This window comes from Anopheles arabiensis, chromosome 3 (assembly GCF_016920715.1).
Source record: "Anopheles arabiensis isolate DONGOLA chromosome 3, AaraD3, whole genome shotgun sequence".
In the NCBI taxonomy this organism is placed as follows: Eukaryota; Metazoa; Arthropoda; class Insecta; order Diptera; family Culicidae; genus Anopheles; species Anopheles arabiensis.
Window position 1 is genome coordinate 83,735,205 of NC_053518.1, and position 144,179 is coordinate 83,879,383.

The following is a 144,179-nucleotide window of genomic DNA, read 5'->3' on the forward strand; positions in this document are numbered from 1 at the left end:
AAGAAGCTTTAGAAAGATTGAAAACCCGTGGCCCAAGATTGTCTCGTTGGAGGCCGTTGCTAGCCGTTACAATTTTCACTATTCTAGCTACAAGAACTCCAAAGGAACTAAACCGTTGGGGTAGCTTGAAGCTTCACAAACGATCCTAGCGAACCTTCTGCCCACATTTATCGTGCCAGAAATGATGAGCAAAATCATTTCCACCCGACGCCCATCACGGAAAAGTGCCAATGCAGTGGTCTTGTGTGTGTGTGTTCAGAGATTTCTTTTGTTTCGGTATTCACGACCGTCTGGGCATGATTTTCTTTGTGCGTGGAGGGAGTTTCAGGAACTGCCCAAAATAGCCACTCCGTTTCCGTTCGGTGTAGGCGAAAAGTAGTATCTTGGCTATGCTGACCGAGGATGTATCAATTTGTGGCGTAACGAATGATGAAAAGGGGTCTGTTTGGTTGTTTTTCCATTAGGGTGTTATGTGGGTGTCTTCAAGTTTGCTTTAGTATCAAAGCCAATACATTTTTGTAAAATAAAGACAACATATCGAACAGAAATTCTGATAATTTGACCTCAAGAAATAAAGGAATATATTCATACGCAACTAATTTCAAGCATGAAAGAAAAAATCAGATCGATTACACTTATGAAATAACCAACAAAAATGAGTGAATACTTAAAGCTAACTAGAAAAAAAAGCACTGCACAATCAAGTACACATTCGAACCAACAACAACCAAAACCGAAAAAAACTGTTGCAAAATCAAAACAAAACTGTCAATTTGCTTTACAAAATGTCAAAAACAGCCCGATTAACCCACCTTTTTCCGTTTTGTACATGTGTGATCTAAAGCTCCTTTTCCTTGTCCTGCTTACTGCCCCCGTTTGCTCCACTCCTTCTAAAAATACAGGTTTTCCAAAGCGCAAGATCAAAAGTTGTTTTGATTTAAAAGGATTACAACGGTTCGCCGTAGTTTCGGGGAAGGAAACTTCCCAATCCGCCTGATCCGCCCTCCCTACGGAAAAGGGTGAAACATTCTTTTGATCATGCAAGGATGTGGATAACAAAGCAGCAGGATGTGTTGTGTTCGATTTGTTTTGAGTCACACGTGCGTAGATGATGGAAAGCAGCATCACCAGCAGCAGCAGCGGAAAATGGTCCCGGAACTGATTATAATAAAATTGACCTGCGGGAGCCTCTGGCTGTTTACCACACGTTTGGACATCCATTGGGTTACATTAAACTTACATGAATTTAACCTGTTAAGCTACAAATAAACGGCGACGGTAGCAAGGGGTAAACGTCCTTCTGCCGATTCTGTTCCTTGGGGGAGCATCATGTGATTAGCACCTTTTGACTTCTTGTGCCGCATGTTTGTTTCCCGCGTATCTCCTCTTTCCGTGTGTCGTTTTGTTGAATTATTCAGCTACAGCTTTTCGCACTACGATGCAGCTACGGAGAAAGAGAGAGCAAAAAAACGCTCACGGGTTTGCGTATTTGTGGCCACATCATTTTTCGCCCGCCGTAGAGCTGGTGTGCTGTAGAGTTTTAAGAAGCTTTGAGGAAAACCCGAAGCGGCACACGCGGAGCGCCCAGAATGAGGTTGACTTAGAGGGAGGGGGAAGGAAAAAGGAGTGTACGTGGAATTGGCCACAGAAGATTTGGCCACCACCGCTCAAACTCATCTTTAATTCATGGCGCCTATGGGGGCGCTCGATCCTTCATTTCAGCCTTCGCTTCAAGTCATCGGTTCGGAGCGAATGGAAACGAAAACGAACCCCTGGCCTGGTGCGACTAGCTGGACGGTTACCGTTCCACTATCGATGATCAATAAATATTCCTAGGCTGCGGGTCGCTTCCGGGCTTCTGCGGTCCTTCTGGGCCGGGATAAAGCGCCGGCACCGGGCGCAGTCGAATAAATATTCATCTGACAATTGTTCCGCCGGGCTGTAGAGTTGACTGTGGCTGTTGGCTTTCGATTGGCTCGCCTGGCCGGCACACCACAGCAGCCTCCGTGCGCGATGAATCGAACGCAATCGACACATTCCCTTCATAGGGTGGCCCGCATTTCATCCCAAGCTATGGTTGGACAGAGGGGTACCACCTCACGTATGCCAAGGTCAAGATGTGGGCGAGCATTTTCCCGTTAGTGGGATTGTTTGCTCGGAAGGTAAGATTGTTGCAATCGATTCAAATTAATACCGCCGAGGATGGTTTGTTGCCGATAAGCTTTTATAAATTGTGATAAACGTACGCTCAGGGGGCGTATGTTTACGGTGCAATGTTTCAAGTAATTGGTGCGGCATATTACAGTCATGACACTAGACATTGGTTTTCTTTTCATGCTGTCCAAATCCAACAGTTCTGTTTCATTTCAAATGATACACTTAAACTGCTTCGAACGTAAAGTAAATACAATAGCTTAACAATACTTAAGCAAAATAAATGTACCTAAGGCACTATATAAGAGTGCAAAAAAACAGAAACTAATTTGAAAAAAGTAAATTCAAATTTTACATTACAACGAATTACGCAATTCAAGATAACCAATGTAAATAAGCATCAATTGAGCATTAAAAATGCCATTTTGGAGCTTATTAAAAAAACTGAAGGCATAAACTATAAAAAACATTAATTATCGGGAATCATTCTAAAATATTTCATTATTTAGAATCATTGTTTAGACGCATATTTTAATAAAAAAAAACTTTAAGATAAAATACCAGAGTAAGATTGGATTGTGTCTTATTTTAATGATGCTACCTTCATCTTTCTTTTGTATTTTTGTTTCATTATTAGTGTGCTTATTTCTTTTGATATTCAGTTCAGTTTCATCCTTCAGTACAGCTTATAACTGATTCCGTTCCACTCTGATATCTTCATCGGATAAGAGTGTCCTAGTTGCAGCTTCGAGCAACAAGCAACGGCAAAAGATCGAGGCAGCAATACTCCAAAAAGCAATCGGCAAAGAAAAAGAAAGTCAGACAACAGCAACAGCGTTTGAAATTGGCATGAAAAACTCACCGAAGAAATGCGAGCAAGGTATTGACCATTCATTCATTGTTTCAAAAGAGGGGTAGAAACGATGGAAAAGCATCAAGAAACAACCGTCCGCTTCGGTATCCGATGATCATGTGCCCTTTCGCAGGGAGGAGAAGAAACAAAAAAACCCCGAACAAACAACTGAAGGCAGACGGCAAACACAGGGGAGAACAAAAAACAAACAATGGATGATTTTGAATGCAACTGATAAGCGAACTGGACGATAATGAAAAATGGCCAACCGCACCGGGAACTGGAGCTCTCGTTCACTTGACCAGTTGAACGCGGGCTAAGATGCTGCTGCCGCTGCTAGCGACCGTCATCGCCGTCATGTCGTGGTCGTCGTTCTTTTGCCGTCGTTTATTATCGTAATATCGCTCCCCGAAGTGAAGTTGCTACAGTTTTCGCGGATGGCGTTTTGCCTGCTTGGAAACCGTGTGGAAGTAAAAGTTTGCGATAAGATCCCCGGATCCCCTACACAATGAGTGACTGCTAGAGGTGGTGGTGCTGCTGCTGCTCGTTGGGATTTTGTGCATCTTCAACGGCATTCAGCGTCCGTTCAATACCAGCTCGCCTGCACAATGCCCCATCATAATCAAACCTCCCGGGATGGAGCGCTTTCGTTCGCCGGCTAATCGAACCACCAGCACGTACCTTTGCCACTTTTCCGAAGGCAAGCTTCGTACCGCGTTCCAGCGCTTTCGCAAATCAGCAGGGAGGATGCGGTAACAGCGACAACGAACAAAAAACGGCATTTAAAAACCAGCGTGCTACCGGAAAGCAGGCGCTCTCGTGCACAGTGGCCAATAAAATTGCGGTCAAAGCGCGCCAAGCTGCACCTATTGGGCGGGGGTAGAAATTTCAATAATGATAATAATATTCGCTCCATTGTTTCTCGCTCCTCCTGGACCGGGCGGGTGGATTATGTTTTTTTTTTTTTTAGTGGAAGAAAATGAGACGCTAGCCAAGACGCGGGGGCCACTGAGAACAAAACTAAAACAAACAAACGAAAAATCTCACCGATCTTTTCCCGTATCTCGTGTGGCTAGTTTTAAGGTGCGGGGAAGATCTCAGCTTCTCCATTGTGTTTTTGGTGCGGTGGTGATTTTACATCCCTTATCCTTATCTGTGTGCCGTATTATGGTGGAAAAATGGCAAACAAATAAACCGTAGACTATTGGTTGCTCCCAAGCACAGTGTGGGTGGAAAATTAAGGAAGCATCTTTGTGTAATCACCTTCATCATGAGTTTGGCCATTGTCTTGGCAAGAAAGGATTATCAAAGCGACGGTAGAGTGTAGGCTAGATGCAACGTGAGAGGGTTTGCAAGTGGCCACAAATGCTTGTTGGGATTTAGTAGCGCAATGTACAACTATCTTGAAATAAACATGGATTGGTTGATTAAAATGTGCTGTTAAGTCAGATTGAAGTTTCGCATCGGTTTCAATTTGTGTTATTATGATTAGTTGTGTGCCTGGTAGCAAAAATGTTTTGAATCTGATTTTGGATTATGACAATTTTATTAGAAGCTGAAATAAGTTTAGGATACAACAAATGCATCGGTTCGCCACGTACAATGTATTATAGATCATAGCAATGCATTTTCCTTAAATTATGAATAAGACACGGACCACAGAGAGCTGTTATGAGGATCTTCTTTTATCCAGTGCTAGAGATTTAAATCTAGAGCTACAAAATGAACTGAAATACGGTACAATATTTTTTAATTTGCTCTAAGTCTAAATTTCTCTCAGTTATAACAATTTTGAGGTTGATACATCATACAACACATACCATTCTGAATTTTCTATTTATCTGCTTGGTTCGTTAACAGTAAACCATAAAGAGTATGAAATTTTATAAAATGCCTTAAAGCTAAAACTAGAAAAATTCAAATAAAGCATTGTATGTAACCTTAAAACATCAATTTCCGTATGGTGTGTATCCTGCTTGTTCAAGACAAAATTTAAGGAATAAAAAAAAATCGATACGAAACAGTCGGAATCTGGCGCTCACGCATAGATAGATTTAATTTCTGCTTGATCGGAAAACAATTTAAAGAAATTTCCAAACCATGAAATAAAGAACTCGTGCAACAGATGCCGTTACAGTGAACGGCACTGCCTGCCAGCCCAGCGCTGGGCTTAGCAGTGGTCTCCTTCCCCTTTTGTGCAAAGTCCCCTTATATGACAGGAATAATGGACTGAATAGGAATTTCCTCCGCCCACCAAGCTCTTATTTTCCCACTTTTCCGGAATTAGAATGTCGAAGTGAGCGAGCGACGGTACATCCGAAGCAAGCAGTCTTGGGTTGGTTATTAATTTTCTCATTCGCATTTTCAGAAGTACACGGCCGACAGGGAAAAGACGTCCATCAAGACGTCGGGTTCGTCCTAGCAAGCGAAGGCAGCAGGAGCAAGCGCGGCGCCGCATGTTTGTGTAATATGGAGTAAAGGGATAAGAAAAATGACTGAGTTGCCATTTTTATCCGATTTCCTCCTTCCTTGTCTGCCGCTTTTTCTACAACTAAGAAAGAAATTCCCCAACATCCGTTAAGACGAGAATAAATGGGAAAAAGCCACCGAGCACACGCAATGGAGCAAACAAGACAAAAAAAAACACACAGGAAGACATTTCCTTTCAATCCCACGGAACGTTCGCTTTCCGGGAGCAGAAGAATGAAATGCGAACAAAACGTTACATTTGGTGGATTTCGTCTTGCTGGGTATCAGAGGGAATGGGCAAGAACGGGAAAGAAGAAAAGCGCAAAATGCATCGATAAGAAAAGAAAGAGCCTTCGAGCAGGGAGAAGCAAGCAGATATCACATTGTTTGGGAAGCGCGAGCGGTATTACGCGCTGTTCCTTTCGTTGGAGCTTCCTGCGATGACGGAGTGTAGTTATGAAGACGGTCCATTGCCGGCTGGTACACTGGCGCATGTAGACTGGAGCAAAGCATAAAGTTGTTGCCGGTGGTGGTGGAGTAATAACAACAAGCATCGCTCGCTTGCTCTCTCTCTCAAAGCTTTCGATACGATCGCTATCGCTTCTTCAAGATCGGACGCGTTGCTGCAGGGTAAGAAGAGTCCTCTCAGGATAAACTTTGAACGATGAGTTTAGCTTGCCCGAAACACGAAAAAGCTCCCCCCTCTCTCCGTTACAGCAAGCAACTGGTAGCCACCGCCGACAAGTACGGGTGAATGGTCACGAGGAAATAAATTTTACTCCCGCAGACCCGCAAACCGTGAAAGTACACGCCTTCGGGTTGAAGATCTCCCGCACCCGGGGTGGCCCCCGCTAGTCGAGAGCAAACGAGGTTCAGCATTTGCTGATAAGATTGTTCGATAAACGCAGCGCTTCGTCCCTTGGAGGGTTTTGGAGCATTCCAGAAGCAGCTACACTTGTCTTCTGGTCCAGCAGCAGAATGGAAGAAGCGACGGGATGATCTTGATCCTCCCGTCGGTTGTGGTTGTTTGGAGTGGCCGGAGGGCTTTCCCCAGATTGGACGTATGAAAATTTATTGAGAGATTTACCGAACCGTTGCCGTTGAAGGTTGTAATATCACGTGACCACAGCACGGGTACACTCGTTGAATGATGGAATGTACACCAGAAATTGTTGATGCCTCAGATAGATCGAAACTTTTGTTAAACTTTTACGATTCCAGGAAGCTGCAAGATGAGTTGAGTCTCCCAACACATCTTTACAATGCTTTTGCTTAAGTTCTCTTGACATTTTCAACTGTTGAACAATTTCTTTCCACTCATTAGACAGGCTAATTGAAAAATTCTCCCCGCCTGTAAGCAAATCTCTGCTACATGATTGACGGACTTCCGGAAGAACTTGCTCGTTAAAAGCTCGATCTGTTGTAAAGAATTACAACTTCTTCACCCCAAAAAAAAACACAGCTCCTTCAATCAAGTGTTGCAAGTTCATCACTCATGTCATCATGCTCTCCATCCTGGATCGAAGAAGCAAAGAACACCTGCCAATATGCGGGCGCATCGGCTGTTCATTCCGAACGTTCATTTCCATCTCCAGCCAGTGTAATGAACTGTAAATGAGCGGCAGTTTTAATTAAACTCAACGTCAGAAAGTTAGCTCCTTTGGCAGTGTGGCTCCATCCCAACCAGTGTGTCGAAAAGTAAGAAACTGATGCCAAGCTGCCCAGGTCCGTCAATGTCACTATAGTGTTGCCGACCACCCACTAACGGTGCAGAGTTAATCATGCGAAAACTGATCCCCTGCCTTCTCGGGTGGTCGGTGCTTTGGGCGGGTGAAAATGTTGCCAAGGTAGTTTTCATTGTAGATTTCCCTTGTTCTTCTGACCAGCTGCAAAATAGGTCACCTTGCTTGGGAAGTAGGTAGCTCGTACCTGAGATGCAATAACTTTATCATTTTTTTCCACTAGAAGAATCCATAGAAGAAGTAGTAACAAAAAAATCCCTCCATCAGCTATTTCGATAGGCAAAGCAAGAAGCACCCACCTGTCAGGGTGCAAACTTTGAAATGCTGACAGTTTGAAAGTGATTGAACTTTTGCGCTTCCAAACATCCAAACGTCCCATCGCTCGAAACAGGCGGGCTGTTGGGTTGTGTTTGCTCTCGATAATAACCAAACAGGGATGTAGCAATAGCATAGAATCAAAAACACAACACAACAATCTCTTCCTCATTCAATCGAAAATAAACAAATCTCGATGCGGAGGCAAACTTCCTTCCCAAACAAGCAGGAAGGTTTTTCCTTTCCAACTCGCTCTGTGTGTGTTTCGATAGAAAATGGCAGAAAACTAGTACGAAGTGTGCCCGAAGGCACCTTTTGCAACCAACGAATCGTATCCAATCCGTACACGCCTTTGTGTGCAGGATGAAATCAAACTAAAGCCATCCTTTCTTTCTTACTTTTTTTCAGTAACCCTGTTTCTGGTTGATATGTTCGAAATACACCTAGAACTGTGATGTAAAAGCATTGCCAGATAATGGGACAACAACGCAGGGAAGAAAATGTATCACCAGCACAAAATCCCCCGTATGAAGTTTTCCAGTTTGGGAGGTGTTTTTACTTCCTCGCTTCTTTGCAATTCGTAGAACATCATAAGTGTTTGTGTGTGTGTGTGTGTGTTGGAGTTGGATGAAAAATTACTTTCCTATTTGTTTCCTACCTGTTTCCTACCGCCCGGTGACGTTTTGGTTTGATAAATATCTTTTGGTTTGCTTTGGTTACGGGAAAGGTAGGGCAAAGTGCTCTGCTTGATTGAACAAGTACATTAACGTGTAAAAGCTAGGAAAAGTTCAACAAAATTCTTTTCACACAGTTTTACAAAATGCCTAAAAGTATGCATCATAGCTCTTGGCAATGATTCTTGACAAAAAAGGTCCATCAATCAAATCCGAACATAGCTAATAAAATAATACTAATGAACATAAATAGGCAAAAGTGACTAGTATTGTTCGCCGTTCCATAAGATTTATAGAATCCTAAGAAAATAATCAAATGAGTATTGGAAAAACACACATTAAAGATTATAAAAATCCATGCATTCCTCTGCTGACCATTTCGCTCCACTTTCCCTTACAGGGGTTTGTATTCGAAAACGAAAAAATAAAATAAAACAAGTCAAAAGACTTTTGTTTTTATCAACATCACCATTCTGCACCAAGAGAGGTGTACCGATTCGTCGAACACATCGCAAATTCCGGCAAATCATTGGGGCAAAATCAAAATTCAGACTTTTCTATTACACTGAGCCACCATAGAGCCAAGGAAAAAAGAAAAACTCCCAACCCAATCACACCCCCTCCTCTCATAATGTGTGGCCAAAAATAGAAAACACATTACTACCTTGTTTGCTGAATGTTTAGTTCTTGGAAGCTGTTCGAACTTCACACCCCGTCCGGAACACGAACACGAGGGCGAAAATCGTTCATCGTTCAAGTCTGCGGTCCTTCGAGCCGGATTGTGTAATGGAAGTTTGTTGGGGGAAGGAAAAATCAATAGTTGATTACTTCATACACCAGGATGGGCTCATTTGGACGCCCAAATTTTATGCCATTATGAAGTGATACGTACTCACCCGGCCATCAACATGTGCACTGCAAGGGTGGGTAATGGGATGGGAGTTATGATAACACTGAAAGTCACTCATGTCTCTGTAGTGAAAACGGCGGCTGGAGCCGCCTGCAGATGAAGCAATGAAGCATCTTGGGTTAAGGGCTTGTTTGAACAAATCAGGCAAACAAAAGTACACACACCGTAAACTGCATCAACCAAACCGACCCGAACATGCAAAGTAAGTCATGTTTATCCCAAGCAACTGCTCCCTTTGGACGCTCCGTACAAGCGTGTGCATGCGTGAGGGGGAGTGGGAGAGCTTAGGAAAATATCGGTCCGAAGTAACCTTCGGCCCCAAACGGTATGGGAATAGTTTTGATAAATTTCTTTCGATTGAAAGGAGCCCAACAAAAGCATGTCATATTTCGGAAACTGGAAAATGTGTTCTCCTCGTCGTAGTTTCAATACCAGTTTTTTATTGTGTGTGTTTGTGTGTGCAGTCAGCACTGCTGGCATTTGTCTTCGGGGGGTTTTCTCGCTTAGGAAAAGCTTTCCATCCCTCCTGCCCAATAGAATCCAGCTTTGGCTATTCAAAAACCTTGCCACCGAACAATGACCGGAAAACAAATTTTCGCAACCAAGCAGAAGCGTCCAGATAAGGTGCGCCCTTTCTGTTATTTTCCCGGGGTTTTGCATTTCTGTTCCTTTCGGGGAGGTTTTTGTTTGCGCCGTTTTTTCTATCCATTTCCGGGCTTCCTGGTACCGGGCTTTGTTTTGTTTGTGCAGAGTGGGTCCGAAAACTCCCATTTATGGTCACGTGTGCGAGAGTTCAAGCATTCGGCGATTCGTCATGCCTGGTAGGTGGCAAAAAGTGAAAGAAAATAGCACGCTATTGTTGCGAAGACGTAAGTCCCTGGCAAGCAAGCAAGAAAGTTACCTTCGTTCCAATTAATCCCATAAATTGTGCTCCAGCCAGCCAGTGGATGGAAATGCACGATAACAGCTTTACACACAATGTGGATTTGATTGAACCAGCAGAGGGAACTTTTGTTTCTCATCAGCGGATGAAACAAAGGTAGAAGATGTACCATCGAAACCCATACTTGATATGCTGTATTCAAATTGTCAAATGGAAAAATGGAATTACACTTCTTCATTCGTTTTTTTTTTCATTTTCCAACCCCGGAAATGTATCCTTTAAAACTCAGTAAAATCTCATCTCGTTATTTTTTCTTTCTGCAGAAAGGAGTGTTTCTCCTTTTTTACAGATCCAACGTTTCTCGCTGTGGATTTTTTTTTTCTTTCTATCTGAAGATGTGGAGACGTTTTAATCCAATTTAGCGGGATTTAGTGGGACGCTCCAAAAAAAGGGGACGCCTACCGCACAGGCGGGAAAGATCGAAAAGCCTAAACATAATCCTCTCATTTTTGTGCGATGTTGTAATCCAGCATGTCAATACAACTTTACCGCAGGGCTTCAAAATGTATGCGAATGTGTGCGTGTGTGGGTGAGAATAGAACCATGCTCCAATCCTCCTGCTAGGATACAATCAATTTGACAAGATAATACTTACCTTGCATGAAGTTGCCGGGAGGGAGAAATAGAATAAAATGATAAAAGGATCCACCGGTGGGTAGGATTTTTCACTTACAAGTTAACGCTTGCAGATAGCGCTTTGCTGCGCTGGCACAAAGGTGCACAGGTGAGCAAAGAGGCGCGTTTGACAACAGTTCAAGATGTATCGTTGCTAGGATTAATCAGATCTGCTCGGTCGCGGCCGTAGACAATCTTAAGCTCATTAGGTGAAATGGTGAACCTTCGGACGTCAGGTTTATTTTTTAGCTTTGGACATTCGGCAATGGTCTAGATAAGATTACGGCTGGATGATTCTTTTTTTGTTTTGGTATGAAATTTCAACCAACTCTTTATCAAGTAAGCGATTATGCTAGGCGAAGGAAACTGATTGACTAAGCTTGAGCTATCGTATGATTCCGGTGCAAAATGTCAATGAATTTCGTAACCAAAAGTGTTGTGTAGATAAAGTTGCAATTTTAATGCAGCTACCATTCATTACGATTCTGGCAGTAGATCCTGTCGGAATCTTATCATCCAAGGCTTAAGCTTTGGAGTGAATGAACAAACATGTTTTCTTTGCATCAGATTGCAAGACATTTAATAAAAAAAAACAATGTATAAAATGCAAATCTTTCTTCACATTATCGTACTATTCCTTCTTTCAGTGCAGGCTTAAATTAATCTGGATATTTAGACAAGAATGATGTTAGGTTACTTAGAAATAATAACTATAATACTATACTACTATAATTACTATAATGTGAAAAAATAACGTCGTAGTTGATACAGACAGGTAGTTGATTGATACAGGCAGGCTTTGGCCGACAACCGTTAGGCCAAAATAAGAAGAAGAAGATGAAGTCACGTGTTGTTAAAATTAAATTATAAAAACCACTCTTTGCTACCCGATGGTTATAACAAGCTATATGTCCTCGTTAAGATCTATTCTTCAAACCAATAGAAGCTCTAACAAGCATCAATAGCTACATCAAACAACAAACCACATCATTACAATATCGCAAATTAAGTTATAGTGCTGCAATGGTAACCCAACAACTATGCTTCATGTACAACATTTCAAGGACACATACACACACGTGACACGCACGCTACAGTATGCACCCCAAAAAAATAGGAGGAACCCTCCCGTCGTCCTTTCGTTCCTACCATGCTCAGAAGAGGATCATCATGCTCTGGAAATAACTTCCCGTCGACGTGTAACATCTGTCCTACCGCGAGCTTGCAGTCCACCGATTCCGTACATCCTGGCTGGAAACCCGACCTGACGAGCGTGAGCTGCAACAGTCAGCTCACCCGGCTGCGGTTGAACGAGTGCTGCTGCTGCTACTGCCACTAAAGAGCAATTAATTATCTCGCTCACGGCGTTCAGCTCCTCGGGGAAAAGGATTTCCACTCCCGAGCAGCCGAGGCATGTACCATCTTGAAACGTTTAGAGCCTGCCACAGTGTGGCTGGCTGGTATATAAATTATGAACTCCGAAATGTGGAATGTATCGCGCTTGGGAAAGAGTTGACAAAATACTCCCGTACAGAGTGTGGTGTTGGTTTAAAAATTTCATTTTCTTTGGCATTTTTTGTCCATTGTATCTGCCTCATTGCTTCTTGCTTTGCTCGTCCTTTTTTCTAACTAGCGAAAAACTGCACCACACCGCAACAAAACCCGGCACAACAACAGTTGCTGCGACATGGGCCATAAACAAGCTAACGGGTCATGAAGCAGGAACCTTTGCAAAGGGACGTTCGACCCGGGGCAGGCAGGAAAGTGGAATGCAGGCCACCAGGGGTAGCAGCATGACATTTAGGATGTTATTATTTCAACGCCCACAATTAATTATGCGTAACGACGAGACGAGCTACGACGACTGCTGACATGACATGGTACTAATGTTTTTCTTTTTTAATGTGTGTGTGTGTGTGTGAGTTGCTAGCTTTCATTTTTCGGCTTCTTTTCCCTTTTCGAAAAGATCCTTTTCTCTTTCCGGATTGCGGTCCTCCCATCCATTCCGTCCGCTTCAATGCGCTACTTGCTGATAAGGACTTTCACTTGAACAGGGACTCCCTGTACCTTCGAACATCTGCATACACTGACGCGAACCCCGGTAGGAGCAGCAATGGACGTTTCTCGTTCGGAAGATTAATCGTTACCAAATGACTTTAATGAGATGCAGAAATTCACGCGAATCAGGTTCGTATTTCTTGAGAGTTTCGGAAGGATAACACTTTCTCTGACTTTTATCTGAAGTCATCACGAAGACGTAATGACAGAGCAAGAAAGAAACACTCACTAGTAAGTAATGATGTACAAAAATAAGCAGAAACAATATTTATTACATTCTAAACAGGTAGCTAAGAGTCCTTCATTCCGCTCCACTCTACTGCAGCTCCAGCTCTGCTTCCCGTCCCAGAATCGGACGGCAGCGATTCACATCACCGATCATGCACATGGAGAACCGCTCACTGAACACCTTGAACCGGTCACAGTCGCGCTCGGCCGGGATCCACAGCGTGCAGGTGACGTACTTGGTGCAGAACTGCGGATGCGGCAGCACACCGAACGCCACACTGTTCCGGCGGCAGATATCGCTCGGCAGCGGGCGAATGTCTTCCGGCGCGATGGTGGACGTCGTCGGCAGCAGCGTCACCGTGCAGGAGTTCAGATCGCCCGGCAGACACACGAACAGCCGCTCGGAGAACACGAACCCGGACCGGCAGGAACGTTCGCGGGCCCGCCCGAGCAGACAGCTGACGTACTTGTTGCAGTCCTCCGGGTGGACCATCGTTCCCAGCACTATGCCCCGGCACATGTCGGTCGGGAGTGGGTAAGGGTCACCCTCCTTCCGACAGGTGCGCTGATTTCCCGGCACGCAGGTAATCTCGTCCAGATCGAAGATCTATCGGGCGGGCAGGTTTCCTCGGTGGCCACCTCCTTGTAGCAGCTGATGTACTTGTAGCAACTGCTCGGATGCTCCAAAATACCGATCAGCAAGCCTTTGCAGGGGTTTACGTAGGCATCTTCCTTGGAGTCGCTGCTGTCGTCTTCACTCGAGTTTCCACTGTCCGGCGTAGGGGCTACTGGTGGAGGTGGACGACTGCCTCCGCCACTACTTCCACCGCCACCACCACCACTTCCACCGCCACCTCCTCCTCCACCAGGACGACGGAAAGGTTCCTCAATGCTCACATGCTCACTTACTGCCATCACAGCACTGGCCAACACTGCTACAGTTACAATTACGGCAAGTGTCTTCATCGTTGCAGTTGAAAGTTTGTACACTGTTTTGTCCAATAAAAACCAAACACAGTTGAAGGTGTCTAAGATGGGTATGATCCACGGTAAGCAAAAGCCGCTGCTTTTATACAATCTTCTCGAGACATCGATGATCCGCACGATTTAACGAAAATCATCCACAATACAATAAGCCCCGCGTAGATTACAGATTACAGTGGTTTGTTTTGACCTAGCGCTGATAAGATCGCCCTGCATCACGTCCCCCCAAAACGTGTGAATATCCGGAATTGCCCGGCTTAGGTGGACTTTGTGATTTTTATGACCCAGTCTAAAATCCGCTCTTCCTGCCGCCAATCGAAGGTTAAAAATAACTCTTTACAACACGCACCTGCTTGCGCTGAAAGAAATGGTGCCAAATCACGGTTTAGTCGGTGGAGAAAATTCGATTGTTTACTAGATTGTGGAGTTATCAGTGACAGACAGTTTGTTGTACAAATCATAACAATCGCGATTGTGGTGCGGTTCGTCTAGTCCAAAGGTTGTGGGAAGAGAATATTCAATACAGTGAGGTATGCGTGAATGTGGCGTGAACTGTGCTGAGCAATGCAGAACAATTGCTTTTATCAGTCATCGTTACGCCGTTAATCGATTTCAGTGTCCCGAAGTGACACATCCGCGGTTGGATTTGTCAAGCTGAGCGGAGAGTTAAGCTGAAACGGTTTAGGTTAAGCCTGCGTGAACGTTTTTGAAATATTTCACGCGCAAGCGCTCAGCGCCTGACAGTATGCAATTGGGGTGCATGCGGTGCACAGTGGGAAAATGTTGTGGCATTTTGAGTTAATGTTGATTGATAATGTTGGATAATACATCTAGTTTTTAAATTACTCACAAAATTTGGGAAAATTATCTGTTCCTATCACTATAAAAATTATACTAAAATTCCTATTCTATTTTCTACGCTAATTTCTAAGCTGCATGTGTACTGCCGTCTATGGTTTGGCGACCAGCAAAAGCAGTTACTCGAATGAAACTGGAACTATATGGTTCTAGTACCGGACCGAATTCGGAACAGGTACAGATCCAGGAACAGAATAAAATCGGGAGTTATTTCAGAACGGTTCAATAGCGGTTCAAGAATCGGTATGGGATTATGATCGGATCCAGGACCGTTATGAGTTCATGAGCGGTTCCAGGACCGGTATGGGTTCATGATTGGTTCCTGGCCCGGTAGGAGTTCATGGTCCGGAATGAATTTATTATCATTTCCAGGACTGGAAAGGGTTCAAGAGCAATTCCAGGGCTGGGTTAGGTGTGTGATCAGTTCCATGATCCGTATGGATTCAGTAACAGTTCTTGGACTAACAGTAACAGTTCTTTTTGTATAGTTACAATATCAGCTCCAGAATATGTATGGGATCGTGTTCGGGTCTTAGTGATCTATTGCTTCCAGAACCGGCATATGTTCTGCATCAGGTCCAGGACCAGCATAAAATGAAGATCATTTCTGAACCAGTACAGACACTGCATTAGTTTCCGTACAAGTGTGGGTTTGTTGTTCTTTTAATGCGTCGTCATAAGTTCCCTGCTTGAATTGTGTTTCGAAGCCAATAATTTCGGCGTAAACCTCAGAACTACTGCTGTAGCAAAGAAACGTTTCGATTCATCGCGGTGTATTTTATCGGGGATGGTGGTTTAGTTATACATGTGAAATTTACAATTGTTTGAAAACATAAATAAAACAACACGAAATGAAGTTGAGTTTGAAATGACTATTTAGATGTTTCCAAAGCTAACTGAAATAGATCCTGTCACACTCCTTGCAAATATCTCAATGTTCTAAAATTTTTCAAGCTATAGCAAATATCATCTGCAATCTCCCAGCCCATCTATAAATAACACAATCTCAACAGATCTAATTAAGAACGGTAACCAACAACAACAGGCACAGTGCGTCTATATCTACCTTTATCACCCTGAAAGCCCTTTACTAAGCATTCCTGCGAAGCTAAGTGTAGATCGTTTCCCGGAAAACATACACCAGACCAACACTGTATCCAATGTACCTATCTTAGATCGCTTATCACATCTGATGTCAGTTTAAAAGCAACTATCCTATTGCCTTATCTCCACACTAGTAGTTTACGTGTCGATACGATCGTGCAGCGAAAACCTTCTCTTCCCGCAATGACTCTTCAACAAGTCCTGGTCACTGCATTGCTGGTTGCTGCTGCTCTTTGGAGTGTACCTGCCGAAGGAGTGGATTTTAACAAACTGTGTCAGGGTGTCCGGTTTGGCACCTTTGCACATCCCGACGATTGCCGACAGTACGTAATGTGCGTTCTCTGGAACCCGGTTGTGCTATCCTGTCCCGGCGGGTACGTTTTCCAACCGGAGGTACAGTTTTGTGTTCAAGAATCGCAGTACCAGTGCAATACTGAGGTAACATCCGGTCCAGAGGAGACAACTACTACCTCCACTACACCGGAACCAACCACTTCCGTGCCCGAGTGTGTGCACCGTCCATCGTGGGAATCATTCTTCTGTGATAATGCACGTCGTGCGCTCGTGGCAAACCCGATGAACTGTACACAGTACATCCGCTGTCAGCTGGAGGTCCCGGCGAATCAACATTGCCCTGCCGGCACTGTCTTCAACGACCTCTATCAGGACTGTTTTCCTAGAGAGCACGAGACGTGCACGTTGGCTAGCGTTCGGGAGGATTTCTGTGTCAGCCGTGCCGACGGTAGCTATGCCCATCCGTTCCTGTGCAATCGCTTCGTCACGTGCGTCCAGCAGCAGCTACGGCTCGAATCGTGCCCACCGTTCTTCGTGTTCAGCCCAACGGTAGCGCACTGTGTGAAGGGAAGTGCCGTCGACTGCTCGAGTCTGTTGAATCAGTGATAAGTTAGCGTATTTAAAATAAAGTGCACGCGTTCGATGGCATGTGCTGTCGCAGAGAATGGAGGATGTATTATTTTTTATCATGAATTCAAATCCACTCACGCAGAAAGGCATTGCACGCTTAAAAAGGTGGTCACTATTGAAGGTTCTGATCAGTAATCAATTAGCCTTCGAGATGATTGCTTTCTACAGTCTTTTGCTGTTCGCGGCTTGTTCTTCTGTTGCTTCAAGCAGTCCGTCCGAGTCTTGCGTGGTAGAGAATGAACTCACCTCGAATCCCTCGACCTGCAATCAGTACTACCGCTGTCTTAATGGAGAACGGATCCTGTTCAGCTGTACAGAGGGCAAAGTGTTCAATCCCTCCACCAAACGGTGCGTTACATCCGACCTCTACCCGTGCGATGAGACACAACCGGAGATCACAACAGCGGAACCATCGTTGCTCTGTCTTCACAACCCAAATGGGATCGTTCCACACCCGTCCGATTGTGATAAGTACATCGTTTGCAGTGGAGGTTTGCAAACAGTGCAGTACTGTGGATATCGGGAGAATTTTTCATGGAAGAAGTTAGGTTGTGGCGAAGACGTCTCTTGCAGTGAATACTTCAACGGGTACGCCAGAACGCTCGAATCAGTCGCGTGCAACCGACAATCACTCCCGCTGGCGGAACATCCTTACGAAGTTGGTACGTACATTGACTGTGGCGCTCAGGAGTCTGTCAGCTGCGTCGAAGGTACAATCTTTCGCTGGAACTATCAGCGCTGTCTTCCGGGGCTGGTGGCAACGAACGAGTTGCAGAGTGCCGCACCTAATTGTGGCGCCTTTGGCAAAGGCGCACATCCTTATCTCTGCGAGAAATACTTCAAGTGCGTCTTCTGGATCTCTTCACTAGAAAATTGCCCCGCGGATATGATCTACAGCGCAGAGGGCAATGAGTGTGTTCCGGGTAACTTCCAAACGTGCACCGTAAATCAGTGAAGTTCACCTAACAAATAAAAGAAAGAAGTGCATACACAACTAAGCTAACGTCATCGCAAGGGCGGGTTTGTTTATCGCATTCGTACTAGTGTTCCGATAAGATAACATCTTCCGAAACTGCAGCTGTACCTTATCGTGGCGTGGTTTCTAGTGCATATCACAAATACTATGAAAGTAGTTGTGTTGTTATCAGAGAGTGTAGCAGAGTATGACCATTAGCAGCACTTTCAATGCCAGTGTCATATAGGGTGTAGTGGTCATCGTACCAGTATACGCAAAGACTTCAGAGGTACGGTTGTCACATTTACTTGTCTCTTCACGACTAGAAAAGGAAATTCACGAAGTTCAAAATTCTAGTTAGTTCAGCTTTTCTTACTCAATCACATTAATTTCATACTTCGATGTCTCTATATTGATCGATCTTCGAAATCCAAACATCTGCAACACGGCACCACGACGACCTTCTGGCCCATTTAACCGTTGGATGTAGCTTTCTCCCTGTACTTTAAGATGGAACAGACACAGCGAAACAGCAACGACGGTCAACCACGGTGATAGCTTCATTTCGCATCACTTACTGAGGTATTTATTCAACCGGACGATCAAGCCGCGAATTCTCTCCGAACCGGCGCAAGCGGATAAGCGGTTTATCAGTTTGTCGCAGTAATGATAAGAAGTGGATGGACACAACAAATGAGATAAGAATGCGTTTATTGATTTATGTTGCTTCAACTCCTTTACAGTGATGTATATATTTTCTCACCACATGGTGCGGCGAATAATACCAAAATAATACACGGTGCGGCGAATAATTGTTTTGCTTGCGATTTGAAAGATTTTATTCATGTATTTCCAAACTTCAGAATTAAGTTATTTCCGAAAATACAGCCCAATCTGTAGTTATGTTGTTTTGAAATAAAAATCTCGTTCTTCTTTCCCTATTTACAGCGGAATGCACGATTCTTGATTGCCCGGCGCACAACCTCGAATAGCACCAACAAAGATCTGATCCTTTGGACAGGAACGAATCTCTGTGGCTCCGTTTGTACAATGAATAAACATATAACACAGCAGTGGATGCGTGTAGTTTCCATCGGGACGACCCTCACAAACGGAAATGATCGATGGCTCAGTAGTGACCGGAGCCAACGAGCAGTCATCAGCATTACCTGCCGCACAGATCAGGAACTCCGGATGTAAGATCTCACCCTCCGGACAGCGGAAAGCAGCCGTAAAGCCCGATGTGCACAGCAGGAACAGCGCACAACCCTCCGGATGAGGTATCACTCCATCGGGACGTCCTGCACACGAATAATCAAGGAACGTGCACGTATCACCATTGCCAGCGACGCAGGATTGTGTCGTTGCGCGGAAGATGGTTCCAGGACGACAAGTCTCGAGCGTTGGTTGCGAATTTTGACAGCGCAAGTACTGTGTACAATTGTTCGGATGTGGATATACGCGTCCATCTGGCCGTCCCATACACATTTTCTCTACTGGATCAAACACACAAGAGGTAGGATTCCCCGGCACACATAACTGAGCGTCAGGGCGTAGAATCTCTCCACCAGGGCACGAGTGAACCGATGCTACACCTTGCTGGCATTGAATGAAATGACCACAGAGACTTTGATGCTCGATCACCCATCCATCTGGGCGACCTTGACACACTCCATCAAGAAACTGGCAGGTTACTGTATTGCCCGGTCGACAAGTTCTTGTTGAACCGTGTAGAATCTCCCCTGGAGGACAATCTTTTACGATACCCTGCCCATCGCTGCACTGCACAAACCGCCAGCACTCGTTAGGGTGAGGATAAATTGCGTTGTTGAGCTTATTGTGGCACATCGTTTCGACGGGATTGAACTGGCAGGAGGTTACATTTCCCGGGGCACAGATCTGCGCCTGTTCGTTTAAAATTTCGCCTGGAGGGCAGCGAAGAGGAGCTGCCTGCTGGGACACACATAAGATGTAAAGATCACACTCGTTGGGATGTGTAAGAATCGATCCATCGGGCTGCCCAACACACATTCCATCATTCCGTGTGCATGTTTCTGTATTACCAACAACGCAACCTCCAAGGCTGGGCTCGAAAACGGTCCCTGGAGCACACTGCTGGTAGACTGCCAAGTTGGAGGAGCAATGGATGTAAGCTGTACAGGTATTCGGATGAGCAATCATGCTTTCCGGTCGTCCAAAGCAAATATTTTCAAACCGCTCACAAGTGGCCTCATTGCCGGGCATACAGGAGCGTGCTTTAGCACTGTACACACTGCCAGCTGGGCAACTCTGGACGACACCGTTCTGTCCCTGGCATGCTACGAACGACGCACATTCCGTTGGATGCGGGAAGCGAATGTGATCAGCCTGCCCCAAGCACATACGATCGATGGGTGCGTATTCACAAGTTGTTAGATTGCCAGGAACACAGAACTGTACATCCGGACGAAGAATTTCCCCAACGGGGCAAGGATTTATGGTTATAGCACCACTCTGACACCACACGAAATGTCCACAGAGACTTGGATGCTGCAGGATTACGCCATCCGTTTGATTTTGACACACGTTTTCCATCACCTCACAGGTGTTGGTGTCTCCCGGGCGACAGGACATACTTGAATGGTGCAGAACATGCCCAGCGGGACACACTTGGACGTTCGGCTGCTCGCCAGCACAGCGAACAAACTGTGTACAATCACTCGGATGAGGATAAACCGCTCCGTACGGCCGGTTTCTGCACATTGTTTCTACGGGATGTACCTGGCAGGTGTTCAGATCTCCCGGGATGCAAAGCAATGTAGTAGAGTTAAATATTTCCCCCACTGGACAAGACCTTAAGGTTGGTTGTTGCATCATACACACCACGATAAGATTGCATTCGCTTGGATGACCCACAAGGGTATGATCCGCGTGATCGGTACAGATAGTTTTCGCCTCGGTGCAAGTTTCCGTGTTGCCCACCACACAACCACTCATCCCCTGCTTGAAGATCGTGCCCGGACCGCACTGCTCGAACACGACCTGCCCGGACGTACAGTAAACGAACGCGTTACACGTTGTTGGGTGCGGTATGATACCATCGGGGCGCCCGGAACAGATGCTATCGAATCGCTCACAAGTGTCGTCGTTTCCCGGAACACAGGAACGTGTTGAAGCGTGATACACACTTCCTTTCGGACAGGTTTGCACAAGAGTTTCGCCTCTTAAACACGCCACAAACTTTGCACACTCGGTTGGATGCGGGAAGCTTACGGAATCAATCTGTCCCACACACATCCGATCGATGGGATCAAACTCACAGGTAAGTTGATTGCCTGGAACACAGAACTGTGCATCGGGGCGCAGGATCTCTCCATTAGGACACGGTTGAACGGTTACGGTTCCACCTTGACACCAAATAAACAGTGAGCAAATACTCGGATGTTGCAGCACTGAGAAATCGGCTTGGCCTTCACACACGTCAACGATCAATTCGCGCTGATTTCCCGGCACGCAGGTAATCTCGTCCAGATCGAAGATCGTATCGGGCGGGCAGGTTTCCTCGGTGGCCACCTCCTTGTAGCAGCTGATGTACTTGTAGCAACTGCTCGGATGCTCCAAAATACCGATCAGCAAGCCTTTGCAGGGGTTTACGTAGGCATCTTCCTTGGAGTCGCTGCTGTCGTCTTCACTCGAGTTTCCACTGTCCGGCGTAGGGGCTACTGGTGGAGGTGGACGACTGCCTCCGCCACTACTTCCACCGCCACCACCACCACTTCCACCGCCACCTCCTCCTCCACCAGGACGACGGAAAGGTTCCTCAATGCTCACATGCTCACTTACTGCCATCACAGCACTGGCCAACACTGCTACAGTTACAATTACGGCAAGTGTCTTCATCGTTGCAGTTGAAAGTTTGTACACTGTTTTGTCCAATAAAAACCAAACACAGTTGAAGGTGTCTAAGATGGGTATGATCCACGGTAAGCAAAAGCCGCTGCTTTTATACAATCTTCTCGAGACATCGATGATCCGCACGATTTAACGAAAATCATCCACAATACAATAAGCCCCGCGTAGATTACAGATTACAGTGGTTTGTTTTGACCTAGCGCTGATAAGATCGCCCTGCATCACGTCCCCCCAAAACGTGTGAATATCCGGAATTGCCCGGCTTAGGTGGACTTTGTGATTTTTATGACCCAGTCTAAAATCCGCTCTTCCTGCCGGAATGCGTGAATGTGGCGTTAACTGTGCTGAGCAATGCAGAACAATTGCTTTTATCAGTCATCGTTACGCCGTTAATCGATTTCAGAGTCCCGAAGTGACACATCCGCGGTTGGATTTGTCAAGCTGAGCGGAGAGTTAAGCTGAAACGGTTTAGGTTAAGCCTGCGTGAACGTTTTTGAAATATTTCACGCGCAAGCGCTCAGCGCCTGACAGTATGCAATTGGGGTGCATGCGGTGCACAGTGGGAAAATGTTGTGGCATTTTGAGTTAATGTTGATTGATAATGTTGGATAATACATCTAGTTTTTAAATTACTCACAAAATTTGGGAAAATTATCTGTTCCTATCACTATAAAAATTATACTAAAATTCCTATTCTATTTTCTACGCTAATTTCTAAGCTGCATGTGTACTGCCGTCTATGGTTTGGCGACCAGCAAAAGCAGTTACTCGAATGAAACTGGAACTATATGGTTCTAGTACCGGACCGAATTCGGAACAGGTACAGATCCAGGAACAGAATAAAATCGGGAGTTATTTCAGAACGGTTCAATAGCGGTTCAAGAATCGGTATGGGATTATGATCGGATCCAGGACCGTTATGAGTTCATGAGCGGTTCCAGGACCGGTATGGGTTCATGATTGGTTCCTGGCCCGGTAGGAGTTCATGGTCCGGAATGAATTTATTATCATTTCCAGGACTGGAAAGGGTTCAAGAGCAATTCCAGGGCTGGGTTAGGTGTGTGATCAGTTCCATGATCCGTATGGATTCAGTAACAGTTCTTGGACTAACAGTAACAGTTCTTTTTGTATAGTTACAATATCAGCTCCAGAATATGTATGGGATCGTGTTCGGGTCTTAGTGATCTATTGCTTCCAGAACCGGCATATGTTCTGCATCAGGTCCAGGACCAGCATAAAATGAAGATCATTTCTGAACCAGTACAGACACTGCATTAGTTTCCGTACAAGTGTGGGTTTGTTGTTCTTTTAATGCGTCGTCATAAGTTCCCTGCTTGAATTGTGTTTCGAAGCCAATAATTTCGGCGTAAACCTCAGAACTACTGCTGTAGCAAAGAAACGTTTCGATTCATCGCGGTGTATTTTATCGGGGATGGTGGTTTAGTTATACATGTGAAATTTACAATTGTTTGAAAACATAAATAAAACAACACGAAATGAAGTTGAGTTTGAAATGACTATTTAGATGTTTCCAAAGCTAACTGAAATAGATCCTGTCACACTCCTTGCAAATATCTCAATGTTCTAAAATTTTTCAAGCTATAGCAAATATCATCTGCAATCTCCCAGCCCATCTATAAATAACACAATCTCAACAGATCTAATTAAGAACGGTAACCAACAACAACAGGCACAGTGCGTCTATATCTACCTTTATCACCCTGAAAGCCCTTTACTAAGCATTCCTGCGAAGCTAAGTGTAGATCGTTTCCCGGAAAACATACACCAGACCAACACTGTATCCAATGTACCTATCTTAGATCGCTTATCACATCTGATGTCAGTTTAAAAGCAACTATCCTATTGCCTTATCTCCACACTAGTAGTTTACGTGTCGATACGATCGTGCAGCGAAAACCTTCTCTTCCCGCAATGACTCTTCAACAAGTCCTGGTCACTGCATTGCTGGTTGCTGCTGCTCTTTGGAGTGTACCTGCCGAAGGAGTGGATTTTAACAAACTGTGTCAGGGTGTCCGGTTTGGCACCTTTGCACATCCCGACGATTGCCGACAGTACGTAATGTGCGTTCTCTGGAACCCGGTTGTGCTATCCTGTCCCGGCGGGTACGTTTTCCAACCGGAGGTACAGTTTTGTGTTCAAGAATTGCAGTACCAGTGCAATACTGAGGTAACATCCGGTCCAGAGGAGACAACTACTACCTCCACTACACCGGAACCAACCACTTCCGTGCCCGAGTGTGTGCACCGTCCATCGTGGGAATCATTCTTCTGTGATAATGCACGTCGTGCGCTCGTGGCAAACCCGATGAACTGTACACAGTACATCCGCTGTCAGCTGGAGGTCCCGGCGAATCAACATTGCCCTTCCGGCACTGTCTTCAACGACCTCTATCAGGACTGTTTTCCTAGAGAGCACGAGACGTGCACGTTGGCTAGCGTTCGGGAGGATTTCTGTGTCAGCCGTGCCGACGGTAGCTATGCCCATCCGTTCCTGTGCAATCGCTTCGTCACGTGCGTCCAGCAGCAGCTACGGCTCGAATCGTGCCCACCGTTCTTCGTGTTCAGCCCAACGGTAGCGCACTGTGTGAAGGGAAGTGCCGTCGACTGCTCGAGTCTGTTGAATTAGTGATAAGTGAGCGTATTTAAAATAAAGTGCACGCGTTCAATGGCATGTGCTGTCGCAGAGAATGAGGGATGTATTATTTTTTATCATGAATTCAAATCCACTCACGTAGAAAGGCATTGCACGCTTAAAAAGGTGGTCACTATTGAAGGTTCTGATCATTAATCAATTAGCCTTCGAGATGGTTGTTTTCTACAGTCTTCTGCTGTTCGCGGCTTGCTCCTCTGTTGCTTCAAGCAGTCCGTCCGAGTCTTGCGTGGTAGAGAATGAACTCACCTCGAATCCTTCGACCTGCAATCAGTACTACCGCTGTCTGAGTGGAGAACGGATCCTGTTCAGCTGTACAGAGGGCAAAGTGTTCAATCCCTCCACCAAACGGTGCGTTACATCCGACCTCTACCCGTGCGATGAGACACAACCGGAGAACACAACTGCGGAACCATCGTTGCTCTGTCTTCACAACCCAAATGGGATCGTTCCACACCCGTCCGATTGTGATAAGTACATCGTTTGCAGTGGAGGTTTGCAAACAGTGCAGTCCTGTGGATATCGGGAGAATTTTTCATGGAAGAAGTTAGGTTGTGGCGAAGACGTCTCTTGCAGTGAATACTTCAACGGGTACGCCAGAACGCTCGAATCAGTCGCGTGCAACCGACAATCACTCCCGCTGGCCGAACATCCTTACGAAGTTGGTACGTACATTGATTGTGGCGCTCAGGAGTCCGTCAGCTGTGCCGAAGATACAATCTTTCGCTGGAACTATCAGCGCTGTCTTCCGGGGCTGGTGGCAACGAACGAGTTGCAGAGTGCCGCACCTAATTGTGGCGCCTTTGGCAAAAGCGCACATCCTTATCTCTGTGAGAAGTACTTCAAGTGCGTCTTCTGGATCTCTTCACTAGAAAATTGCCCCGCGGATATGATCTACAGCGCAGTGGGCAATGAGTGTGTTCCGGGTAACTTCCAAACGTGCACCGTAAATCAGTAAAGTTCACCTAACAAATAAAAGAAAGAAGTGCATACACAACTAAGCTAACGTCATCGCAAGGGCGGGTTTGTTTATCGCATTCGTTACTAGTGTTCCGATAAGATAACATCTTCCGAAACTGCAGCAGTACCTTATCGTGGCGTGGTTTCTAGTGCATATCACAAATACTATGGAAGTAGTTGTGTTGTTATCAGAGAGTGTAGCAGAGTATGACCATTAGCAGCACTTTCAATGCCAGTGTCATATAGGGTGTAGTGGTCATCGTGCCAGTATAGGCTAAGACTTCTGAGGTACGGTTGTCACATTTGCTTGTCTCTTCACGACTAGAAAAAGAAATTCACGAAGTTCTAAATGCTAGTAAGTTCAGCTTTTCTTACTCAATCACATTAATTTCATACTTCGATGACTCTATATTGATCGTTCTTCGAAATCCAAACAGCTGCAACACGGCACCACGACGACCTTCTGGCCCATTTAACCGTTGGATGTAGCTTTCTCCCTGTACTTTAAGATGGAACAGACACAGCGAAACAGCAACGACGGTCAACCACGGTGATAGCTTCATTTCGCATCACTTACTGAGGTATTTATTCAACCGGACGATCAAGCCGCGAATTCTCTCCGAACCGGCGCAAGCGGATAAGCGGTTTATCAGTTTGTCGCAGTAATGATAAGAAGTGGATGGACACAACAAATGAGATAAGAATGCGTTTATTGATTTATGTTGCTTCAACTCCTTTACAGTGATGTATATATTTTCTCACCACATGGTGCGGCGAATAATACCAAAATAATACACGGTGCGGCGAATAATTGTTTTGCTTGCGATTTGAAAGATTTTATTCATGTATTTCCAAACTTCAGAATTAAGTTATTTCCGAAAATACTGCCCAATCTGTAGTTATGTTGTTTTGAAATAAAAATCTCGTTCTTCTTTCCCTATTTACAGCGGAATGCACGATTCTTGATTGCCCGGCGCACAACCTCGAATAGCACCAACAAAGATCTGATCCTTTGGACAGGAACGAATCTCTGTGGCTCCGTTTGTACAATGAATAAACATATAACACAGCAGTGGATGCGTGTAGTTTCCATCGGGACGACCCTCACAAACGGAAATGATCGATGGCTCAGTAGTGACCGGAGCCAACGAGCAGTCATCAGCATTACCTGCCGCACAGATCAGGAACTCCGGATGTAAGATCTCACCCTCCGGACAGCGGAAAGCAGCCGTAAAGCCCGATGTGCACAGCAGGAACAGCGCACAACCCTCCGGATGAGGTATCACTCCATCGGGACGTCCTGCACACGAATAATCAAGGAACGTGCACGTATCACCATTGCCAGCGACGCAGGATTGTGTCGTTGCGCGGAAGATGGTTCCAGGACGACAAGTCTCGAGCGTTGGTTGCGAATTTTGACAGCGCAAGTACTGTGTACAATTGTTCGGATGTGGATATACGCGTCCATCTGGCCGTCCCATACACATTTTCTCTACTGGATCAAACACACAAGAGGTAGGATTCCCCGGCACACATAACTGAGCGTCAGGGCGTAGAATCTCTCCACCAGGGCACGAGTGAACCGATGCTACACCTTGCTGGCATTGAATGAAATGACCACAGAGACTTTGATGCTCGATCACCCATCCATCTGGGCGACCTTGACACACTCCATCAAGAAACTGGCAGGTTGCTGTATTGCCCGGTCGACAAGTTCTTGTTGAACCGTGTAGAATCTCCCCTGGAGGACAATCTTTTACGATACCCTGCCCATCGCTGCACTGCACAAACCGCCAGCACTCGTTAGGGTGAGGATAAATTGCGTTGTTGAGCTTATTGTGGCACATCGTTTCGACGGGATTGAACTGGCAGGAGGTTACATTTCCCGGGGCACAGATCTGCGCCTGTTCGTTTAAAATTTCGCCTGGAGGGCAGCGAAGAGAGCTGCCTGCTGGGACACACATAAGATGTAAAGATCACACTCGTTGGGATGTGTAAGAATCGATCCATCGGGCTGCCCAACACACATTCCATCATTCCGTGTGCATGTTTCTGTATTACCAACAACGCAACCTCCAAGGCTGGGCTCGAAAACGGTCCCTGGAGCACACTGCTGGTAGACTGCCAAGTTGGAGGAGCAATGGATGTAAGCTGTACAGGTATTCGGATGAGCAATCATGCTTTCCGGTCGTCCAAAGCAAATATTTTCAAACCGCTCACAAGTGGCCTCATTGCCGGGCATACAGGAGCGTGCTTTAGCACTGTACACACTGCCAGCTGGGCAACTCTGGACGACACCGTTCTGTCCCTGGCATGCTACGAACGACGCACATTCCGTTGGATGCGGGAAGCGAATGTGATCAGCCTGCCCCAAGCACATACGATCGATGGGTGCGTATTCACAAGTTGTTAGATTGCCAGGAACACAGAACTGTACATCCGGACGAAGAATTTCCCCAACGGGGCAAGGATTTATGGTTATAGCACCACTCTGACACCACACGAAATGTCCACAGAGACTTGGATGCTGCAGGATTACGCCATCCGTTTGATTTTGACACACGTTTTCCATCACCTCACAGGTGTTGGTGTCTCCCGGGCGACAGGACATACTTGAATGGTGCAGAACATGCCCAGCGGGACACACTTGGACGTTCGGCTGCTCGCCAGCACAGCGAACAAACTGTGTACAATCACTCGGATGAGGATAAACCGCTCCGTACGGCCGGTTTCTGCACATTGTTTCTACGGGATGTACCTGGCAGGTGTTCAGATCTCCCGGGATGCAAAGCAATGTAGTAGAGTTAAATATTTCCCCCACTGGACAAGACCTTAAGGTTGGTTGTTGCATCATACACACCACGATAAGATTGCATTCGCTTGGATGACCCACAAGGGTATGATCCGCGTGATCGGTACAGATAGTTTTCGCCTCGGTGCAAGTTTCCGTGTTGCCCACCACACAACCACTCATCCCCTGCTTGAAGATCGTGCCCGGACCGCACTGCTCGAACACGGCCTGCCCGGACGTACAGTAAACGAACGCGTTACACGTTGTTGGGTGCGGTATGATACCATCGGGGCGCCCGGAACAGATGCTATCGAATCGCTCACAAGTGTCGTCGTTTCCCGGAACACAGGAACGTGTTGAAGCGTGATACACACTTCCTTTCGGACAGGTTTGCACAAGAGTTTCGCCTCTTAAACACGCCACAAACTTTGCACACTCGGTTGGATGCGGGAAGCTTACGGAATCAATCTGTCCCACACACATCCGATCGATGGGATCAAACTCACAGGTAAGTTGATTGCCTGGAACACAGAACTGTGCATCGGGGCGCAGGATTTCTCCATTAGGACACGGTTGAGCGGTTACGGTTCCACCTTGACACCAAATAAACAGTGAGCAAATACTCGGATGTTGCAGCACTGAGAAATCGGCTTGGCCTTCACACACGTCAACGATCAATTCGCAAGTATTGGTATTGCCCACTCGGCAAGATCCACTCGGTGCGTGAAAAATCTGTCCCGCCGGGCAGAAAGTCGTTACTCCTTGACTGGTGATGCAACTTACAAACTGCGTACAGCTATTCGGATGAGGATAGATCGCACCTACGCTCGCGTTCTGGCACATCGTCTCGACTGGATGAAACTGGCAGGTGTCTGCATTGCCCGGGACACAGAACTGGGCCTGTACGTTTAATATTTCTCCCGATGGGCAAGGATTTGCCACTTCCTGTCCTCCTTGACAGAGCATGAATAGATCACACTCATTCGGATGAGCCAGTACCGTACCATCGGCCCTATCTCTACAGACGTTGTCAGCGCGAACGCAAGTTTCCGTATTGCCTGCAACGCACCTTTCCAGCGTCTGGTCAAACACTTCTCCCCTTGAACACTCACTGATCGTTGTCTGGCCATTGTTACACTCTAAAAAGCTGGTGCAGTCGGTTGGATGAGGCAACACTCCATTTGAACGGTTTTGACAGGATAGCTCCAACTCCAACAGCTCACAGGTATCCCAATTGCCGGGTAGGCAAGCTCCTTCTCTCTGTGACCATATCTCACCCATCGGGCACGAGTAGCGATTGGCATTGCCTAGCGAACAGAACACAAACTCCCAGCATACCGCTGGATAGGCGTAGAACGCGTACGAAACACCCGAACAGAACTGATCCCAATCGGGCTCGGTACGCTCCGGACACTGATCGCGATCGCCAGGAATGCAGCGAAGCATGGCACGATCAAACACAAACCCCTCCGCACACTGGTAAGCAGTCGATTGTTCGAATGTGCACGTAATGAAAACGTAGCACAGAGCAGGATCCGGATGCGGATGGATACCGGCATTCACACCAACACAAACCGATTCGATCGAATGATCATTTTTAGCGACGGAATAGGCTAGCTTTTCGTCCGGTTTTACTGGTAAGGCGAAAGCAAGCAGCACTAGAGCCACAACTTCAAATCTAGACTTTCTTCTCATTGCACCCGAGTGATGTCTTCACGCTACTGAAGCTGTCCACGTATGTGCAGTGGCAATTTAATGTAAATTGAGTTGCCATCTCTTTGCTTTATCTGTAGCGCACTGCCGGAATTGAATGCAGTGCATATCGGAACCTTCGATCGTAGATCTCGTTGGTATGATTGAGATCGAACAGCGATGTAAAGTGATGATAGTAGAGGTGAATAACAATCAGCACCATTGTAGTTCAGAGTAGTCTTGTAGCGTAGATAGGAAGCAATCAGGTAAATAATATTTTTATTTAAAGTGTGAGGGACATTGTGGGACAAGGTAGTCGTGAAGCGTTTGAAAAGAAAATGGCATTTTTTCAATGCAATATTGCAATACAAAGTATTGGCTTGGTGCTGAGGGTGTACGATAATGAAATTGATGCACTGTAGGTACAGATTATTATCAGGTATTATCAGGTATCAGGTTTTAGTGTCTCGTGATGCGGCCTTGTTATAAAATGTATCGGTTCATCGGCCATTTGATCTTCTCAATGTAAAATGTACCGACTGTCTTCAGGCTATAGGACCCCCTTCCGCGTACGACCATACTTCTCAGTAGGTTATTGCAATACTTAGAGTACATTATTAACCTGAACATTTTCGATGTTACTCGTAGCTTATAGATAACCAAGTGATACTACGATGTTGATATTACAGTGCCTACAAGATTATAACCTTAAGATATATTGATAACGATGTATTACTGTTTGCTGGACATGGACGTTAGAAATGAGTCCAATAATCGTGATAGCAGATCTGGAATGAATTTTGTTTGAAGGGCTCCGATTGATGAATGTATCGCAAACAACAAGGGCTATCAAAGAGTTGATAACAAATATATTATGTGAAATAGACGCAAGTAGACGACTTTATTGTAGGACTAATCTGGTTGATTTGTAAGCTGAACGTTAACGAATCTATTAAAGATGTTTATTGTCTCTTAATCTATTTCGGCTTTACTTTCTCGATAAGAACCTGAAAAAAATATGTTTCTCTTTTTTGGCATCCCTTCGCTAAAACCAGTTTATCGGCTATTCGCAATAATGATAACAAATGATTGCCAAAGCTCGTGAACAATTAGCAGTCGTTTATGTTTTTATTTATGTATTTTAACAACATATGCCCTTGAACCCTCTAATTTACAGTGGAATGCACGTTTCCTGATTGCCCGGCGCACAGTCTCGAATAGCGCCGACAAAGATCTGGTTTGGTGGACAGGAAAGAATCTCCGTATCACCATTTGTGCAACGGATGAACAAATAGCACAGCAGAGGATGCGTGTAGTTTCCATCGGGACGACCCTCGCATACGGAAATGATCGGTGGCTCTGTAGTGACCGGTGCCAACGAACAGTCATCGGCATTGCCTGCCGCACAGACCAGGAACTCCGGATGTAAGATCTCACCCTCCGGACAGCGGAAAGCGGCCGTAGTGCCCGATGTGCACAGCAGGAACAGCGCACAACCCTCCGGATGAGGTATCACTCCGTCGGGACGGCCAACGCATGTACCGTCAAGGAACGTGCACGTATCACCATTGCCAGCGACGCAGGATTGTGTCGTTGCGCGGAAGATGGTTCCAGGTCGGCAGGACGTTACAACTGCTTGCGAGTTTTGACAGCTAATGTACAACTGGCAGTTGGTCGGATGGGGATAGATGATGCCATCCGGTCGCCCAAGGCACATACGCTCCACGGGCTCGAAGCCGCAGGTTGACGGATCTCCCGGCACGCAGAACTGAGCATCGGGACGCAATATTTCACCGGGCGGGCAAGGATTAACCGACACCGTGCCTCCCTGACATATTATGAAATGACCGCAAAGGTTCGGATGCTCGATCACCCAGCCATCGGGACGGTTCGAGCACACTCCATCAAGAAACTCGCAGGTGGCTGTATTGCCCGGACGGCACGATTGGGTCGGTGCGTGAAGAATCTGCCCGGCCGGACAGTCCGCCACCGTTGCCTGCCCACCGTTGCACACGACAAAGCGGGAACACTCACTCGGATGTGGATAGATCGCACCGTCTGCCATGTTTTGGCACATTGTCTCGACGGGGTCAAACTGGCAGGTGTTTGCATTGCCCGGAGCACAGAACTGCGCCTGTACGTTCAAGATCTCGCCGGGTGGACAGCGTAGAGGAGCAGCCTGTTGCGATACGCATAAGATGTAAAGATCACACTCGTTGGGATGTGCAAGAATCGCTCCGTCCGGTTGTCCCACACAGAGACCGTCTACGCGAGTGCATGTTGCTGTATTGCCAACAACGCAACCACCGAGTTGCTCGATGAAAATGGTTCCGGGTCCACACTGTTCGAACGTTGGCTGACCTCCAACACAATTGATGTACGCCGTACAAATCGTTGGATGAGAGTACGTGCCATCAGGTCGCCCAACACAGATATCGTTGAACCGCTCGCAGGTGTCCTGATTTCCTGGAACGCACGAGCGCGACGGAGCATTGTAGATGGTTCCAGCAGGGCACGTATTAACGACCGCGTTCTGTCCCTGGCAAGCGATGAACAGTGCACACTGCGTTGGATGCGGGAAGCGAGTGCTGTCACCCTGTCCAATGCACATCAGATCGATCGGCACAAACTCGCACGTGTCCGCACTTCCCGGCACACAAAACTGTACGTCTGGGCGAAGAATCTCTCCCACCGGACACTGATTCACGGTTGGTCGTCCTTCAGTACACCAGATAAAGAAGTCACAGCGATCGGGAAGGGGCAGTACCTGCCCATCTGGCTGATTGGCACACACCCCAGTGAGTGGTGTGCAGGTATTTGCATTTCCAGGAATGCAAGACTGTGCCGGTGCGCTGAAGATGTTGCCCGGCTCACACCCGTAATCGTTTGCCACGCCGGCCTGACACCAGATGAACCGCGCACAGTCGGTCGGATGCGGTAAAAACAGACCTCCGTCCCGTCCTTCACACATCGTTTCGATGGGGAAGCGTTCGCAGGTGTTCGGGTTGCCCGGCACGCAGAACTGTGCATCGACACGCAGGATCTCCCCCGGTGGGCATGGGTTTACCTCTGCATTGCCTCCCCGACAGATGATGAACATTCCACAGCGCAGTGGATGCTCCAGAATAGTGCCATCGGGTTGCAACGTACACAGGCCCTCGGTCACGAGACACGTGTCACGATCGCCAACACTGCAGACACCGGTTTGTGGATTGAAGATCGTGCCCGCCGGACAGGACATTACAGTGGATACGCCGTTCAGGCAGGAAAGGAACAGCTCGCAAGACGTTGGATGTGGCACAACACCGGGCGGTCGTCCAACGCAAGCCGTCTCGACCGGGCTGAACTCGCACGTATCACGATTACCCGGCACACAGAATCGAATGTCCGGGCGGAAGATCTCGTTCGGTGGGCAGATCAGTACCGACGCTTCGCCGAGTGAGCAAAACACGAACAGATGGCACTCGTTCGGATGCGGGCGAAGATCGTTTGCAACGCCACGGCACATGTCTCCTCTCGATTCACAAGTCTCGGTATTGCCTACAATACAGCGACCGACCGTCTGGTCGAACACTTCACCACGCAGACACTCCAGCATAGTCGTAACGCCACCCGTACACTGCAAGAACCGCGTACAGTCCGTCGGGTGAGGCACCAAACCATCGGGACGACCTTGGCAGACGTTCCCAATGTCATACACTTCACAGGTATCTCTATTACCGGATAGACACGCTCCGTCCTCCTGCGACCAGATCTCACCGGCCGGGCACGTGTAGCGATTGACCGTGCCGAGCGAACAGAACACAAACTCCCAGCACACGTTCGGATCAGCAAAGAATGCGTACGAATAGGCAGCACACTGCTCGTACCAGTTGGGATCATTCCGTTCCGCGCACTGCTCCCGGTCACCTGGAACGCAACGAAGCGAGGACGGATCAAACACCAGTCCAGCGGCACACTGGTACACTATCGGCTGCTCGAACGTGCACGAGACGTAAACGTGGCAAAGGGTCGGATCGGGATGCGGGAAGATCCCGGCGTTCACACCTGTACAAACCGATTCGACGGAGGCCGGGCTAGCAGGAAACTGGATGAGCTGACCGGTACTGGGACCAGGTAGTTGTACCAGTAGGAACAGGAGGAAGCCCACTCCGGCAGGGCCTCCCTTGAACGGTAATGTTTCTTTCATTGCAACAAACCACGATGCAGGTGTGTTGTCTTAGCGACACTGAAGTCGTGGTCTGCTGCGAGGTGGTCATTTATTTCTCTTCCTGTGGTCTAGACGTCCAGTCTGACGCTCTGGCTATCTGCCGCCAATTGGTAATAATTCGCCCTCCCCTCGTCCTCTTCAATGTCGTTGATAATGCTTACGTTTTACGAGCTTATCAATTCAACGCCGGAACTGAGATAAACACTGGGGGAGGGGGGATGCTTTTTAAAAGAAAAACAATCGTTTTTGGCAGATAGGTGAGAATGGGGTAATAAGGACAGTATACAACATTAGATTTAAAATAATTTAACATACATAAGAGACCGAAGAACAACGAGTTTCGGAGAAGTATCTATATCACAATAAAAGTGTTTTTCTGCAATATTTTAATGAATAAATGTTCTAAAAGCATTGAACACCATTACACTAAAACCCGTTCATTAAGAAGGATAGATATTGCTGCTGAAAAAGAGTGATTCGAAAATTTAAAAAGTTCCTCGAAGATGTCAGCTATACTGGCCTCTATCCTCGAAAAATAACACGTATTACACGAACTTGACTTATTATTATTATTATTATTATTATTATTATTATTATTATTTGTTTATTTAATAAATAATAAATAATAAATAATAAATAATAATAATAATCAATGGAATTATTCTAGTTTACTTGCAAAAATTAACGTACGACTTTACGAGCTACCATTCGTTACCTGGAGTTATCCGGAATTTTCGACATAGTGGATCTACCTCGATTTGAAATTATTCCTCCTTAGTTTTCACGACAAAACTTTTGATGCAGAGCTTTTGCATCATTTTGCATCCATACAATTCGGATAGGACGCAGCTGATGGATATTGAGGATTAAAGTTCGCGAACTTTAGTGTCATACACATGAAATGATCGGTTTGAGTTTGGCATCATAGCTTGCCGCTGCGAAGCCAGTGGATGCGATTTCTGCTTCCTGCTATGTTTGTTCATGTTCCCCGGGTACGATGTCACTGTTTAGCCGGATGTTACGACCTCCCGGCCAAGCTAACGCATCGATGTAACGATTTTTCTCTCAGTCTTCATTTTCAACATTATTACGAGCTAGCTGGCGCTCAGGGACGTCGGTCATTAGAAACTGATTGTTATCTTATAGTTTCAAGATATTCTAGATGTCGGACCAGGTTAATAAAACGCCCACAAACTGTCATACATTGTCGGTTTTAGAAGCCACTGGGTGCAGCTCTTTGAACGCTCTCACTTCTAAACGAAATAGATTTACCTTTTTGGCCATCATGGTTATAGTTTGACTGATAGCGGTATCAAATTTTGTCTACTGAGTCATGAAATACTATAATTGAATGGAATAAAGCTAGTCATCAAAGTAAAAAGCAATATCTACAAGCAAATTCTTTGCATTCTGAAGACATATTAAATCGGTAGAAAAGGTCTGATAACGAGAATATATCACACGAATTGCTATGCATATAGGCAAAAGCAAACTCTCAAACCCAATCTTCCTACATCTGCTGCAACATTTAAGCACATATTACAACGCAACAACACGCTGAAGCACATTGTTGCACAACCAACGAAAAACCAAGAGAGGGGATAAGTCCTTTGCCATAAAGCTCAGGACGTGGTAAGCATTTTCCCTCGGCCGGTCGACCATTTATAGCACGCAGTGTGTTCATTTTCCTGTCCTCATTTTTCTCGGCATGAACCCACGGCCAATCTGGGGTGGGATTCTGGAGTGCAAATCGTTCTCCCAAGGGGATGCTCGCTCGAGAGAGAGAGCACGCTCCGAGCGCAATGGGAAGCCGACGACACGTCCGAAATCTCCGAACCGGCCGACAACCGAACCGACCGAATGGCCAAAAATTTCGGTCTCAACAGCCACCGACCGGGAAAAACAGCCGGAACCCTCCACGTACACGTCCGTGTGTATATATGTGTGTATGTGTGTTTGTAGGGTTCGGCCTGAGAAAGAAAAAAAGCAGAGCATCCGCACTCGAACGGCTGCCGGAGAGGATTTAGTACGGTCGTGACGTTTGCTCGTGACGCGCTGTGTAAGTGCGCGAGTGCGTAACAACGGAGGAAAAGAAAAAGGGAAAAATTCGCGCCGCGATCTGGGTTGCATGAGTGAGTGTGTGTGTGCGAGTGTGGCTGTGTATGTGAGTGTATGTAAACTAAGGTACAGCCAAGGGGTGCGAGAGGATAGTTTCAGTAGGGATGATGTGTGGCACGTGAAATTATAAGGGAGATTTTAGAAAAGTGATGATAGAACGAAAAATTGTGACTGCTGGCCAGTGTTTCGTGCAAAAAAGAGTTTCTGGCACGAATTCTTGAATTAGGAAACGAGAATTTCCTAGCAGATTCTGAAGCATTTCGTCATTACTTTAAAAACCGTTTTCCGTGACATCCGTTCCCAACCTACGCGAAAGGATAATCGGTAACTATTCGTGCTAGTGTGAGCGAGACAAAAGCCCAGTAACACACGTGAGAGGAATCAGAAATAAACATACACACAAACAAGAATCGCACAGCAGGGACTGCGTGCGCGGGAAGAAAATCGATAAATTTCACTCAAGGTTATTCACACTGGGCCGGGTGGGTTGTTCGCTGTGTGTGTCGCGTCCGTGCCAGTGTGGTAATTCCGGGCACAACAATCGAGGCTCTAGGACGCTGAGCACTCCCAGTGAAATCGAAAGGGTGGTTCGCGCAGATTCTCGCCAGTTGTCTGTCCACCGTCCAGGGAGGGTCGCTTCCGTGGCCCGGGGCTGCTCGCGGAAACAAAACCGGGACAATCCGGAATAAATTGAGCGTTCCGTTGCCGAATTGCATGCTCGTTTTGGGCTGTGTCTGCAACGGAAGAGACTTTGTGTGGCTGAGTGTAGATGTGGTTGTGTCTCCTTTTTGAAGCAGAATTTACGTAAAGTAAACAAAAGAAACAGACGAGAAAGCTAGCTGAACGTTAAAGTGGAAAAAAACCAACTCGGCAGAGACGCAAAAGCCGGAAAAGTAGCGGTGAAAAGCGACGAGACAAATGGTCAAACCCTTGGCGCACGGCCTTGGCTACCGCAACGTTGGACGTTGACAGCACGACGCGCGAGTCGAAGGCGAGTCATGAAAAATGTAAATTTCATTTCGAACCATCCATGAAACGGACCGTTTCCGGTGCGACCAAAGGAGACAGCGAAGCAGAGCATTGGGATTGTGACAAACTGTGTCGGTCTGCGTGTGTGTGTGTGTTTATGTGCTCTACCAGAAGAAAACCAGAAATCAGCAACCAAACCCAGCAGGCCATGAATCGGTGTGCCTCATTTGTTCGACGATGGTTTTCCAGCAGCGCTGGTGCAAGTAAGTTTTTTCCTCTTTTTGCTGTCAGTGTGTGTGTGTATGTGTACTATTATCCTCCTGTTACCGTTTTTCTTTTGCATTTTGCGCGCCTCCAAGCGACGAAAAGGCGGAAATTATTATTTTTCAGCTTTTGGGGAGGGAAATCATTGCTGACAGCTGAACTGTCAGGATTGCGGGGGGTTTTTGGTTTTGGGCTGAAATGTGCTGCCATTAGGGAATGGCGCATGGAACGGTTAAATTTACGCCTCCTGGGAGCGTTGAGGGCTGATGTTACTTGAGGAGTGTTTGTCTTCGTAACTTCGGGTGTTCGGTTGGTGTCCTATTTCGGTGGATTTTAAACCTGTGCCGTAGACACTTTTCGTCTGCAATCATTAAAGGGGAAAAGCTGTCACTTTTAAATAGGTCAGCATGGTAAAGGTTGGCAACTCTACCACAAAACATATTTGTCCTGCTAGTTGAGTTAAGGTGCAAGACATTTGTTATGGAAGTTGAGTGGATCCAAAGTTGAAGTTCCTGAATAGACCTGAAGAATAGACATTTAGCTGAGGAGCTTTTTAAAGGAACAATGTCTGAATAGTTGCTGGACAATCAATTCCAGTTTGGAATTTATAATGTTACTTCTTTTGGACAGAGAGCCTGTCGATAGATGTCACAGTGTCATAGTATTGGAGGAAGTTTAGGGCATTCAAAGATCCTGTGACCTTTGAGAATAAATTGTCAGGGTGAAAATTTAATATACAATGGAAAGCTATGTATGATTTCACATTCAACAACTTGTTATTAAAAGCAAGTCCCAGACCGAAAAACAAATGTTCCAAGAATGTCCACCAAGATATATAATAACACAAAGCTTTTGAATTCTTCTCCTAACCACAGGAAAAAAAGCATGTAAAAGGAAGAATTATATGGTAACAAATCAGCAGAACTGCCACCTAGAAGCGGTTGTTCTACCATGAACCCCATAACAATCCACTCCGGGTGCTTTTGGCGCTTGGATTATTTTTCGTAAAATATGCAGACATCATTAAACATCAGCCAACGAGGAAGCGAAAGGACAGTGCGGCCACCATGGTAAGCGGGAGGGTTGTGGGGAGTGGGAGTGGGTATCTGCTCACCCACCTGGAACCAAAGTGTGACCTTTTGCTTGCAATGGCACAATATTGTCATCATGTGAAGCCTGCTCTTCACCTGCCCGCACATTCCGTGGCTGGCCGAGTTGGAAGGGAAATCCAGGTCGACAGCTTGATGACGCCTACCGGAAGGTTGGTAAAATGCCGACCGTCTCTCGCTCGCTGTTGCTCTCTCTCCCTCTCTCTCTCTCGATGGAAGCAGGTCCTTTACCGGGGTGTAAAGCTCGGATCGGATCCTCGTTATCTTCGTTATCTTTGCACCCCCTGTGTCGGTGTGTGTGTGTGCGTCTGGCTACGGTAAAGAGTGGAAGTGTTGGGAAGCTGCAGAAGGCGGCTCCAGTTTTTTTTACGGTTCGTTATGTAACCCGGCCACACCGAACCGTGACAATCAAGACAACCTTTGGCAAACTTACTGCTGCCGGAGTTGCTGCTGCCGCTGCTGCTAGGAAAATCGATAATCGATGAGCGGGTGAAGCGGCTTTTACAGAATGGCCCCTCCCATCCCCCGGAGGGAAGGTTGCCCTGATCGATGTCATCAGCGGAGCAGCAGCGGCGACGTGTCGATGGAAGTTGGAATTTTCCGGCCGACAAAACTTTGTCCTGTGTTTGAGTTTCGCCGGTGCCGTGACGTCGTTCCGTAACGAGGGAATCATTATTGAGGTCAGTACTGTTCCGTTGTTTTCGCGAGGTTTTTGTGTGTTTGTGTGTTTCTGTTCCCCTATTGCTTTCCTTTTGCGCGCGGAACAGACGGAACCAAACCCGCTCGCCATCATCCATTGCCAGGTTGGACCTGGTATTGGTTTCAATTATTCACCAGTCCATCAAAAACCTTGATTAAACTTTTCCTCCTCCTCTTCCTCGTCACTTTCTGCTGCACGATTGCAGAACGGGTTTCGTCGGAAAGTACTGACACCGTTGCTTTGGCCCGGCAACAAACTTCCCGCATGAGATCCCCCAAGAAAGGCATTAAAAGCTCCACCGGGGCAGTGCGGCGGGGTGGGCCGAGGGAGCTGCGGGAGTTTTGGTTTGGTTCCCCGAGAGTTGTCTTTTTTATTTGCAGTCCCCACCCGCGGTCTGGAACCTGGTCACCTGCGATGATGTCCTGCGAGCGTGGCGCTTGTCCAGCCCGGTGTTTTTAGACGGTTGTATGTTGCTGCGGTCGTTCTAAATTTCCGTCGATTTAAAATTCATGAAAACAATGAACTATTCATTTGAGGGCTGAGCTACGGAATGTTTCGAACCCCCTGTGTGTGTGACGTTTTATTGCCTTTTTGAACGCGAACGGGAGGGAGGAAGGGCAGCAGTGAAATTGATTTTTCGAGTGAAGAAAAGGTCAACCGACGGTCGCTTCCCAAAAAAACGAGAACACGAATAGGGCGGACCCGGGGCTTTGTTTTAGGGGGTAATAATTTTGAAACCGACCCTGTTGGAACTCGTTCCCAGTGCCTGAAGTTTTTGGAGTTGGCAATAGTGCGCCCTCTGGTGGGTAACGCGCTAATGAATCGTGCGTATACGCTTGGAGCTGTACGCGGCCGTACGTTTGGCATTTGCTGCAACAACCGTGTTTGATTTTTGGTGATCCATTACGTGAACTCCAAAACGCCTCCCCCCCCACTCCCTTCCCACCCTTTATTTGACACGACTCCTTCTTCGGTTCTGGTTTTAAAGGATCTTTATGGATGTTTTTGAATGTGTTTGCAATGGGTAAACTTCTAACGTTGTCGTTGTTTGTCTTTCGGATCCTTCCGGCCGAATGGACGACCGAACACGCGCACATTCGGGGTTGCTTTATTTTTGCCCTCATGTCCCAGAGCTTCTAAGGGATGTGGAGGAGGAGTTGCAAAGCCCTCGCCGCACTGCAGCACGAAAAAGCACAACCAGCAGCAGCCGGATCGTTTCGCTGAATGCCGCCGTACCGTGGCGCTTTTGTCGTGGATGGGAAATCGATGTAAAATCAGTAGCCGAGACGTTGTTTTTCCTGCTCCCCCCCCCACCGTGTGCCATCATACCGATGGGATGGGTTGCAAACACACGCACACAAAAAAGGGATAAAGCAGCAAAACTTCGGTTCGTCATCTGTGTTTGGCGAGCGATTTACAAGCGGGTGCGTCTTGTAAGCGATCAATCGAATTGAATTTGAAGGCAAACACATGCCGGCGAAGAAATGGATAACTATGTAGGCTTCGTTGCTTTTATGAGGCCTTTTCTTGTGTCATCCAGCCGGGTCGGCTTAAAGCTGTAATAAAGAGCTTAAACTTTAGTTTAAAATACTGTTACAGCTTGCAAATGGGTGTGATACGGTGAGGGAAGCAGATTTCTCTTGTATGTGTAATGTATGTGTAATATTATTAATGTCAAACAGTGGGGGGTTTTGCTATCGTTTACACATATCATATCAATAATGGGGTTTGGTGAAAAGTATAGGTATTGATTTTGATAACAACTCCAAACTATGTTATGAGTGGCATATGATTATTGGGTTTTGAAGACTCAATTGATATCGATGCTCATTCAACAATCCATAAATGCTATGCTTATGACAGTTCTTGTTTCAAATAAGCACAATTTTCTCTTAGAATTGTTAAATGAAAAAAAGCTTTTTTTAAGCACTTTAATTATCCAGTGCACATAATTATCCAAATTTTATGCACAAACTATTTTACCAACGAATCAGTGTATAAAAATTCCAAATTTAATCAAAAATAGCCAATCAAATTTTGTATTTTAGCTGAAATATGCGAAATTTGAATAATGCGGATGTCTCAGAAACGTACGCGTAGCTCGTGAGCAGACTGTAACTTACTTTAATGCATCCTTTATTGGTGAAAAAGGACGTCAAATCATACGAAGTAATATTGCAGGCCTTTATTACAGCCCAGTTGTTGAATTTGACCTATAAATATATAAATCTGTATCATTAGTAACGCAAATAACTTTACAAATAATTGATGAGCAGTTGGCAAATGTATACACTTAAAAAAAGAAAGGTAAGAATGGGTTTACGAATTCACCTACTTACAGCATTGTTTGGCGCTCAAAGATGAAGGTACAGTTGGAATTGTTAGCTATTCTTCATAAATTCGAAACAAATTCAATAATATATTAATAATAAATGAATCGAAAAAACAGATTCGAACTTGGTTGCTTGTTTCCTAAAACTCTGTAAGCACAGTTTGTGCCACATATTAATAAAACCAAACAACCAATCTCTCACCACCATACCTCAACATAGTGCGCTATAAAAAAAACACACACGCATTCCTTTGACACACATCACAATCAACGATTAAAGTGCTGCAAAATCTGCATGGTCTACACACCTGCAGTGCACTGCACCGGTCGCTGTATCGCGGATTTATGGCCGCCGACCGCTGTAACGATGAACCGCCGTCCTCGCTCAGATACGGCGCGCGAATGTTTGATTTTAATTTCCATGTGCAGCCGCATAATGCGCATTAAAATGATAATCACTGTATGGGCGCAAACATATGCCCCGGGGGATCTCCTCCATCCCGGTGACCCGGTGACCCCCAGCGGCGCAGCTTTAAGCGACCGGCCTGGGGGCCGGGCACGGACGAAGGTTCAATCCATTACGTGACTTCATCTGCAATTCAGGTCAGGAGATTTATTGAGTGATTCGATCTTTCGAGCCCGTTTCAGCCCTGTCACTGGGTTGCAGTGCTGTTGGACAAAGGGAATCCCTGGGGGAGGAGGAGTCGGGATGACCACAATCTTGGTACGTTGGATCAATAATGTACTCTACTCCCATCCTCAACTACACAGCCCAGCAATGTCCGGATGTTGTTGGCCGTTGACTTGTGCCATCTTGACGTGACTGCCCGAACACACACACTCCTACACTCACGGACCAGCTCATGACTTGAAATCCTTTAATTGATGTTAATCGCAACATACAATATGGTGAAGCGAGGGACGGCATAAGAATGGAACTGTGAACTGTGGAAAGCGATCGAAACATTAGCAAATCAATCAACACGCACATCATTACGGGGTGATTATTGAAGGTTGGCGCGAGTGTTATTGTAGACGCGAGCACGCCGTCGTGCTGCCTGGACGTGAAGCTACATAATTAGCCCGTTCGAGTATTGGCAGAAATCAGGGCTCCCTTAGGGCGACTACTACAACAAGTCATCGTATTATCATAAATAAATTAATTAAATCGCCTTTCCGCCCAAGCGACAGCGACTTTCCTGCTTGTCCAGCGGTGTGTGGCAGTTCGAGGCGATTTGCAATCCGTTTTCCGAAAGCGACCTCAATATCCTTCGCATCCTCGTCGCAGCTGCAAATAATTGTTTGGACACACACACTCACCTACACGAGCACACGTAGCAGCGTGCTCGGGATGCCACCGTGGACAACGGCAATCCTGTGGAGTGAATTTTAAATTAATTATTTTGACAGAACACGCGTCAGATTGTCGTTTATTGTGATTCTGCTTGCGTGTGTGTTTTTTTTTTTGTTGAACATTTTCAATAATATTTATGTCACCAATGTGTGGGGAGAGCGTGCCGGTCAGAGAGCATCGGATTGGAGCGACAATATTCACTATCGTCCCCCCCCCCCCCCACGGGTCGTCTTCTCATATGAACGGAAGCACAGGAACACAAGTGGCCGTGTTTCGTGTCGTTGGATGAACCCAACACACCGGGAAACACACTCGATCTACCGATGTACGGGATGGCGCAGTGTCGAGAGGGCATGTTCACGTGCCGAACCGTACAAAACCACCATGTTGGGATGAGTTCAGAGTGTGCCGTGTGCCGTGCCGCTTGCAACATCGATGACCTACATCCTACATCCCGGGCCAACCAGCGGGTGTTCGTGCGGCAGTGGCAGTGTCAATGGGCGGTGATGGCAGTGCTTGCAAATTGAAAATAAGAACATTAAAGCAATGTTTACCTGCTGCTGCCCGGTGCAGCCGATGATGAGACAGGATGATGCAGCCTGATTCTCTGTGATGTCGTCAAGCACTTTCGCTTTGATGGTTTCGCCGGGATATCCCCATCCAGGTTTCGCTCCCTCAGCGAAGAAAGGGCACGCTCACTCACTGCCGATTGAAGATAAGATGCGGTACCTATTGCCCTTGCAGGATGGTTTGCTACTAGAAATTGCATGGAAATGAGCGACTACTTTACCACTCGCTTCATGCTATATTCACATGCATACAGCACAGGATATGTTTGTTTCTGGAAGTCTGGAGGGAGAAAAAGGAAACCAGCTCCCGATGGCGTGTCTGATGTAGCACGCTGAGGTTACTCTTATCGAGCGGCAGTAATCTGTAACATGTTGAGAGTCTATTAAAATGGTTATAAGGTTTTTATCCCCGATTTCTAAGCATTTTAAATGCTTTTTCCCTCCCCGCAGGATGTTGCCAACATCCTTGCGAGGAGTCTGCGGACCGCCACTAATCCATTAGATCATCTCTATTAAAATGCATCCGTTTTAATGTTTGTAGCAACCGATGCACAAGTTAAGCACCGTCGAAGACACATCTCGCGTCTTCAAACTCCCCGGGCTAATCCCCGGGCTAATGCACAACGACTGTGCACTGTGCATAATGCATATTCCTCCGCAAGTAGCCTTGAGCAGAGCGAAAGCTTTGCAAAGGACATCGCTTCGAGACTGTTCAACGCAGACGCAGGCGCTGAAAATGTTTTAATTTATGTTGGGAAGAGATTTAAATTAGAATATTATCGACCGTACAGCAAGCGCGCGCCCGGCGATGGATTGAGCTGCCTGACGACGACGACGACGGCAACGACGACGACCGTGTGCAAGTATACAATGCAAATATCGCACAGTTAGATCATCTCCCTGTCTACGCATGTACTTAGTTTTCTTCTGCACCATCAACACGTCATCACCGGGACCGTGTTTGCTACACTAAACAAACACACACACATAACCATACGATGTGTTTTGTTTGATAATTTATGCTAAATCTGCACTTGAATATTCTACCCCGAGTTTCTAGCACTGGGATGAGCGGAATTCTTCCCATTGCGCTTGTTAGTTGTGCTGTTCGGTTTCACCGATACACTTCCACGTGGGTGTGTGTTTTATTTTCCAAGGCACACGACTCTTCCCCTTATCTTAGATCGATTACCGGGCGTCTCGACGTCGAAGGCAATCCATAATTTCGACCGGCTTAGTGCGCACGGCGGGAGTATTAGGGAATTTTATTTAATTACAAGCCTTGCCACGTGGCCCGCCGCATCGGATCGCCCGGATCGATGGCCATCCGCGCGGTGCGGCAGTGGTGTAGAATTACCCTCGCTGTCGGGAAGTGGGTGAACCGGTGAAGTGAAAGCGAATTCGACAGGCAGGGCACGTTCCCCGTACAAACAAGCCGGATCGAAGCGGGATCGAACCGCCCGGTCCCACTGCACTGGACAGATGTCTAATTAGACGTCTTGTGAGCGCTTAGCAAACAAGCGAACGGGAGCTGCTCTCTTTTGTGATGCGTAGCTGCTGGGTGAAATGATTAAACATTCGTTAAAGGTGTGTGTATACAGCGCGTACGTGGCAGGAAAGGCAATCAGATATTTCATACAAAACTAGGGATCCGATTACACATGTGTAATGGATGTTTGAGACGTTTTCGTTCGATGACTTTAATAACAGTGCGCCCGGGAAGGACGGATCTCCAATTCCAATTTATTGATTCTTGAGCTCTGGAGTCAACACCACAGAACCTTGACGATCGCTAAACGAAGCTAATGGCAGCCGTGTCCGGGTGGAATAGAACTTTCCAAATTACTTCCGGTTAGCTAAGCATTTAGTTTCGACAGGTTCTAAAAAACAAACGGCGAGCCACTTTCGTTTGCTGTTGAAACTGTCACAACTTTTCTCCTCGCCGGTTTGAGTTTGCCTGAGCTGGAGAGTAAAATTTCCCAGAAGATCCCAGCGGGGACCATTGCTTCACCTTGCCTGTACAAAGTCCACACATACGAAATGAACCATTTAAAGAGTTGGTTTCAGAGTTTTCGTTTCCAGTTTTTTCCGCACACAACTCACCACAACCACCAACCGCTCGGTAGACTGAAAAGGTTAATCACCTGGGATTACATTTTATTTCTGTTGACATTTGGACCAGTGGCAAGAGACATGCACACAAAGAGACAGAGATAGAGAGAGAGCGAGAGACAGAAAGCATCGGTTTCCGGTTCGTTGGACAGCGGGCAACAGCACCTCGGATGGGTATAATGCCCTCGGGTCCACATATCGGGATGATTTGTTTTTCCTGTTTCCGGGTCTCCGGGTGGAAAAAATAAAGCCCGGAAGCATCCCTGAAAGGACCACAGCAAATAATAACGAGTCGGTCGGCAGCACGGCACAGAACATAAAGTATCGGTATTTTAAATCGTTGCCAATGGATTTTTGCGCTATTTGTGCGGTCGCCACCATCAGAAGGCTGGAAGGAAATGGGACAAAGAAGTACCGACCCTGGATGGTGATTGGATCGATCAGCAGGCCGGAATGTCCGCAGTCAATCAATGCCCGTTCCGGAGCGAGGATTTACTTCGATTGCATGTATCGGTTCATTGACCCATTTTTCCTCCCTCAGTTTTCAATTCACCCTTCACGTTGAAATTGTTGGAAAATTAATCAAAGAATGAAGTTTCTGAAGTGCTGCCCGGTAAAGGTTGGGTGTGGGCTCGCTCCGACTATTTACAAACTTGATATCCCTTTCGCGTGAGGGAATTGATTTTTTATTTTCCCGAAACGGTGGGCGAATACTCACCGAATAGATTTAAAAGGAATCGTGTTGTTTAACGTGAGCCTCAAGAACTTCTACCCACACCCCGTACAGCAGTAAAACCACCCGAAAACATGGCTCCGCCGCTTCTGGGTGAGCACCGTAGCAAGTGGATAACATTTGATTTTATCACTAACCTGAGGGTAATTTTGAAGAGCAATAATTCGAATGATTATTGCTGTTAGGATTATTGTTGGACCTAAACGATGTTGCAAGCGTTTCTGTTGTTTGGTTCTTTAGTAGTAGCGAACAACAAAAAAAAACTACGAAGGGAGGAAATCGATAAAAAACATCTTCCCAATACTGGGAAAACCGATACCTTCGATGTCTTCGGGGCATTTGGAAGCTGCTGACTACGGCCAACGCACACACACTGCATGGGGAAGGGTACACGAACACGAGACAAATGGCTCTCAATCTAATAAAGCGCTCCGGAATGACCAGAATGTACGATATCCCGAGTGTTTTTTTTTTCTTATTTGGAGAGTTCACTGGCTGGACTAGGGAACCTTTGGGTTGCTGGAAAATGGACGGAAATATTTTGTTGCCGAAAGAAAAAAACAACCGACAGGACGGAAAAATCAATTCGGAACGGATGGCTCCAGGGTAGAAGAGTGTGTGAAGGTTGGTTGAAGTAAAGTGGTCAGAAAAATGTCGAAAGATTCACGAACAGCTCTCGGCGTTGGAACTCCTTAACCAGAATTTGCTGGAAAGGCTTTAAAGTAAGGAGAGAAATGTTGGCATCTAATAACCCGAACAGATACCGATGGCATTGAAATGTTGAAGAGCTCATCTTGAGGAATTCTCAATATTATTGATGGGTGAACAGTCGGCAGAGTGAGGGCTCGTTACGGTGGTGGAGATATTCAACACTGTAACTGGGACACCCGTTTGCTGGAGAAGACATCCTGCGTAATCCTTTAAGATAGCTGATAATAGGCCCGACCCGCTCCCAAAATCAACTAAAAACCTAACACAACAGAGCCAACTACGTCATGAGTTTTGATGTCTGCCTTGGGGATGGGCACCTTCCGAGAAGGTACTGTAGGAAAGGTAGTCGTTTCCCGCTTCTTCCCCAAAAAGACGCTAACTACTGGTGTGGAATTACCCGGCAAAGCCGAACTCAATCCATGATAATCCACCTGATTATCAAATCTCACCATAAACAACGTCCCGGGCGGCTTGGAACCTCTCTTTCTCTGTTTCTTGCGCTCTGTGTCTCTCTTCCACCAATCCGGTGCAATGAAGCTGTTCAAACAAAAGACTGCGGGTAGGAAAGGACCCTGGCAGGGAAGACATTCCGAAAACAACTAAATTCGACCTAATTTCGTGTCGGATATTGCATCCGGCAAAATCGTCTGAGGTGTGTTGCGGCACGGCAAAAGTTTCCTCAGTTTTTGGGGCATTTTCGGGTAGGAAATAGCCGGTGCGCTGCTCACATAGACACACAAGCAGACACCTGTGTGTGTATGTGTGAAAGTTTCGGCTGGGAAATGGTCTCATTTATCCGCTTTAGTACGAAATTAAGAGCCACACATTCCATTGGCCAGGCCTCGCCGGTGTTGGAGCCATTAGAGCGTGCGAAAAGGCCTTGAACCTTCGGGGCCAGTTCCTTGCCTCGTTCGGTCGTTTGTGCAGAAATTTGCTCACAAAAAAAGCATCGCCAAGAGGCAATAGAGGAAAAAAACCCCTGACGCCTTTGACCAAGGCGACGGGATAAACTCATTTGAACAAATAGAAATTAATTAAAAGCTATTTTTCTCACTTTACCACCTACAACGACCCACTACCAATACACGTTATCACGTACACCTTTAGGCAAGCTCGCCAACCGCTTTTCCATAGGACACTGCCATCTGACTGTTAGCTTTCTGGTTTTCCGCTGGACCATTTCTTTGGCTTTGTGCTTGCTGTCGCTTCTTGAAGCTGCCTCAAACAGGAAGAAAACCGGCTGTACCAAGAAGAGACATCGAGAAGCAGCAGCACCAGCAGCAGCAGCAGCGGATTAGGTTCGCTCTGTGTACAGAGATAAGCGGAGCCGGGTCTGCGAGCGGAGCGGATATTTAATTCAACTGCAGACATTGCGGACATTTTGCTGCGATGTTTGCCTGTGTGCCAGAAACGGGCCCGTGTCTTCCGTATCGGGCTTTGGCTGCGGAGTACGTAGGTAGGTCAAGTAGCGTTTGGACCGGTTTGTCGCAGTGTAGAGGGCGCTCGTGGTCAGCAGTTTGCCGGCATTCGGAAAAGGCCAAGGTGCGCGTACCTGCAGAAAAGAAAACATCGTGCAGCGAGCAGCTCGAAGTCAATTTATCGATAAAATAGGCCATCTCTATTTAAAGAGGGCCCTCTCCCTGCTATCCTCTTTGCCTCTACCTCTCTTCAATTTTTTGAGACCAGCGCGTCCTTGGTTCTGCATGCGAAATGAGCGTATCCGGCTCGAAGGACCAAAAATGGCCATTTTTTCGATTCCAAATTTGTTTCGATGCCATACCTTTTGCCTGTACAAAAAACGGGTCCGTCACGTAACGGGTTCACCGGAACACCCCTATCCAACTTCAACACACATACACACACATACACACATAACGGTACACTTACATACTCCGATTCGGGCTATTGATTTCTGCAGCCATAAACTTAACTAGCTTCCTGTGTCCTTTCCTGTGTCCTTCCTCTCGCCCGTTTTCAAGTTTAGTAATATTTTATAAATCGATTTATTGTCGAACGATGTAGCGCAAACGGGGGCAGGTTGTGGGCAGAGTTGCCTCCTCCGCATCAATTCACCCTCTGCAACCACTGCGACCGCTTGTCGACGAGAGGCTTCCCGTTTCCCGTGTTGGGCCTGGGCGATCGACATCGAACGCTAGGAGGACAGCAAAAAAAGGGGTTTATAATTCCGGTTCCGTTTTTTCCGAGACCTTTCCCCCGCAGGGGTCGGGTACGCTTAGGTGTACGTTGAGCGTGCTTCCTTCCAACAAAGTGGGAAGCTAGTTTTATGGGTTTTCTTTTCTGGCTGGGCACCTCGGTTGCAGCACGTTAGCGCCGTGTCCCCTTCTTCGGTTGTTCCGTCCCGTTCATCAGCGAAAATCGAGAGCACTGGAAAGGCACTCAGGCTATTCAAATTCGTACCGAGGGAGGGAGTTTAGAAGCGGAGTTGGAAACTCATTTAAATTCCGATACGATAAATTTTGGCGCAAAAGCTTGCTTCACTTGCTGCGCGCGCGGCAAGGGATGAGGTGAAGTATCAAAAAAACCTGAATCACATTTCACAGGGCTAGGAACGGAAACAACATTGAAGGTTGTGTTTTTATCGGGATTCGTGGAGGGAGATTTTACCCACCCTTCCCAAAACTCATGCAATTGCAGATTCTTCTGTAAGCGCGTATAATCGGGAACTAGCAAGTGCAACCGCTCCCGGGTACAACGGGGCCATTGGGCCTGAGATGAGTGTTTTTTTTCGTTTTCGTTGACTACCGACACTCGGCACACTACTGGCCACGGGTATATGTGTGCAATTTACAGTACGATGAACCGTAAACGGGTGTGCTTTGAACAGGGAACGAGATGAAGAGCTAAAACAGGGAAAACAAATTTTTCAATCGCACGTGCATTGGGATGGACCTGGAGCGGGGGCCGTTAAGTTGCAACCCGACCGAGTTCGTTTGTAGTTCCGACTGATTTCGAAACGATCCTACCGAGCACTTTTTCTACGCTCGGACGGGTGGAGAAAGACACAAAAAAACACACACACGAGAGTGAAGCCCGACATCCGGCAAAGTATTTACTCTAAACTCTCCACAAACGTTCCACCAGGAATAAGAGGTTTAAACATTCTCTGGCCCGAATGTAGAGTGGAACCGAGTGAGGAGGAAGTACCAATGCTCAAAGCACATTGCTTCGGTCGGTAAACGTACGGTTCATGTATGAGTTTTTCGCTTGCTCAACAAACCAGTAGTGTACCGTTGTTGGAGCATCGAATTTTTTGGGGGAAAAAGGGAAAATAGCAGAAAAAGCACGATTGAGGGTTTTTTTTAATGTATGTGTGCGCTAAAGGTTATACTTTTCGGCAGCTATTTCTCTAGGTGAGCACGGTTCGAAACACACGCGCGAGTGCCCGGTTTTTTTTCTATTCTGCCCCTAAAGAAACCACATTGGGTACCAATATTTTTCAACATTTAGATCAATAAATTGTTCCCGTGCTGACTGGCACAATTTTTTCTCTCTTTCTCTCTTGCGTGAAAGAAGCGGGCAAGGCTGGAAAGGTTAAACATTTTAATGATGCACCTGAGAAGCTCGCAGCTCGACCTCGCCGGCGAACGAAACCGAAAACTGCCTCCCCGCAGTACCTTCGCTTTCCCGGTGGAGTTTGGTTCGGGGAGCGGGGTGAGATACGGAGATTCGTGTTTCGAAATTTATTTCGGGGCAGTATGGGGTTTCCCTCTTGGGAAACGTATAAAAAGGGTCGTGAGTAGGTTTGTTTTTGCTCTCCCGCTTCCCGCCAGCTAGAGTTGAGTGATTTTTTATTTGACCTAATAAATAAAATATAGACTAAACGGGGGAAAGATGTATAGATTATTATTCTCATAGATGGAAAAATTTGGTTGCTAACAAGGGAAAAAAATAAATGAAGAATTGTGCTCAAACTACATACATTTAATTAAAAATAATATGTTGGTGCCATGACCAGGATTTTTTTTTTAAATTGGAATCATGTTTGTACTTTGAAGTATTTAAATTTCTTTTCACTTGTGCTGTGCTGGTACATGTATCATTCTTTTTTTAATGTAATAGTTCAACATGTCACTTCATGCAGCAGACGTAGAGTTTTTAAGCATTTAAAGTATTTTACAACAGAAACCGATTAGGCACTGTAATGAAAGTGTTAAAAAGACTTCCAAAACAGTAATTGAAAATATGATTTACTTTTGTGTTTTTTAGTGCTACTAAAGATCGATATAAAAAGCTATTTGAAATGCACTCTCTCTAAAAGTAACTATAAATCGGTTACCTTTTTACAGTAAACGCATGTACCTGTAGTCGCCCGTGAAGTACCAGGTAGCTCCATCAGATGCATAAAATGTTATTGACTGCTTGTTTTATTTTTAATTCAGAACTACATTTTCACAAATTATCGCTTATACTAAAATCGATTTTTTCCCAGAATTGAGGGCTACAGAAAATAGTTTGAACAGAAACGTATTTTTTGGAAATTAATTTAGTTTCCCAATGGAAGAAAAATACAATCAATACCGTCGACTGATATGTGTTCTCGTCTAACAACAATACTAAACAAATCCATCGAGAAAAAATGAAAGTTTAGTTCTGTTCCAAATTAAAGTTCTCGGCTAAATATCACACAGCGCCTCCTTGCGGCAAAGCTTCAGCGCTTTAATCCACGGCACGGCGTTCCCGAAGTTTTGCCTATTGTAAATCAACGGCCCACCCCGTATCAACCCTTTTTCTTTGCTACATCCGCCCGTCCGCACGCTACTACTGCTGCACAATCGTGCCCCACAAATCTGTAAGCAATCATGTTTCACTTAATTAACATATTCGCAAAAGTCATAATCCCGTCCCCGCTTCGTGTCGGCCTCCGTTCGCCTTGGCAGCAGTCGGAACGGCTTCGCACGCGCAGCCAAAAATCGAAAGTCGCACAACATCGGAGGCTTCATTTGCTTGAGCATCTCATGTGTAAATAAACTTTTGTGCCAAGTCGAGTTGAGTGTGGGTGGGTGGGTGTGTGTTGAAAATGTGCCTCCTCTTGGAAACACGCAGCAAGCAACAACTGACAGAGCGTTTCGCGTTGTTGTGGGCATATTAGCTGTTTCTAAGTAGCTTTTTGAAAAGAAAAAAAAAACGAGGACTTCAAGAAGGAGCAGCACAGGCGCCTCGGTTTGGGCTGGAATTCTGCAAAGCAGCAGACACACACACACACATATACTCAGGATGAAGAAGCAAAGCACATCGTTCGTTGCCTCCCATACGCGGGGAGGGGGGAAGTAGCAAAAGACGCTGCACAAAACTTAACGAATTTTCAACGAGCTGCTAAAAATGTGTCTAAAAGTGAGTGAGTGAAATTGATTTACAATGGCGAAGACCTACTTGCTGGTGGGCAATGGAGTGAGATTTTGGTTTGGATCAAGTGTACTTTTAAGATTTCAGCCACCCAAAAACTTCTCCATGCTTCAGGGAAAGCTAAAGAGGAGGGCGGGCGCGTTGAGGGAGTCTAAGGCCCCGGTGTTGACGGTGTTGGAAAGGATCCTTAAAATATGCAAACAAACGATACGCACCGGGCAGGATTTTGGATTTTTCAATGGTAAAAGCAAGCAAAGAGAATGGTCCTGCGTTGTTTTGCTTTTGGTCCGTTCTTTCGGTTCATTTCATACGCTCGCTTTGTACATATTCATCCGACTGACCGATAAGAACACCGCGACGAAGAAAAATCGTCCGAAACACCAATATCTCTAGTGTTTTTGTGTTTGATAAATGGACGCGCTGTTCTAAGGGGCGCGCACTGTAAGCCAAATCATCGGTGAAGAAGCTCGGTGCGCTCAAGGACACTGGGAACACAGAGCGATGCTCTTATACGCTTGGGGCGCATTATGATGCTGATGATGATAACGGCTGCTCGTTGCTGTGCGCGGTAAATGTCCTTCGGCTTGTTATTGCTTGACTGGAAGAACCCACCACGACCACGTCTACTACAAGTGTCAGCAATTTTGGAGCGAGGTGAAGAAACGCTGCCGTACTTGCGTCGTGGTCGGACAAACGACGCGTGGATCGCTCCCGTTCCCGCCTTGCACGGGGAGCGAAATAATGCGTTTTGCACGATTTTCATCAAACGACATTATGAATAACAATGGACGCAGACAATGGCGTTTCGAAGGCACATTGTTGTGCCCGCTAGCAGTGGAGCTATTGCCTGCTGGTGTGCCTGATTGGAAGAGCGGGAAAGCCGCGTTGAGCTGATGCTGAGGTGGTTTTGCTCATTGAATCCGAAAGCAACATACTTTCGATGTCCTCCCACATAGTGCTCTTCTAACATAGTCTGTTGGCAGGAGAAAAAACCTTTTTTTTTTTGCTGGAATCACTACACATGTTAACGCACGGGCTAAAATGGTGGCTCCCACCAGTTGGGGTGGCCATGAAACACGTGTTGATGGGAAGGACGTGTTGTGTAGTACGTCGAGGGACGAAGCTGTAAGACCAGCATCTCAATGCATTGGTGCCACAGCAGCCTCCGAAGAGCTCAATCACATCACACGGACACGGGAAGATGAATTCCGACAACGGAATGCTTGTTATCCGTGGCGGCATGTTATCATTTATTGTGCGATACAGCGAGATGTTGCTACCCACTCAGCATTCCCACGCAGCCCAACAAGTCCGGTTGGGTGGGAGGTGGCCCTAACCCAATGCCTCATTTCCGCTTTTCGCCAACAGTTTTTGACATAAAGACGCTTTTTCTTTCATCAAGTGTTTCAAATGCGAGGCAGGGGATGAAGAAGAAAAAAATACAATCGACGAAAAGTAAGCAGGTAACCTCTTCAACGGCTCTCTTGAGCCCCTAACCTGTACTTCATGACGGTTTTGTCAGCTTTTCATGCAAATTGTGAAGCTTTTTTTGTGAAGCTGACTGCTGTGCACGCTTGTGTGTGTGTGTTTGTGTGTTTGTATTCTTTTCTTTTGCGGTTATTCATCCCCCATCGACTTCATTGAAGATGAGGAGCACAGGCGAGTGTGTAACCCCGAACGGTATTCAGGTCTTCTTTTTTTTTTGTTGGCTTAGAGCTGCCAAGCACCACTTGTGTGACAAGTTTCAAGATCCTCCTTCTCCGCACTGCGACAGGAAACGATGTAAAGCACTGGGAGTGGCAGGAAGACAGACACACACACATATACAGTTCGCTGGACCACTCGGGCGGACATTATTTGAATTTGAATGGCGGCCTGTTGGGTGGAAAGACTTTTTCTTTATCACCGGTGAACCATGAGACGCCTCCCGCAGGCTCTGTGAGACGGTCCCGCGCAACGTGCTTTGTTTTGCGTGCAACAAAAAAAAAGCAAAGCGGAAACGCTTTTTGACTCGTAATTGTCGAAAAATTGTGCGCACCAACCTTTTTCTTCACCCACAGACACACACACAATTCACAGCAGATCGCACGCTCTGTACGAGTGTGTGTGTGGGGGGGATCTGCCTATGACGCGGAACTGATGAAAAGGTTTTCTCAGAAACCCCAGCGGAACCGGGTGGGTTTTCTTTGTTCTCGCGGGAAAGCTTTCGGAATGAAGTGATGCTTTGTGTGTATGCCCGTGTGTGTGTGTGATGTGTAGGTTACATTCAGATTTGAACGCTGAATAGGATGTAAGACTCGCACAAAAAGTATCCATACAATGCAAATAATCCACCTCCTGTAAATAACTAACAAGGCATACAATCACAACATAATTGTTCACTATGTGGGAGAGATGGGGAAAGAATTCAAACAAGATGTCTTAAAACATGACTGATCATATAGTTAAATAAATGTAAATGTACGGCAACACAACTAAAGTTTTATAAGACTCATAAGATCAGTACAGATCGTAAGGCAAACCAAATTGTAGTAACTTGATAGAAAATTTCTGCCGAAATTCTCTTGAAATGATCAAATTGAATTTCTGCTGCGTGATATGGTTGATCACGTTTTCCAGGTACTAATTCATTGTTTGGACATGTTTCATAGACATCCCGGTCAAGCTAACGAAGCAATGTAACTACATGTCCCTCGGTCTTCATTTTTAGCTTCCTTTGGAACCTCAGCTCAGTGTTGTCGGCCCTTCGGAACTTGGCTTTTTTATGCTCTGATTTTTATCTCATAGTTTCAAGATGTTGTAGAGGCCAGAACAGACGTACACGACGTCACCAAACTGCCTCAAGATGACCGTTTCGTTCGTGGCGTAGTGCCTTTCTTCCTGTACGCTCACGGTTAGATTTCGACTGAAAGAGGTGTCAAATTTTGTCTGCTGACTCATGGAATACTATTATTGAAAGCGCAATAAACGTTTCCGTACCCGTTAATAGACGGGTTAAGATAATCCCATGAAATCCTACATATCGCAATAATCCATTTTATAAATGCAATCGATAGTATTCAAAACTAAATTCAATTGAAATTACCTTGAGCAATACTAGGGATGCTAGGGATGCTGAACATACGTTGGAACTCTCACTGATTTGACTTTCTGGTATCTTACTTACTTAGTTATCCGGCGCTACAACCGTTTTGCGGTCTTGGCCTGCCTCAGGAGTGTCCGAAACCGCTCACGGTCTCGCGCCTTCGTCTGCCAGTCCGTTATCCCGGCCTTAATGGCGGACGCCTCCACGCCATCTTGCCACCTCAATTTGGGCCTACCACGCCTCCTCTGTCCTTGTGGACGGCCTAAAAAGACTTTACGGGCTGGGTCGTCCGTTTCCATGCGTATAAAATGGCCAGCCCACCGGAGCCTGGCGAGCTTAATACGCTGTACGACAGTGAGGTCGCCGTACATCTCGTATAGCTCGTCATTATAGCGGCTCCTCCATTGTCCTTCCACACATACGGGGCCAAGTATCCTTCTGAGCATCTTCTTCTCGAACGCGGCTAAGAGGGCTTCGTCAGATTTGGACAGTGTCCATGTCTCAGAGGCGTATGTGAGTACTGGTACTATATAGGTACTATATAGTCACAGCTTCGTCCGTCGCGACAGGTTCTTTGAGGTGAACTGCTTTTTCAGGCTGTAGAATGACCGGTTGGCAGCCAGCATCCTTGCGCGCAACTCAACTTCCATACTGTTGTCGTTGCTGACCTTTGACCCAAGATAGGTGAATTCTGGGACGACTTCAACAGTACGTTCACCTATCTGTACGTCACACCTGCGTAAGTTTGGATTTATTATTGGTTGGGCCGCTGAGGTTGCCACCATCAGTTTGGTCTTTGCCTCGTTTATCTGCAATCCGAGGTTCTCTGCCGCCTGCTCAATCCCTTGGTAGGCTTCTGCTACATAGGAGAGCCGCAGACCAATGATGTCTATATCATCAGCGTATGCCAGGATCTGGGTTGACTTATAGAAGATGGTTCCCGTAGTCTCTACCCTCGAGTCGCGGATGGCTCTCTCTAGCGCCAAGTTGAATAGGAGACAGGCAAGCCCGTCCCCCTGGCGCAGACCCTTGGTGGTAGCAAAAGGTCCTGAGAGTTTTCCATCCACCCTCACCTGGCATGTGACGTTGGTCATAGTCATTCTAACTAGCCTTATCAGTTTGGCCGGGATTCCAAATGAGCTCATAGCGTCGTACAGTTTTACCCTGGCTATGCTATCGTATGCGGCTTTGAAGTCTATGAAGAGATGGTATGTGTCTTTCTGGTATCAAGATCTGGTATTCTCTCATCACAATTAATTATTTAATGCTTCATCCTATTGCTGTAAGTAATGCTGCATTAATGTATATGTTTTTGGTGCTGATGGTATCTCATAAAAAAGGAAACAGTCGTCATTTTATGACTATTTATCAAGGTCTGATCAAAACAGTTCCGTAAAAATAAATATTGCGACTGTTGCCGTTCTTCCGCAATAAAGAAACGAACGTCTTCAGCGTAACTTTATCTTATATACGTTATTAATTTAAAACTAGGTGCTTGGATTGCCTCACCGTGTATGTTTAAATCGATATATTTCATGATTAAACCCAAAAATATTTTGGACTGTTTGCCTTATTACATTTATCTTAATTAATTTAAACTCAAAGCAAAATTTTCCAACAGCTTTTTCCAGCCAGTGATGCGAAGTAAAAACCTACATCTAAAACCTCAGCAAAGAGGTAAAAACAAATAACCACTTGACCTGCTGCTCATTTGTCAGCGCCGCTATCGCTTCGCGTGGCACACTTCTCTCACTGCCCGTGTGCACGAGTTTTATTGTGGAAAATAAATTAATTTCTTAATTTCTCACTGGGAGCGGGCGGGAACGCAAGCGGGGGAAAGGGGGCAATTTCGCTTCACTGTTCTTATCACGGGGCGACAGTTAATTTTATGTGTCAGCGTGTCCGTCTTATCGGCCCCGATGCTCCCGACGTGCAATAAAGAAAGTGTGGTGTGCTGCACAGCAGGGAAACAGATTCTAAGCTCCCTGGCTGCCGGAGAAGAAAGTATGCTCGCAGCGAGACAACAAGGTCGCACAGGGTTCGCCAAGAACATAGAGAGTGCAGCACCGCGCCCGATCGGTGCATTCCTTTACCCCGTTGTACACAGTATGGCTGTGTGCAGTCGCGGTTACGATTGTTACTTGCATTGCACTAAATATCGTACCATCAGACACACGCACAACTACCAGTTGTTTGTGAATGTGTGTGTGTGTTGCGTGTGTCTGTATGTAGCCACATTAAATTAAGACTAATTTATAACAAGTGACACTTTCCAACGGCACTGCAAACGCTCCACAGTGCATCCAGTGGCCCGTTCCTAACCGCCGCTCACTGTGGCCGTCTCCCGCAACCGCCCCGACCCGACAACACAAACGCATCATAGAACATAGTTGCAATAGAGCCGCGGGAATGGGAGAGACGACGAACATACCCGTTCCCTCCTAACACTCTGCGTGTATCATAATTAATGATGTAGATAAAATGAAGCTAGCCGCGAGCGAAGCAGCTGGGCAGTGTGGTGTTGCCGCCCAGCCCGGGAGGTGGCTGCAGTTGTTGTGTGTATAAAAACTGATCACTCTTCTTGCATTCCGTTTCAGATGGTGATGTCTTGCGGTTGACTTCAGGTAGCAGCAGCAGCAGTGCGAAGGATCTTCCCCGGTGCGTGGCACTAAAACTCAACTAGAATTGCCAAGTGGAAGTTTGCCATTTCCATTCGCAGAACGTTGCTGACAGTGTATGTGTGTGTGTGTGAGTGAGAGTGGTTGGGAGTGTGCTTGGGAGTAAGAGTGAGTGTATAGTGAACACAGGTGCATCACCAGGTGTGCAGCATCTCAACAAAATGGTGATCGGTGGCAGAATGTGGGCGATAGTGGGGCTGCTCCTGGTGACGGTGTGTGGTTTCGGCGCGAGTTCCGGTGGGAGCCCGTCGCTCCAGTGGGAGCATCTGGTGGACTTTGATCCCAACTATCGGCTGCTGTGGAGTGTCGACAGTGCGGAGGTGACGTTCGAGATTCAGGCCCGCACCCTCGGGTACGTCGGCGTTGGGTTTTCGCGCGACGGCACACTGATTGGGGCGGACCTTGCCGTCGGTTGGATCGACCAGGGACACGTCTATCTGCAGGTGAGTGTGCGAAGATGAATAATAGAGCATGGGGCGCAATGGAAAGAAGCAAACGTGCTTGCCGCTTAAAGCAAAAAACGTTACATCGATCACAAGTCACAGGAGGTGTGCAAAGTCATTCATTTGGAACTTGGGTTGAAAAATGAGGCCGTCCTAAACCAAACCGCGAACAAGCAAACTACGAGGGGCACAACAAAAAACCACTCCCTCCTTCCCAATAAACCGTCCTCCAACTCCAATCGAGTGCAAACATCACCGTGCGCTTCCGGCGATGGCAAAACTCGTGCCCGGGTAGATTTTACACATCATAACCTCGAGCGGAAAAGTTTTGCATTTACAATTGAAATTGAGCATGAACTCACACTGTGGTGAGCGCAATAACAAACACCAAACGAAGGCAGTGGCGATACACAACAAAAAAAAAGCCTTCCTGCAAGCGTGGCCTGTGTATTGCGGCTGCCTTCATTGAAAGATTGCGTCACTGTGAAGCAGAACGTCGTACACACACACACAGAGTATGAAGCGTACGCCAACTTCCTGTGATGCAGCCAGGCCAACCACGCCGCACCGTCGTACCCTACCGGCGTGACCTCCAATTAATTTCTGCCTCCATTTCTGCTCGCGCGGCAGTTGTTATTTTGAACTTCCTTTTTTTTGGGCAGTGAGGAAAAGGACGAAGCACACCAGCGCAAACGGCGAACAATAAAGCTGCGTACCTTTGGTAGTGCCTCGGGCTGGTGAGGGCGACCCCTTACGTCGTCAGTCGTCACTGTTTTTGGTTGTGCCGTTTGGTTGAAGTCAAAGTGAGATTGATTTTTCCGTCGTTTACTGCACACAAACACAACCACATGTTCTTCTTGGTGCATTGTGGTTTAAAGTAACGCTTGTGTACGCGGTTTTTTAAAGTAAAAAAAGATAAAAATCTGAAAGTTTGTATTTTATTGACAAAAAAATCTAACTTTTGTGAAGTTTTATGTTTTACGTCATAGTTTTACCTGGAATCTGGCATTTAGAACCTGAAATAGTCGCAAAATGACACAAATATGCACATGCTAAACTAGTCTCAGATGATAAATCAACAAATTTCTATGAGAATTTAAACGTAAACGTAAAGTAAATGATGAAATATTCCACTCGATCTTACAACACATCTTCATAGCAGTAACAGCATTTGACTTGGCTGTTTGGATGATGTAAGTCCTATCGTCGGACAGATCAGAAGGAAAAGAATGCTCTGCTGCCTCTCGGTGAATTTTATCATCCAATGATCTTCTGGCGCTCTGGTCGATAGGCACTATGAACCTGTGACCTTTGTGGCGGAACAGAATTGATTTTTGGGTTCAATCAATTGCCAACGTCTGTGGGGCCAGTCAAACAAGTGGCATCGTAAAGAATCGTGGAAACCAATCATATATTGTGGGCCATTTCTGATGGTGGTACTGTTCTGTGGGCATTACTCAGTCACCGCCTTTATTGAGCTCATTGTTGCAGTTGATCCTCATCACCCACCCTTAGAAGTCTTCCGCCACGGTTTCCACCCATGATTAGTTGTTGTCGGTGGTGTAACCTTGACATACGCTACATTAACATTATATTGAGAATTTTAAAGGCTTCAATGGAGTTCAGCGTTAACTGAACTGGCCTCATGCGATATGGGTATGGAAACAGCTTCTGAATTTTAACTGGCTAACTGGCTTTCACTCATTTGAACAGTTTGTTTCAGTTTTGTTTTTGAGCAGAAATTCAAATAGCTTTAAATATTTAAAAAAAACTAAGCAAAACAACATCGCTCGACAGACTTTGGCTTAACCACCTTAAATCACCGATGATTGCTTTCAATGATACTTTACGATCCTCGGTCGATGAATTGTTCTCCCTTCTTTGCTGTACTATTTCTCATCAACTCTCGACAGAACTAATAGCAGAAAAAAAGAGAGAGGGAGAGAACCGGCATTGTTTCAAAGAATCAGAAGGGAGTAAACGATCGCATGCCAATGTAACACTACCACAGCTCTCATATTTTGTTCGTGATACTCCACAGAAAATCATAAAAACTCCAAAGAGTTTGATGACTTATTGCTCGTTCCATCCCTCCATCCAGAATTAGCTGTCTTGATGCGGAGTAACTAATAACTGATGATCTTCTTTGTGGCTAATGAGTTGCTTTAGTTTGTCTGTTCAGGCATATTTTAATGCAGCCAAAAGTGATGGCAGAATTTGGTAAAAATGGAGTTGGCTCCGATACGACTCTGATAATTTCGGAACCGATCTCGAAAAGATAGGTCCACCCAGCATTATCTGGAATCATTCGAAAGCGTCTGGAATCGTCTCGAGTCGTCCGGAGTCGATTGGAATCGTCAGGAATCTACTGGAGTCATTGGTAGACGGACTCATCCGTAATCGTCCGGAGTCTTCCGCAATCGGTTGAAGTTGGGGTCGTCCGAAGTCGGCCGGAGTCAGCATTTGCCTGTACATAGACAAAGGCATGTATGCGAAATGCACGCGCAAAGTGAAAGGCAAAAACACAACGAAATGAAATTCCTGATTCCAAGCGCATTGTACCGGAGGGCGCCTGTTGACCCCGACCGATTCCGGTCGACTCCGATTGACTTTGGACGACGCCTAATGGCTCCAAATCCGGTCAACTCCGGTCGACTCTGGACGACTCCGACTTCGAACGACTCCAGGCGATTCAAAACGACTTCAGTCGAATTCGGACGTCTCCATACGATTCCAATCGATTCTGGGCGACTCAAGAGGACTTCAACTATGCACAGAATTAGTGGTTCTTAGTTTCCTGAAGTGGAGGTCGGACTAACAATAGTCGAAGTCAGATAGGAGTCTTGGGTGCGCTCCAAATAGCACATCACTAGCAGGCAACTTCAATTTTTCTTCTTCTTCACACTTCAAGAATCACACTCAGGCTAAATTTGAATCCATCAAGGATTTTAAGTTTGTTTTACAAAAATACACGTATATACTATTTTCAACCAACCTGAAGTTTATTTCGCTCACCATTGATCTCCATTAGCATACGTATAATAATTCTACTCCCGTCGTGTTTTCCAACCATTGTAAAATATGATTTTGGGTTGGTTTTCTACAACTTTTCAACCCTCATTTGCCTAGAAGATATTTTAACAATCACCTCCAAAACACAGACTGTTTTGAATTTATCATGACCGAGAGCGCGCGTGAGCAGAAGATGCAAGGGTCACCTCCTACCCATCCCAGGCTTTATAAAACAAAACGCCCGGGCTACAAACCCTACCGCTGCAAGTGAAATTTTCCAACCAATGTGACGGGGTTTTTCAGCTTGGAAGAACATTTTACAGACCCCTCACACGAACCCGATGTAATCCGTTGATCGGATCATTTAACGGAGAGGGCCCGGCCGTATGTGTGTGTGTGTGTGTGAGTCTGTGCAGTCGTCCGGTTCGCAGCACACATATGTATCGCGAGGTAATCTGATTATGATTTGAGCTAGCTTGCCCTGTTACACGCTGCTAAGCTGGCGAGGGGAGTACCGATGGAGCCGAAATTTGAAGTTGGTTGGAATCCTGTCAGAATCGGTGAGGCGCATACGGAGATTCGGGTACATCCGTTTTTCTTCTTCGTCTGCAGTTCCGGGGGTTTAGCGTTTTACGGCAGGAAGAGAGCACGGGAAAGTTCGCCCAACCTAACCTTGCCCCGTGCGCTCGGCGGGATGTCTGCTCTGCACACATCACCCAATTCCGGTAATCTAATGTCTGGGGTATCTTCATCATCATCTGGTCTTCCCCGCACAGTCTGGAATCAAAAGCAAGCGGGTGGGATGTATCCCACCCTACGAAAGAAGTTTTCTCCACATTCTCAAACGTTCTGCACACGAATTCAACCCACGGGGTAGTTTTTGCAGCGGAACACAAACACGCGGGAGAGCAACCGGTATGCACACAGCATACGTGCAAATGATTGTTGTTATGATTGTATCATAAATATTACACAAATAAACAAATTAATTCCTCCCTGACGTCAAAGTCTCGAACCGTGCTCGAGCCGTGCCCGGCGGCATCAAAACGTCACGCGTGCTCCGAACGTACGTTCGTCGGGCAAGGGTTTTCGGGAAAGATGGAAAGTTTTAGCCCTTTTCCTGGAAAACTGTCAGACCAAAGCCGGTACCGTCGAGCACCGTCGATGATATGTACAGGAAGTTGGCTGGCCTCGTGATTGGCAAAGGGTAAAGTTTTGTTGCCGGGCCGGGAAGTTTCACGTACACCGGGATATGCCGCTGCGGAGATGAATGAGTTCCCCATTTTCACCGAAACTCGAGCCTGTACTTTGGGGATTTAGCACAGATGTAAAACAATTTGACCATTTAGTGTGAATCAGCTAGCCAGCGAACCGGCCTACTCCCAGCACAGGAATGTAGAGAAAAGAACGGTTTTTCTGCCGTAATCCAAATCGTTTCTCGATCGGTTCCTCTACCCGGCAATGTAAACAATCCGAGCGTACCCGTTCCCCTGTGCTGGATTAGTCACCTGCCCGGCCTTGGTGTATTAATTAGCTACCTCAGTGAAGCGGTGAACCGTGGGCTGGTGAGCAGGGAGTACGGGGAAATTAATTGCACCTACTCGAATTTCCATTGCCCACATCCGGAAGACTCGAGCAGCACCGTGCGCTTTGTTGCTCTGTGACGCGATTTGTCAAGTGCCGGGCGTATCAAAACAACATTATCATTGTGCTGCGGGCTGCGTTCGATCATCGGTATCGTTAAGGAAGCTAGTTTATTTCCCCCCTCATTCACTGGCGGTTATGGGGGTGTTTGGTCAAACCGGGCAAAGGTGGCCATAAATCACGCCAGAATGGGTGAGCAAAATTTGCTTTTCTTTCGCAGCCAGTTGTTTACTGCAGTTTGCATGCCATTCGCGATGGAAAACTCAGCCAAACGGGGTGAGCGAGAGAGAGAGAGAGAGATTGGAATAGTGTGATGAGGGCTATAAAAGGTAGGTGCGTCATGTCGAAATTCTACGGAATAAACAAAACTCTACGCATACGCCAATGGCGGTACAGGGGTGCTAGGGCAGGGAGTGAAACAAATGACCACCGATTTTACCTGCGTGTTTTTCTTTTACTGTTCCGTTTCTGGGGAGCGGGATGATGATCATTTACGAGTGTGTGTGAACGTGTGTGTGTGCGAGAGAGGGAAAATGTGCTGATGATGGTTCAACTTGCACGAGCAGCTACATTTCCGACTACGGTGTAGAGGGGTAGAATAAACGATTGAAGGCCTACGATATTTGCCATTTACTGAGCGCGAACGGTACGAACCGAGCTGGTCATTAATAATGTTAAGACTCCATAACCTCCTGCTGATTTTTTTCCCTTTGTATATATATTTTTTGTAGATACAGTGTGGCAAAAAGGAATCGCAATGTTATGAGTGTGTGTAGTAAAAAAATCTATTATATTATTATAATATACATGAAATAATGCTTTAGAAAGATAAGAAAGATAAAAAATAAACAATTTTACAAGGAAATTTAAGAAGAAAAAAACGTAACATTGGCTATGCATTCAATTGTTTGGTTTTTAGTGATAATTTTCTTTTGCTTGACCACGTTCTGTCCAAATTTTTTTAAGCACGTGATCATTCGTTGCATGCTTTCTGTATCTTGGCTTGTTGGGTTTGAATAAGCATTTAGGATTTTTGTTTAATTTTCTTACGACTGTCTTAGTTATCTTTTTCATGTTTACAGTCACTGCCACCAAATTTTCTCTCTAAGGCATCAACTATTGACAAAGGGCATCAATTTTTGCCTCTAAGGCATTAATTTTGACAGTGCGCAACAATTATTGACTCTAACTCCCCTTTTTCGGTGCGTAAGTCATCACATTTTTACTTTTGAAGGAATCATGATGATTTTAGAAGGTATTTGAGCAGATTTTTGACAGTTGCAGTTTTAAATCATACAAAGTATACCACAACCGTGTAATGCGATTATTTATTGTGTTGGAAAAAATGAAAATATATGACATCAAATATATCACTCCATTAAAACTTCCTTAATTGGCATAAAAATTGTTATATTTGAAACTTTATCAACGAAATTATTCACTAAATTTCATCAACGAAATTATTCACGCTTAATTTCAATGATTTCAGAATAATTTTAGAAATGACGTTAAATTTTGTTAATATTTCGATTGACTCACAGTCAAAAATTGATGCCTAAGAGACAAAAATTGTGACATGCTGTCAAAAATTGGTGCCTTAAAGACAAAATTAGGTGAGTTAGGTTTGACAGTTACCTCCTTCAGTTTTACACGCACGCACGCAAGCTCACAATGAATGGTAGGTTAAGTTGACGAATATTTTTTACATTTTTTGAAGTGCTGTTCGAGTATCTTAATACAATTGTGTCAACAATATGTTTAACCAAGTTCTCCCAGTGGCAATTCGCCCAAAAAACAGGGTATTGCTCTTAATGAAATGTTTTTTTGATACACATTCAACAGGATTTTATATGTTTTTTGGTGTCTGGTGATAATATTCATAACTTAATGCCAATACATTTTGTTTCGATGATCATTTGTCTAGTTCATGCTACGGAAAGGTCAACAGAAACAACAAGATCAATCTTAAATACATTTTTACTCTCCAGAGCCTTTTTCTTCGCCCGTATTGCTTACCATACAACAATTTAAGATTATAGTAAGTTTATATAATCCTTGTTTTTCGAAGTTCCGATGGTTGTCTTTGAAAAGGTTGTTATTTGTTAATAAAAAACAAACATCCTACAGATAACTACTAGAAAATACATCTCCAATAAGGAAAATCACTCCGCCGTTGCGTCGTACCACACTGTAAATCGGCTAACCGAAGTTAATGTGTCCTTCCGCAACACCGTTTGTTCATTTCCCTCCCTAAGCTCTGAGCACAAAATAGCGTATCGATGGCAAAGTTAAAATAGCACCATCAAGTACGCCCTCGAGGTGTGGCAAAACGTGGCAGTAAAGAGTACTACCTTCCAGCCCCCTCTGCCGAGCCCGTCCCATGTAGTGGCCACCGTTCTGTACACCCCAGAACAAAGCAACATTTACCGGCTCAAGTATCCGGCGTGTGTGTCTGTGTGTGTGTTTGTGTGTCTGCGTCGACCAGCAGCCCGGGAGACAGATTGGCATGTTTTGGCGCGACCGGGCGGGCCTAGATTCCTTACCGCCGATAAGAGAAATTCGTGGAAAAAGTTTCACGGAAAGTAATAGCCCCCGCTCCATCGCCCGGCAAAGATAGGTGAATCGACGTACCGACGGGTGATGGTGATGGTGGCTCTTCCTCTTATCTAACTCGCACCCACCACCTTGCGTACTAAAACGAAGCGGGAAAGAAAACGGCAAAACTTAGAAACCTTTTACACACGAGAAAGCGTGTGGTTGAAATTGCGTGAAATTTGTTATCGCCAGCCCGCAAACGCCACATGCCGGTGGGGGTACCACTTAGGGCGAACTGCGACGTGCTGCAAAGCTTGCCTTGGGTTTGTTTTGTCGTGTTTTGTATTGCGCCCATTGCGTGAAATCGGCCAGCCAAGAGCGGCTCCAAAAACAAAATCCAGCTTTTCTTATCATTTAAAGGGAGAAAAACTTTTTGCCACGGAAAAGCCTTACGATTGCAAGCAACAGGGTAAGAAGTTAGGGGAGGGTTAGAACGATTGCACGGTGGAGGTGAGATGTCCTTCAAAATAAAAAAAAAAAACCGGTCCAAAAACAGTGAGAAGGAATTTTCCCCACACGAATGTGTGCCACCCTGGGTGAAGTTTCATTTTTTATGGGGTAAAGTTTTCGCCTTTTGCCCACTTGCTTTCCCCATTCTGCCGTACCCCGTAAACTGAAATGGTTGATAAAAATATGCTCTCCCAATGGCATGCTAATCCCTGCGGTTATTCGCTTTCGGGGGCTCTTTCTTCTTCCTTCCTCACGTGAGCGTTGTGGTCAGGGTCGCTTTTTTGCACCTTGCCGTCTTTATTTCGATATTTATTTAGAAAAGAAAAAAAAAGAAAACAGAGCTTTTCCGCAACGATGATGACAGTTTTTTTCCTGATTCCCGTTATTTTGCATAAGAACTGTTCCACCGGTCGGTGGGGAATTTATTGCCTAAGGTCAGTCGGTAAAGGTGTGCTCGAAGCGTCAGCATTATTAGAAAATTTCACTGCAGAAGGTTCGGCAAAAAAGCGAGTGTCTCATCGACGGGACATGGAATTAGCGCTTAAATAGGGGCGCTGGGTTTTGTTTTTGTACGTGACACGGTCACTTTCCAGTTAAAGTTGAGCTTCCGGGTGAGTTTCCCTTTCCATCTGTATTGGGGGCCGTCCATAAATTACGTAAAGCTGAAATTGGGATTTTTCGACCCCTATGTAACAAACCGTAACGCTACAGGGAACCCCCTTCCCCCCTTTGAGCGTTACGTAATTTATGGACGCCCCCTTGCTGCTGTATTTTTTCCGCAAAAAAAAAATGGTTCCTCACGCAGCTTTACTTGAATTGCAATTAAAAAGTTGAAACGTTTGCGAAAAACGGAAACCCAGGTTGGCTTTTTTTGTTCGTTTCGTTTGCCTATTGCTCGCCGCGTTTTGTTTCCTTCTCACCGGTCTAAAATTGGCTTCGTGGTGAGATAGAATGTTAATAAAATGTCGGCTTGTCGATCCAGTGAGAACGCTATTTTCCTATTCCCCAGAGGTGCTTCGTGGTGAACGGCTATGTGGTTCTAGCCAAGACAATCGATAACGTGCTTATTAAAAGATATAACATTTACACAGAAGATTTGATGAATGATAATTTGATAATTGTTAAAGGATTTCGTCACGTCAAGTTAATGCCAAGAAATATAGAGTATTCCCATCAATGCGGTAGCTCTTGGTTGAAAATTGTAACAACAAAAATTAATCATTTGAATGAGCTATTTATTAAAACAAATATTTCTACAATCTTTTTATCGCTCTATTTCTGTGATTTGTAAAACTATGCGCTATGTCTGCGCTTTTTCTTCGTGTAGAGAATACAAGGAGGGAACAACAAATATAAATATCACTCCAGAGCATCTTGTCGGCTCAAAACGTCACATCATCATGACTTGGGTAACAGGAGCAAAAAAAAAGAATCTCTAGAACGCACCAGAACCCAAACCGTGGAGGAAGAATTTAGCTGACGCTTTTCAAAATTTACATTATTAAAAATGCTAACGCTGGTCACAAGCCCCGGGAAGGAAAAAAATACTGGGAAAGCAAAACATAACGAACGAAAAGTAAATGCGCGCACCTGACCGATTATGGAGGAAGTGGCTGGGCTCACTAACGGTTGCTGACTGAACGCTGCTCTCCTTGGCTGCCGGAGAAGAGCCGTCCCGTGATAATCAGCGCGAAAAATTCGCTACCCTTTGCACAATTTGTCCGAGCGCGTGTGGGCAGGAGTGGGCGATTACCCGAAAGTGGGTGAATTTTGAGTGTAAAGATTGTTCCTACACACACACAAAAAAAAAACTTCTCTCGCAAGCACCACCGTTGACGGAAAGCAGACGGCTTGTGTGTAAGGGTGCTTCGCGCGAATAACTTTAAACATGATAATTAGTTAATTTTTAACCCTCTACACAAACACACACACAGGTGAACTAACGTAAAGCACGTGCAATGGCCCTCTCGTTGCGGGGATCAGGAAATGTATACAGGAAGCAAAATGGGGTCGTTTTTTGCCTATTACGTTTACCTTTCATTTCTGCGATCTCGCGCTGTGCTGCTGCATGAAAACCCTTCTGCTTCCTTTTTTTTTTTTTTTTTGGAAGCCAACCAGAGCTGGCCTGTGTTTAATCTAGCAAAATGGATGAGCTTTTAATTGTGGCGCACAATTGAATTACACAGCCGTCGTTGGTTTTAATTAGTGTACTCGTGTAGCGGGCGCAATTGCGCTTCACAAACATAATTTTGTTTGTCAGTGGCAAGGCATTGGAGGGAGCGTAAGAACGAGAGAATGGGTCCCAGAATTTGAAGAAACACTTCAACCACACCTGCCCATAAACGTTGCATCCATAATTCATCCTTTATTGGAAAGCATTCAGTTGTCCATAAAAACGATTTTCTTCAATCTACTAGCGAACGCATCCCACTTCTGGAGCGTTCCAAGTGATTCGGAAGGTTCCAGGAAAACTTCCAGCCCTGCTTGAGCGCTATAAAATGGAGCAATCCATCGATCAAAATCTTCTCCAAAGGGCTGATCACGTAGGTCATGCAAATATTCTTCCTGGCCCATTTTCTTCATCTCCAAAAGCATCGTTCCAAAGACCCAATCTCCAGCTCTCTCCAAAAAAAAAAAGCGTCCACATAAAGCGAGCGGTAAGCAATAACAATCTATGGGAATAAATGAAAAATTGTTACCATATTACTGTGCCATTGCGTGTGCCGCTTGTGATTACGTTTATGGAGCGACCGTTTCCCGGTTTTATTGCGGGGCATATTTTAAACGCAGCACCGGAACGTCAGTATTCGTGGTCTATCTTTCCGGTCGTAAAGGACCTTGCAGACGTTGCGATATCACCGGTAAGAACGGGGGGTAACATACACACAAGCAGCAATACCATAGAAATGTCCCGATGAAGAGGTATGTTTGTGGGAGCTCTTTTCTGTTTTTTTTTTTTCTGTTGCCTTCATTCTGCTGACATGGATGCCTTGTACGGATTCCATATCAAGCCGTACGAACCGATAAGGATGAATGAATGGGCACTTCATCATTTCTATTGCGTGTGGGATTTTGCTTCCCCGTTTTCTCTGGGTGGGTGCAAGCAATCTGATACAGCATAGGTGTAGGTAATGAATTGTATGGAAAGGAATTTCGTACACTTTTCTATAGTTGGCCCAACATTTCCTCAGAATTCTTGGAAAACTTGTGAAAACATTTTACTGTGTGCTGTCAACTCCACCCGACAAAAAGGCAAATATCAATTAAAGTCGGACGTTAAACGACAACAAGGCGCCCGTCACCGAGCAAACCTGCCCGCTGGCAACCTTTAATTACCCCCATCCCCCGTGGGCAAAACCTCATCGCCCGCTGTACATTGGCGTTAGAGCTGCAAAGCTGAAGGAGGGTACTCAACCCACCGAACGATTCGAAAACAGCTCCCCAAGAAAGGATGTTCGAAGTTGCTGGTGCATTAAAATGTAAAACATATACACAAGCACACACACCTACATACACTCAACGTACAACCTTCAAGCGTCGAGCGCCTGCAGCGTAAAAGGAGGTTTGCGTGAGCACACTACTCAAGAAGGCGGCGACGGCCCTGTGGTCCGTCCTTCGTCAGAGGCTTTCGTGGCAGGAAAAACGGCATTTGCCTCATGGGGGCGCCTGTTTCGTGCCTGTATGCAAGCCGAATGAAGTTGTGAACAGGAAACAGAAGCCTAATGAAACTAAACAGTTATTTGTGTACTACGCGGGTGCCAAGCGCCGGGGGGAAGGGCGCAGTGATACAAGGACCGGGGACCGTTCCTTTTTTGTCTGGTGCAAACGTTGTAGACCTCTGGAACCTGCACCGCACTGGCACCAAGATGGCACACACAGACCCATACCCAAACACGCACACACACATACTTTCTGGAAGGTGTCAGAATGCGCACCTGGCCACAACATGCACAGCGTCGCAGCGTTTTGGAAGCCTAACCTGCGCCATTTTCGCATTTGGACCGTTGTCAGCAGTGGCAAATCGCATTACCGTCACCTACATGGAACACGGTGGTTCGTCGTAGTTCGGCGCATGTAATGTTTGTGTCATTGGGCTTGGTTGCTTGCGTGTGTTTTTTTGTTTGCTAGTTTCTTACCACGTTCGACCATGCAGCAGTGCTTTGAATAGACGTGTGAGTGAACGATAAATGTTGTTTGCTTGTCCGATGTTCACACACCGTATCGTAGGCTGCATGTTCGTGTAAAATTCTTACGACCCCAAGCAAAGCAGAAGGTTTCACTGCTAGTGAAAGCAAAGTCATAGCAAAGCTAGCTGTTTTCCCTTTTTTGTGGTGTAATTCCACAAGCAGGGGTCGGCAAAGTACGACCTGCGAGGGTATTTTGCAAATTGGCATGTTGCATGAATCCACAGCAGTAGCACTTGATGAGGATATTTTTATTAACTTTTATTGGCTTTGACCTCAACAAAAGGGCAAAACACAATATTAATGAAGAAAAAATTACAGCGTGTAGCATCTCCAACCAAGTTTCCTTGTTTTAAAAGCAGTTTACTCAACACGATTTTGGAATAAGAGAAGTATGGAGAAGTTAAACCCTCCAGCATTCCATGTAATGTCAACAAGAATCCATATAATTTTCCAAAATTGCTGTAAGAGATATAAAGGAATAACTTTTGAAATGCCTAAAGCTTTGGTGCGGTTTTGCTAAACGTATTTGCTTCCTTTATTATTTGCAAGGATACACTTCGATGACATCCTTCTCGTAAATGCCTTGGGGCGGGTCTTGTAGTGAAGATTAGCGTGTCGTGTATAGTACAACATATTTACCAGTAGTACTACTATTATTAAAGAAAAAGGAATAAGTAAAAAATAGGTAAAATTTAAATTTTTATCATCATCAAAATTTATATCGTTACACTTAATTACCCATCAAACTTACTATGAGACAAACACTGTCATTCTGCGATAATTGGAACTTAAACGGGAATTTCGAGAAGCTTACAAAACCATAAACAATGCCAAAATAGTTGAAGTTTTCGCACTTCTCTAAAAGAAATTGCTTTCCCCTGTTCAAAAAGAATCTGATTTGTTTTTCTTCTTGTGCCGCGCAATATTCGCCGTCCCGTTGTAGAAGATTATTCACACATTGCAGTTTAGGACAGATGACGATGCGCACCATACTTTTCCTACAGCTGCACTGCAACATCAGCTCAGCGTTGTATGGAAAAATAATAGAAGGCAGAGTTCGTTCCCTGATTTGCAATCTTGCAAGCGCCCGTTAATAGAAAATAGAGCTATTGGAACAATTTTACGACACATGTTTGCGTATGTGTGTATGTGATTGTGTTGAGGAAGTGTCCCAACGGGCGCCCGACCAACAAAAACATGGACGCTTCTCCTGTCCATGTACGGTAGCAGCAGCGATGGCTATCAGAATCGTTCCGGTTCGGTGCGGATTGTGTGCAAAATTCTCTCAGCATCTCGGTGTGAGTTAGAGGTTAGAAAGAGACGATGTGCGCTGTATGTTTAAGTAAATGTATTTACCGAAAGCAGTACAGAACAAGCAAGCAGTACAGCTAAGTGAGTAGTACTCCGGACTGTTCCGGGGGGGTGAAAGCAGCGACTCGGTCGAATCACATGATGTCGCTGTAATATAGTTGCTAAGTACACTCGTAATAGCTTTAATGTCGGAAAGTCGAGATCCTCTTTAGAAAGACAGCGTGCGCAGTACACAGGGTAGCCTGCTGGTAGAGTTACTGCACCAGGCAGTGCCTGGCGAGAGGAGGACAAGTTTTACTACACACACACACACACACACACACACACACACACACACACACACACACACACACACACACACACACACACACACACACACACACACACACACACACACACACACACACACACACACACACACACACACACACACACACACACACACACACACACACACACACACACACACACACACACACACACACACACACACACACACACACACACACACACACACACACACACACACACACACACACACACACACACACACACACACACACACACACACACACACACACACACACACACACACACACACACACACACACACACACACACACACACACACACACACACACACACACACACACACACACCCACACACACACACACACACACACGCTCATGGCCTTCCGCACCGTGGTTGCCTTCCGGGCCGGGGTGGACCTCCATATCGCCTCTAACAGTCAGCACGAAACACACTCTGACGCCAACGAGCAGCAGTCTGTCTGTGCCCTTTCTCCTCGAGCCGTGAGTCCCGTGGATGCCGTGAAGCTGCCGCAAGGTTGCGATGATGATTTTTAGCCATCCGACGAAAGTTAAATTAATGCAAACATGTTGTTTGATATGAAATTTTAACTTCTTCTAAACCGTTTGCATTTGCTCGTGTCACCGTGACGGAGGTTAGTTACTGGTGACTTGCTGCAGTGGTAGTGCGGGAGTAAGAGGGTTTTATCGAGTTATCAGACCAGAACCAGAGGGTAGGTACCGGCTCGTCCATTAGGAGCGTGCACAGGATGTTTCTTGCAGCAGGAACTTCCGCGGTGTAGGATTATCGCCCGAATCCGAGACACGAGTCAAAATCTCGGCAACCCAAGCGCCGGGTGAGTCTAAATTGATGGGAAAATAAATGTCATGATTTATGTAAACGGTAAGAGCCAGCGAATGAGAATGTTCGTGAGGGTGTTTGTACGACGAGTTGTCAAACAGGAATGACACAACCTGCCCCCCCATGCGCACAAGTAGAGCACTGGAGCAAATCAAACATCAACCCCGGTTGGGCACGGGAAATGGAGGTGTACATTTCACTTGAGCCTTCAATGAGTGTTCCCCGTAGAATGGCGATGGCGACATTCTGGCAGGCGCTACTCCAGTAGCTTATTGCTAATTGTTTGCAGTTGCGTACGGGAAATGCGAGAAATTATTGGCTGTATTTGCATTACTAATTGAAGTTTGTGATGTGCAAAGCCGGCGGCACAAGTGTGGTAGCGGTTGCCGTTACTGGCACACCGATTAAGTGTCTGTAATAAGTTTGCCCAGCATGATGCTGCAGGAAACTGCTTTCAAAGGTGGGCTCCAGTGTTTGTTAATTATGCTTTGAGGGTCGTTAAAATCTGCCCTCAATGAGTTGGTTAGAATCGCTTGAGACAAATCTCTTGCAGCTTGGATTTATGGCACAGGAAGGAGTGAAGGGTGATTCAATGAGATATATAGTTTGATATGAAGGTAAATATTTAGTTTTCAATATATTGTAAATGGGTTAAAATCTCTAGAACAAGTGATTAGAAACTATTTTGCTACATCTACATCAATTTAAATCTTTTAACAGCTCAAGAAGAGAAAAATGATCGAGATGATTTAATGTTATCATATCATTTTGTTTTTTTTTTCTTCTAAGTAATTTACAATGAGACACCAGGCGCCTCCGTTGCCTTGTGTAAATGTTAAGTTAATTAATTCTAACTCCAATAAAGACCCCAAAAATTATGCATTCTGAAAGTATTTGATTTAAAAAAACATAATGAAACCATCTCAATACTACGTCAGATTAGAGTTTTCATGAAAAAACAAACGAAGAAACGAAAATGGTTAAGACTGGATACATTCTGAGAATAGACACGTGTTGTCAATTCCGATGTTATAAAAATTGTCTACGGCGTTTAGTAGGCCACGGGATACTGGGGCCTTGAGAAAGCCAGCATTGCTCGGACATGAAGTGTCTTGGTAGCCACGTACTGTTGAATTCACGACATTAGCACTAGACAAGGATCATTGTTTTCTTTAAAAAGCTCGGTGAAAAACGTCAAACATTGCATGTTTTTGGGTATGTTGACGACCAGCCCTAGCAGACCCTAGGATCTTACAACAAAGTGGTCAAGATGTTCCTCAAGAGAGAGAGGGAGAGATGGTTTAACATGAAGGTTTTTGACACAATAGTTTCGAAAAATAGTGAAGAAAACTATAAGCTTAACCTTTTTTGTTTTGACGATCAATTCAAAGACTTGAATAGGGTCATGCTTAACTCTCATATCATTCTTTGACAGTTCCTAGATTGGGAAAGGAATTATCTTAGCTTATGGATCATTTCATAGCTTTGGATGAGTATTAACACCAAAATAAGTTTGAGATTCTATTCATTACTTAGATTTAGCATCCAGCATTAGGTAAGGCTCCAAAAAAGTCCTAAAATTTGCAATATTTGGATTAATTTTTATGACTGGAGGGTGTTTTTAAACACCATCGTGATCAGTCCCTTAGAGTCAGTTTTATAAATGGTACATGTTCTCATTAGTTCAATGGAATCATTATGTTCTGGAAAAGATATGATTAGTTGCAATGCTAGGAGAAGTTCAAGATTTCTTTTTAAACCATCAGGTTCTTGACACCACAGACATCATGTTTCATTCTTAAGTTTGTTTCATTGATATTCTTGTTTGGGGATTAAAATCAAATAAGATTGACTAGTTTGCTTCTTTAAATAAATTTGTCTCTGGAAATCTTTGAAACGTTCCGCAATAAACTGCCAATCCTTTTAAAGAAAGACATTAGATCCTAAAACATGATTGTTTATTTTTATTTAGCCGATGTGTTTAAGTTCACTTCCAAATAAAATACCAGAAACAGTTGTAGAATATAACCATGGGAAAAAACATTCAAGAATAGACATTATGAGTTAATAACAGTTGCGCAAATTTCCACTTGCTTTACACAATTTTCATTCACAAAAATGGTTGTACATAAAAAAACCACTGCTTAAGAGTCTTTCCCACAACACTGCTGTGAAGTCAATTTCCAAATATTAACCTATATAATGCTGTCCGATTCACCTTTTGTTCAACTGCCCGATTGAATGTGAAGGCACACTATAATTGCCAGTCGATTAAGGAACGCTCAAAGCCTTCCCGAAACCGATCTTAAACGCTATCACCCATCACATCTAATCACCCCTCGGTGGAAGTCTTCACCCAGCCAAACGGTACCGCAACTCGCCTTCCAAGCACAACACCCATTAAATCTCATCCACGGCTTGCACATAAATTACTGTCCATCATTCGCTGCTAGGTACGGTTTGTGCTCCACCGGCGAACCCAACGCGCGAACGCCCTTTTCCCCCACAGGATGATTGGTGTCCCTTGGGACGCCACACCGATTGGGTACCACAGGGAATTTGGTTTCCTGTCCGTGGGATTCATGGCGACTGTATATGTATGTGTTTTGGTGCCGTGAGTGCTATAAAATAAAATGGCGATGACAAATTGTAGCAATTACTTCCACCATAAATCATGCGTGAATAAACTATGAACAAACCTTTCCAGGGTGCGTACGGCTCAGGACGACGATGGTTGTTGCGATTGGTGGAAAAATTCTGCACCCATGCTTTAGAGCGTTGGTCGTCACGGGTGAATAAGATCCCCTATTTTTTCGGCCGATACACTCGCCTGCTTGAAGGCTTACAACGCGCTGCCCACTGCCACGTCGAGCACAACGGAAGTGGTTTTGCCTCGTGAGTGCGTGTAAAGAGTCCGTGCCCTGCGCCCGGAAGGAGGCCGGAAAATTAGTTGCCAATCGGCAATGCTTTCACCGCCCCCGCACCGCCGAAGAAAGCAAACGTACGCAATATTTGTACCGAAACAAGCGCGTCAACGGTGGCATTTTCGACAATTTGTGTGAACAATTACCTCGCCACTGGGTTACGCTCCGGCTGAACACACCGCCCAAGTGCCGGTAATGAGGTACCGGGCCCGAGCCCTCGGTTGGCTGGCCGCGCACCGTGTCGTCCGCTGGCAGCTGTCAGCGGAAGCCTGATGTTTATGACGAGCAATTTCCGGAGGTGACCCCGATTGCCCGCAAAACAAAGCGTCAAAAATCTGCAACAGTAGCAAACGGCGGCGTTCCAACGCTGACCGGCTGTTGCGCGGCGTTGGGCTCGGCTTCCGTAATTAGGACCATGGGTGAATCTTTCCCCCAAGCGTGTGTCTGTGTGTTGGCACTTTCTGTAACGGAAATTATTGTTCCGTGAGGTTTGCGCTAATTGTCGTGCGACCATTGCTGATGATGGATTCGACAAGGGACAACCCGAAACGAAAACACTCGCGCACAAGGATAATTGTACGAAAGGACGGTGGATGCTCGTGGTGGCGGTGGAGAAGCAGCAGTGCGACAAGGGAACGTCCATTTCCGGCATGTGACGGATTATCGAATGAATGATGCAAGCAGGGCTTCCGGGTGCTGCTGATGAGTTGAGGCAAAACTACTCGAAGCTCGACACAAAACAATGTTGGACCCGTGCCAACGCGAGTCGGCTTTTTGTGTTGGCAGTGGACATGAATTACCATATAATTGACTGACGAGGCATTTGCTTAGCTCAAATGCCAAGTGCTCGGCAGGTTTTGGTGCTACTGGTGAGCTGGTGACGGTTATCCGATGCAATAATGTTTGTGCCGAGATTTGGGGAGTTTATTTGACGTTTTGACAATGTAGTTTGCTTTGCTATTGATGGAGTTGGAGCATCGAGTTCTGTTGGGAGCGAGATAGCGAAACGTTGTGATGTCCTAGTTTTTCGAATTAAGCTGTTTGAGTTAATTTTGGAGAAAGTATTTTTAGAATTTATCAGATCTACTTGCATAGGTTTCATATGATCATTACTGTAAGAAACATCAGATAAATTGAACACGAAAAAAAAATTTTTTTTGTTGTAATTTTAATGAATACTTTGCGCCCAAGAATATCAAATTAAACTAACTTAAATCAAACAAATTAAATTTGTTAACGTCTCAAGGAACTTGACATGAATGATTAAAATCCAATAAAGTTATATTAAATTTTCAACATTAGTACCAATAATCGTTGTAACAGATGTTACACCTTATAATTAAACGAGCCTTTGAAATAATAAATCTACGTTTATTCATGCCAGCTTAAAGACAAAGTTTAAAACATCATGTGAATCAGAAATTATCAAAAATTAGGCATGAAAATCTAACTCAACTTCTGCCCTTTCAACCTGAGGGCTTTTCTAATAAGGAAATGTTTATATTCTGTTGTATCATCAGAATGTATTTTTAAACTAAATTCTCTCACATTGGTTAATAGGAAAGAAGCAATCCAACTAGGAACTTTATTAAATGCAAATGAGAATCGATATAGTATTAAATTGCATAATGTTTAATAATACTATAGCTTTGGAATCTATTGAACAGCGCTATAAAAACTAACTACACAATCTTTTAACATATGTATGCAACACTATTGGCTGAGATCCTTCATACTATTTTTGCTTTAAATAAGTGCAACGGTTGGGTTTTTTTTTATTTCCACTTAACTTTACACACGCAGTTCAATGAATGTCAACTGTCAATCATTGTCACCTATAGACTTTCGATTCCAATGAACTTATCCTCATGCTCATGGTGCGGTTTTTTTGTTTCTTTTCTCGCTGTTTTTCTCCCCTAGGATCGTCACATTCGCCCGGACAGTGACGGTGAACCAATCTACGATGCCTCGCAGGACTACACACTGCTGCTCGGCTACGAGAACACTACCCACACCGTAATTAGATTTAAGCGCAATCTGGATACCTGTGATATGAAGGATGACTTCCCGATAACGGTAAGTGGCAATGTTGCAAGTGTGTGTATGTGTGTGTGTGTGCCCTCCAATAGTTCAATCCAGTCACGTACAATGTGCTCGAGTGGCAGCAGGGACAACTGCCACTCGACGCACACACACACACACACGTGGCAAGCATCTACTTAGCGCACAAAGTTACAAGTAGCCAATTTGGTAACATTCGCCTTTGACAGCGTCAAGCGACAGCGCGACAGCGCAGAGAGCGACTTCACGCGGTCCACCACCACTTGTAAGATCTGTATCCTATTGTTTCAATCGTGTCCGTCCGACTGCAAAAAGGGCAGTGGAGTGGGGGGGGGAAGGCGGTTTGGAATGGCCGGAAACCAGGTTCCAGTTCGTTGATTCCGAGATCTGACCAAGACAACCGGCAAACCAATGCCAATGCGAAATTCAAATTTAATCGTTTGCAAACTGTTGCCATAAATCACCGACGGACGTTGTGCTGGTGGTGGTGGTGACGATGCGGTTGGTCGTGTTGGTGGCAGTTTCCTCCCGGCTTCCGGAGCTCTGCAGGGAGGCAAAGGGAAGCGTCTAGCCCACTTTTGAAGCTTAAAGAGACAACGGAAGCTGCCGGCCCATTCCCAATTCCCTAGTTGAGTTGAGGTTAGCTGTGCTGAGGTTCGTTCGGGATTGTGTCTGTGTGTTTCGGAAGAAGAGTCAAACCGAGATAACGATCAAACGATAAAACGCCTTGCACCACCGGCCACTGTTCATTGGCACCGCCAGCTCGCACCCAGCAGCAAGCGTTGGAAGGCAAATGGAGCTACTCAGCATCGAGCCCGTCCATCAGCGGTCCATCGACAAGCGGGGAAACGGACCGATTTCACCGATCAGGTTTCGAGGTTGCCCATGTCGCTTTCTCTCTCTTTCTTTTCTCTTCCTGGAGTGGTCGTTTCGTACCGGACGGCCGGTCCAGGATGCATGCCCGCTGTCTGCCGGGACTGGCGAGAATCATCCCCGGGAGGAAAATCGATTTGCATACCGTTCGGTGTATCACCTTGCGCTAGTGGCAGTCAGCAGGTCGATAGATTCATCGGTTTGCAACACAATCCTCCGGTGCGCACAGAGAAAGGCAAGAAATTACGACGCTTGCGAAAAGGGGCACAAAACTCACCACTCGCCACAGGGAAACAGGGTGGGGGGGTGGAAGAGGACAACCGAGCTCGAAAAACCGTCGATCGGTTGACTATCGCTCGTTCCCGGAAAACGATTTATCAGGCCTGCAATCGTGAAAAAGGCTGAAGGTGAGGGGAAACGGTTCCGGAACTTTGCAGCAAAATCGGAAGCGACCCAAGAGCATTCCAACCACTCGGGCGGGTGTCTCGTTGCGTTACGACGACGCTGCTGGGTGAGAAAAGTTTTGCCATTCTGCCTTCGCGTAATCTTCCCTTCGGATTTGCAGCAGCAGCGGGAGGATGTAGCGTTCCAATGATGGCTTTTCCCTTCCAATCAGTACTGCTTTTACGCTTACCAACCCCTTTTCTGTTTGCTGTTGCCGCTGGTCCGTTTGCAGGCTGCAATTTCTGTTCTTCCCGGCTCTGGTGGGGTTTCCAACAAACTCTCTCCTGCGAATGGGGAGGACCTGATTTGCTTTATCGAGGCGGAGCTGACGGCGGGCTGAAAGATGAATCCAATTTTCTTGCATTTTACTATCCGAAAAACGCAAAACCAACAAACCTCATCTTGGTTGTGCTTGCGATTATCCTCATAGTGAGTGGAGGACCTGCCGCCATTTGTAGAATGTCTTGCCTCACCGAAGCGTGCGCCTGTTAATAAACAGGACCGGGAGGCATTACAGGAACTTTTCCAATTAGTTTGGAATTACGATGACAGTTGAAAAGCCTCGATTTGGAACGGGAGGGTGTCGTATACTTGAGCAAAACCGAGCTCGCCTTAAAATGTCGCATCCGGCGGAAGGTGCAAAAGCGGGGCGGAAAGGAGTTTCGGGGGCCTTAAACTCAGATGATGCTTTATTTATTGTGTAATTAATTTGTACCACTTTTCGGGTTCGGCTGATGGCGGAGGCTGTTGAAGTGGCTGGTGTCAGGTGAGCATTTGCTGACAGCTTGCAAGTGGTTGGGGGTTTTAGTGCTGCTTGAGAGGAGACGACATTTGGCAGTTTGAAGTCGTGAAGTCGTGAATCGTAAATCAGATGTGATGGGACTTTCTTTTTTGTTGTTTGTCCTGTCAGCGTGTGTTACGTGCTTCTTTTTATTGGATTGAGTTTAAGTCAATGACTATTCTCTGAGGATAGAGACACTCTCTTTCTGTCTCTCTCTCTCGTACGCCATCATCCCACTCTTCCAGCAAGGCAGCAAAGACAGCGGCAAACTTGCAACAAATCGGATAAGATAATCTATCAACCATCTTCTAGCTATTAGGGCCTTTAATGAAGAAATTCGATCTCCCCCGAAAAAGGAGCGCCCAAAACTTCCAATACCAAGGCATGTGTCTAAATCTTGTTAAACTGGAACGCTCTCCAAAACTGTTCCATGACTTTCTCGCCAGGGTGTGCTGCTGGTCGGTACCGGTCGGTTGTGGGAGCCAATCCAATAAGATCGGCGACCCATTAGCCAACTCAAACCACAAACTCAATTACGGCCACAAACTCAATCATAATCCCGCACACTGGACCAAGCCGCCGCGCTGGAATTATGAACCCGAGCGATTTCCCATACAACGATAGTGTACGTCCCCCGACCTATGGTTCTGTTCTCCAATCCTTGGACCATAAAGTCCTCCTAAAAACCCCCGACGCACTAATAATTTCTCCCACTCCAGTGATGTGCGTTCCTAGATGAGTGGGTAGACAGTCGACTGGGTTGTTTTTTTCGCTCCATTCACTATCCCATCGCCCGGGCTTGGTTCGATTTTCCCAAAACCTTTTGCCCCCAAAACCCCCCGGTAAAAAGGTAGAGGCACCGCTTTTCTCGAGCGATAAATTCCATTAACTTTCTCTGCTGCGCGTCGGGCCGCTGAAAGTTTTGTACCCCCAGCCACTAGATGCTGAAACCGGTGTTCCAGTGCTGGAACGGGCCCGACAAAGCGAAGGCAAGCGAATCGCAAATTTCACTCTCCGAATTTAATTGAGATAAAAACCTCCGGGGTAGATTAAGGTGTCGGAATAGTCAAAATCCTGTTTTCTAATTGGAAATTGAATTATGAAAATAAGGAAACACAATACTCCTTCTCCCCCGACCACGACGGGAATGGCGAGCGAGATTTGTCCGATTACGGTGCCTGAGTGGTCTCGAACGGTACCGGCTGGGGCAAAACACAAAAAACCCTTATCGGTTTACTCCCTTTCTTAGCGATGGCCAGCGAGGGGGAGAAATATAGGAGGCGGGAGGTGAAGAAATAATATTTGAATATAAATTGAAATTAACATGTGCAGTGATACAGACGCAAAAAAGGAGGGTGAGAAAACGAGCAATCAACGAGCGGAAAACATTCGGTGCAGCTGTACAATCTGTTTTGTTGGTTTTAAAGTATTTTTTGAAATCTTAACAACGCCACTTTTGTAGATGTTTGATTTACAGTCTCAATTAATTTCTATAAAAGATTGTTCATTTTGTACAGTTTTTTTATACTTTTAATTGGCTGTGCCAAATTATTATTATTTGCTTTTTCTGTATCTTATTTTCTCAGTTTCGATGTACAGTTATGCTTGTTTACAGGTTTTCGTTGTTTAATTCATTGTGATGTTTAAATCAAAATGCGAATTGTACGAAAAACGGTTTAAAACCCTATAATATTGCCGTCGATAAAAAAAAATTTATTTAAAATCTTTAGAACTAAACCTTTTTATAAAATCGAGAATAACACTAAATAAACATAAATTTACTTCTAGTTTTTACATACTAAATGCTCTAATGAGTGATAAAAAGTACTAGTTTTACAAAGACAATACCCTTTTTCTATTCTAATACTTTTCAATCGAAAACATTCGCTTAGAAGCAATTTAATGAATAGTTATTCATTTATTACCAAAATGTTATTCAAAATTTTACCAAATTATTTATTATCATTTTAAGATTTGCATCTACGCATCGTTTATTCATTTTTGAAACAATTGAAAAATATAAATTGAAAAACATAAACCATCTTGCTATATAAAGCAAAGTCTAAGCTCCTGAGCGCAACATACCACGGCCCACGGCGGGAAAGTTTGGTGAAGGTAATTCATTGAAAAAACAGCGCAATCCTCCTCCGCGTGCACGCTTTATTTTAATCAAATATGTTTGCCACTTATTTCATAAATTCATGCGCCTCATCACCGACGCATTTACCCATCGGCCCCGGTTCAGAGTCGGTGGCGTGGTCGAGGGCGCACTGAAAAATCTAAGAAAGACGATGCACAACTCAAACATTTCACCAACTTTCTTTCACCCCTGCACGGCAGCATTCCGACGACGGTGAGCGTGGCATGATAATAAATTCCACTGGCCGGCACAGTGGTTGCCCGTTCCGCTGTGCGCAGTAGATCTACGCCCGGTGCGTGGGCATTCATTTGTAGCCGAGCCACTCAAGCCCCGGCCCAGCTCGGGGAAACAAACACTTATCTAGTCGGATTTTATTTACCCTTAAAAAACCTCCCACCCAAACCCAAAAGCTCCACCTCCAATTATAATTCGAGTGTGCCAAGATGATGAAAATGGGTGCGGAAAGCGAGAGAAAGGGGCGCAAAAATTTTGGTCCTTCGAGCCGGATCACGTTACAGCTACCCGGCACGGGGTTTTTGGTCGGTGCGTGTGCAATGTAAAGGATTTACATATGGAATTGAAATTTAATTACATTTTTCTCCCCGCGCATTAATTTATTCCAATTGTAATGCAAACATTTTCGCAACAATTCCCACCCCGTGGTTTGTTGAGCTAGAAATCCTATTGGTGAAAGAAGTGCTGGAGCGGGTTTGGTGAGTGTGTTGTTGTTGGGTGTGTCTGACATGCCGCTGCTTTTAAGGATGATGGATCATTTTAAACTTTTACCGTGCTTGAAATGGTAACGGGCTTAACTCTTTTCTGACACACGCGCCCCCGCGCAAAAGGATGAGGCTATTTATTTGGAACTAATTTACAACTGTAGCCTACATTTAGGCGCACAGCTCCAGCGAAGTGGACGCATGGTTGCGCATGAAACTGTATTCCCATTTGTTTGCTATTCAACACCGATTCAATAGAGCGATAGAGAGAAATAGATAGCATCTCGATAGCATTGTATTTTTGGTTTTAAAGTGTTCTGTCATAGCAAGTGGTTTAACCAATCCAGAATTGAGCAGGCCCGAAAATTGCTCCTTTCATCGAGGTTCCATCCCGTCCTTCAATCGCAGAACCAATGCTGATGCACGCCAAACTCTTTCTCCTCGCTGTGTGTGTGTGTGTGTGTGTGCCATTTGATAAAGCGTGCCACGAAACGAAACAGATAAAATTTCATGCTTCGTAATTCCATTATTGCGCAACGCATATAGGGAAGGCAGTAAATAGATAGCATCTCGATAGCATTGTATTTTTGGTTTTAAAGTGTTCTGTCATAGCAAGTGGTTTAACCAATCCAGAATTGAGCAGGCCCGAAAATTGCTCCTTTCATCGAGGTTCCATCCCGTCCTTCAATCGCAGAACCAATGCTGATGCACGCCAAACTCTTTCTCCTCGCTGTGTGTGTGTGTGTGTGTGTGTGCCATTTGATAAAGCGTGCCACGAAACGAAACAGATAAAATTTCATGCTTCGTAATTCCATTATTGCGCAACGCATATAGGGAAGGCAGTACAAATCCATTCGCCGTCCCCATTCGGTACGGTGAGTTTTGAGGCGCAGCTGCAAAACCGGCGGTAGACACTGGGACGATTGTGGTATGCGGCGGGGATGAGTATTATTACGCCTGAATGCTTACCAATTTCAAATCAATGCTACACCATTCCCCCACCCAGAGCTGTGAAATGCTACCACCACCACCACCAACACCGGGTAAAATAGAAAAACAGAATAAAAACTGCCCTTCAAACACAACTCCCATGCGCACCAGAGACACTGGCACAGTGGTTGTGAGGGTGGAAAATATTGCACTTCTCGGTGCGCTGCATGCCTCCTACCCCACCATACTCAGGCTCGGTTAGGAATTGGTCAGGGCCGGGTATTGAAAATGTTGCATTTGCGCTTCGGAATTGGGTTTTGGCGATTTCCGATGAATTTTCCACCCCAGAAAATGCCAATCCCCTCTTTATTTTTGAGTGGCTCGCCTGTGTGGCTGTGTTTGTGTGTGTGTGAAGCAGCCGGATCAGCATTACTAGCTCAATTGCACCGAAATTGTTTGCCCAATATTTCCGACCCGGAATGTGGCTGATCTGTTTTTTTTCTGTTTTTCATTGGAAACAGTTTTGCAAACCACTCTTCCATCTCACGTCAGATGTGAGAAGGATGTGCAATTTAAATCGATTAGCCTGCCGCTGCTCCTGCCAATGGCAATCCAATGATCGAAACGGCAATTAAATGCTGTCCTGCGGGTGGGAATGGGCAAGCATAATGCTTTTTCCCCCTCAATGAGTGCAATCGACAACACAGTCACTGCAATTATTGCACTCTAAGCGATGTTCCATGGGAACGTGAAAGGATAAAAAGAAGCATGTTAGATTTCGAATCAGTTATAATGTATGATCGTTGAATGTTTGTGGTGTGTATTGAAGAAATATGAGAAATAAGTAGTAAGGTGTCTTTAAATATAAGTTCGTATAAATTTAATGAGAATCGTGCACCTTAATCGTAGGTCTGTTTGCCACTGTTTGTTCGTTTGTCCCATAGTTCATTACATAAACAATTACAAAGTTCATTCGTGTAGTTCGAGCAGTTCATTTCATGCAGTCCAAATTAGTCTAATAGTTCAATCTATATGCTGTAGCTTATAATTCATGAGTGTATTCTCTTTTGAATTCATATTCGGATAATCAATTGTAAGCCCAAATTCCAACAGAGATCTCTCCCGTGATCTCAGATGTGCGATTTTTGTTTATTTTTTGTGTTATTCAAACACTTTAAGCGAGTAATTTACTAAAACATAAGTTTGTTTTTGGCTTATTTTTTATAGAATGTTGTCATTTTTATCCTTGACAGATTTCATGATTTTTGCGACATTTTCTTCTAATCAAATCTCTGGTTAGCTGTTTAAGATTCTAACATTGTTCTTATTGAATTCTCCAATGGATTGATGGATAAAGGATGAACGAATCATACGCGATTCAATTTCCATTTTTTATTTATCGAATGCTTTCTTTTATTCAAATGCGAAGATAACTGAAAACAATCTATCGAAAATATTAATAATATCTCATGAAATTTTCACTGCAATCATTGATTAAAATAATTGTTTATTATGATGTTACTTCTTTTCAGAACGACACGATGCGCGTCCTCTTCCTGTACTCGAAGGAAAAGCCCCGCTCGGGCCCGAACGCTCCCCTGCCCCAGCCGCTCGTGGCCTTCAAGGGGTCGCGCTCGATCTTCCTGACGCAGCGCTCGGCCCAGGACGAGCTGTCGAACGCACCGAGCGTCAGCATACTCGAGCTGCGCAACGAAGACGTCGAGCTGCCGGATAGCGACGAAAGTCTGTACTGGTGCAAAATCTTCAAGCTGGACGACTTTGCCCAAAAGCATCACCTCGTGCGGGTAAGTAGAGAGGGGAGAGGGAAAAGTAAAGCAGTGTTTAGTATATAGTAGCTTCGATGCATTTTTGTACTCAATCGTTGGGAGCGAAAAACTCCATACCATCAATAGAATGTGGCGTTGGTTTAGAATTTCTGAAAGCAATTTTCCACCCATCTTTGGTGGTTTTGGTTGAAAGTACAAAGCAGCAACAACAAAAAATAATAGGAAAAGCCACACTTGCCACCAGAGCATTAACACCAGCTGCAGCAGCAGCTGGACTCGCTCCAGGCAACAAAACAAATGGCACCCAGCGTCACCGCCACTGTCAACTGGAGCGAAAAATGGTCAACTATTTCCGGTGCCAGTAAGAGTGTGTGTGCGGGAGAAAAGGCACCCACGTTCAATTTCCGGAACCGAATTTCATTCAATTTAGCGCGTCGGTCAACCGCGGACGTTCCCGGTAGGCGGTGGGAACAGCGAGGAGCGTTTGCCGGTGCAACAAAATCGGGATTTCGGGCTATTCTTTTTGACGTTCTCGAAGCCCGAGCAGAGAGCGAGCGCACGCTGCTGGCACGGAATGGCAGCATCAATAAGCATTCTCTCGCCTCGGCTGAAAGGAAATTCCATCAAATGTGAGGAGAGGGAAACCCCGGCCGCTTTGGCACGCCATAGAAAACCGGCACGAAATAATATTAATGGTGGAAGATTTTTAAAGAACCTCTAACCCGTTGAGGAGGCGTGAAAGCGTGGCGGAAACACATTGAAAATGGTTTCAATTTTTTTTTTTGCCCTAAACCCCTTGGTTTTGGTCTGGATCGGAACGAGTTGCAGAGTGTGTGCATGCCTGGAATTATCGTCAGATCATCGTGGTTTACCGCGCCGGAATGGATGCTAATACATCTTCATCGATCTGAGCGACGGTGTAAGGATGTGTGCATTCAGCATTCCTGCTCCATTCAGGACGGGTTCAGCTCCTATTGCCGTTCTTTTCTCTGTGGCGTGATAAATATTACACATTTCCCGCGCTGCCGGGAGCGTACCCATCCATTTGGGGAAGAATTTCTTTCGGATTATTTTACCACCTTCTGCTGGAATACAGCGTTTGTGTTAGGAGCAACCCTTCCAACCACGATGATTACTACTATAAAGTGATTTCAAGTGGTGTAATATGTTCCCACCGTCTCTACCTTCCATCGTTTTGTTGCTTTTTGCGAGCCAACCTTCCGCGGCGATAAAAGCTGCCGCTTGCCAAAAAAAGGAATGGAAAATTTATTTATAATGTGTATAAATTGGAACTGTGTGCCCGGCACCACCGACACGTGATGGGTGTACACTTCCAATTTCCGTTATCATTATGGTGATATATTGATGACGTGGAAGCGTGGAACACTCGTAACACATTTCCCCGGGTTCGAGACTTCGATGGAGAAATCTTTCATTCCGTTTGCTGGGTTTCTTTTTCTTTCCCTCCGTCCCGAGAAGAAGAAGTAAAAACCGTCAAACGATTCAAACTGAAAGTGTTGGACATTTTTTATGTGTCTTTGTGCCGCGGACGACTCCTTCCTGTCCAGACGACGACGGCATCGTCGTTCGTGAGGCTGCGGGCATGAGAAATGGTTTCGTCAGCAGAATACTTCCAGTTGGAAGTTGAAATCCAGTAGGGCAGGGCGGCAGGGCAGGTTTGCAAGATAAGAAAGTTGTAAAAAAAATCATTTCCTCACGTTTACGTTTTCGGGTGCGGGTGACGTTTTTTTGGGGAACACGAAAACGAAACTGTGGAACGTGTGTGCTTGAAGTTCGTTTCCTTCACAAATCCAACGCCCGAGTTCGGGTGAGATGAGGTGAAGTGTGGTGAAGCAACATATGCATCCGGATGTTTTGAAGTGTGTACAACGGGGTGTAAGGACAACTCCAAGGCAATGTAGCACCAGTAGGAGGTTGGGTTGGCGGTGGGTGGGAAATTGATTGGAAAATATTTCCCCCGTAACTCTGGGGGGGCAAGCAGCATTTGCGATTTGCGACCGTGATAGACTGTCGAGTCGTTCGGGATCGTTCTGCTGACATGATGTCTGTTGATTTGGGACTTTGGGCGGGAGTGGGGGTAAAACTGAAACAAAAAGGAATTTTGAAAGTGTTTTCTTTTTTGGAGACGGAGGAGTTATCCTTGCCTCAGAATACATCGCTCCAGTGGATCAAAACCCATTCCTGAGGCAGTTTATTCCAAGGAGATTCTCGTCAAGCCGAATCGTTAATATCCTGTGCTAGCTCTTCTTTCTTTTTTATGTTTTGCTCTGTCTATTCCAATACAAAGCCACGCCAAGGATGGAAAGGCTACACCGGAGGCGGATGACGTTTATGCAGCCGGAAAGTGCAAACTTTCATTACAACTCCCAACCGGAACCAATACGTCTCGCCCTCGTTTGGGGTGTCGGGGTAGCAAATTCTTTATCCCTTTTCCATCGCGCGCCAGCGCTGGTAGAAGACCTAGCACACACCAGAACCCTAATTTTAATCGCATCACAGTGACACTTGCTTCCAGCGACGGCAGGCTCCAAGCGCAATTTTGCTGCGTGAAACGTGGAACTAAAACGTGGAGAAATATTTTCGTAAAACTCACCTCACCGAATGACGGTTTGTTGGTGAAAGTAAATATTTTTTTGAACAACAGCAACCTTCGTACCCTGAAGCTTCTTTGTGCGCGTACAAACAGGATCACCCTATTGGAAAGGAATCGTTCCCTCGGGATTCCTCCGCGCAAGGAATGGTGTATCATTGGAAAAGAGGAATAAACGCACCCAACTAGAGCCTTTATTGTTTCGTCTGGGCAAATATTTGGTCGTCCGGGGGAGCGTTGTAATAATCTTTCCAAAAATCAACGACGAATTAAACGTCGCAAGAGGTTGTTCGAGAATTCCCCTTTCTTGAAAGTCTTGAAAAATAATAAAAATAAATCTGGTGAAAAGCGAAAGCCATTGTGTTGGTAGCGGTTGGGTTTGATTGAAAGCGGGGCGGGTCCGGGACGAGATACGTGCCAGGATCATGGCAGTAGCTCGCGCACTGTAAGACGATCTGGGCATGCACGCAATACGAAAGCAAATCCCCTTTCGAAGGAATCTGCATCCACCAAGTACGGTCGTATCGCGCTCTCATTCCTTTCAGATAGCGCAGCAGGAAGCGACGTCCCCGGTGGGAATTAATGCCACGAACCCGCGGTGTACAAAATGAATTATTTGAAACCACTCGAGGGAGCCGCAAGTGAGCACGGGTTTGAAAAGGAAGAGGGCGGCACCGCGTGCTGTAAATGTGTGCCAAAGTTTGGTTTTTTTCCTCCGAGGCAACGAAAGAATGAGTTCAAGTTGTCGAGCAATAGGGAAGATGCAAAATAGGGACGACAGGACAGTGGGATTTCGTAATTTGATCTGCTCGATTGTCAACTTTCCCCCTTTTTTGAGGCCGTTCTTTCCTGTTGTAGCTTCCCCTGCGAACGTTAATTAGAAATTAAGCGCAAAACGTGTGGACATTAAAAATCGCTGTTCGTTTGCTTAATCCTTGCGTAATAGAATGTTGGCTTTTGGAAGGGATTTTTGTGTGCACGATGAACGCACAATCTCGATGCGAAAGGGTGATGTATCCATTTATATATATTTTTGTGTGCAACCGTCTTGAGAAGCTGAGGCGTCCTTTTTCTGTTGGCAGGCACTCTTTACTTTTCTCCCCCGTAACGAGCACGAACACAAACAGCAGTGTTTATTTCGCCCTGTTAAACAACTCTTCATCAGCACAATCAGTTGGCAGCAGCGTGAAGAAGGCGAGGACCCAACCATGCTGAAGGTATTCACTGGAATCGATAGTTGATCGATCAAATCACTCTTCGCAAAATGTCACCCCAGTGTTGAGAGATGCCATTGCCTGTCTTTGTATTTCTATGTGTGTGTGTGTGTATGTGTTGGCATTTGTGCTTTGACAAGCTCTTTTCCGACGGCTTCCGACACTCGCTGCAACTCGGTCGCTGGTGCTGTATGCGACGAGAATATTCATCAATCTCAATCGCAGCCGCACACAGGCGAAAGGAAAGCGGCGAAGGAATGGCAAGTTTGAGGTGGTTTGACGCCACATTCCAATGCCCGCTGCGCTACCCGGCTCCGTATTCAGATCATTCACTCAATCGCGCCTGTTTGAGATTTTCTTCCGGCCGTGCTGCCCGCCCGCTCGCAAAGATTGGACGGAAGTTGATGCCTTGCGTTCGCTCTACAGCACGCTGTGGCCGGCAATGATCTGTGTTAAGCCATTTGCCGTCAGTTCGTTTGCCATCTTTTTTCCCTCCCCTCCTACCCTTTTCTCTCCAACTGGCACACGCATGAACGTCTTCTTTCTCTACTTTATGCAAATGAGGTGACACCATTATCCGGCCCGGTTGCTCGACGCACTCGGGCCTCGGTGGTGATGCGCACGGATAACTTCATTCTGGTGAAGGGGGGTGGTTTTTTGTCGAACGGCAAAAGGCGTAATTCTCGCATCTACCGGTAGCTTATCTCCATTTATCAAGTTGCTGCTAGAGTTTGATAATACTTGCACACACACACACACACACTCCTTCTCCGGGGCTGGCTTTCGCTCGATTGACGTACTGATAGTTGACGGTTGCACGCCTCTTTGGGCTGTATGGAGTCGAAAACGGATTCTAGAAGAGCGGAGTGGGAGGAATGATCTGTCTATCCGTCTAGCCGAAGTAGATTAAAAGCAGTAATGATTATAAGACTGTTTCGTTTTTGTGCTTCGGTTTGATGCAAGTTCTATCAATTGAGATTGGGCTCAGTGTAAAATGGGTACATTAATGTTTCATTTGTGTGTATGAATGAGGCAAATGTAGCAAGTTAGTGTGAGATGTTTCCTTGTGAATACGGAATAGAAAGGGTGCTTAGCGGGTTTGAGCTTATAATTAGTTTTAATCTCATAGCGCGATATTACCAGGGTTTATCATCTTCGATAGCACAACTCAGATGGTCAGATTCGGCACAGATTCTGTTGTTTGGCAAAATTTTGCAAAACCAAAACGGATTCAAACATATTTCTATGCAACAAGATGTAAAACTTCTTCTATTTGGCGTATCGTCCTACGCGTACATGCCGGCCTATACAGGCTTTCGAGACTTAATTCATTACCACGCAGCCGGATAGTCTATCCTTGCTACGGGGGGACGGTCCATTCTAGGCTTGGACCCATGACGGGCATGTTGTTATTGAGTCGTTCGAGTTGACGACAGTACCATAGGACCGCCCCTGATGTAAATGTAAATAAAATTTAATTAATATTGTTTATTATGCAGCTTGAACCGGTCTCGTAGTACAGTCGTCAACTCGTACGACTTAACAACATGCCGGTCATGGGTTCAATCCCCAAATAGACCGTGCCGCCATACGTAGGACTGACTATCCTGCTATGGGGGGAAATCAATTAGTCACTGAAAGCCAAGCCCACAAGTGGTACAGGCAGGCCTTGACCGACAACGGTTGTTGAGCCAAAGAAGAAGAAGAAGAAGATTATGCAGCCAATTGGTTTTGTAAATACTGCAACAACAAACTGTAAAGAATCCGAGTTTTACAATGGAAGAAGACAATTGTGTTATTAAATTGAACAGTGTAGCTTACACCTTTCCAGCAAGTTAGCAGGTAGCAAGAGCCTTTTTATAAATTTTCTGCATTTTTTTAGAAGACTTTCGTCTCTCGATTTAAGAACAATAAAATTTTGTGTGAAAGCTGGAACCTTAACAAGAAATTAAATGATTATTGTCAAAAATCAATTTAATTGGTGATTTTTTAACTTGATCTTTCACATATTGTTGAAAAAAATCCTTGTTTAAACAAACACATCAAGTTGCAACTGAATTAGTTCCTTAAATATTTGAGAATCAAAATTACAAACAATATTACCAAAGGAAGAGAATACAATTTTTCAAAAAAATAAAATAAAAAAATCTGTTCTTACGGTTGACATGTGTCGAACATGTAGGCGAATGATGTTGTCGAATGATCTTATGGCGCGGCATGTTCTGCTATCTTGATCAAGAATTGATTCTTAGGTAGGTTAATATCAAGAACAAAAAAGAAAGCAAAATGTTTTTAAAATGAAAAATATAATGATAGACTTGAACCAAGACAAAATAAATCCATCAATAATTCTATATAAATCTCATTTATACCGGAACATCGGAGAAAACGCATGTTTTAAGTTATGCGTAATGATCAAAAATTGTATCGATTGAAAATGTCGATTAAAGATAAGTTTATACAATCTTTAGCTAAAGCGTTGTAGATTTTTTAAGACTCTGTATGAAAAAAAAACTAACAATGGGGCCCTTTCCGTTTGAAATTCGTAGGCTGAAATTTCAGCCTTTGAGCTGTTTGCATTGTATAGCTATTTTTGAGCAGCTATCTAAATGAGTTTAATATACAGGTGGGCTTATCCCAAGGTGTGTGAATTTAGAAGGCTGATTTTTATCGCTGCTGCTTCTGAAAGAAGATTTTAAGAGTGTTTTGAGTATTCGTCAAGCCTCCAGAAAGCTTGTTTGAGCAAAAGTTTTCACCCGTTCTGCCAAAAAGTGATGTTCAAAATTGGTTATAAAAAATGCTATGAGACCACCTGGACTACATACACTTTGATTCCAGATTCCACCACCTGATCTCTTTAATGCACCTTGGGATGAATGTAAACAACACCGTGTTTTCGAGCAGGTACTCGAATCTAATTCTAGCTTTTAGGCAAGCTAGATTAAGTGTTTACTGCTGTATTAAGTGTTTACATAATTTCAGCCTCCAACTGTCAAACTCCATGCAAAAAACTGACTAGAATTGTGAAGGCCCCCAATAACTTTAATTGAAGTATAAATATTGTTCGTTAATAATCTCAAAGACAAATCACAATTTGAACTCAAAGACTTTTAGCTTGAAAATTTTAATCTTAAATGTTAAAAAGTTTACTTTGATTTCTGCAGTAAAATAACCTTAATTGTTTGCATTTCCACAAATGCAATTCCATTACATAAACCAATTACCGTTTTCGCTTTGATTGCTTTGTTTTGGACCGCGGGTTTGATCTATCATTTTTTCCCCTTTTTTGCTTCCAGTATGAACCAGTGTTCGATTCCAGTACCAGCGTCCTCTACCTGAACCACCTCATCCTGTACGAGTGCCAGGGGCTGTCGCCGGACCTGGAGCAACTGTCCCGCGAGCGAGGCCAGCCCTGCTTCCGGCTGCAACCGATGCACTGCAACACCGTCGTAGCTAATTGGGCCCGCGGATCTGACGTAAGTAACAGGCAGGGGAGGGGGAAAGAAAGCTGGGTGCCTTTCAAGAAGTCCCTGGTCTGGCTTCGCAACAACAGAGCCGACTGGTTGTTCAGAGGCTTTTATTAAACCACCACTGATTTTTTGCTTCTGATTTGCTTCCACTGAGCATTTCCAACCGAGAAAGTCTGCATAACAGTTCGCTGTCGGAGCAGGAAAAGAACAAAACGCAAAAAAAACACGAAGCGGAAATGAAAATGTACATTAACCGTAGTAAGAAATGAAGAAAGAAAGAAGCCCGTTCCCGGAGCGTGTTTGTGTAGGTGACAAAAGTCATTCTCATTTTCCGCCCGCTAATTAACTAACGGTTACGGCTTTCTTCCGTCGATGTTGGCATGGCTTTGCCCGCATTTTCATTTGTCCGGGGATCGTTTGCTGAAAAGCTATTTTGTACGCTATTTTACAGCAACTAGCACAGGACCTTAGCACTGGCTTTTTCTGTGCGAGTGTGTGTTTTTTTTTGCTCCCATGGGTGTTAACATTCGAAACGACGGTTTGAAGCTTGAAGAGAGGAAAAAAAGGGCGCACAGAAAAAAGCACCTTCTCAGTACAGAGAAATGTTCTTTCATTTCACTCCCAGCAGCGAAAATGAAACATAAAAAGGCAACCCAGTTTAGAATGATTTTTTTCCACCGTTGGTGTGTGTGCGTGTGCGTTTAGTTGTGTCCTGGTGTCACGGATGAAAGCAGCACGCAAAGGTAAACGGCGAGATATACCAAAAAAACAGAAGGAAACGCTCAAACCCGCCAGCAACTGATGCAGCAAAACATGAAAGCGAACATTTACGCACTGCTGGATCAGTGATTTTACGCCTCCCGTTTCCCCCGGCCGTGCGTCCGACCGCCGTGCTCTTCCCGGCTTTGAAGCTGCGATGTGCGCGATTGCTTTTTGGCGCGCCATGGTGTGCACGATTCTTTCACGGATCGTGCGCTGAAACGTGCTCCCGGTTGCTAATATATTGCTGCCAGCGGGACTGGGGGGTTAAAATTAGGTCACAAAGCGATGGCGCCCCCTCCCAAAGGCGCCAAAGACATGCAAGTTAGTTGTGTGTGTGATGTTTTAGTGTGCTTTCTTTTTATTCAAACGTGCCAAATGTGTTCTGTTCTTGTTGTGCTACGGAGGGAAATAGAAAATAAACAAATAGAGGATGCCGCTGTGTGAGGATGGGAGGATGGTGGAAAACGCAGCATAGCAGGTGGATGACAATGGCGTGTAACAAGGATTGTTAATGAAACTGCCAAACAAAAACCATCCCAGCACCAACCCCCAGCAACAAAAGGCTTGCGCCCGTTGTTGTCAGATAAGCTGGCATTCCGGGTCAGCCAGCAAAATTTTACCGAAAAATGGTTTAACAACGCGCAAACAATACACGTAGGGGGGATGAGTTAGCTAGCACTGAATGTAATAGTTTACCAGCAACCAGTCGAGCTCGTTGTGTGGATGTAAAATGTGTTATGTTTATGCTAAAAACCATTACCGAGAAACATATTACATTTTGCACTGTGTCAACATTTTTCCTCTTCATTTGTTTGTTGTCTTTTTCCCCCAGCTGTGGTGGTATGTTTGCTTGTCGCTGTTTTTTTTTAGTACTGCGAGGTACAGCAATTCAACTGCCCAACGCAGCTGGCATTGATGGGAGCTTGCTGTGTGCGGCGTGGGTGAGGGAAAAAAATGCACACCACCGTTCACATGAACATGTTGCAGTTGGAAATGAGTTCCCGCGTACTGCAATCGGGTTGCAAAGCCGGGTTGTAAGCGGAAATGCATTTGTGTTAGTGTCATGTTTTTGTTTCATGTAAAAGGCGCAACACTTATTAGCATAAAGAAAACAAAATATTATTCTATTTCGCGGGTAAATGACAACATGCACTCCCATGTTCTGAGCATCACAAATTAACAAAATAACCCGGTATGTGGTTTTGTAATGAACTAGCTCCAATGGTGAAAAGTTCAGGAACATTTGGTCATCAGATATGATTGCTGAAAGTTGATGTTTTTTCCCCCAAAATAATGCTTAAATGCTGTGTTTTATCACTATAAAAAGCTTTGAATATTTTTGATTAGATTTATAATTTATTCCATGGATATGGAAATTCAAGACATTTTTTAGAAGCTACTGAAATTGTTTGCCAGAAAATCATTAATGGAGACGCACAATTCGTTCAGTAATTGAGCTGAGTTGAATCATAGCATACTTTTAGGCGCTTAAGGAGGACTTATGTTTGGAAGAGAGTAGTGATGTGCTGTATGGAGCGCACCCACGACTCCGATCGGACTCCGACTATTGTTAGTTCGATTCCATCTCTGGCAAAATGGAACCACTAGATCCGCCCGGAGTTGGATTCGTCCGGAGTCCCCCGGAGTCGTGCGGAGTCGTTTGAAGTCGTCCAGAGTCGCCCGGAGTCGGAGTCGTCCGGAGTCGTCTGGAGTCGTTCGTATTCGTTCCGAGTCGTTCGAAGTCGTTCGGAGTCGTTCGGAATCGGAGTTGGTCGGAGCCAACAGAAGTCGTGTGGTTTAATGTGCTTGTGATCAGACATGTCCTTTCGTTGTGTTTTTTGTCTTTCATTTTGTGCGTGCACTTACTATACAAACCGACCTCGGCCGACTCCAGATGACTCCGGATGACTCCGTCTGCAGCCAATTCTGGAAAGCTCCAGACATCTCCGGATGACTCTGAACGACTGCGGACGACTCCGTACGACTCTGGACGACTCCGGACGACTCCAGACGACTCCGACTCCGGGCTACTCCGGACGATTCCAAACGACTCCGGATATTGCACCGTGGACCTAGCTTCCGGAGCCGATTCCGAATTTATCAGATTCGTATCGAAGTCGACTCCAGTTTTTTGCCAACTTTACCCATCACTAGAAGAGAGTATTGGAGATGAGATGTTTGTAATTATCATACGCATTAACTTAATTTTGTATTTAAATTTTAGGTGAAACAGTCGTGTAGTTTGATTGTTTTTATTGTTGAAATAAACAACAAACTAATGAAATTTAACATATTTATCTGATTTGTCATACACTTTTTTTAAACTACATTACAACTTCCAACATAGGCATAACAAATATTGTATTTAAGATTGTCTAAATTAATTATTGACTTCTTGTTTGGCATAACAACCGCTGTCGGCCAAGACCTGCCTGTACCCACTAGTGAAGTGAGCTTGGCTTTCAGTGACTTATTGTTACCATAGCAGGATAGTCAGTCCTACGTATGGGGGCACGGTCTATTTGGGGCTTGAAACCAAGACGGGCGTGTTGTTAAAGTCGTACGAGTTGATGACTGTACCACCAGACCGGCCCCATTAACTACTTAAACTAAATTCCATTATTTCTGAACACACAGTTTTAGACATAAGGTTAAATTTTATAAACAAAACAATAGTCCTAGAGTCAAAAATTGATGCCTTATAGAGTGCCTGAGAGACAAAAATAGATGAGTTAAAGCCAATTTTAAACGGTCACAACTGTTGGATTTGAAGATTCCAGTTAATGTTTGAATAATTTTCTCAAAACATCCATGTACTCTCAGTAATGTTTCGCGTGTTAGTTTATTATTTTGAACATCAATTGTTCATGATCAATAACATTTCATGCTGTGTACTTAGGTATAGATTAATTTACTATTTTTCCATTCAAAAGGAAGGCTAACCGACAAGATACTTATTTTACTTAAAGTATTCTCTCCCAAACAAACGTCACCAGCCTCAGCGTCGCAAGCTTTAATAAATGCCGAATAAATCTACTGATTGAAAGCAAACAGTACCGCAGAACAGAACACAGAACAAATCAAAATGAGCATAACTGCTTCGGAGAGGAAAAAAATCCCCCGCCATCAACCACCCATCTTTAGCCAAAGCCAACACCAGAAACGCGCGGAACAGGGAACAAAAGGGCGAGAAAACAAATCGACAAATGGCTGATTGAATTTGTGCCGCTTATTGCCAAAGAAAAGGGAAGGCATTGAAAGCAAAGACATTGAGCAAAAAAAAAAGTGTGAGCCTCACTGGAAGACTACACAAAAAGTAGAACAAAACTTCAGCCAAAGCACACAAACACACGCAAAAGCGTTCCGACCTGCCACATCCAGGCAAGTTTAAGCTTTTGCGCCGTTAGGTGCTCCACTCTTTCTTTACTCGCTGCTGGTGTCGCCTGGTGCTTCCTACTGGCACAACGAAAGGCGTCGATTGGGAGGGGCAGGAACGGGGAGGACACCGAACCGAGAACTGCGAACAAGAAGCGAATAAATTAAATTACACGATAGAATAAATTTGCCAATTGCCAATTCAATTTGAATGTGATGGAATGTAATGAATTTCGCGTTCGGACGGGACGCGCTCGCCGTGCTTTGCTGTGTCATCGCGAGCGGGCGTGAACTGATTTTCCGTCGTCAGGTTCTTCGTACCGCAGAGAAGAGAGGGAAAAAAGCGAGTCAAGCTTAGAGCCGAGCACCCACATTTGCAGCAGGTGAGCTGTCTAGGTGCGAAGACTTCGCTTCGTCACGTTCAGCAGCAGTAGCTGGGGGTTGGATTTTCTGTAAAAGAGGTGTAATTTATCGCATTATTCGCGCACTACACACTACGAATAGTGGTTATGGGTCGTCGCGCAAAAGGTCCATTTATGATATGTGCAGGCGGTGTGCACGAACCCAGGGACAGGTCGGTGTGGAGCTAGTGTCTCGCATCGGATTCGCATCTAGGAGGGAGTGGCATTCTACAAGAAAACAGTGGCAGCAAATCGAGCTGTACGGCGTGTGACTTTTACGACGATGACGACGTAAGAACCGCGTCATGCACGGTGCACGCTTACCGAGGCGTTATTACCGAGCCATTGTTCCGCGCCGAGTTTATAGGTCTGGAATTGGCACTAGGAATAGTGAAAACGGTGGGATGATGCGCGCCACTGTCATAAAACTCTCGCTCCTGAGCAGCTATAAACCCCGTCCGTGGCCGTTTGCACCAACCAGCCAAGCCAGCCAGGGCTGGGTAAAGATTTATGTAGCAGCTTATGCGTCTTGGATGCTCTAAAAATAAGGCACAGACAAACCTTGTTACTGACGGAGCGCTGTGTGTCATTACGCCACTTGCAACAAGCGGTGGATGTGTGGATAGCTCGCTTTCAAAATTTGCTCCCCATGCAACCCTCTAATTTCCCCTCCTTCTCCTTCTCTCTTCGCGCAGGGTTTCACCTTCCCGCCGGAAGCGGGCTACCCGCTCGAATCGCACCAGGCCACGTACTACATGCTCGAGACGCACTACAACTATCCCGACTACACGTACGACTTTTCGCCGTTCTATCGGAAGAATCTCAGCAAGCAGCAGCGCAACATGGGCATTAAATCGCGCGATCCGCAGCCAGCGGAAGACAGCGACCCGCTGGCAGTGTCGGCCAGCACCGAGCACGGCGAGGACGGCGAGCAGGACGACGGGGACGACAGTATCGCGATGGAGCAACAGATGGTGGACAACTCGGGCCTGAAGCTGTACTACACGCGCAAGCTGCGCCAGCACGATGCCGGCGTACTGTCCGTTGGGTTGGATCCGAACTGGCGCCACATTATACCCCCGCGGCAGGAGAAGGTCGTCTCGCAGGGCCACTGCATTGGGGCCTGCACGCAGCACGCGTTTCCGCGCGATGGCATCAACATCTTTGCGGTGATGAGCCGCACGCATCTCATTGGACGACAGGTCACGCTGCGCCAGGTAGGAGTGAGCTTGGTTTTTTTTTTCTCTCTCTCCCAATTTCTTGAACATTCACACAATCTGAATTGGCTTTCCAAACAGATGCGAGGAAACGCCGAGCTGCCACCGATCATGCGTGACACAAACATCGATCCAAGCTACCAGGACTACCGGCGGCTAACCGTACCGACGCGGGTACTGCCAGGTGACAGTCTCGTTGCGGAATGTATCTATGACAGCTCGTCCCGCAAATCCATCACGCTCGGTAAGTGAACCCACCCGGTGTGGCTGTCACACTTTGCTGGCGTTGGCGGCGTTTGTCCCGGTTCGTTTTGTGTTGTCTGCTTGTGGGCTGGCTTGTGGCACCGCAAAACTGGACAGCCACCAACCGACCGACATTGTCTTGTGACGGGGCAGCTTTGCTGAAATGATGTACGCTTCTTTCCACGGTGACTTACAGGTGGCATGACGACCCGGGAGGAAATCTGTCTCATCCTGACACTGTACTACCCTCGTCAGCGCGAGCTGACATCGTGCCATTCGCTGCCAAGTCTGCCGACCGTGCTGCACTCGCTGGGCATCGAGGAGCTCGCTTCGTAAGTATCCTCTGTGCCGACGTGTTAAGACGCTTCTCTGTGTGTATGTGTGTGGGTTGTAGAATCGTTAAAAGACGAGCAAGAAACGAGCGACTGACGTTAAGTCCGCCTTCGCCGGATGCTGTGTGGGTAGTCGAGCTTTAAAGGACCAGCGGTGGGAGTTACTGCCTGCTTGTTCATTTCATAGCGTCTCAATGGAGTACAGTGTTTTAATGGTTTCTTTCTGATTGCTCTTATTTACTGATGCAGTTGTTACTTACGATGGGTTGGTAACGGTTTTGGGTCGTTGCCGTTTGATGTCAGTGTCAGTGGGGTTGCATTTGACATTTCGATTGCATGACGACGCTAAACTTGATCGAATTCGAATCACATCGAGCTATAGATATTACAAATGCTATTGAATAGCTGTTTATCGGTGTCAAGAACATGATTTTTAAGTGTAATAAACAAAATGTGGTCCATTTGGGTTCAGACAAATACACCATCGGTGATCTTACCAGACAGCCCGGTGTACTCTATGCCTAACTGTTTTCCAAAAGTCATGTACATGTGAAATATCTTGATATGCCTAACCAAAATTTTTGTTTTTGCGATCCCAGAATTACTTCGTGAGGTCTTACCATAGAGAGGATGAGCTCTTCAAACGCAGAACTTTGTATTCTGCTATCGGTTATTCTACAAAATCGAAATAAACAACCATTTCAAGGCTTTCTGATGAGAGCCTCAGTACATCCAGTCTTATTGACTGTAGGCTTAAACTCCGAAATATAAATGATATTGATATGAAAGGTTTGACAGCTGTAAAAAGAGCTGTGTATTTACCGTTGATGGGCTTTATTATTTGATACTAAATTATGTTATAACAATTATAATTACAATAGAATTCTTATAGAAATTGATTTCTACAAAATTTGAACAATAATAATCGACAGAGAGAATCATACAAATAGGAAACTTCAATAGTTTCTTGTTATCATTCTTTACATTCTAACAACACTTAGATGTTAGTGATTGCTACTCAACCGGTATTGTATCTTTCTAAATATACCTCAATATTGTTTGAAAGATTACGCCGAACTGATTTCCACAGTAATAAAGGAAAGACTGGAGTTCGATACAAAATTTTATCTTTCAAAATTCCGCCCAAGACTCAACCATTCATTTGAATCTTTATTCAATCCATTTCTTTTAAAACAGGATGGCGCACCTTCCGTTAAGGTGAAACATTCGCTTCCCGAACTCATGCTACGCATAATAAAACATCCCTTTTCCTTACCGAATATCCCGGCGCTTACAGGGTCGTCAGAGGATGACGTTTAATTTGTACCACCATTGTTCCACTTAAGTCCCGACATTAAATGAATGTTGGACAAAGTCCCGTTCCTTCTGCCATTCGTAAAAAGGCGATACACCGACTAGGAGCCATCCTTAAAATTCAAGCCTTTTGTCAGCGGCGTGCTTGAAAAGGAAACCCCTCTCAAGGGAGAGGAAAGACGACCCACCTCCGTCCGCATGGTTAATGATAATTTCTTGCCAATCGGTCATTTTCTTGTAAAAGGTTGAAATGATAACAGCGGAGAAACGTGAGCAGAATTATTTTTTCCCAAAATTGATACACACACAAACTGGCCCGATTTCCTTCGCGGAAATCGATCGAACTGGAAGCAGACCGCACTATATCGATTATCGAACCCTTTACTGCTCAACTGTGTAACGAAGTAGCCTAATGAGGTGTATTATCAGAGAAAAGGACAACCCTCAAGAACAGCTGCTGTTAGAAGCTTTAAAAGTTTTCGCTCTGCCTTCACGATCGGCAAAAGTGGAAATGGAAAATGGAAGAATACAGTGGCAAAAAATAAAAAAAGGAGAAGAACCTTTTTATGTATTTTCTGGTTCAGATTGTCTCTGGCTTCCCGAATTTCCGGTCACCACAAAACAATCGACCGCAACCGAAAAAAAAAAAAATACTACGGATAGAGACCGAAGTGTTTGAAAAGTATGAAAATTGTGTGACGATAAAGGAATGCCTTTATCGCTCCCGATGCGGGCGACTCCCTGTGGGGGATGACTTTTCCATTTTCTCTCATTTTTTCGTTTCTTTCAGCTTGCTTCATTCGCTTCGATCCTTTCATCGCAGGAATGCGTGTGAGTGTTGTGGGCTTGGAATTTGTGAAGTAATTTCTATACCACCCCTTGCCGAGCCTCATCGCTTCGAATGCTTTTCTATCGCATTTTAAAATTCCACCAAAGTAAACGGCCCTGTTAACGGTGTATAAATGAATTGCTCGCACTATTGTTTCGTTTTTTATCTTGCACATGGTTCCGGTTCCGTGTCGTGTTCCGATTTCCTTATTTACTCTTGAACACCATCTAAAACCTTGGAGAGAGTTCAGCTTCACACTCCGACCACATTGTTTGTCAGTGTTTAATTTCTTTAAAAAGCTTTGCCCTGAGACAACCTTTCCTATCAACTAGTCCAAGAACTGAAAAAAATGGGGTTTTTCGTTACCTCTAGAGGCGCCTCCTTATTCTGCGTCACTATTCAGTTCAGTCTCATACTTCACCGGCTGCTGAAGCCTGATGCACTTTCATTCTTAGTTCTTTCTAAATAATGAACGTAAAATGTGGCCACATAAACTGTTCCACGCGGAATTGCTTTCCCCGAAGTGGCAAAAACGAACGAAAATATAAAAACGTTGGAAAATAAAAGCCTCTTCCACCTGGCCCCAAAACAGGCGAACCCTGAAATCTTTGTTTCAATATACCTACTTTGTCTGGTTCCTGCTTCGTTTTTTTGCCTTCTTATTACATCTTCGTTTGGCACTACGTTTCCACGGCGAACCGTCAGCAAACGAAGGTGATGGATCGTTCATTGAATGTAAAAAGAATAGAACAGAAAAAAGGGAAATGGAAAAATCTCATTAAATTTTAATGATAGCTCTCGTTTTTTGGCTGCTCAGTGCACGTTTCACTGTTTTGTTGCTTCGTTGTGTGTATCGCTTCAAGGTGATGATTGTAGTGTCCGTTTTAATACATTACCAAATAAAAACGCACATCAGCGTAAATGATTTTCATCCTCATCGCATTGCTCCGTTTTTCCGCCGAAATGCACCTTTGCCGTGTCGCTGATGCGCTGATGAGATATTACATTTTACTTCCTGACTACTGGTGACGCTTTGGAGTTCCCTTCACCAATGGTACGATATTGCTCTTGCCATTTTTGAACAAAGTTGCTCAGGTGATACCAAATGAAACAAAATGGAGAGCAGTGAACAAGCGTTGAGCCATCTTTTCATCTGACCGCCCGGTCGCAAAAGCAAACACAAATAAAAACATTATTTCCGCGTTGAATCCATCACGGCACTTTTAAAAAACACGAACACAAAACCTCTGTTATGAGCGCGTCAATTTTTGTTTTGCCAAACCCACTCCATCTCCTTCTCGGGGGTTGCATTCTCCGCGTACAGAAAAGAGTCATTTTGACACAGCATCCCAACCCAAAAGAGCGAGAATAAATACAAAAAAGGCCAAACGGGAGGAAACTTATCTTGTTTATAGTTTTGTGGCCACTGTCAACCGCACCGGGATGATGGCAATGGCTTGCAAACCTTTCCCGCTGTGGGTTCAGGTGCAATGGTTGACTGAAGCACGGACGTCATTAAATTTGATGCAAAACACAGTCACTCACAATGCATCGGGATACTTCAACGTCCTGTTTTGTGTACCCCCCCCCCCCCCCTTGGTGCCATGCAATAATGCTGTCGTTATCTTCATCACGCTTCGATGCGAACGATGCAAACACTCCAAATGAACAGTGGTCGTGAAATGAAGGATGCAAAATGGAATGAAACCAAATGAGGTTTGCTAGTTCGTTCTTTTTTTTTTCGCCCCACCAAGCGCCAAGAGAATTAAAGTGAAAATGATGAAAATTTTATAAGGAAAAAAATGACGTAAATGAGTAGCAGCAAAATGGAAAAAATCGTATTCCCATTATGCCTGTTATTCGATCGTGTAATGAAAATTTCATTTTTTTAACTTGACTGTCTGCATTACTCTTATTGGATGGAGGATGCGTTTTAGACTTGGTAATGTTACTATGGAGCCGTATTTTAAGATTATAAATGATTCAACAAGAGTTTTGGATTGCAGCTTTATGGTGAAGTAGTGCAATAAGCAGTACTGAGGTGTAAGAAATGTAATAAATATAATGAAGCATATTTATTCACGAGCATAATTTTGGAACGTGTTTTAAAGTGATGTACGAAGAGATCATTTGTTCTTAACGATTTTTTTTTACGGTGAATGATGGTTTGCTAAATATAAAGCAATATAGTTTCAATTCTGGTTGAAAACAAAGATAAAGTTACTCTCTTACAACAGCTCATTTGTGTTGAGCATTGCATAACTTTAGGCTGATATGTCAAATGTTTCAAATTGTTCGATAGAGCTTTGAAAAAAAGATAGCAAAGGCATCTTTGCAGTTTGACCGATTTCCTTGAAATGATTTTTCAAAAAGTTGGTGGAAGGAACGCAAACAGAATTAATTGAAAAAAAAGCAAAAACATGTTACAAAACTATAGAAAAACAATATTTAGCCTTAAAGCAACAGCTCACTGTAGCAGTGAATTTTAACATCTCTAACCTTGTTTTTCCTGCACATTGGAAACTCTATGATAAAACAAACATGAGAAAATCGTTTCCACTTTTTTTTCTCATCCATTTTTTATCCGGTTCCTACAATCATTGCCATGCCACACAAGCAGCACTCACCACGAAGTGGTGCTGTTTGTTTAAGGAAGTATGCAACACTAATAAAAACGTTAAACACTGTGCTCTCCCCTTGCTATCGTTTACGGCACGGCAGAAACTTATTAGGAGAAAAAGCAAGAACGAAAACGATACGAGGGAATGTATGCCGTGGAAAAGGCATGAAATAATTTGCACCTGAGAACTTTTGCCGGTGGTACGGTTTTCGCACTATTTATCATTCCCCTTCATTGCTTCGTGCTTCGCCCTAAACAATACACACCCGTCAGGCGATACAGTTTGCAACACGTTTGCAGTGCACACATAATATATCCGAGGGAAGAAGAGCGAGTCGTAACATTAGCTCGAGAGGGGAGAACTGTGCCAGCTTGCACCTGATGCTAACCGGCAAACCCGTACCGGCCGTTCAGGATGTGTCTGAAATAGAGGAGGCAAAAAGGATTTGCAACTGAAAATCCCACTGAAATCCCGGTGGGAGTCTTACGTCTTCCCGATCAACCGTTTCCTTCCCACTCACTTTACTCGGCCCTCGTCCTGCCGGATTAGCACCGGTTTGTCGCACCATCAATAACGACAATGTTCCCGGATATGTCTCGCCATTGCTGCTGCAGCTGATTGGGGGTTTTCTCGAAGGGGATATAATCATCAACCACACACACACAAACACACACTCCCCTGTTTCGACGGTGTTGTCACCCCGTGTTTTAATGCATCTTTCGTGTTACAAGACGCTGCGCGTGTTGTCGGCGAAATTGAATAAGACAAGACAAACCCGCTGAATGACAGGGCCAAGGACTGTAGCTTACTCCGCCCCGGCTTCCCATTTTAATGTGTCCCCGTTGTGCTCCGTTAATGGCATTTCGAACGAATAACACACACACACACACACCCCACACTGAGCGAAACGGCTCCCGGTGGAGTGATTTTAATTAAAACATCGAAAACTCAACGGTTAGCCGCCAAACCGTAAGCAAAAGTTTGATCACGCTCTGAGCGATGGCATTTCGCTTCGGTGAAAAGTTTAATCCTTTTTTTCCGCGGGGCGAAAAGTGCTCCTACGAGGGTGCGATGGTTATTGTTTTAAGAGGATTCGCAGTAGATGGTTAAGCGAGCTATTCACACTTGGAAAGCATGTTGGTGTGTTTGTATATGTGTGTGATGTTTTAAAACACTAATGGACCTCGAGTTCACCTGGATCGTTAGCAGTTGGTTCGGTGCAGTGGTTATACTTTCACTTACAGCAGGTGATTGGTATCGTTGGCAGACAGGGCAGGCAAACTTTTACAGCAGCCGTTTGAAGTCCAGAGTTATGAAAATGCTTTTATGTAGTAACAATTTTACTCTGAAACAGTAGAAAAAGTATGAAAAAGATGGCATAAATGGTTGATTTATTTTGCCTAAAAAAGCTTAAATTGAAGTGAAATGTTTAAATTCAAATAGATAAATATTGGTTGGAATTCCTGGAATTCTATAAAATATCACATACATTTGTTGAAATCGCGTCTCACTTAGTTAGTAACTCTTCTTCTAAGCCGTCGTCCGTCGAGGATTGTTCCTTTCGTGTGTCATTTTGCAAATACTATTGACACTATCAATCCACTTAATCTCTGTCTGCGCCTAGAGGTGCGCAATAAAAAATACTTAGCGCCCAAAGGTATGCAATGTCAAAGTAGCTGTATCCGCTTTTAAACTGATACGATAGAATAAAACTGCTTCAAACGATAATCGATCGAGCAGCGGTTCCCTTGCAATGGTTTCCAGCACTACGATATCCTTGTATCGGATCATTCTACTGCTACTAACTGTATCGTGCAGCAGCTCCCACTCGGCACCAGGAAAGTGGTGAAAACATCCCCGCACCCTTAGCGTAAATCTCATTTCGAAAAGTGCGCGAAAGTGGGTAATGAATTACTTTCACTACCGCACAGCACTCCTCTGCCACCAGCACGCTCGCTAATCTACGACAACGAGGTGGAACAAACATGGTGGAATTTTTCCCGCCAGCAAACCCGAAAAACATACAAACACTCACCGGCACCGGAGTCCCCCTGTTGTGGACAGGCTGAAAGAAATGGGTTTTTTGCTTCTTCCTAGTTCACACTCTCCCTCGCTGCTTGCCTTTTTTTCTCTGTCTACACCAACCCACGCTATATGTTTGATCTTGCGCAACGAATGTAATAAATTACTTTCGAAATAATATATATAAATACATTCTGCCGCCATCACCGAACATAGTTTAGTGGGGGGGAGTGCGCACTCGCCCGCGAAGGCTTGCACGGTGAGACGATAGAATTTAGTCGTTTCCCTTCACTCACACCAGTGTTTCCCTGCTGCGAACGCAATATGGCGCACCGCAATCCATCGCGCCAACTGTGGCGAAGGCGTTCGCGGAAGGCACACGCGCTCTAAAATCTAAATCCCACGTTATCGGATGGTGGGCAAACATCGGCAGACGAAAAAAAAAAGCACGAGCAGCTTGACTCAACCGGCCGGCAGTAAACTTTTCCACAAGAATGTTGCACATCCCGCTGAAAACCGATGGCTCCATCATTTGACCAAAACATTCTAGCGTTCCTTTGCTGCTTTGGCTGCCACATGAAGCGAGTGGCGCTACACACACAACAACAACAACAGCTGCAAAAAAGCACAACCGTAGCGAAAAGGTTCAAAACCATTAACCACTTAAATTTATTGCTGAAAAACATAATTCTTCGGAACGATTACAGGCTGGGAAATAAATTAAGTAACGATGCCTGGACTCGTCGCCATCGTCGTCGTCGTCAGCCATAGCACAGCCTTCCCGGTGTTCATCCTCATGCACGTGATGGGTGGGGAGGCTCGAAGAGGTGGGGGGACAAAGGGAAAAAAACCATTCGTAAAATAATTTCTCTTACCCGCACCCCGTCCGTCCTTCGGCAGCAACAAAGCAACAACATTTCTTCAAACGCTTGCCAAAAAGCGCTCAAACGAAATTAACACCGTTGTGGAAAGTAAATTTTCGGTGAATTCTTGTTGTTGCTGTTGCCGTTCTGCACCGAAGCCCTGGATTGTGCCGGTTGCTTAGGAGAAGCGGACCTTACCCAACTGCCTCCCAAAACATACCCCTCCGCGATACGTTCCGATGCCAGCACCACTGACGGGTTGGCTATTAATCTCGGTGGATGGAAAATGGATTTCTCTGCTCAGCTCTGGCAATGGCTTCGGGAGCGGCCACTGTGCAGGGGTTAATTGAAGCCTCATCCGCAAAACGGTGCAGGGAAGCTGTGATGAATCCACACCACAAACACATACGAAATTGCTTGGAGCCATAAATCTTGCAGTTTGTGGTGGTTGATATGGTTTTGAAAAATTGACGCACCTAATTGAGCATATGTCAGCGTTTCTTTGGTGTGAAGGTGCAATAATTTTATTCTTTATTAGAAAGTAGCATGCTTAATGGACAATCGTGATTGAAAAATGGTTCTTACTAGGTTAATTTAAATTAACAGGGTTTTAAAAGCTTCATTTTATTGTACAATTTGCATAAATCTAGGCAATTAAAGTCATTAAAATGCCGTGATGTAATAAATCATTTCTATTAAACGACTTGAAATGTATGGTATAATTTAGAATAAAATCTGCTTATCAAGAAACTTTAAAATTGTTTAATCCTGGTTCAATAGTTACTCAAAACCGTAATAAATAAGATAACATCTAATACAGCATACCTTCAGGCGCCTATTGAAGCCGTTTAGTACGTCATATTATAAATTGTTTTTTTTTATTGATCGCCAAAAACAGTTTATTTTGTAGATCTGTTCGATGGTGAATAATTGCCGTAAAAAAACCGTCACGACAAGAAGTTTACACAACTATAACGCGTTTTTTGCTCAACATGATCACTCATTCCGTGCATAACTTTAGGCGTTTCATCGCACAGCTAGCATAGTAGAAACAAAAACGCAACAAATGATTGCATTCGTTCAATAACTTCGAGGTAAGGATCGCTGCCTGCCACAAAACTGCGTTTCTGATAGTTCATATTAGCAGGCAGCGAGGGCGACCACAAAATTATTGTGTAATAAAAGCACTATTTATTTACCAGTCATTTCCCACTAAATGGGTTCCATTTCACTGTCAATTGATTCTTTACTGCGATCAACCAAAACCATTCCTAGGATCAGATTATGACGTCATCTAGTTGATTCTCTCCCGAGGGCTAACCACATCCGGCGTGTGTAGCGTCGGATGGGAATGGGGAAGGAAGAGTTCGTTTCTGCTTGCCTCGAAACCGCTGCAAACTAACCGATGGTGTCGTGCAACAATTTGTTACAACATCCCCCAACCGAAACCGAAACGGTTGTCCACTCGGGATTGCAAAAACAACAGCAACATTGCAAAAAATACAACACACACACATGTAAACTACGCTGTCCATTAGTACACCTTTTATCCGCCAACCTTAACCAGTGGGATGAAGTTTTCCAGGGCGTTTAGCAGCAAATTTTCGGCCTCATCCAGCAGCTTGCGGGTGGCGCGTTTGGGTGCGAGTTTTGCGGAAGAAAGAGCGAGCAAACCCCATCGCAAACCACAAACTGTCCGGTCCACTAATATTCTCCACCGAAGACCCTGTCGACCGGTAATGGGTTTCGGTTTGGGTTTCCTGTATTACCTTTTTTTTTTTTTTTGCTTTCCAACGCATTGTGGTGTAGCAGAATTTTTGGCACAATTTTGACCACTTTTTTTGGTTCAATCGACCCTTTCCTCTCTCAATCGATCGCAATCGATTAACGCAACGTTACACTGCAGCGTGTGGCGATGTAGCGACAAAGTTGTAGGCCTTCGATCGAAGCTGTATGTACTTTGTTTTTGGGTATGTAAATTTATTCAACCTGCAGGCGAGCTATTTTGACTTTAAACGATCAACCCACGCGGCATCCGGAAAAAAACACACCGTAAAGAGTGCTCATACTACAACACCATACTTCTTCTCATTTTTTTCTCTCCCCTCCTCTACCACAGTGGCACCAATCCCGTCGTGATAGCTTCACCGGCCGAGCTGGCAGGCATGACGCTGGAAAGACGTCTCACGTCCTACGACTGGGAGAATCAGTTCGAGAGCTTCCAGGACGCCACGCGGCAGGGTTCGTTCAAGCCGCTCTGCTGGACACCGACCAACACGATGCTACCGGTAGGTAAAACGCCCCACGCAAATGCTCCCGACATTTTCCCACCAAACAGGACCTGTATTTGTGAACTGACATGTGTTTTAAAAAGAGTTTTAATGCAAAAAAATAGCGCCAACACAAAGTATTGCTAAAGGTATTGGTTTGAACTCGAAAAACAAAGCAAGGTTTTTGCAGACATGGGTTCGCTCGGTGAGTTTTCAATTGACAGCTATTTTGGGAGGAGGATCTAATGCAAAGGTCCAGTACTTTGCCTTACCTGTGTTCTATAATCTACCCGAAGGACAGAAACTTTGGCTGTCCTTTACCCATTAAAAACATACTGCACATGACAGCTTATGACAGGGACATACGGAACGAGTGGGTGTGGAAGAAACACGTGTGTGGGATTTTCGTCCCACAGTAGTGACACGTAAGCCCAGTTTTCCCTTCCCAAAAACCAAACAAGCCACTAACAGTAGGTCCCTGATAGAGAAACATACCTAACGATGGAAAAGGAAATAAAACTTTTAAATAAGCCTTCCCAAAAATGATAATGATAACATATAATTCCCCACCGGAGCCATTTCTAGTAGCCTTTTTCTGAAGGGTTTGGGTTCCCTCACTTGCCCTTTGCGTGCGTTTTTTTTTTGTTTTGTGTTGTTACAGTACGTGCGTACTTTAACACACAACCAGCAGTGGAAAAGGAAGTAAAACTAGGAAGCAATTACATGAGCCCACATACAACAAGTGTTGTGTGGAGGAAGATTTCGATGAATTTCCCGCATGGTTTTAGCCGCTCTAATATGACGCTCACGCACGAAACGCTTCTCTTTCTCTGCTTGATGCTGTTTGCGTGTTTTCATCCACACTTTAATCCAATGCAAAAAAAAACCCTCTCCCTTGGTATAACTACCCGAAGCACTGCGCATTAGTTTCGTTTTACAAATGAAGGCAAATCCTTACGAGTCCCGTGGGGCATGGTACCCCTTCGGTGTTGGACAGGTCCGTGGTCTTAACGTACGGATTTCAAGTGAAATAAATGAGCTTATCATGGTAAAGCGTAGAAACAACAAAGCTAAGGCTTGTTTATGGTCGGGACGAACGAAAACACAAAACAAAAAAACACGCAAATGGGTAGTGTCTTGTTAGTGCACAAGCACATTCACATCTTGTGTGAATGCTAACCAAAAAAATAGAAAGACCTGAAATAAGCGTTAAAAACCGAGGTGCCTTTCGAGTGGCAATTGGCAAGGCGCAAACAGGCGATGCACATGAGCTGCACAAAGATAGTAAGTTTGGAAAGAACCTATCACTAGATGCACAAGCACGCACACACAAACACATCTTTTCAGACAGCAAGCACAAACTCGCGTGTAATGAAGAACTGTTGTAAAAGAAACGCATCCCAGCATGAGCACAGCCTCTCCAGACTAACATCAAAGCGAAACGCAACGTCGACCTACAATCTGTACACGAAAGAGGGATCTAGATAAGAACGAAAAGTACATACACACACATGGGTGTGTACTCACTTACCAGAGATAAGTGATTTTTGTAGCTTTTCTTTAAACACACATTTTTCATCCAGCAGCACTGTAGATGCTGTTGGACTAAAGGTGAAATTCATCATTCATGTTTGGATTTGTTTTTAATTTTAACATTTTAATATTTTAAGTTTTTTCTACAAAATAGATGTATCGTTTTGAATGTTTCATTACCTGTAACGACTACTTTGTAGTTAATTCAATGCTATTATGGCATATTATGGAAAAGCCTTGTTGAACGCCTAAATATATGCAAATTAATAATTTACTACATTTTTAAGAATACTTTTTTCTGTTTCAAAAATAACGATCAAATCACATTCAAGTACATGATTTAAGTACAAAAAAAATGTCAAAAAAATGATCTTAAGAAAACAACAAGAAAGTATTTGCTCAACAAAATATTATTATTAACTCGAACGGAAAATATTACTTTTGGACCTTTTTTTCCATGCTAGTGCTCATGGTGCCCGTAGAGAAAAGGAACAAGGGTACGAGGGCTTCACTGGTCCCTCCCCCTACGACAGCCGAGCGTTAAGCGCTAATGAGAGGCAAACCGTGCCCGACGAGGTCGCATTGTTTCGTACACGCTCACCAGGAATGCTTGTCCAAGAATGACAAGAACGACTTCTTGTACACACATTGGGCGACAACATCAAAGAACATTACGTACATGGTTGCGCCCGCCCGTGTCTCTACGGAAGTGTGCGTGAGAGAGACTTGTGTTTTTTATTTCTATGAGTGTGTGTGTGTGTGGTGCATTCTTTATCTCTGTAACATCGCCGGTGGATCAGCATTTGAGATGCACCAAGCAGATGCACCAACTCCGGGCATGTGACAATGCACCTGTCTGTTTGTTGTTTTTTTTTTGTTGTAAAAGTTAAGTTTTCAGTATTATGTTAGACTCTGAAAAAATGACGAGAGATTTACATTGTTTTCTGCTGTTGTGCCCTTTTTTGTGCATTGCAACAGTGAGCTGATACTTGGATGCTTTTCGGAGACCCGCGCAAGCAACCCCAACCCAAATGTCAAGCATGATAACCGAAACATCAAAGGCGTTTCGGTTCTGTGTTTTTTAGCCGGTTGCAAGTGAGTGAATTGAAAAATTGCCTTCTGCATGACACGGTCTGAGTAATGTCAATGTCTTCCTATGGTCCTATGGTTAACATACCAACATTTTGCTTGTCATCTGTTGTTTGACAAACGCGCTTTCAATAGGGTGTACTTAATCACGTTCTGGTTGTTTTACATTTTTCCACCATCCAGATTGCTTTAATCAAAAATGTGTTTAATTAGCGCCTAAATGTATGCTTCGTTCTGTACTAGCAACGGCGGCTCCATCTGGTACCAATTTGAGAAAGTATGCAATCGATAGTCGCCAGCACATGAAGACCAATTCCCAAATGTAAATTCTACTCTTTGCACAACAGTTTCAGAGGATCTGTATTCTTTACTGTCTTTTCTCAACGGGACACCCGTTCGCCTTCCCGTTCAGTAAAATCAAGCGACATGGTTCATCGGTCCATTTCTGGTCACGGCATCAACTAAGCTACTTGAGAGTAAGAGAACTCCAAACTGTGTAGCCCGAAGAGCCCCCGAGAGCGGCCCGCTATTATGCTCGATATGTTGTAATGTCGGCGCATCCCTTTGATGTTTGTTTCAAAAGCACTCGCCCAGCTCCTCACTACTCCTTTTGTTATTTGTCCTTTGGCAGCGGACGCACGAGGAGGAGAAGGAAGAGGTTGCTTTTCTTTTCAAACCAAACGCGCGATGAGATGGAACGGCAGTGGCAGTGGCTGTTGATGATGATGATGATGATGGTGATGGTGGTCGAGACATTTTTTAAGTACCCAACCTCAAACCATCGCACCACTATCCCTGCTCCCTGGGTACTTTTTGCCACCCTTCCCACTGCTCTGAATGTGTGCATTTATATCTTGCCTCTGTGTCCAGACATCAGAGGCCGCTCTCATCCTGTTGAATGGATCAGTGGGCTGCACGCGGGTGAAACGCGAAACCAGGGCGCCTGGAGAGAGGACAACAACACGTAAGAAAAACACTTGTGCGCAAAAGGGAACTATATCATAAACTGTACTCTTCTCCTCTTGGAAGGGGAGTGGTGTGAGTGAAGCAAGTAGAAGTGGAACGACAGGTACTTGAAGTACTGCTTCCGCCTTGTTTTTCTCCTGAAAGCCGCCCCGCGGGCACGCGTGGTGCAATGGCCTGCTGGAGGCATGGTGCAACCGCTTTCAGCCGACTGAAAGAAATAGGAACGTCATAATAAAACCATTGATGGTAATGATTAGAAGAAACTGTGCGTGATTGCTTTATGAAGAGCCAGCGCTAGCGTTCCAGTATGTGTGCGTCGGATGGAGCATTAGATCTTCTCGTTTAGATGTTTCTCATCCTGTGCGCTTTCCAGAGGGTAGTCCCGCTTGTGCTGTAGTTTGAATGATTCAAAAACGAGAACACATCTACGTCTATGCTCAGGCAAAAAACGCAATTCTGTTAATAATCCCTCAGCATTCTTCACCCTCAACAAGGCCTATACCGCAAGGCCCCTAGGTTTATAAATATTACATTTTTAATTTTTTTATTTGCCGTTTCTTCAAAACATTCCTAGAGAGAGTGGGCACCTCTTCCCTACGCCACCTTGCTAGCAAGTGGTTGCAATTCAACCATTTATTCCAGTGGTTCAACACAACTGCGGGAAAGTAGAAAAAAAGGGAGGCTTAAGCTTCAAACGGAATAATTGAGGCGCAAAAGTTTGTTTTCCCTGTGCCCACACCACTTCAGCGCGAAGGAGGTTTATGTTTTGGGGTACTTCCTTTTTTTTAAACATTTCTTAAGCACGGCATGGTTTTAACTTCGTTGTTTTCTTCGCTCCCCTTGCGTGTGTTTGCCTGTGACCAGTCGGGATGGTCAGCAATTCTTGGAAGAAAACGGAAGGTAGCGAGGGGGGGAGAAGAAATTACAACGTTGCAGCTGTGTGCAACGAAGGAAGTGTGGAGCAGAGAAGCTGTTTGAAGCAGCAACAAACAACAACAACGAGCAAAAAAGTCTCAGATGAAACCGAGAGCTCGTTAAGAAGTTTTTACATCTCAAGTAGTGCTGCTGCACGGATTGTAATGATTCTGTCGCTGCAGTAGGAAACTTTGCTCGGCTTTTTTTTTTTTTTTTTTGTTGGTAGGGGAAAAGCAAGCGAGCCAAATGCTCCAGTGCAGCACTCCCTCACTGTGGTCGAGAGTGCATTCTTACCCGGAGGAAGTGTGTTATGTTGCGCGCAGGAATCTTAAAACGGCACCATCGTTTAGAGTTAATTTATTTTAAATGCCAATTATTCGCTGCATTGCTTAGGCGCAATCCGCATCCGTTAGCGGATGGCCAAGACATAGTTTCGGGGTGGCGCTTTTGTTCTGAACAAGATCTATAATTAATGGAGGTAACGGTTTTAAATGAAGCTTTCTTGTTGTGCAGTGTGCCTACATTTAGGCGCGTTCGGTGCTTACCGATCAACATCTTCGTTAAGCGCCATTAAAATAGCATTCTTAGATAAGAAAACAAAACGTACCAGCATGAAACAGCAAATATGAAACTTTTATCCCTTCCTTGAGTTACACAAGAAAACTCTCTCTCAGACACAGCATGGGTTCGGTCTCGTTAAGAAATAGTTTTGCAGGTTGCTCCGAGCTCCGTGAGCGGTGGTGCAGTCGTGCAAATGGTGCCAGTGTAATTGGTATGCGGTTACAAGTATCCATCCATTCGCTCTGCGCACCCCTCAGTCGTGCCTGGCCGTCCCTGACTTGTGACGTGCTCGTCCAACGTCCATCTCCATTATTTGACGGATACCATCCTAACCGCTTCGAATAGTGTGGCCGCAAGCCATGAAAACGGTACTCATACCGTGCAGGAGCGAGAGAAGGAAAGAGAGACAGGGCAAAATAAAACGCAACCTCACATTCCAGCACTGCAAATGAAAAGTGTACGATGCAACTTCCGTTCCTCCCGGACCGGCACTCTTCTCCTTTTGCTCCGGTGGTCCAATCCAAACTTACGCGTCTCGGAGGAAACTCGTCTTGAGAGGGCTAACGAATTGGAACAAATGACCAGAACGTTTCCATGTTTTATCAGTACAATTTCTCTGCCCACATTCTGTCCGATGTGTTGCTTATGTATCCTGCTGTTTTATTTTTTTTACGACATTTTGTGGCTAGATATGAGTGGTATCATTTACCAAACCACCGAGCGGAATGATTGCACAGAAAATGAAGAGAGAGCAAAAAAACGGCTCCAACTATTCGAACACAGTTTCCATCCGCACCACTCAGAAGATACACTTTCAGTGTACGGCCAGCGGAAAAGGGAACGAAGCACGAAGCACCAGAAACATTTAAACAGAGTAAAGTGGGTTTTGCCAACGTGCGAAACGTGATGAAATTTTCAATTCGATAAAATTTCGGTTCACTTTTTGTGGCCCGTGTTTTCATCCCCCTTTCCCCCCCCCCCCCCCTCACCCGCAACTGTTGTGGATTAAACTTTTCTTTATCCGGTGTTTCAACTCTCCCCCGTTTTTCTCATCCCCCAGGGCATCGAGTCGGAATCGTACGGTAGCAACGTCACGCGCCACTGGAAACCGGTGGACAAGTGTCGAAACATTCACACCAACCTGGTCACCGATGCGGGCCCGAACATGATCGATATGCCGGCGATGGACGACCACGAGTCGACCAACATGATCGACATCGATCTGAAGGCAAAGATGTCCCGCAGCGGTCAGCAGACGCCACCGACCACCAACCATCGGCAGGTCGGCCGGAGCGCCAGTTCCACGCTGGCCGAATCGTTCGTCGCCCTCGCGGTCGCGACACTGCTCGGGTTTGCGCTGCAGTAAGGCAGCCACGGTGCCACCGGAGTGGGCGAATGGGATATCAACCAAACACACGGAAAGCAATAAAATACCACAAATCGCTCTTATCGACGGAAGCTCATTAAATGCCCGCGTAAACGGAAACAATACTGTACGTGCACGGAGGAGGGTCGGTGGGCACGGTTTTGGGGGAAAGGGTTACGAAAAATGAGTTGTTCGCTTATCTGTAAATATGTCATGTATCAAACGTGCCCGGCAGCAGTAGCAGCAGCAGCAGCAGCAGCAGTGGTGTCATATGTATAGGTGAAGCTGCATGACGGGCACAACGAGCGGGGAGCGCATGTATATAATCACACTGATCATGTAAAACCATCTAATATTAGCACCGTAAGGAGAGGAGAAAGGCGTAAAAAAGGAAGAAAAAAGCAACATCCGGAGCATTCGAAATGAATTCAGCTGCATCCGACACACAGTCACCTTCATGGACATTGTAGAGCGTTGAGTAATGTTTAGTGCTTGATTTAGGAAAGTGTTGTATCTTGTTTCTCTTTTGCATATTTTCTTGTATTTCTGTTTTTTTTTTATTCTTGCTTTCGTTAAATGCTTTTCTATGTTGCTTTTCTACACACTGTATTTACCAAAGCAAATTAGTGTGCTAGTTGTCAAAGACGTATCATCAGCATCATCAATTATCATCGACACACCGTACGAAACCGGTAGTTCCTTTTGCGACACAGAATAGAAAAGGGGACTAAGGTACTAAGGTGAATAGCATAAATGCAGGCGCGAATACAATTGTGTAATGTCTAAGCTAAAACAAACGGATAAAAAAACACTTCAACACTCAAACCACAAACCAAAGTGATTATGGAATAAAATGTCAAACAGATAATTAGTGGGTTTGCTTTTCATTGTGTGCTATTTCTACTAATACTTCAGTTCATGTACTACTACATACGTGATAAACGGGTAAGTATGATCCTTAAAGCTAAGTTGTGTTGCGAAACGCCTTTATGTATGCAATATTCTTTTAAGTTCAAACTAATAGTTTAAAAAATTTAATATATTTATAGCTCACTGTTACTTCTTCATTAAATTACACCTTTTCGTTAATATTGGCCCATTTTATTATCCTTTATTTGGAAAGATAGTCGATTGGTTTTGTTATTTCTGGCTTTGATATTTCTCAAAAAGATCATTTTTTCTATATGATGTTTTTTTTGTTTGTGTCTAAGAAAAGCTAGTTGTTCCGCTGTTAAACAAGTGTAAATTTGTTGTGGTAATAAAAAATGCGAATGAAGAATTCTTCTTCTTCTTCTTCTTCTTTGGCTCAACAACCGTTGTCGGTCAAGGCCTGCCTGTACCACTTATGGGCTTGGCTTTCAGTGACTAATTGATTTCCCCCCAGAGCAGGATAGTCAGTCCTACGTATGGCGGCACGGTCTATTGAAGAATACCACCTCAAAACTTGTGCCTCACACATTTCTACAACGCTTTTCCTGCTGGCAATAGATTCTTATTGAACATTTATTAATATCTTAACTCTTAATTGCTCTTTATGCGATATATCACTCATTAAAAGGGGTATGTTTTAGCCGAAATGCTCGTTATGCGAAAAACTCGTTATAAGGGGATACTCGTTATGAGTGACTCCACTGCACATGTACAAGTTTGCATACTTTCAGGCGATGGCACTTCTTTTAATAGCTCTTAAATTAAAAACAATTTTTGTACCTTTTTTTTTAAATACTTATTACAATGATTTACCCTTTTTTGTTAAACATATAAAACATCAAAACACATTGTTCATATTGTGTATGTCTAAGAATCCTAAGTCTAAGTTTGAAAATAAATCAACCGAATATCCTGATAGAAAATAGTAACTTGCATAAAAGAAATTAAACAATTCAGAAAGGAAAAGATGAGTAGACAAACGTCTATTGAGTTTTATCGATTCAATTCGGAGATTACCATAAACCATTGGTTTAATAAGAAAACTGCGAGGTACACACTATTCGCATAACAATGTTACCTTCTCTGCCAACGTTAGGCCAGCCTGTCCAAGGAGAGAGGTAACTCAATCAAGTTATGAAATCAATTTCATTCCTCAATAAGCTCTACTCTACCATTCGTAAGCAACCGCCACGCATCCAAGAGCATCCTGCTCGAACGGTCCACTGTTTTAATCCTTATCGTTCGTTCAAGTACCGCCTCAGCATCGTTGCATCCTATTCCTGCATCCTGCCTATTGGTGAATAATTGCAATGGATGCGTTTTCCTCTGCGCTCGCAAGGCACCCGAACAAGGCTGCCACGCAAAAATAACACCACACACACGCAGGTTCCTTCTACTCCGGATCCACAGCAAACAACAGCGAACCAACAACAACAGTGCGTTGTTCAGCTGCCCACCACCGTTCCAATGCGATATTACCCCGGCAAAACGGAGCGAATATTTCATCATCACCAGAAACGTCCGATCGAATCGACTCCTGGGTGCACCCGTAAGCAAGCGTTGCCCATTGGCATTAGCAGAATCCGTTGTTTGATGCAGCACGCCTTGCAACAACGGTTCGACTGTGCCTTGCGCGGACTTGCACCGGGCCACAAACTGATAATTAATCTTCACTACCACAGCCCACCATCATCCAATCCCACCCGTTTCCAAACAGATCCGATCCGGCGCGTCAACGGTTGGTGTTGGTCGGTGCCGACCGCACACCAAATCCCTCCGGGAATGCATACGCTTCGATATACACACCATCGGCTTCGGGCCTCGTGCGCGTAAATTATGCACCTTTTCGTCCAAGCACAAATGAGTTCGTCATGACACGCGAAGGGAGAGAGAGTAATTTCCCCCCCGGGCCGGGCGCAGGAACCGAACCTGCGGATGGATCGAAGCCAAAAACGCAATTCATCAGAGAATAGTTAATTCAGTGCGGGTACAAGTATGCTCTCCCCCTTTGCATGTCGTGGGTGGTTTGCGTGTGTGTGTCTGGCTTGTGTGCGTGTGTTGGAAAAACAGATGAAGGGGATTGGATTTGTAGTTGTGGACCCCTCGGACGCTATATATATTTAATTGATCGCATCGTTACAGTCGGGCGTTTTGAAGCGAAGATCTGCAGTCGTTCCTCTCGGGCACAATTCGGGATGCACAAACGCACGCTGGCCGTGCACTTTCGGGATGTGGTCAGATCGAAAGCACGTACGAATGCAAACACCCATACCCGGGCGGACAAAATTGACGGCTATGTGGAGCAGTGTAACAATGGGCTGGCCGAGAGAAGCCGACCAGACCGACGCTAGACGGCCGCCTAATGATACCTGGCAGCCTAACGGGACGTCTAGACGTCTGACGACCACTAAATTGCTTCGCTGGGGCGTGTATGCAGCGCGACACGTTGCGTATATATGTGCATGTGTGTGCCTTAGCGTGCGCGACACGTAAAAGGTCAATTTAAAGGACGGCTCTGCCCATAGTCACCCATTGCTCACACCCCTAGCAGTATAAGTTTGACTGTAGAACCTTTTTTTTTTCTTTTTTAGTTTTGGGAGGAAAAAATTCTTTCCAGTTTAAATGAGTTTTCTATTTCACTTTGCCTAATTTGGTGCAATTTGGGGCTCGCTCACGGAAAGGTAATTTTCTACACGCTGTTAAACTGCCGGCGCTGTCAACGGTTGCGTTGAAAAGGTCGAATCCAGTGGTCAGCAAATTAAATCCGCCTAAATCATAGTTTATTACAAATCAATGTATATTGGTCGTAAAGGTAAACGATTGAAAACAGGTCGGTTGAAAGACACGCCAATTCCTCGATGGCCAAATGTAACTTGTTTCTTATCCAAACAATCCTTTTTATCTATAAAAAAAAATCTAATCAAAATATGAAACATTAGACTTAAAATTTGATATTCTTGAAGAAAGTTTTGATTGGACTAATCATTATGATTTTTACGATTTCTTTTATTTGGCATTATCCATTAATTACGTTACGCTAAGATAGCAATGTTAGCATCCTGTACACATAACCTAAGAAAGAGATAATCTAATTGCATTCTATGACAAAAGTTTTGCTCACCCTACTCCAATATAACAAATCGTAACATTGGACTCCACCCGCCTGTGTGTGTCACGTAATTAATGGATGACGTCTGAAAGAAGTTCTGCTGTTTAAAATGGCCATTGTAGAGCGCCTGTGGATATGCAATATGTTGTTTCGCAACGATTTTGTGTTGATGCTTAAACTATTCATTAAAGTATATCATAAAAACGATAGTATTTTTCAACCAAAACCGAATCTTTTTCATAGCAAGCAACAAACTGAACGTACACGATCTTAAATCATTCAACGCTTTATTCACATTTTAATCTAGAGTAGGTAACTTTGCTAGCTTTTGCCGTCCCCTGACTCAGAAAATATTTCCGGAAGTGTAGCTGCCGGGAAAGGTCGTGACATTTGCGCTGGCAGCTCCCTCATACACATGTGGCGATTGGACGGTGTGGCATTTCTTACAGTCATTCAATTTCTAATTGAATATTGCATGGCACAAAAGCGTCTCGTGCACAATTACCAAAGTCATCCGCCATAAGAATGGCTGCATGAGAAGAAAAAAAGGAAGAACAAGAAGAAGTAATATTTGGGGCAACTTTGGCGGCGTCGGAGGTTTTGACTTTTGTTCACGGCTGTGGCCGGAAGAGTACAGCGTGATCAGGGGGGATTGCAGCACGTGCAGCGCCTTGTTAGCGATTGTTAACAAGCCGTCGTGGCCATTGCGTGTCTTTTTGTGTGCCGTGTACGTGTTTGAGTGAGTGTGGGTGCAGGTTGACATGTGCCTCCTTCGTGCTTCCGGAGGCACGTGTCGTCCTTAATCGTTTTATGGACTAAAACTGACGGACCGGCGGCACCCGTTTACTGTCGTCATGATTCATTTTATTTTTATTGAACGTAGCTGCTGCCGCCTTGCACCCCGGAAAGTATGCAACAGTAGCATCCCAGGCACGTTTCGCGGGAAGTGCAAAAAAGCCACAAAACAAGTGTCCGTTGTAATAAAACCATTCAGGCGAAAAACTCGTCCAAAAACCAGATGGTTCCCGCTTCACACTTATTACAACGTTGTAATGGATGTCGTTTTAAAAAAAATTGCATACCATTCTTTTGGGGCGGTTGGAACGAAACTAAGCCACCGAAGTGTGTACGTGAGCACGTTACACTCAAATACACCCGGGCTTGATAAATCAACCGCACCGAACCGCACCACTGCAATAAAACTCATCCACTGTCAATAAAGAAAATCTTCAACAAAATGACAGTAGAATATATGTGAGCGTCTCTCTGCCTACTGTCAAGATGCTGCAGACCGAACAAGCAACCCGCTGACGAGGTTTATTATTGTGCGTTGTTAGGATATCAATCAATCATACAGCCCGCAGAAGTGATTCCGGTACGCATTCGGAGTCTGCATGCGATGGAAGAAAGTCGGTCGATCGCAATTGTCTAGTATATTATTATCATTATGATGCGAGAAAATCGAACCAAACCACCCGCAAACATGGCAATACCTTTCCGTGCCGGTCATTACCGGTGTGCGTTTTGCGTGAGGAGGATTTTTGCTGACAGTCGAGGAATAAATCATAATTATTACAGGTCCCGGGCTTTGTGGTCAAGATTTTCGAAGCAGTACAGCTAAATAGCTTTGATTGATATGTGTCTTAATAGTAATGATACCTTGACATTTCTATGTTCAATCGGTGGGCACATAAATCAATCACACAAATGCAGTAATCACGGGAGCAATTTATGTGCCGTTTAGGAATTTTCAATACTTTTTCTTCCCTACAACTTACAAGAAATTGGATTCAATGTGTTCCAAAAACTTTAATAAGAAATATGCATTTTGCCAACAATGAATAGAGTAAGTTCTTCAAAATACCTTACCAAACAACCTACTACATCACGTTTAAAATATTGCTCAACTTCAGGAGCTTATCGAGGACAATTAAAAAGTAAATGTGTATTTAACGGAATAGTTTCGTTTATTAAGCAAAATAATGTTCCGCGGTCCCGTGGTACAGCGGGACGGTCCCGTGATACAGTCGTCAACTCGAACGACTCAATAACACGCCCGTAATGGGTACAACCCCAGAATGGACCGTCCCTCCGTAGTAGGGACTGACTATCCGGCTACGTGGTATTGAATAAAGTCTTGAAAGCCTATATAGGCCGGCATGTCCGCGTAGGACGTTTACGTCTAATAGAAGAAGAATATTCCGCTGTATGTGTAAAAAACATCTAATTTATCCCGTTATATTTTTCATGAGGTGACTTACAGAGTTTTCGACGATTAAATAGACATGTTCAGTGAGTTGTTGATTTGTTCAGGCATATGATTACGTTCTTTGTGACACTGTACTTAACAGACTCGTACCTCCTATTCGACTTAAACGTCCCAGTTTCCCAATAATAATAATAATAATAATAATAATAATAATAATTATTATTATTATTATTATAATAATAATAATAATAATAATAATAATAATAATAATAATAATAATAATAATAATAATAATAATAATAATAATAATAATAACAATAATAATAATAAAAATAACAATAATATTAATAATAATAATATTTATATTAATAATAATAATAATAATAATAATAATAATAATAAAAATAATAATAATAAAAATAATAATAATAATAATAATAACAATAATAATAATAATATTAATAATAATAATAAAAACAATAATAATAATAATAATAATAATAATAATAATAAAAACAATAAAAATAATATTAATAATAATAATATTTATATTAATAATAATAATAATAATAATAATAATAATAATAATAATAATAATAATAATAATAATAATAATAATAATAATAATAATAATAATAATAATAATAATAATAATAATAATAATAATAATAATAATAATAATAATAATAATAATAATAATAAAAATAATAATAATAATAATAATAATAATAATAATAATAATAATAATAATAATAATAATAATAATAATAATAATAATAATAATAATAATAATAATAATAATAATAATAATAATAACAAAATAGACTCTTTCAGCGCGATGTAGAATTGTTCGGAAGTAGGCGTTGTAATGGAAAATAATTATATAAAAAAATATTGTTGTAGTGAATTAACAATCTCCTGGGTCTTGTGCAAGGATTTGTGCAACTAGGATTCCTGGTCCAAGGTTTGCAAAAGCCTGGGTCACCAAATTCTTGGTTACAAAAATTGTACATAGCTTTGGAATGCTGCAAATATATTGAGCCACTTGTTGTGATGGCAAACATTCGGTATACATTCTGTGCTAGGCATTCCGTTCAGGCGTGCAATGGGATAAAGAATGCATTGTGATGTACACGTCGTACATTCTACGTCGAAGTAAAAAATGATTGTTTTTAAAGCTAATAAATGTGTTAGTGGAATTCTTGTCGTCCTATAAAATCCAAAATATCTTTTTTTAATATATCTATGTGTTTCCCTTTTTTCATCAACTCTGTTTATTCAGCCTAATTACATGCTGGTGATATGCAATAATTCCAGCTGAATTTTAAGAACACAGTATTCCACTTACGATAATTTTATAAATTTATCATGGAAAAATTACGTTACTAAAAGTAAGGAAATAGTGCCCTATATCTATAAAAATACTGCAAACACGCGTAACAACATAAAATTATGTTTGAAATATAGGCTTTGTGCAAGACAACGCTTTATTACATTTAAAAAAAATCACCATCGTTCTGAATAATTGCTAATCAGCGACCGCAGTAATTAAAATAAAAAGTGTACAATCCATTTCATGCAATTGAAAATCACTCGTTTAATCTCCATCCGGGTTTTTTTTTAAAACCATACCAAATGGCCTTTTTCCACAACCAATTGGTAACACAAAGCATATTTAAATCGTTGTTTAATTTGTACTACAAACATAATGCCCTCGTTTTGAATAGTATATCTTTTTTCTTGTATATTTGTGTGTGTGTGTGTGTGTGTGTGTGTGTGTGTCGGTCCAAGTGTGTTACTTAACCAACAAAATGGGTGCAATTATAACAGCTAATTAATCATGCGTGCGTGCTTGTGCGCAGTGGGGCACATTAGCATAGATAGTGCACACTGTTATCACTTTCCCGCTGGGCGTTTGCAATTGATTAGATAAATATAATTTTATCATCACCCGTGGGCCATGTGACCGATGTTTTTATCGCTCACACAAGCGGACGCGCACTATTGACTTGTAATGTACTGCGGAGAAAAAGAGGGAGATAAACAAAAACGGAGCGTCCCGCCCTGGTGGGAGAAGGTAGCCACAAAGGCGCGCGGTAAGCAATTAAATTAGTGTATGCGTGTGATTAAAAATCGATCAATGTATGGTTGGGTTTTTTTACTCCCAGAATTTGCATTGTTTTTTTGCACCACAATGGTAAATAAAATTAGCTATTGTTTTAATATGCAGAAAGGACTGCTCCCCACACTGTTGATCAACATTGCGTAGAACCACCACAACAACCGCAGACGCTGTGCGCAATGGCAAACAATATTGTAGTTAAAAGGTGATGGTTAGGTTTTTTTTAATGCAGCCTTTCCGCTGCTATGTCATTAAAATCGTCAGCACAAATCGTTATTCAAATGGTTTAGAATTATATTTGCTGTTACAAAAAAAAAAACAATCCACTCTCAAGCTCGTGCTTTTCAAATGAGTGAAGCGTGATGGTTGCGGAGGGTGGCTACCACTGTATCCGTTTGTGAGAACAGTAACAATAATTTGAAAAAAAGCACAATAAAAAGCCACAGCACAAAACCGGAAGCGAACACGCATTGATCGACGAGGTTGCTCCTGTCCCGTGCCCCACAGACAAACTTTGCTGCGGTGGCGGACACCGGGTGACCCCGGAAGTGCAGCTATAAATTAAAATGCGCTCAATACGCTTGCCCGGCAAACAAATAATTAGTGCCCGAATGTAAACCGGGGTAATCCTTTTGCGTTAAATAAATGAAAACCCCCCGTTCCCCAAGCTTACCGCCCTGTTTGGGGAGACAGCAAAATACAAAAGAGCAAACAAAAAACAGTGGCATCGTAGCACGCAAAAAGCACGGCGAGGTAACCAATCAAATTATTTTAATGACCGCAAAAGGGATGAACCAATGGGTGCGGGTGATGGAGGGAAGATTTTTTGTATGTATATGTGTGTCCCTTTGCTACTGCTACTGCTTTGTGTGGGCAGGCAACGACACATTTGTCGCTTTGTCCTGAGTGATGATGGCTCAAACAATGCGAAAGCTTGTTTTTTTCTTTCATTCTCCCGCCCATGAATAAATGATCTAATGCGGCAAATATAAAATTTTAAAGCATAACCCTTCGGGGACGGCCGTTGCACAGAACCGGAATGGAATTAATCGCTTAATTACATTCATCACTGTGGTTTGAGCGCTGTGCAGTGCACATTACTGCTGCTAATGTGACCCATAATGCTACTCATCACATCAACTTCGAAGGTTCGAATCAAATCCGACACCGGAGTTAGAGCAATAAACACTGTTCCCGAATGCTAATCTGCACAATAATCACTAAACTCTAATGAATGGAGGGGGGGGGGGGAGGATGGCCAAAATGAGGATAACGATCGCTGGGACCGTCGTAAAATCTTATGTTTATTGTGCTTTGTATCGTACATTGGACGGTGGTGGACCACCCAACCGTACGAGGCCAAGGCAATAAAGTGCTCGATCGATTTTGTAAGCCAATTTTCTAAATTAAAAACCACCAATGTGAGCAGCGTATCTCTATGTACCTTGGGAGTGTTCGAAGGGTCGGCTCGCGCCCAACGGGTATGCAATTAAACGGAATTGAAGACATTCTGTGGTCGGTGTACCGTAATTGCAAGTGTTTCGAACCCGGGAGAGGGATTGTGATAGATCGAAGATGAAAAATGGTTTATCGTGGAAGCTGCAAATTCGATTCCAGTATCGCAAAGAAAAGGCACTGTTGTGCTAAACAATAAGCATCTGTGCACCTCAATTATGTTGCAGCGTTTGAGGGGGGAGTGCCGTGTTTGGTGCAAAAATAATAAAATTATTCCAAATGTCCACACACCCACGCAGCACCTCCCTGACCACAAACACGCACAACCCACAGCAACACCCAATTGAGCATTGGTCCTGAATTCTTTTCCCCCGGTTCGGGGTACAAATAATGCCATTAGAGCATGTGTTTCCTGTCCCGCTTTTCCCAGTCCACTTTTGGGCAAAGGGATTATACAGCATTAATGGCTTTGCCTACAAAAGGGGACAATCGGACAAGGGGACGTTCAAAGATGAAAGAAATCGGTGAGCGAAATCCGTCTTGACGCGTTCTGCTCACTGTTTCCCTGCTCTTGCGTCTCGTCGCTACCGGGGGAGACCGATTTCGTTGCCAAACCGAGGGGAACACACAAATGCATTAAAAAGGACGATAATTTACCAACTGTGCGTTTGCTGTGGCGTTCGGCTCAACTTCTTTGCATTATGGTTTTTAGCTGAGCTAAGACATATTTGTGTTCTTTCGTGTTTTTTTTTTAGTCGTTGCGCTTGGTGAGTGGGTGAGTGCTTTTGTGCTGCTGTTCGATGACGGACTGGCGTTAAATCTATACCGAACGCTAAGGCGCGACGTTTACTTCAAAGCCTAAAGTTTTATGCTGAATAATACAAAAATCGGTTTGATTGCAAATCCTCTTTGCCGGTGCTTTTCAGCCGCTGTGTAACATTGATTGCAGTTGGAGTTCTGCTACGTTGGTAGCTCTTTGTTTTTTTTTTTTCTTCATAATTTATAGAGTTAAGTTGCATCATGTAGAGCTCTGTAAAGGTATAGTTCACAAGTATTTATATTACACTTCTCATTCATTACAGAAAATACAAGGGATATGCTTTAAAAAAAAGGCTTTTTGGTGCTACGAGACGTTTTTTGTATTGCTGTTACCTAAACACAATTTGAACGATTTAAATAAGTTTTTCGATTGGAATATTGCATTTGAACGATTTAATTAAGTTTTCGATTGGAACATTGCACTTAAACAATGATTATTATTCTCAAATTAAATTTGCTTTATTTTGTTCGGTTTTACATCTATTACATTGTACTCCTCATACACCTTATTTACAGTATCTACTATCAAGTACAACTTGCACAAAATGCTTTATTTTTTTACAATTCATATCATATTCCTCAATAACTTCAAGAAACCTACGAAAGAAAATCAATTTTGTATTTTGTTTGTTTTGTTTGATTTAAATTGTTCAGCTGAAAATATGCTCTAGCCGTGTTTCAAGTTCAGCATTTTGTCTTATTTTCGCGGAAAGCACTTTTCAAAAAGAAAGGTTGAATTGTAAAGAAAATAGATTTATTCAACATTGTAATTTATTTTAGATTTTGTGAATTTATTATTTATTAAAAATCTAAATCAAACAATTAATTCTTCTGAAAACCTCACAGGAACTAGATAAAGTGAGACTCGAATCAGTAAGAATTATACTTAAAAAGGGGCATACAAATTTGCTTGTTTCATAAAATGTCTGTTATCGCATCATTTCATAATTCTTTGAACGCAATTATATACTTTTGCAATTTTCATTGTTGAATAGCTAAATAACAGCATTTACAGTGTGCAGAATCAAAACAAATACAAAAAGAATCATGCCCAAATGTTTTTATACGATTAATTTTACGACGGGAATATTGCTACAAGGGGATTAAATATCATGATTCAACATAAACTGTGTACGACTTTGTTGGCAGAGTACAACAAGAACTAAAGATAACAAAAATGCCATTTATCATTTATCGGTGATGTATACACCAATAAGAGTTTTTCAAAATTAGTTTAATGTTTCATTCCAATAACAACAGTAATTTGTAACTAAGGACAAATAATCATCAAAGCTTTTTTTTATACAGGAGAACGCACTCTAATACTTGTTAGTTTTAAAGCGTTTTCAGAATGTAAATCAAGCCCGTCCGGCGTTGTATGAGCCTATGAGCGCTCTATGTAAATATAATGAGAATGACTTATTGATTTTTTTTGTATTGGTTTATATTTATCGTAGATTAAACTCAACATTTTCATTATAATTATGTTTATATTTTTACTTATTTTGTAGTACACCAAAATTTTCTAGTTCACTTTATAGAGCGAGCATTTCATTGCGTTTTTGGTTTCAATGTCACAAAGGGAAAGTACTACCGAAGCAGCAGACCGACCGAATGAAAATAATAAATCGATACAATCCGTTGAAAAATAGTGTATCCCCCTTTTTCCCTCTACTCGCCCCATGCAACCACCGGCTCCGGACGGATCGGGAAAGCAAAACAGCAGGCTTCGTTTTAATTTGCTGATACATTTATGAGAGCACGACACGTTTCAATGATTAATAACGGCGAATTAATTTAATTGCAATCCATTTAATGCCCGGGCCGCCCGGGTCCCGTTTTCCTTGAGATAAGGTTGAAAAAAAAAAAACAAACGCGCCGTTCAATTATTTTCAGCCCACAGACACCGAACCGAAGCGTAGGGACCCCAAGGATTCATTTTATCACGCCGACAAGATCAGATCGACAGTGCCGAAACGCCGGGGCGCGAGCATACCTTTGGCGCATTTGGCGCCGCACAATAGTTCCCAGGCGTTTGGGCCGGTTCGAACCTTTCGGAAACGGATGAAGGCCACCGGGCCAAGAAAGGGGAAGAAAAAAAAACACACACCCTGAAACCCTCCTCCGTACCGTTGGATAATAGGACCGTTTTTCGTGTTCCAATTGTCAGACACGATTGCCAGCGACGGGGCACGCAACATAAATTTGATATTAATGATAAAAGTTTTCCACTTTAATTAAACGATTCAAAATTCACGACCACCCCTCCCGAACGGACCCGGGCATCCAACGGCTGGCGAGAACGCCAAGTCGCATGCTGGTACCGCACACGATCGCAAAACTTCAAGTGCGGGTAATTTTAACCCGCGCGCTCGATTCGCCTGGAAGTTATGCTATCCGCCTGGCGCACATCGAAAAACGATGGTGGAATGTAAATTAAGGTTAAACATAATGCGATCAAACGTTTACTCGCTCGTGCTTCTTAATGGGAAAGGGTTGGGCACTAGGGGGGAATGGATAGCAGGCGGTAAAGGTAAGTTCCCCCCCCCCGGTGTCAACAGTAAATTAAAGGTGTTTATTGGACGTCTTCACGTGCGCACGGGCACGTGGGAAGGCAGGCATGGTGGGAATGTTAGGTACGTAATGCGCACAACATGTCGTCACATTCCACAGCTACCAGAGTCTCATTCCAATGCAGGCGTACGCATCATTGAAAGCGACACACAGCCACACACATACATACGCACCACATTCCAAAAACGCGGCTACCAGTTATTAGTACAAACGGAGTGCTTCAGCTCAAACGAACCGTATTCCATTCCCGAATCCCATGCTACAAAGGCCCCAGCACACACTCGAGCCGTGTGCTGCCTCAATTAAATACGGTGCGACATTCTTCCGCTAATCAGAACCTAACATCACGGGAGCGCGTACGGGCTTCACCTCGATTGCTCGACCCTTCCGCTTGATGAAAAGACTTTGCTGTGCTTTGTGTGTATGTGTACAGACCAGGAAGCGGGTGGCCGAATGGGTACCAATGCTTGCGGAAGTACAAGGACGAAATGGAAGCATAAAAATAGAACAATCAGCACAACAAAGTAATGCCGTACCACACACTAACTGCAAGTGCATGTGTTTTGTCATCAATCACCGTTGCTAATTAGCACTTCTATCGCTTCTGAGGTGACATGCAAAAATAGCCAGAAAAGGGCAAAAGAAAACCATATGGCCTTTTTCATAACAATGTATTCAGTGTAGAGATGGGAATAGTGTGCGGAAATGGTTTAAAATATTTAGTAAGTTGTTAAGATATCAGTGGCTATTTAATAAACAAAAACATGATTTTTTAATCTATGATATTCGCTATTTAGTCTAAAAAATTTGAGCTTGTTAGTCCGTGATGTTCAACATGTTTTTTTTGTTAAATTAGTTTCTTTGACACTTTGAATTCACTCCTTTCTGATGACTAGATTCTTTACAAGACCTTTATACTCTTATTTTGTTGTCTTTACAAGTTTTATAGTTGTACAAGTTTGTACAATACATTTTAGTTACCTATTTTAAGTTATTCACTTTATTTAAGTCCAGTGTTAAATAACTGGGAATTAATACTTTAACTAGTTACTCCTGGAAAAGTAAGCTGTAAAGAAAGGCTTAGGGAGTCGAAAGGTCCAAACGTAAACGGGTTTATAGAAAAACTAATTTCTTTTCACACGGTGTACGTACGAGTTCTAAGATTACTTTAATACCTTACGAATGTCCATGGTGCTCAAGAAACGGGCCGATCCCAAAAATGTATTTTTATTTAGGCCAGCGATCGTGATTTAAAAATCGCTTCAAACCTATCCGTTGCTACCGCATCATGCCACCTTGTTTTATTTAATGTTTTATATTCCCATCTCTAATACAGTGGCATTTACCATGAAGGTATATTGTAATTGTATGTGTCATAAAATGAAACCTAAAGGTGTTTTAAACAGTTATGTTGAGTCTGAACTATCATATCATCAAAGATATAGTTTGAAGTTCGTTTGAGTATGAGTTTGAAGAATTTATTAAACAAAGATTACGAGCAATATGGACTGTTTATTTTAATTTAAAATTTGGACTGTTGATGTGACCTCAAACGAAAATTTAATATCCACTTCTTTATTTTTAATGTACAATATCAAAAGACTTATGTGCTACGTAAATGTTATAAATTATAAACATTTGTTATGTTTGCCCATTGGTTTGAGAATGATCCGTATAGGCTAATAAACGTGTAAGCTAATGCTTTTAGTATTGTATGAGGTATGTAAAGTATATTTTAGCAAGGTCATGCAACATTCTGCACTATACAACAACGCCTACAAGGTATGCAATTTGAGGTCTGAACAAACAGAAAAAAAACCTAATGCAAATGGAGACGCACTGTACTTCACGACCGTAGGTCATAGTTTCCCGCCGGAGAACCTTTCAATAGGCCACACGTTGACACACAACTTACCCACATTGCCCTTTCGTAATGCAGTTCCTATCCACCAACAACCAACAGAAGAAAAAGAAGAAGAAGAAGAAAAACCAAAGCACACAAATGCTCCATACAGCACAGCCATTAAAAATTAAGTTGTAAATCAGGGTACCGCGGTGAAATGTGAAAGCAGCAGTAGCAGCAACATGGCATACAAGCACCGAACAGCTACACCCACTACACCACGGGTAGCACCTATAAAAGATGATGGATGGAGCTCAAAAATAAAGCAACAAGCAGCGAGAAAAATGCCTGCTAAAATGCAAAAGCAAAAAGGTTCCTCATAAAGCACGCGGCACCGAAGCTAATCTTCACCCGCCGAGCTAATCCGTACACAAAAGCGATTGTGTTCAGATTTTTATTAGCTGCTCGTTTTTCAAGACCTCTTTCCCCTCATCTGTGACTGTTGTAATGATGGATTGATTTAAAAATACTTCGAATGATTAAGAGAAAAAGCGAAAGGGAGAAAGAGCAAATGAGTACACATCGTCCCATCGGGCTGGCATTGGCGTTGCATCGTTAAAACGACATTTATCGGACGTAAAATGGTATTCGCGGGTGAAGTGCCTACCGTTCGCCTTCGACGGCTGCACTTTCTTGCCGGAAAAGTATGCTTCTTGCTATGTAGGGCCCGTGCGGAATGCACTTGGTGCTTGTTAGAATATGCTCGGGCGGGCGAAAACTATTTCCCCGTACACATTTACCGCACTCACCGGGCCGTGTTTCGCAGCGCAGTTTCGTAGCAGCATAAGTTTACATGTGGCTGTCCACCGATCGATACGAAACCACTTACAAACGGGGCAAAAAGGGGACTGGTTGTGCATGCAAAGGACTGCCGCGTAGTGTGCCGTTATGCTGCCCGTGTTGCGGGAGGCCTCTGCTTTATCGATGCACCGAACCGCACCAACAGCACCACGGTGCAGGCGATGGAGTGCGCAGCTTCAAGGCAGGCGAAATTCCGACGCGCTCCTTTGGGATTTTCTAAAGAATGATAAATTACTCCCCGCCCCATTGCTAACCCACTCTTCCAGTTAGTGCAAGGGAAACATTTTCGATACTGTTGCAGTAAAATTATGAAATTTGTATGCGTCACGCAGCGTCTTCATCGGTCGGTGATAGATCGCGACCCTGCTGGTGGGGAAATAGAGACGTTACATTAATGCAGTTCTATTTGAAACGGTGTTTATGAAACATCATCATTGAGGTGGCTAGTGTGACGAACATTCCATACCGTCTAGACAGGTCTAATTTCGATACGCACACGCACTGCCCAGTACCGGAATAGCTAACGCCAAAACGGACTGCGGCTGCAGTATGCAATAAGAGACGCGTGTCCGCGACTTTATCGGATGGTTCCCACACTTTGCCACCTTACAAAATAACAGGGAACCGATGACAATTTCGGTTCCCACAACAAAATGCAACTTTGGCAAAACGGCTTCAGGTATCTCGCCTAACGTGAAACTAATGAAATTAATAAATAGAACGCATCGTGTCCGGAACTAGGACAGTGATGAACTAAGAAACAAACAAGAAGGTTCTGTTCAGTGTTGAGCATAATATCACAAAGGTCCGAGTTATTACATGGCGACCGTGACAGTGTGTACACGTAAACGTGATGTTGTAAAACAGTGAAACAGTGATCACAGTGAAAAGTGTTACGTTTGAAACACAGTGAAACAGGGAAAAGTGCAAAAAAAAAAAAAAAAACCATACATAATGAGTGACTCTATCGAATCAGATTTAGTCAAAAGTATCAATTGGTTACTTCACATAGTAAAGAATAGAATCGATAAATCTGAGCTCGAAGAGGAGGTTAAAGATGAGCTACACGAAACCGCAATCTCAATATTGGTAAGCTGCATGGATAATAACTTGCCACTAGAAGAAGTGCAACACCAGCTAGTGCGAGCACATTTACTGTGGTCAAGTGTTGTGAAATTGATAAATGGTAACGCTAAGAACATGTCAATGGAAGAATAGTGATTATAATTAAAAACAAAACAAAAAAACAATATAGATGTGAATAAAAAGACGTGTAAAAACTTAGTGAATGAAAATGACGCGCGCAGAAATGGAGAACCAATTGAACGAAATATTGGTAAGAATCCAAGAAATTAGTGACGCGAGTGAAAAAGAGCGGTGGCGACAGTACTTATCAGACTTTGATATAGAAGAAGCCACTACGGACGTCATCCAAGAAATAAGTATGACGATAAACTTTTATTTCGATGTGGAAAATTTGTGAAAAATAGTTATCTTGAAAAACAATGTTGAAAACCTGTGAAAAATAGTTATCTGTGAAGGGGATGAAATCAAAAACAGTGATCGTATCAGAAAACGGTTCCCTGACGTTTAAAATGTGTCGGTCATATAACAGGCACACCGCCGTTACAGGTGATGCCCAAGTTAACGTAATTAACACGCTTGAAAAACATAGCCATGATCACGAAGAGCATGATTGGAAGCTCTGGCTAATACTTGCACTCGTTGTTGTTAAGCTCGTAATAATACTCTGGAAAGAGTACAAGGCAGCAATGAGAAGGCAAGCAATACGTGCAGTGAACCTAAGAACAAGTACGCAAAACATTTAAACATTTAAAGCGAAAAGTGATGTGATGAAAAGTGTCAAAGTTGTAATGAGTGACAAATATGATGAAACAATTCCCGACTGCAACGGAAGTTTCAAACCATTCCTGACTGCAACGGAAGTTTTAAACCATTCCTGACTGCAACGGAAGTTCTAAACCATTCCTGACTGCAACGGAAGTTTTGAACCATTCCTGACTGCAACGGAAGTGCGAAACAAAAATTTCCTGACTCTAAGAAGCATTCCTGAATACATCGATGCATAATAAAGGTACTGTAAGTGAACAATATTTACTATAAAATATATAAATACAAATATACACTAATATACAGTATAACAACAAATGTATAATAACAGTAGAGTAATATATACAGGTTAATGACAATATAACAATATATTGTTAGTAACAATGACATATCAATAATAAGTAATACTAAAATGAGTCGCAAACGTACTCAACCGTCATCAAAAAAATGACTGGGAAATGTCAGCATCAGTAATAAGAGAAGAAATAGAATTATATATCAAGAACCTTAATAATGTCTTAAGAAATTTAAAAAAGGCCCCAAATAGGAGATATAAAAAGGATACACTGCTTAACAAATTAGAGCAGACTAAATCAATCTATAAAAATATAACAGATAACTTGGCTAGTTTGGAGCATACAATTTCAAGCGAGGAAATAAAATTCTTCCTAAACTGCTCAAGGAATATTTTTGGAGAGATCCACACAATCATAGCAACAAAATTAGAACAAGCATATGCACATAAAATTAGTTTACCAGCTATTGTGTATGCATTAAAATTTACATCAAAATTAAAGGCGAAAATCAATACCAAAATGGCTAAAGTAGACATTAAATTAGGAACAACCCTCATACCGATGTATGATGGGTCCCCAGAAACACTGCATTCCTTCATCGACGCAATTGAACTATTCAATTCTATCACTAACGATGAATTTGCATCAGCTACCCAGGAACAAAAAAATATGGCAGAAAATATAATTTCGCGTTTAGTCAAGACACGACTCTCGGGTACGGTTAGACAAATAGTAAACGATAACCAAAATCTCTCAGAAATTATAACAACACTCAAGCTACATTGCGTATCTACGGTCACAACTGACCAATTAATTTCCAACCTTAAATCAATACAGCCAAAAGGGAACGTAGCCGAACTTTGCGACAATATTAGCAAAATAACAAACCAACTACGATCCCTATACATCACCGAAAACATTCCTGTAGAGACTGCAAACCGAATGGCCACAAAAGCAGGGATAGAAACTTTAATAAATAAATCAAGAAACAATGAAACAAAAATAATCCTAAAAGCAGGATCCTTCTCGAAGCTAAGCGAAGCAGTAACAAAATTTCAGGAAAACGAGATTAATTACACACCAGCGCAGGTGCTCTACGCAAAGCCACAATACTTCAACCAAAACTTTCAGCAGAGAGGCAGGTATAACAGCCGATACAACGGAAGAGGAAACAATAATAGAGGAAATTTTCGAGGAAATTATCGCGGAAATTTTCGAGGAAATCCCCAAAGAAACCAATACCAAAACAACGGCCAGCATCAAAGCCAGAGATTCCAAAGAAATCAGGGCTATAGAGGTACGAGTCTGAATAACAGACCACAGTTCAACGCTTACCTACAAGAATCAAGGCCAGTTGAAGCCCCAAACCAACAAAATGACACGAATAATTTTTTAGAAACCACACCAAAATAGTATACACCATAAACGGAACCACTGACAACTACGTATTACTTAGGAGTGATATGTCGACGAGCGCGCTATCACTGATGGTAGACAGTGGTTCAGATATATCAATAATCAAAATTAACAGTATAAAAAACAACAAAGCATACAACCCTAACGAACAAAGCTACATACAAGGCATCGGAAAAGGGTCGTTTACAACAACAGGAACAACAAACGGCTTTCTACAAATAGGTGGATATAACATTGCTGAAACTTTTCATATAATTGACGAAAATTTCCCAATACAGGTAGATGGCATACTTGGCAGAGATTTTTTTGAAAACAATAATTCTCACATAGACTATGAATCATGGCTTCTTCATATTAAGATAAATTTTGAAAGAATTTCTATTCCTATCGCGAACAACAAAAGAAATAAAATAATTATCCCCGCTAGATGTGAAAGCATAAAATACATAAATAAAATCAAAATAGATGAGGATAGTGTAATACTATCTCAAGAGATAGCCCCGGAATTTTCTGTGCTAATTCAATCATAAATATAAACCGTCCATTCGTAAAGTTCATCAATACAACCGAAAATGATTTTGTATTACCTAAATCATTTCTCCCCAGTTTGGAACCACTGAAGAATTTTTATTACGTTTCCATTAAAGAGGCAAACAATAACAACAACAATCACAGCAACAACAACAGAAATCAAAAGCTTCAAGAGCAAATAACCATCAACACTAAAGATACTGAAGTAACTAAAAAACTAATAGAGCTTTGCTCACAGTATAATGACATTTTTTGCTTAAAAGATGACGTTTTAACTTGCAATAATTTTTATGAACAGAATATAACGGTAAATGACAATAAACAAATTTATGTCAAAAATTACAGAATACCAGAATCTCAAAAAGATGAAATAAACAAACAAATAAAATCAATGGTTGATGAAAACATAATTCAAAATTCTGTTTCACCATATAATTCGCCCATCCTTTTAGTACCAAAAAGAACCGGTAACGACAACAAATGGAGGTTGGTCATAGACTATCGTCAGTTGAACAAAATAATTAGCCCCGATAAATTTCCTTTACCACGCATAGATGATATTTTAGATAAATTGGGCCGTGCAAAATACTTCTCAACGTTAGACCTAAAATCAGGATTCCACCAAATTCCGTTAAACAAGGATTCAAAAAAATACACTGCATTTTCAACAGATACAGGGCACTACGAATTTAATAGGCTACCTTTCGGGCTCAATATTAGTCCAAATTCTTTTCAACGTATGATGTCTATCGCTTTAAGCGGACTACCACCACAATGTGCTTTCTTGTACATAGACGATATCATCGTCGTGGGGTGCTCTATTAATCAACATATAGAAAATTTACGCAAGGTGTTTGAAACATTGCGTGATTATAATCTAAAGCTTAACCCCTCCAAATGCAATTTTTTCAAAAACGAAGTGACATTTTTAGGACACAACATTTCAAAGGAAGGTATACAACCAGACAAAGAAAAGTACTCGATAATCCTAAAATATCCTGTACCACAAAATAGTGACGAAGTACGAAGATTTGTCGCTTTTTGTAATTACTACCGCCGATTTATAAAAAACTTCGCAGAAATAACACACCCTTTAAATCAACTGTTAAGAAAAAACGCCACTTTCCACTGGAACGAAATTTGTCAACAAGCTTTCGATACCCTTAAGAACCAATTACTATCACCACACATTTTAAAATTTCCGGATTATACTAAAGACTTTGTTATTATAACCGACGCCTCTAAAATAGCTTGTGGAGCCGTACTAGCTCAAAAATACGATGATATGGAACTCCCCATAGCTTTCGCTAGCAAAGCTTTCACGAAAGGAGAATCCAACAAGTCAACTATAGAACAAGAGCTAACTGCGATACATTGGGCAGTTCAGCATTTCAGACCATACATATATGGTAGGAAATTTAAAATTCGTACAGACCATCGCCCGTTGGTATACTTATTTTCAATGAAAAACCCCTCATCAAAACTGACACGAATGAGATGGGATCTAGAGGAGTACGATTACGAAGTTGAATACGTCCCGGGTAAATCAAACGTCGTATCAGATGCTTTATCAAGAATTCCGGTCACATCGGAAAGATTGAACGCTATGCACATAGTTACCAGGGCTATGAAACAAAAGAAACAAGAAACTGAGTTAATTCACATCAAGGAGCCTGATCAACTCCATGTATATGATGCAACAAATAGTTTAGAAGCATTCGATCTACCTAAACTAACGTTTCACCCGGACAAAAATAGAAAAACCCTATTTTTGAATATCTACGATAAAAGATTTCGTAAGAGACTTGCCGAAGAGGAAGTACTCGCAATAAATACGAACATGAAAGAAGAATTAGAAAGGGTATTAAAAATCATTGATGGCAGGCCTGCCCAAAAAAATAAAATTGCTGAAAGATGCAAGAATAATGAAAAAGATAACCCTTCGAGAGGTAAAACATATGTCGCAATACAAGCTAATGATGACATTTTTAAATACGTTAGTAAAGAAGATTTTAAAAACATTGGCAACGCTGTTCTTAAGAACACTGCCGTAATAATCTATGACAAACCCGTCGAGGTTTGTAAGAAAACTGATATTGACATGTTGATTAAAAGATACCACGACATGCCTACGGGAGGTCACGTCGGAATCAACAAACTATATAAAAAACTAAAATCGATTTATTCATGGCCGAACATGAAAAAAACAATTACAGACTATGTTAAACAATGTTTAAGCTGCAAAATAAACAAACATGCCATACCATTGAGAACCCCTGCAATCGTTACAACAACGCCAAATAAACCATTCGATGTAGTATCTATAGACACTATAGGACCTTTTCCTATAACAGAATCAGGAAATCGCTACGCTATTACCCTGCAATGCGATCTTTCAAAATATGTTATGGCTTTTCCAGTACCAGACAAATCAGCTTCTACAATCGCTAAAGAAATTGTGAATAAATGCATACTTATATACGGACCCATGAAATGTATTAAAACTGATCAAGGAACAGAATATAAAGGTGTTTTTGACGAGGTTTGTAAATTGCTTAAAATTGATCGCAAATCGGAGCCTTAGAGCGAAACCACAAGTGCCTTAATGAGTATTTAAGAAATTTTGGAAACGAGCGTAGTAACGATTGGGATGAGTGGCTATCTTTTTACTGTTTTAGCTATAATACCACACCAAATAACCTACACGATTATACGCCATTTGAACTTGTTTTCGGGAAAAAGCTGAATGCATTTGAATTCTGCAATATTAACAAAACGGAACCATTATACAACATAGATGCATATGAAAAAGAGTTGAAATATCGCCTTCAAATTGCCCACGATACAGTAAGAAAAACTTTAGAACAAGAAAAAATAAAAAGAACAATACTATTAAACAGCCTACTAGATGAAAGGAACATAAGCGTAGAGATAAACGATATAGTATATCTTAAGATAGAAAATAGACATAAATTAGAACCAGTCTATAGTGGACCCTACATAGTAACAAAAATAAATCAAGCTAACGCCACTATAAAAGGTAAAAATAACAAAGAACAAGTAGTACACATATCTAGACTAATTAAGAGATAAGAAAACTATAAAATAAACATAAAAATATAATGTACTCATATACTTAAGTATAAATTCAAGAAACAAGGAAAGGTATCTGAAGCCAAATTTTCAAAAATCAAAAATTTGTCTCTAAAAAGGGGTGAGGTGTGACGAACATTCCATACCGTCTAGACAGGTCTAATTTCGATACGCACACGCACTGCCCAGTACCGGAATAGCTAACGCCAAAACGGACTGCGGCTGCAGTATGCAATAAGAGACGCGTGTCCGCGACTTTATCGGATGGTTCCCACACTTTGCCACCTTACAAAATAACAGGGAACCGATGACAATTTCGGTTCCCACAACAAAATGCAACTTTGGCAAAACGGCTTCAGGTATCTCGCCTAACGTGAAACTAATGAAATTAATAAATAGAACGCATCGTGTCCGGAACTAGGACAGTGATGAACTAAGAAACAAACAAGAAGGTTCTGTTCAGTGTTGAGCATAATATCACAAAGGTCCGAGTTATTACACTAGTCGGTTGGGTATCGAAATGGAGGAAACAATGACGCTTACCATACGGTAACTAATTAAAGGGAATGAACACTTCACTGAAAACGTTTTACATGGTACGTTACCGTTGCACTGTATATTACACAATGGCGCTGTTTTTACAGTTTTGGTCGCTTAATTGTGGGTCTTATTCGCCATTAAATCATTGAATTTAAGTAAAGCAGTTAATAATTTCATGTACATAATGTAAAATATGACAAATATTATGTCGATTTTAGAATTTTTAACAGAATAAAAAATGGCAAGTATTTGGTAAGTTAACTAATTAAATTCCATCAGTTATTTTCCACAAAAAAAACAATCAAATTGTACGGTTTTGTTAGTGTTTATGTGATGTAAAATTAAAATTTTCATAAATATTCCTGAATACCTTATACAATTATTTTGACTCCTACAATAGTAAAGAAATTGTTGACCTACAGACAAAAATTGATTCGTTAGAGTCCAAAATTGATGCCTTATAGCAGCCGTCAGCAAAGTAAAAATTACTGAATATCTTTTTGTGTGACATTTTATGCCATCATACTCTTTCCACTTTAACCAAAGTAATATGGAATGACGGGACAATCAGTATGTTCGAGCTTGAGGTCAATATGCGTAACAATGTTTATATGTTTCAACGTGACAGTAAGACAATCGGATTGGAGGAAGTCGCATACGAAATTTTGTATAGAGACGATAAACTAATGCCTGGTTGAAGTAAGTTTATTTATCGTTTTGTATGCGAATTTACGGCGAGAGAGCATTTGACTATCGTCAACGCAATACTTGTAAAACTTAATGTTCATTTTAATCCTGTTTTCGATGATGCAAGTGCTTTTTCATGAGGAATCAGTTATCAATTTATCGGGCATGGCATTACTTTTGCATAAAGCATATTGATAGTTATTAAATTTATGTTTTTCGCTACATTTTTTTCCCGTTAAGGCTTTTGTATCATACCCAGAAAATGTCCAACAATTCTGCCGTGTGGGAGGATGGGGTGTTTGAGAAGCGAGATTGCTCTTGCTTTGTTAATTTGGATTGATCACACTTTTGTCCCACTGTTGCCGATTCGTTGATGAATAAACATTACAATAACTTTTAAAAATAGGTATTAAAAATGTTGAACTCAAGCTTGGATGACAGAATTAAAGCAATATCATCAATTGAATTGCTAGATGTCGGATCTGTTGAAGAAAATGTTCATGTACAGAGTGTATGGTTCATGAAATATGCTAAGTAATGAAATTCATTTAAAATATTGTAAAGAGTACCAGCAACTATAGAAACAATTTTTAAAAATAAAAGTGATGTTTGTGATCTTATTTTCTTCTCATTTTATTTGTTTTTCATCTCCTTTACTAATAGTTATTCAACACACAGCTTTTCATTAGTGAATTATTAACGCTTAACAAATGATCCTTCTGACATTGGGCACCTTTCCTCGCACCCCTTGGCCAACACTCCAACATCAACAGTCGAAGCCTAAAACAACATTTCAAAAAACGGCAACCTTCATACAACCTTCTTAGCCTCACCTTTTGACAGCTCATCCGCCAGCTACGGCGCAAATTCGACCAACACAAAACAGCCCTTGCGCTCTACCCAATCGTGCACCTAATTTATCCTAACCTAATGGAAAGCGAATGACTTTTCACAATTTCACACCGAAGCGATCGAAAAAGCGGGACTCATTTCGGTTAATGAGGAACAGTGTAGTTCCGTCGCCGTTTACAGCGCTACCTCCCCAGTAGGTTGGCAGAATTGCTCAGTCAAACACAAAACTCATTAGTACTCGAGTTCGTCCTTACCTGACCGCGGTGCAGCTCCGAATAGGGTCTGCGGAATGGGAAGTGCTGCGGAATCATCTAGATAAGAAGCTCATCCCGTTGGCTATTTCCGTACCCACTGGCAGGCCCCAGCGTGTTGACTGCACGACACAGTAGCGCACAGTAACGGAGTCATACCAAAGTCATACCGGAAGGCAGGACGCAAGGGATAACCCGTTCCCCAACTAAAACAGAGGAACGGAAAAAGAAACGGTGAGTAGCAAAGAAAGCCAAACACGAAGGGATGAATAAAATTCATTACAAATAGTCATTAATAATGTCAAAGTTGCATGCACCGTGCCGGGGATCACGGGCGACCGTAGCGTGATGCGACGAAAGCCGATCCTTTCGGAACCGGGGCCGGGATGCCCTCGCAACAAGGGAAAGATAAATTCACCCCACCAAACCATTCGCACAGGGTCCATCCACGATGAGACTGAACTGGTCATACACACCTCGCTCGCACTGCACAGCCCGGAAGGTCGAACCGGATCGGATTTTCATTCTTCTTCCCTCTCCGAATGCCGTGTCTAACAGCTGTAAATTTGATGATGATTTCACTCGCCGCCATTACCCTGCCCCTGTGATGGGATTGGTCAGTGAAAAATTGAGCCCGGGTGGTTCAGGCTAATAGAAACGTTTTCCCCAAATATCCGCTTGGTCGGTGTCAATCCGGCTGTTCCGGAACCGGATTCAACGCTCGTGCTGCATCTAATATTCATACCCGACACATAAGAACCTCTAAAAAAAACCCTTCGAAACGCATCAATCTTGACGGGAAAGTGATTGTGTGTTTGTGTAGGGAGGAAGCGAGCGAGAGAGAAATCCTTGCCATTTAAAGGGAAAACCTCTATAAAGCATAAGCAGAAAACCGTTGCACATTGCCCCTCATTCAGGCGTTTATTGAGTCATGACAAATAGAGCTACGTCATCAGATTTCCGATCACGTATGCGATTGTGAATACGGGTTTGTTTTGCCCTTTTGGCTCAACCCCATGTGAGTGAAGATTGAGTGCAATTTATATTCGAGCATATATTACCTCAAAAAGAATGTAATGCCAAGTGTGAGTTTTCTCCCTTATTGATATTAATCCATGCAGTTGGGGGCTTTTATCAGAGGGCTAGTCTCACACGCTCCCGAAAACGTGTTGATATGTCCCAGCAATCGATGCCGATGTTGAAAGTGTTCCTGAATTAGTTCCGACTGTTTGCTGCCGCAAGGGATAAGACATTACGCGCTTTCTGCCATTGAACGCGACGCACTCGATGCCCTGAAGCGTTCGTTTTTCTTCCCTTTGAATTTGAAGGAATGCAATCCGGAGGCGGTTGTGGTGATGACGATTGCTGCGAAAGTGCCAAAATTCAAACGGAGCTGCACCGACACTTCTGCTTCTCCCGGGAACAATTTCATTTCCTCGCACGCATTGTTCCGCTTCATTTTCAAACCTTCCTTTTCTTTCGGTTTTGGAGAACCTGAAGTAAATCGTGCAATTTTGACAAGGGAAATATTAGAAACTGACTTGAAGTGTGCGCAAGAATTTGCCCCCTGATCACAAGCAACAACAAAAAAAAGACCAGGGGTGCATAAATTCGGGCGTCGTGTTCATCAATCTTTTATTAGATTTTTCAATTTCCCGTCCCGGCGTTACAGTGGCCTCCGCGTATTGAATGTATTGCCCCGAAGGGGTCGAAGTAAACACACCGCACGGCGACGCCAACCTCTCAATCGGACGAGCAAAGAGCGGCCTTAAGAGTCCTGAGAAAAGAAAGTAAATCCAAAAAGAGAGCTAAGAACCGAACCCTCCGGAAACGCACCAATCAACAACCGCGTGAGTGCGTGTAGTAAAGCAATCCTGTTAGCGGGCCACGCTTCTTCCCTTTCTGGTGGCTTTCCTGCGCTTTCGGCGCAAGAATTTATAGCTTCCCGTGCTTCTGAATTCTACCCAACGCAACTTCCTGCAGTTTCGGCGAACGAGAAGTGCTGCACAAAAATTCAACCGAAAACCAACAACAACCCAAAACAAGCCGGCAAGGGTCTCAAGCATCAGCCCAGCCTCATCAGCATCATCATTGGACGCTGCCATCGAATCGACGACGACTCTTGCAAATAACAAACCCTCTGCTCTGAGGAAAGAAAAGCGTTCCGTGGCCCTTTGACGAGGGGGGAAGGAGAAAGTGATTTTTCTTGTTGTCTTGATGGTGGCGGTGATGGGGCCGCCTTGGGTTTCTTTTCCGGTGTGCGTACACCTTTATTCGGTGCGAGCGAACCTTTACACTTAACAAGTGCCATCAATCTATTCGGCAAGTCGAACAATTGCTTATTGTTTCGCAGGAAGGAAGTACCATTAGAAAAGAGGGAGGGAGAGAGAGAAGTCTGTCGAAATCGAAATAGGAATGCGAAACAGAACCGAAGCCGTAGGAGCAGCGAGTGAGTTTGTTTGATTTTATGTTTCAGATAAATATGTGTCTCTGAGCAAAATGAATTTAGAAAGAATTTAGAAAAATTGTAAACGAAGCCGTCGACTGCTATGTAAATCTAATCTTAGTCTAAAAATTAATACCATTCAATTTTTCAACCACATTTCAAGGACCTTATGCTGTCCGTTTAAAATTAAAAATAAATAATCATTCATTTTAACCAGGAGATACAAAGTAAAGCGAACTAGAGACTAATAATTGATATCAGACATTTTAATAAATTTCAACTGACATCCTGCGAGCGACAATAAATTGAACTGGCATGAGCGTTAGTTAATTGGGCAGCCAATATCTTTAGAAGAAGATAAGTACAACATTGCAGTTTTTTTAAGTAGTTATTTGTTATATGGAAGTAAATTTCACAATTTTAGGCATTTTAGAAATAAAGCTCACTCACAAGTTAAAGTTGATTTTTTTTACCATATTGTTTCTCAGCACATAAGCTGCAAAATGTCATTTGTAATATTTGCACACATTCTATATGATGAATCATAGTATAAAATATTTCGAAATAAAGTCAACCCTAAAGCAATGTTGTTAATTGAAAAGTAACTTTTTGTATTTATTTATGCAATTTAATTCGTTTCATCATCATCAATTGTCATAATAGCAGATATAACATAGGTTTCACTTATGGACTATTATATAAAAAAAACTCTGTAAAATATGTTATACAAAACAATCAAAAATGTGTAGC

The 144,179-nt window shown here is 43.9% G+C and overlaps 8 protein-coding genes across 8 annotated transcripts; 4 read left to right on the plus strand and 4 right to left on the minus strand.

Moving 5' to 3' along the window:
- Positions 1 to 15,858: 15,858 nt before the first annotated feature.
- Positions 15,859 to 16,868, plus strand: LOC120899813 (protein obstructor-E-like). Its single transcript, XM_040306039.1, has one exon. It carries the CDS (start codon positions 16,091 to 16,093, stop codon positions 16,805 to 16,807), a length of 717 nt encoding a protein of 238 aa, XP_040161973.1. The 5' UTR covers positions 15,859 to 16,090; the 3' UTR covers positions 16,808 to 16,868.
- On the plus strand, positions 16,842 to 24,385 carry LOC120901212. The gene is made up of 4 exons (XM_040308918.1): positions 16,842 to 17,782; positions 20,395 to 20,542; positions 21,424 to 21,651; positions 23,406 to 24,385. The coding sequence occupies exons 1-4, from the start codon at positions 16,866 to 16,868 to the stop codon at positions 24,321 to 24,323; spliced, it is 2,211 nt and encodes a 736-aa protein (XP_040164852.1). The 5' UTR covers positions 16,842 to 16,865; the 3' UTR covers positions 24,324 to 24,385.
- LOC120899809 lies at positions 18,599 to 21,756 on the minus strand. Its single transcript, XM_040306036.1, has one exon. It carries the CDS (start codon positions 21,663 to 21,665, stop codon positions 18,729 to 18,731), a length of 2,937 nt encoding a protein of 978 aa, XP_040161970.1. The 5' UTR covers positions 21,666 to 21,756; the 3' UTR covers positions 18,599 to 18,728.
- A 90-nt stretch (positions 24,386 to 24,475) lies between the features above and the next one.
- On the plus strand, positions 24,476 to 25,353 carry LOC120899812. The gene has a single exon (XM_040306038.1). It carries the CDS (start codon positions 24,502 to 24,504, stop codon positions 25,303 to 25,305), a length of 804 nt encoding a protein of 267 aa, XP_040161972.1. The 5' UTR covers positions 24,476 to 24,501; the 3' UTR covers positions 25,306 to 25,353.
- A 765-nt stretch (positions 25,354 to 26,118) lies between these two features.
- Positions 26,119 to 27,244, minus strand: LOC120899810 (protein obstructor-E-like). The gene has a single exon (XM_040306037.1). It carries the CDS (start codon positions 27,152 to 27,154, stop codon positions 26,249 to 26,251), a length of 906 nt encoding a protein of 301 aa, XP_040161971.1. The 5' UTR covers positions 27,155 to 27,244; the 3' UTR covers positions 26,119 to 26,248.
- Positions 27,245 to 27,249: 5 nt separating this feature from the next.
- On the minus strand, positions 27,250 to 29,921 carry LOC120901213 (the record flags this gene model as incomplete). Its single annotated transcript, XM_040308919.1, has 1 exon — positions 27,250 to 29,921. A coding segment is annotated over exon 1 (2,544 nt), but the record flags the coding sequence as incomplete, so codon positions are not given.
- Positions 29,922 to 30,899: 978 nt separating this feature from the next.
- On the minus strand, positions 30,900 to 34,074 carry LOC120899808 (multiple epidermal growth factor-like domains protein 6). The gene has a single exon (XM_040306035.1). The coding sequence runs from the start codon at positions 33,977 to 33,979 to the stop codon at positions 30,962 to 30,964; it is 3,018 nt and encodes a 1,005-aa protein (XP_040161969.1). The 5' UTR covers positions 33,980 to 34,074; the 3' UTR covers positions 30,900 to 30,961.
- A 1,943-nt stretch (positions 34,075 to 36,017) lies between these two features.
- On the plus strand, positions 36,018 to 116,412 carry LOC120902263 (MOXD1 homolog 2-like). Its single transcript, XM_040310854.1, has 10 exons — positions 36,018 to 37,350; positions 58,018 to 58,541; positions 77,756 to 77,911; positions 85,316 to 85,588; positions 92,692 to 92,871; positions 98,099 to 98,620; positions 98,702 to 98,864; positions 99,060 to 99,195; positions 108,964 to 109,132; positions 115,239 to 116,412. The coding sequence occupies exons 2-10, from the start codon at positions 58,260 to 58,262 to the stop codon at positions 115,542 to 115,544; spliced, it is 2,187 nt and encodes a 728-aa protein (XP_040166788.1). The 5' UTR covers positions 36,018 to 37,350; positions 58,018 to 58,259; the 3' UTR covers positions 115,545 to 116,412.
- The last annotated feature ends 27,767 nt before the right edge of the window (positions 116,413 to 144,179 follow it).

Excerpts from the sequence above, each read along its gene's own strand:
- LOC120899809 (XM_040306036.1), bottom strand. The coding sequence starts at position 21,665 with ATGAAGACACTTGCCGTAATTGTAACTGTAGCAGTGTTGGCCAGTGCT.
- LOC120901212 (XM_040308918.1), top strand. The coding sequence starts at position 16,866 with ATGGAGGATGTATTATTTTTTATCATGAATTCAAATCCACTCACGCAG. Across the intron at positions 17,783-20,394 it reads CAAACGTGCACCGTAAATCA|GACATACTTGAATGGTGCAG; the intron begins GTGAAGTTCACC and ends CCCGGGCGACAG. Across the intron at positions 21,652-23,405 it reads CTGCTACAGTTACAATTACG|CCCTTTACTAAGCATTCCTG; the intron begins GCAAGTGTCTTC and ends TCACCCTGAAAG.
- LOC120902263 (XM_040310854.1), top strand. The coding sequence starts at position 58,260 with ATGGTGATCGGTGGCAGAATGTGGGCGATAGTGGGGCTGCTCCTGGTG. Across the intron at positions 85,589-92,691 it reads AAAAGCATCACCTCGTGCGG|TATGAACCAGTGTTCGATTC; the intron begins GTAAGTAGAGAG and ends TTTTGCTTCCAG. Across the intron at positions 98,865-99,059 it reads CCGCAAATCCATCACGCTCG|GTGGCATGACGACCCGGGAG; the intron begins GTAAGTGAACCC and ends GGTGACTTACAG.
- LOC120899812 (XM_040306038.1), top strand. The coding sequence starts at position 24,502 with ATGGTTGTTTTCTACAGTCTTCTGCTGTTCGCGGCTTGCTCCTCTGTT.
- LOC120899808 (XM_040306035.1), bottom strand. The coding sequence starts at position 33,979 with ATGAAAGAAACATTACCGTTCAAGGGAGGCCCTGCCGGAGTGGGCTTC.
- LOC120899813 (XM_040306039.1), top strand. The coding sequence starts at position 16,091 with ATGACTCTTCAACAAGTCCTGGTCACTGCATTGCTGGTTGCTGCTGCT.
- LOC120899810 (XM_040306037.1), bottom strand. The coding sequence starts at position 27,154 with ATGTGCCACAATAAGCTCAACAACGCAATTTATCCTCACCCTAACGAG.